Source organism: Lipophrys pholis (assembly GCF_963383615.2).
Source record: "Lipophrys pholis genome assembly, chromosome: 1".
NCBI lineage: Eukaryota > Metazoa > Chordata > Actinopteri > Blenniiformes > Blenniidae > Lipophrys > Lipophrys pholis.
The window spans coordinates 26719006-26863184 of NC_137635.1; the positions used below are offsets into that span (position 1 = coordinate 26719006).

General features: G+C 44.2%; 5 protein-coding genes across 8 annotated transcripts in view; 4 read left to right on the plus strand and 1 right to left on the minus strand.

The window, feature by feature from the left end:
- Positions 1–487: 487 nt before the first annotated feature.
- yes1 (YES proto-oncogene 1, Src family tyrosine kinase) lies at positions 488–52186 on the plus strand. Of its 2 annotated transcripts, XM_080481837.1 has the most exons (12): positions 488–856; positions 22262–22549; positions 25935–26034; positions 32055–32153; positions 32924–33027; positions 33448–33597; positions 35642–35797; positions 37527–37706; positions 39676–39752; positions 39986–40139; positions 42035–42166; positions 49796–52186. In XM_080481837.1, the coding sequence occupies exons 2-12, from the start codon at positions 22270–22272 to the stop codon at positions 50002–50004; spliced, it is 1641 nt and encodes a 546-aa protein (XP_080337963.1). In that variant the 5' UTR covers positions 488–856; positions 22262–22269; the 3' UTR covers positions 50005–52186. The 2 variants fall into 2 exon arrangements, with proteins under 2 accessions (XP_080337963.1, XP_080337964.1); XM_080481838.1 differs by lacking the exon at positions 488–856 and having other exon boundaries at positions 22417–22549; positions 25935–26038.
- clul1 (clusterin-like 1 (retinal)) lies at positions 52067–67048 on the minus strand. The gene is made up of 9 exons (XM_080481859.1): positions 66882–67048; positions 65551–65684; positions 65129–65277; positions 64880–65050; positions 55756–56194; positions 54702–54824; positions 54413–54627; positions 52510–52688; positions 52067–52380 (listed from the first exon to the last, which is right to left on the minus strand). Exons 2-9 carry the CDS (start codon positions 65651–65653, stop codon positions 52365–52367), a joined length of 1395 nt encoding a protein of 464 aa, XP_080337985.1. The 5' UTR covers positions 65654–65684; positions 66882–67048; the 3' UTR covers positions 52067–52364.
- A 4754-nt stretch (positions 67049–71802) lies between these two features.
- On the plus strand, positions 71803–79861 carry LOC308111890 (uncharacterized protein). 3 transcript variants are annotated; one of them, XM_080466996.1, is made up of 3 exons: positions 71803–71937; positions 72463–72581; positions 75863–79861. In XM_080466996.1, exon 3 carries the CDS (start codon positions 75863–75865, stop codon positions 77264–77266), a length of 1404 nt encoding a protein of 467 aa, XP_080323122.1. In that variant the 5' UTR covers positions 71803–71937; positions 72463–72581; the 3' UTR covers positions 77267–79861. The 3 variants fall into 3 exon arrangements, with proteins under 3 accessions (XP_080323122.1, XP_080323121.1, XP_080323123.1); XM_080466995.1 differs by having other exon boundaries at positions 71811–71937; positions 72504–72581; XM_080466997.1 differs by lacking the exon at positions 72463–72581 and having other exon boundaries at positions 71812–71937.
- Positions 79862–85978: 6117 nt separating this feature from the next.
- Positions 85979–130404, plus strand: colec12 (collectin sub-family member 12). The gene is made up of 11 exons (XM_080477570.1): positions 85979–86594; positions 92503–92553; positions 110076–110198; positions 116173–116259; positions 125348–126391; positions 126491–127054; positions 127174–127316; positions 127410–127519; positions 127610–127752; positions 129351–129390; positions 130059–130404. Exons 1-10 carry the CDS (start codon positions 86588–86590, stop codon positions 129368–129370), a joined length of 2292 nt encoding a protein of 763 aa, XP_080333696.1. The 5' UTR covers positions 85979–86587; the 3' UTR covers positions 129371–129390; positions 130059–130404.
- Positions 130405–131192: 788 nt separating this feature from the next.
- stam (signal transducing adaptor molecule (SH3 domain and ITAM motif) 1) overlaps positions 131193–144179 on the plus strand; it is a 23884-nt gene continuing 10897 nt past the window's right edge. The window contains exons 1-3 of the mRNA XM_080459541.1: positions 131193–131410; positions 139820–139904; positions 140016–140091. Coding sequence (XP_080315667.1) covers positions 131371–131410; positions 139820–139904; positions 140016–140091 — 201 coding nt within the window. The 5' untranslated portion in view covers positions 131193–131370. The remainder of the gene's footprint in view (positions 131411–139819; positions 139905–140015; positions 140092–144179) is intronic.

A 144179-nucleotide genomic window follows, 5' to 3' on the forward strand; every position in this document is an offset into this window, starting at 1 on the left:
ACAAATAAATAATTGCACTAATTTTAATCATGAAAATCTTCAGAAACAATCAACAGATTTAGTTGAAGTGTCTTAGATGACAGCGTTTGTATTGTTTTGTTGGAGATGTATTTAAATGGTTTTACATGTGCTTGGCTCTGCAATGGAGCAGGGATGAGAGCATCACAGCTTCTAATGCGCACACAAAATACCACAGTGTTGCTTTTCACTGGACTTGAAGAAAAACTTTACATGTACAGATTAAAAAATATATATTTTAGAGTATTATTCGGCTTGTTCAGCTGTTCTGTTTATTTTAGGGGGTCATTTCCAGGAATTTGGGTTCCTTTCAAGCAGTAGAGTTATTAAGAACATCATTTCATGTGTCCCTCTGGGTGGACGCGTTGTCCTACAGTCATTTTGCAGTGAGAGTTGAAAGCTGGTGAGAATGAGGTGAGAGTGGAATGTCTGATTGTGCTGTGAGCTCCTGAACGCAGCACGACTCCTTGAGTTGGCCTGGGCTCTAACAGTGTGTGTGTGCGTGTGTGTGAGAGTGTGTGTCCCCGGTGTGTATCCCGGGCTTTGTGTGTGCGTGTGTGTGTGCGTGTGTATGTGTGTGTGTGTTTGGAGTAAACCGCTCCAGCGCCGGCCGGACGGTGCTCAACTTCTCCCGGGTCCGAGCGGAGCTCCAGTGGCGGTGCTGGCCGGCGGCGTGGCCTCTCCTCGGGACCAGCGCGGGCGGCAGCGGCCGCTCGGTACGAAGCTGTGATTGACGCTGTTTCACGGCTTTTCTCGGCTCGATCGTCACGGAAATCCACAATAAAGGAATGATCACAGGACACATGCAGCAGGAAACACGGCGAGGCTCCGTTTAAAGGTAAGAAACGAGGAAAAGGCCGATCCCGAAGGAAAGTCCCGGTGAAGTGAAGTGAAGCGGTCCGGGCCTAGCGGGGCGAGACTCCGGCAAAGTTTGTGGGGAAAATAGTTTCTAAAAACTGTGTTGTTGTGACTCTTCACATTGAACTGCGAGGCTGTAATGGAGCTTTTTATAATCCGGTCGTTTTGTGGAGGCAGAAGATCTGCAATGTGAAAGACTGAGAAACAGTGTATATATTTAGTCGGTGTATAAAGAGTTAGTAAGCGTTCAGTCAGTCCTGGTCCTCACTAACTCTTTATACACCGACTAAATATATACACTAACTCTTTATACACCAATTAAATATATACACCAACTCTTTATACACCGACTAAATATATACACTAACTCTTTATACACCGACTAAATATATACACCGACTAAATATATACACCAACTCTTTATACACCGATTAAATATATACACTAACTCTTTATACACCGACTAAATATATACACCAACTCTTTATACACCGACTAAATATATACACTAACTCTTTATACACCAATTAAATATATACACCAACTCTTTATACACCGACTAAATATATACACTAACTCTTTATACACTGACTAAATATATACACCAACTCTTTATACACCGACTAAATATATACACTAACTCTTTATACACCGACTAAATATATACACTAACTCTTTATACGGCAATTAAATATATACACCAACTCTTTATACACCAATTAAATATATACACCAACTCTTTATACACCGACTAAATATATACACTAACTCTTTATACACCAATTAAATATATACACCAACTCTTTATACACCAATTAAATATATACACCAACTCTTTATACACCGACTAAATATATACACTAACTCTTTATACACCGACTAAATATATACACTAACTCTTTATACACCAATTAAATATATACACCAACTCTTTATACACCGACTAAATATATACACCAACTCTTTATACACCGACTAAATATATACACTAACTCTTTATACACCAACTCTTCATACACCAACTAAATATATACACTAACTCTTTATACACCGACTCTTTATACACCGACTAAATATATACACCAACTCTTTATACACTGACTAAATATATACACTAACTCCATATACACCAACTCTTTATACACTGACTAAATATATACACTAACTCTTTATACACCAACTCTTCATACACCGACTAAATATATACACTAACTCTTTATACACCAACTCTTTATACACCGACTAAATATAATACACTAACTCTTTATACACTGACTAAATATATACACTAACTCCATATACACCAACTCTTTATACACTGACTAAATATATACACTAACTCTTTATACACCAACTCTTTATACAACGACTAAATATATACACCAACTAAATTTATACCCCAACTCTTTATACACCGACTAAATATAATACACTAACTCTTTATACACTAACTCTTTATACACCAACTATCTATACACACCAACTTTTTATCTACATGAACACAAACAGAGCAGCTTCAAATGTGCTGAGATTTCTTTTTATATAATGAAAGTTTAACTATCCACCCTCCTGCTTCCTCACCCAATCTCCCAATCTCCCAATCACACGCATGTGCGCACGCACGCAGCTGGAATACTTCTTTAAAAATACTGTCACGTATATATTTTGACATCACAAACATTCATATATACTTTAAATCCAGGTCTGAAACATGTGGCCCCACTGCAGTGGCACCATGCAGCTTCCATTAAACCATATTTTAATACATGTTAATGATGTTGCACAGCAGAGAAAACATTCAAAATGACCTTTAACCAGCAGTTTGAAGTGAAAAGCTTACACAGAATCCAAACTGAATGAAAGCTGCAAGCTGCATTGAACCAGTCCTCACACACCCAGTGGTGCATATAGAGGTTTGGTGCAGGCCTTGTCTGTCCATCAAAACATGCTCTTTCCTGTTGCCAGCAGGTAGCGCTATGTCTGTGTATGGATATTGATTGGTATATGGATTTGATCAAGGGAGGTCTTTGCTCAAACATGTACATTTTTAGGGCCATTGCAGCATGTACACAGCAGCAGAGGTACACCTTACTTCCTGTTTCATGGCGACCGATCAGATTTTTGGCAGGCTGCTATGCCCACGCCCTTTAACATTTGAGCTTTTTGATACCCTTTTTATCGAGAAGGACTGTTGTATATACAGGTAAAATAGGACGTCTCTTGGATTTACCTTATAGGAGGAGTTCAACACAAAATTTTCACTGTTAACGCCAAATGGCGAACTTCCTGTTGGGTTTAGAGGTTGAGTGTCGTTATATTTTTGTGTGTGCTGATGTGCTTCCTATCTACCAATCTCACAGATATCACAAAGTTTGGGGCCACGGTATGTGAAAATAGAATTCCCTAAACTTCCTCTTTCCACTCATTTATTGTTCAGTTAATTGATGTATTGATTGTTGTCCCGGGCCAAGGTACAGAGAAACATTGTGTTCCTAACATGATATTTAGAAGTTATGTTGACCAAGAAGGCAAAACAGTTAAAATGGGTACAATAGTGAAAATCTCTGAAACAGTCAAATATTTTATTGCATATTGTTTTATCCAGTTAAAGCAGGTTTAATGAATGATAAAGCCAAAAGGATAATAAGATCAACTGCTGGGATAGCTATTGCAGCTAAAACATCTGATTTGATGAAAAGTCTTCCAAACAGTTAAATGAAGGGTACTCAAAGTGATGGTCTATCATAGGGCTGCACGATATTGGAAATTACTGCGATATGGGTGTCTAGTATTGCGATAACAATATTATTGCCATTTCTTTTTCTTTCACCTAAAAGTGTAATCTGCATAAACCATATGAAAAAATGATTAACAAAGTAAAGATAGCAATTAAAATCAAAACTCAATTATTACCAAATGTAGTAAGGTACATATATTTACACCTGTTGACCTTTAAATCCTTAAAGCTTGCTTGGAGTTACCTTTGACTTTATTCTACAGACAAAAAAATACTCAGGTATTACGAATATTGCCGACATTTTATTTGCATTAAAACACATTATTATGTGCACATATGTTATTCACGCAAATTAGCAATCATTTCTGTCAAAACTACAACATTCAGTTTTTGTACCTGGAAAAAGATAATCTGTAAACTTAAAGTGCAAATTACAAGCATTTTGAAGCAAGAGCTTTACAACTAATCATTGAAAACTTTCCCTTGCTGTTTTGGAACAAACATTTGAATACCTGTAAACTCAGCGTGACCAGACATTCACTAAATTAAATGAAAAAATATATATAAATAAACAAAGTGTCCAGGAAAACCAACATGTTGACTTTGGCCAGTTTTAATGAAGTGCGTTGGCATGTAACGACATTAGCAGATGTACTGAAAAGTCTCTGATGGTGAGCTACTCGCTGGTATACAGAGGTACTTTCTGGCCAATTTACTTAAGAGTGGGAAATTGACCTGATAAACACGCCACCAAGATAGAGGGTCATCTTCGCTGTCAATGGTGGGAGACACGAGGAAGCTGTTGAGTTCCACCTCCACTGCATGTGATGATGCTGTAGTAGATGTTGGAGCTGGGACACACTTGAAAAAACTGCCCAGGGACTTTCTGGCTTCCTTTAGATGTCTTCTGGTTGATCCATGTGGTCACGTTGAGCATCATGGCTTTGCTCCTTAAGATTTAGAAATTAAAATTAGTAAATTATTAGATTGTTATTAAACAAAGTTTGAACATATCACTGTGTATACACCATTTACCATTGGAAATGTTGCTTCAGATTCTGAAATCACTCTTTGATGTAATGCAAGTTGTCACTGCTGATGTACCCTGCTTTAAACCGAGGATCCATGAGGCAGGCCATATCCAGCAGTTCTTGGGTGGTTGAGTTGTCATATTTTGAGTTCAAGTAGTCCAGGATCTTCTTCTTAATGGATTTCGTCAAATCACTGTCCAGTTCTTTTGCAGCAAGGACTGAGGTGTTGAAAACGTGGAGTACTGGTTTCACATATGAAACACTAACATAGCTTTCACTTGAAAGGCTGCCATGCCTGGTTTATGGATTCCAGAACATCCACATCCTGCAAAGTTGGAACCAAATGTCTCGACTTCCTGTTGCCTGCTAGGACGTCACTCAGGGCTTTCTGCTGCTCAAGAACTCTCTGAATCATCTGTTGTCTGGATCCCCACCTGGTAGGGCATTCTGTCATTAAAGCATGCTCTGGGACGTTGTGGTCTCTTTGTGCGTTTTACACGGCAGTCTTCTCTTTCCAACTATGGGAGACGTGTCCCACCAACTTCTTGCAAAGTCCAACAGCTCTTGTAATGCAATCATCACCTTTGACTGCATTCTGTGAAACAAAATACACAAATACAAGAAAAGCTTAATCTAAATGCATTTTTTACTGAAATAAATACATGAATAAATGCTAAATAATTTTAACTTGCAGTAAAGAAAAATTGTACTGCTAAATGTGGTCACTTAAGTGTTATAACATATTAAGAATGTTGATAAGTCAAATATAAATAGTAATTGCTCATCATAAACACTCACCAATGGCCAGATGTAAGCGATGACCAAAGCACTGCAGTCTGAGCCAGTTGTTGACCTCGGCAGCCGTCACCACATTCGCTCCATTGTCTGTTGTGATGGCCACTTGTTTGTATTCAGGCAAGTTCCAGTCGCTCAGAACATCCGGCAGGGCAGCAGCAATGTCTTCACCGGTGTGTGAGTTGGGGAAGTAGGCGACGTCCAGGCAGCGCGTACGGAGTTCAAATTTTCTTGTCAAAAAGTGAACAGTGAAGCTCATATAGGGCTCAGTAGTTCGACTGGACTACACGTCGGTGGTGCCAGCATAAAAGTCCACTTCAATAAGCTCTACTTTTACAGACTTCACACATGTCGTACATCTCCGGAATGGCAACTTGGGAAAAATAGGTTCGAGAGTGCACGTGATACTTCCTGTGGGCTCACCACCTGCAGGAAGGTTCTTAATTGGTGCAATGTGATCTGGGTGACGATGCTCAGACTGTCACCCCCGCGACCCGGAAACGGATAAGCGGGAGAAAATGGATGGATGGATGCACTTGATATCTCCGGTCGAACTCCTTTATCAGTTCAAAAAAACCCTCTTTACACACAACATTAACGGAGAGTATGTATTTTGCTATATATGACGTAATGGCTGTAGTTAAAGCTTTGTGTCTCTTTGAAGTTTTCTCATAAGGAGCGGCAGAAGCAAAACTTTCATTAATGTTCGTTTGCAAATTTGCCTTTCTTTTGTGGAGTAGGCTGTGGAGTTTTAGATTGTAAATATACAGCATACAATTCCTTGTGGTTGTGTTGAAGGTGGCTGTGGAGATTCGTTGTGTTTCCGCCTGACGTAGCCACTATTTTTCGGCCTGACTTGTAAAGTACTTGCGTCTGTGATATGTCTTGTGTTGTAAAACCGAAGTAGTCCTAAATTCTGGAGGTGCAGTGCCTTTTAGCTACAAGTTCTTCTCTACTTTCCTCTTCATTCTCCTCGTTGTCTCCCACCATGTTTGTTTTGCTACAGTGTCCTCCGCCTCTACTGAGAGCGTGCTCGCGCTGGCCAGTAGCGAAACACCTTGTTTGGGACACATTTAAGCTCACGTCGGATTCGTGAAAGTGTGCTTGTAAAAATACACATACACATTAATACATTTAATACTTAGAAATTACATTTTTGCGATAGGGATATTGCACGTACCAATATTGCACTGACGATATTGTTTTTCCGATATATCGGTCAGTCCAAGTCCATCATTATTAGGGACCGAGCAGAAAGGCTCCTGCAAAGGAGGCCTGGGCCTGGAGGCCAGGACCCTATTGTATTTGTAATGATTCTTCTTCTTCTTATTATTATTACTTTATTGCAGCAAACTCGCAAATAAACTCACCAAATGTGGCACGCTCATAAAGACTGGCGATAGAATTAAGGAACTGCAAAAATGAACCCCCAGAATGCTAAACTTTCTCTCGCACCACCTAGAAAAACCAAAATGGCCACCATGGCTCGTATAAATGTCGTAGAGAGATCAAACCAAAACTCAATTGTTCATCTCACCGAGACCTAAATATCACGCGCTGGTACCCCGGACCTAAATCTGACAGGAAGTCCACAGTTTGCCTTTCAAAGAACGATTTTCTACCAAAAACGGCCCTAAACCTCTGAAGGAGAATACATTTGACCCCCTAAACATGCTCAAAGACTCACCAAATTTGGCACACTCATTAACACTGGATAACATTATAAGAAAATGTATAAAATAACCCAGAGTGCCAAAATGTGCTCTCTAGCGCCACCTACAAACACTATAACAGCCACCAAAAACACTTAAACGGCGACCACGGCCCGTAGGAATGTCGTAGCGAGATCAAACCAAAACTCAATTATTCATCTCATCCAGCCCTACAAATCACATGCTGGGACCCCGACCTAAATTCGACAGGAAGTCCACAATTTGCCTTTCAAAATAAGATTTGCAAACACTAGCTACTCTGAGCATGAATATCTATCAAGTTCAGAAACCTACTAAATGACAGAGGAGACTCTCCTCCTCAATAATCCAGAATATCATTTTCAGTCGTGGAGCGGTTTTGTTTTTATTAACCGTCAAAGTTTTGAACACCGTATCCCGCCTCCTCGCCCCAGTTTAAAGTTCCTCTGAGGGCGAGTATCGTATCGCCTTCAAAAAACTATGAAATGATAGAGGAGACTCTCCTGCTCAATAATTCTGTTCAACTTTTAGACTAATCCAGCGGGTTTTTTTAATTAGCCATCAAAGTTCCGGATGCCGCTTTCTTGCCCACGTGGGTTTAAACACACATTTCACCTACTAAACATGGTTAAAGGTTGATTAAACTACACCAATATGTAGCTACGGGTCTTGTGCTTTGAATTATTGTCTACTTTTGTCTTTATTTGAAACGGTTCTCGATTAACAATGATTTGCTCGAGCAGTGTGCTTCGGCTGGGATCTGTCTCTCTCCGAGTCTCATGCAGCTGCCTGCTGCTACGTGGCAGTGAGAGGACACACACACACACACACACACACACACACACACACACACACACACACACACACACACACACACACACACACACACACACACACACACACACACACACACACAGCCTTGTGTTGCAATACTGCCCTCTTGTGACGAGTTGGAAAACATGCAACTGTGATGTTGGACAGAGGTGTGTTCTGGTAAGAATCTTTTGTGTGTAGCTCTATGAAGTAGCTCTGTGTCTATAGCTCTATGTCTAACGTTCTGTGTATTGTTGTTAGCGACCCGGTGAGAGTTAGCCCTCTTACAGGGATTCGTATCCCGCGATTGTAGGGCAAAAGTGGAAATAAAGCCGAGTTCAGCTGTAGAAGCTCCTGCCTTGTTGTCAAGTCCTTCGCCGTGTTAACCCGGACCACTGGAAGTTACCTGCTACGAGCCAGACGTCATTAGTCGCTCCAGCTACGCTTCGAGGCTGGACAGCTATAAAGGGAACACTTGTCTCGACTCCTTGTTATTTGACTCGGCCATTGGACTCCCAACATATTTTAATCATCTTGACCGAGTGCAACTCTGTTTTTAAACCTGGGTTAAAGCTTGAATCTTTTTTAAATAATTTTTTAATTGACGCAAATCTACCTTTAGACGTCATTTGGACAGCCAATCTTCTAAAAGGACGGTGGAAAAACAGCGTACAACTTTAGCTTGGTGCTTATTTTTTTAGCATTTGAGCATTTCATAGTGAATTTCTGCTCCTTTGACTTTATTTTTGGACGTGTCTGAATCAAAAGCTTCAACATGGAGGAATGGAGGTGTAGAATGATAGAACGCTGCTCTACAGCCGATTATTATGACAATCTACGTAAACACTCTGATTAAAGTTCTCTTTCACATGAAGCCATTAAAAGGATAATTTTATTGCTGACAAATCCAAGCTTTCATTTCCAGTAGTATGTAGTTTAGTAGTTACTGATGAACCAAAAGTCTGGCTTCATGATAAAGAAGTTCTGTGGGTACAAAATATTAATGATGCGTTTAGTAGCCTCATGCAGACCTCAGTCTGTGGTCATAACGCCATACAAGACCTGGAAGTGAAGTTAGTTACAATCATGTTACCGGGTTATACATGATTGCCTCAGTACTACACTCTGGGTTCACTTCCATGCCCGTAACATAACGTAACGATCCCGAAAATCCCCGCAGAGGGTCGGAGCCTAGCGCACAGGGTGGATGACGAGTTTGATGTCATGTGTACTTAAGTTTCACTTTCACATAACAGCAGAGAACATAAGGCCCGTGGGCCAAAACCGACTGGTGGAGCGAGGCCTGTCACGATAACAAATTTTGCTGGACAATAAATTGTCCCAGAAATTATTGAGATAAACGATAATATTGCCATTTTGATACCATTTTTCCACTAGTATAATAATGCAAGTATACCCTTTTAAAGATAAATAAACTTTTATTTCTTAAGAATATTTAAAATCTGAATTGTATTATGAAAAAAACTTTGTAAATATCCAAAATAAAGAATCAAAACAACGTCATGTCTCCCGCTCCTCCTCACGGGGTCTCATGCTGCTCTCAGGTGTGCCAGGTCCCCCCCACCCCTCCCCACACAAGAGTGATTGACAGGCAGCGTTGGGAAAGTTCAGTTTCTACATGAACGAGTTCAAAGTTCAGTTCACAAATTTTAATATGAACTAGTTCCGTTCAGAGTTCTAAATTCATAGTTCCAAAAATGAACTAGTTCATAATTCTTTTTTTTCAATATGTTGCTGCGAGCTTTGGAGTTACGTGATGCACCTGAACGCATCACCCGTATCAGCAGCATGAAGCTTGTTAACCCTTAAAAAGCTGAGTCGTCAAAGTATGTAAAAAAAAAAAAGTAGCAGCTTGTCGTCCAGAAAGTACTGTAACCATACGAAGATGAAGTAATAATGGTGGAGGCAGAGTCTGAGGTAGTGCTGCTGTATTTTACTTGTTTTTGTCGTGATGGTTCACATTTTGATGACGTAGTAGGCGGGGCCACTCAGGTGGCTGCTGTTGCCAGATTGGCTGTTTTCCCCCTACATCATAAGGCCTGTTTACATTGAGCCTTACCGGGTTCTCACTGGAAGGCTCAGAAATCTGGCAACTCTCTAAAACAACATTAAACTGTGAGAGCGCCGTTCACAAACACCAGAATGAGCGCCGCTCACAGTGACGTCTTTGGTAAAGGAAACATTATCCAGCCTGGCAAACTTATCGAGCTTATTTTTAATTAGCGTGCAATTAATTGATTTATTGATTATCGTGACAGGCCGGGCTGTAATTAACTCCTCTCTACAGGCAAGTATGAACTGTAGAAATGTTTGCATGTATTCTCCCAAAATGCAACTTGAGAGTAATATCAGGTCAGAAAAGGAAGCAGTACAAATATTTTTTGTTCAATTTGGACAATGTGGGGGTCTGCATGATGTCGTCATCTCATCGCAGCAACGCAGCACAAACAGCAGTGTTTCCAGCTCTTAACGCAGCACAAACGATTTGGACTATTTTCACAGAGTCTTACGTGGAGTCGGACACAGCTTCACGGAGGTGAATCGCCTGCTGCAGCGTGGAGGAGCTGCTTTTGATTGTTTTAATGCCGCGGTCAGCGAGCTGGTGTTTTAAGATGGTGACATCTGGCGGCAGAGTGGCCGCCTCGCTGTACAACAGTTTTGAAAACATTGTACGTTGTTGTGTTACTTTGCAGTGTTTTGAGTGTAAAATACGTCCTAACATGTTGTCATGAAAAGTTGGTTAGCACAGTGCTACTACATTACCCTGCCAGATGGCTGCAAACTGTATTATTTGTAGTATTTAAAATACGGATTTTCATACATTGAGAATAAAAACAGAGAGAAAACCCCAGTGTGTGGTCTGTAGTGAAGTGCTTGACCATGAAACCATTCAAACTGAGTATGATCTGAGAGTAGCTCTGTTTACTGTCAACCCAGACTTTGAAACCTTCGAGAGTAAATCACGTCTCCAACTGTCTCATTAACATCCACTAATGACCTGGGGCTTCATCTATAAAGGTGCACGCCATTTCCCACACAAACTGTTGTATAAAAAAATACACTTTGAAACTGACTTTCTGAAAAGGTCGCCCTATTGAAAATGACATTTTGATAACCCAGGGACATGTCAAAGGTATATTACAGAAGATTAACGTAAGGAAAGCAGCAGGTCCTGATTCCATCTGTGGACTCACACTGCGTTACTGTGCTGAACAGCTAAATGGAGTCTTTTGTAAATTGTTGCAGATGTGTGTGGATCTATTGAAGCGAATGAGGCTCAAAAATCTGTTTGCAATGTATTAAGAGAAATGCTTTTTCATTTTCAGATTAAACTGCATTTTCTGACTCATATAAAAAAATAATAATCAATCATCCAAACTGCATTTTCATTTTCTTCTTCAAGACTGCTTATTCTGTGACTCAATTAAAATGAAAAAGTAAATGACGTTTAAGTTTTACTTTTCAAAAGATGCCCCAGCAAAAAGTGACCAAAATTAATTTTGAAATATCAAATTTGAAAATTGAAATGCATTAGCAGAAATGCCTTTTCATTTCAAGGTTCTAACTGCATAGTTTGACTCATAAATCAAATTATTAATGCATCATCCAAACTGCATTTTCACAGGGGATTGTTACAGAGGGGATTGCTTTTTCACTTTCATGTCCGCTGTGCAAAAAAAGGCTCAGAATTAAATTTGACTTCACATTTTCAAACGGTGCAGGAGAGTGACGTCAGTCGCCGTCTCCTTCCTCTGACTGCCTCGCATCTGAACGGTGAAACCAGGAAAGTGAGAAAACAGCGTGGCAGAGGCGTATTGTCAGATTCTCTCATAGCGAGGGAACGCTGCTTGTTCAGTGATCTGCTCACGTACTGTGAGGTTTTTCCAGTCACTGAATGTACAGTCGTTAAACGCACCGCGGTCGTTGAAGGTTCGGTGGTCGTTGAAGGTACGGTGGTCGTTGAAGGTTCGGTGGTCGTTGAAGGTACGGTGGTCGTTGAAGGTACGGTGGTCGTTTAACGCACCGCGGCCACTGAACGCACTGCGACGGCTGAACGTACGGTGGTCGTTTAACGCACCGCGGCCACTGAACGCACTGCGGCGGCTGAACGTACGGTGGTCGTTTAACGCACCGCGGCCACTGAACGCACCGCGGCCACTGAATGTACGGAGGTCGTTTAACGCACCGCGGCCACTGAACGCACTGCGGCGGCTGAACGTACGGTGGTACACAGTCGGGGCTCCTCCAGACAAGCATTGAACGATTCAGTTTTTATTAAACTGATTCTAGTTGTTCAGTAACTCTAAAGAGCTGCTTTGCCCCTCATGTCTCGTCTCTTGCACAAGCTCAAACATGCACAGCGCCCCCTGGTGTATTAGATGAGCAGTACAATCAGAATCAGTAGAGCCTCTGACGTCACTCTCCTGCGCTGCTTGGAAATGCTGAGTCGAATTGAATTTTGATCCTTTTTTTGCAGGTCGGACATGAAAACGAAAAAGTAATTCTCTCTTTAGGTTTTCTTTTGAGTTCTGCCATAAAATGTGCAACATGTGCAGTTTGAATAAACTATTATTAATTTAATTTATGAGTCAGATAATGCAGCTATATCCTTGAAATAAAAAGTATTTATGCTAATGCATTTTGATTTTCAAATTTGACAATTTAAAATGAATTTTGGTCACTATTTGCTGGAGCGTCTTTTTAGAATTAAATCTTAATCATCATTTTCTTTTTCTTTTTCTTTTTCATGAAGTCACAGAATAAGCAGCCTTGTCAAAGAAAATGAAAATACAGTTTGGATTATTAATTTTTATTTATGAGTCAAAAAATGCAGTTTAATCTGAAAATAAAAAAGTATTTCTGTTGAAACATTTCAATTCGATTTTTGAGCCATATTCGCTTCCATATGGATCGGGGTCAGACACCCACAGTGTGGAAAACATCCACCATCATACCAATTCCTAAATGCCAAAATGCCAAGGAATTAAATTACTTCAGATCGATTGCACTTACATCTTGGGTCATGAAAATTTTTGAAAGGGTTATAAAAGACATGGTGATTCCTATTATAAGTGGCAAAATAGACCCTTTACAGTTTGCCTATCAAAGTGGCAAGGGTGTTGACGATGCCAAACGTTTTATTCTGGACAAAGTATATAAGAGAAACTAAAGTCCCATAAAAGGATTTTATTCGCCGACGTCTCTTCGGCTTTTAATAAGATGCAACCTCACATTTCAATTGACCACCTTGCATCGTATTTTAATCTATCTGTCCAGTTTTTAGTGTTGCTGTTAGATTTATTAATAAACAGAATCCAGCAAGTGTTGGTGAACGGACATATGTTCAGCAGACAACTTTCAAACACAGGCTCACCTCAGGGTTGTGTCCTGTCTCCCTTGCTTTTTATCACATACACAGGCAGCTGCAGAACATCACAGGAAGGCAGCTGTATTGTGAAATTCTCAGATGACACTGTCTTACTGAGTCTTCTAGCCCAAGACTCCGACCACGGTCAGGCCTTACCAGCTTTTATGTGGAATGGTGCGATAACTTCTTGGATCTAAATATCTTGGCGCTGTGTTTGACTCACAAATCAAATTTGACTTAAACACTGAGCTCATTGCCAAATGGGGTAAACAAAGAGTCCATTAAATGAGCAAGCTAAATTCTTTTAATGTCTGGGACACAATTTTACAAAATTTTTACCAATCTTTTATTGACAGCCTTTTACGCTTTCCCTGTACCTGCTGGTACAATGGGCTGTCTGTGAACGGCTTGAATAATATCGTCAAACTGTGCTCCAAAATTATTGGAACTCCTCAGAGGGACTTGGGCTCAATCTGGGAGGAACAAGTAGCTGAGAAAGCAAAACGGATCACCAGCCAACCAGACCACGTCCTGTTTGAGGAATTTTCCCTCATGCCTTCAGGGAGATGTTATTATGTGCCCCAACGTTTCACAACAAGACGATTGGGCAAGCGAGAGCCCACATGTCCCGATGGGACATTTGCTGCCGGATACATGCTCGACTCCTGGGACAGCTGGAGGATTGTGTGTCTGTCAATTCTTTCCATCGAGGACGTGGAAGACCTCTACATAATTGGGTTCAACAAGTCTGCTGCTGATTGGAGCTGGTGGTTTCCTGATCTATCGCAAAGTGGAGAAGACGCTGGCAGCTGCATTGGGAAGGCTGCCAATCGTCACTGAGGGACTGTGCAGGGCTTTGAATGCTCAGACTCATGTGATAACGAACTCAAAAGTACGCATGACGCAACTCTTGAACGTTTACGCGGAATGGAAACCTACTTGGAGAAATTCAGAGCTCTGCTGGATCGCTAACAATGGCCACTGATTTGGAGCAGCATGTAGACCAGAGACACTCTAGGACGAGAGAAAGCTGAAGTTACAGAAGAAAACAAATCTTCTCTACATTCAGATTCCCCCAGACGTCCAGACGCCGAAGGCTGGATTGTTTTTCTATTTCTCCTGGATGTGGACATTAAAACGGAGGCTCTGTCCTTCCCTGATATCTCCTCACACCCGCCCCACTGGAAACTTGTCTCTGTTCAGGACTATCAAAGGTCATCTCACAACATCAGATAAGCAAACAGTACTGCTTCACCGCCTCCAATGGCCCCATCCCCCCCTCCCACGCAGAGGCTGTTGGGGGTAGGCTAGCTGCGCGCCTTATGAATGTGGCTGTGTGCTTTGACCCCCCTCCCTTCGGCGGCGAGCCGCAACCCCACCCCTCTCCTATGCCCACATGTGCTTGTACATGATATGTTGTAATCTGTGTTGATGCTTTAAATGTACTTGAGGTGGTTTTTTTCCTAATTACAAACTGTACACTCCTAGAGCAGTCTGAAATCTGCCTTTTTTTCTCCTCTCCTCTTGTTGTCTCTCTTTCCCCCAAGCTTTATAAGAAATTTCGTTGTACTTGAACAATGACAATAAATTCGATTCTGATTCTGACTCAAACAAAAACCAACAGGTATACAAAATCCTTAATTCCCTCTGCCATAAAGCTTTTAAACACAGACTACACCCAATAAAATAAGAAATTCAATTGCAATTACCATAAATATCTTGAATGATATTGTTCTTGTCTTATTTATTGGTTTTTATTACTGTTCTTAACACTTTCACTGTCTTGTGCTGTCTTGCTAAATGCTTATCTTCTGGTTTTATTGATTTCTTATGTTCTGACATTTCCCTATGTCACATGCTAATTCCTGACAAATTTAATGAGTGACGACCAGTTGTACATGCATGTAAATGTACAACTGGGAACTACAAATGAATTGCCCCTTGTGGGATAAATATAGGTGTCTGAATCTGAATCTGAACCTAAAGAGGGGTAGGCAGATATTTACATAACAATTCGTGGTGTGGTACTTTTTTCCAGGATTCTGATTGCCCATCATGGCTTCATGCTTCTCGATACACTGCCCCCTACAGGTTTGGCATGCTCATTGCAGCTCCGAACTAGGTGTATATGTGGGTCAGTGGAAATTTTTGTATTTTTTTTTTTTTTAAAGGTCGAGGTGGAAATGTTGGCTTTTGTAAAGGCCCAGGCACGTGTAAACATGGCCTCAAGCCCAGTAAAGTAGTGTCGATCATCGGGTGAGTGAGTTCCACCCGACACCTCAGGTGAGTTGAATCAGATCATTATCCAGCCAGCACTCTGCACCCACAGCCACAGCTTGACACCCCCAATCCAAATCCAAAGCAGTGCACTTGTAAATGAAGTCTTCATGTCCTGGGTCAGAGTACCAGTTTTGCTGATTTTCTCTGATGGCATGCTTGATTTCCCTGACAGTGGTAGTGCCCTCATTATTTTGTTCCATAGATTTCAATATAATGTTTTCCTCAGCGGTAAGCTCATAGGAACTGATGTTGCTGTTTCAGAGCTCAATATTGTGGTGAATGCCTTCAGAGGCTTCATCATCTTCATCATTAAAAACAAACATCTCTTCAAAATATTTCCAAGGGTGACTGCCATAGCATCCTGTGACGCTAAGTCTAAAGTGTGGACAAAGCATGCAGTTTGTGGACTGTGGCTGAAACAATTCCTTGAGTAATTCGATTACTGAAATGCCTTGAGACAAATTTCTCTGCCTCAACGCTTTGTTTAATTCACTATTCCAAGTGAGCGCGCTGCGTACAGTACACAGTCACTCACTTTCATCGTAAAGTGCTGCGTATGCACAGCGTGGAATGCTAAATGGAGACACCGGGCTGTTCACTCTGGCGGACCTGTGTGGCCTTCTTACATTGACTGTCCCTGACTGCATGTCGGTGTGCTTATCCACTTTGGTGCCTCAGTAATCCTCTACCATGGTAATCCCTCTGTTAATACTGCTCCAATTGGCTGTATCTGCTCTGTATTCACACACACACACACACACACACACACACACACACACACACACACACACACACACACACACACACACACACACACACACACACACACACACGCACGCACGCACGCACGCACGCACGCACACACACACACACACACACACACACACACACACACACACACACACACACACAGCTGGAATGGGCTGCGGCCCTCTGACAGGTGGCGCTGGCCTGGGTTCAGGGACTTGGAGGAACTTCACATACTCCTTAAATGTCCTCATGGCTCAACTCAGACTCACACTGTCATTACAGTTTGCTGATTAGAAGCTTCCAGTTCTCAAGTGTTGGAACCCAGCCTTAAGCCCGCTGGTTCCTCCCGGTCCTTTGATCGTATACTTGGTTGTTTAAAACGGGTCTCAAAACAGCAAGATACGTTTTACCATTTATTTAGCAAAGAAAGTAAAAATAGTCATACGCAATGCGCAGTGCTGGAGCTGAATGTGTCTCACATTCAACTCCATTCAGGACGAGCAGAGGGTCCAACTCCCGTGGTTCGACATTTTTCTTCTGGGTGGGGGCCACACCCTGACAATAGGTTGGGCTTCAGGTCATTTCTGTCATGGCATCTGTTGCCAACCGAAATCAGACATCTTTAAAGAACGGGGGATGAGAGAGTGTGTCGTGAAAGCTGTTGTCTAATGTTGTTATCCGGAATAGCTGTGTTCCATCTCTTTTGCTCTGCCATCATACGTCAGGCTGATAGCAGAACAATCTTATCCTGGAATGAACAGTCAGAATGTCCTGGTTAGAATGAACTGTCATATTATCAGTATCTAAGCATACACATAGACCGTGATCTTAGTATTGCTAATATAATGTCCTTGACAAACCTCCACTGGAAAAGACCAAAAGCACATGTCGGCTGTCTGAAGTGAAGTTGAACAAAACCAGAAAATGTTGACATTCCGGATATTCGCTGTGATGAGTAAACAAGCCGTGCTGTCCCTCTGGTTTATACAGCCTGGAGATGGCTCTTTCTCTCTTGACAGCCTCACTCTTTGACAGACACAACAGGTGGCCTCATGGACATGAATGGATTCGGAAGGAAGCCCCCGCCCTCTCTCCCCCCAAAGACATGGCAGGCTGTGCAGGAGATGAGGTCAAGCTGCCCTTAGTGTGCCAGGCTGAAGCAACGGGCTGCAGATTTCTCGTCCACATGTGATTGTATGTTGTGTAACTTGGTGAAGCTCTGCTTTCACCGTCATGGGATTCATGCTTTTATTGGCTGCGGCAGTTTGGTGCTTCTGATTGATCAAACCTGTCAAAAACTTCAGAAGCATTCACATTTGTAGTAGCGATCCAAATGTTTCCCTGTATTGCGCTGCTCTAAACATGATTTACATCATTTTAAGCTTTGATTTTCATTAAAACTGTTGAAGGCAGGTTCACCTGGACAGATGGGCAGTCCATCACAACACAAACACACACACACACGGTCCCAAATATTCTCTGAGGGTCGTCACAATGGACGATGCATCTGCAACGAGTTGGTGCTGTTTATTCCTTTTGGGAGTTTTTAGACAAAGTCCTTCAGCCCTTCAGCATGGCCTTTCACCACTCTGGCTGCACCTTTGAAGGCACTTGAAAGAGCAACTTCTTTTTGGGACAGTTTGTGGGATGAGGCATTCTCCTGTCAACATGTTGGGTATTTAGGGACCGAGCAGGCCAGGATCCTATTGTTTGTGTAATGCTTCTTCTTCTTCTACTTCTTCTCTTTCTCTTTCTCTTTCTCTTCCTCTACTGCTTCTTAATATTATTATTATTCTTTTTTGCAGCAAACTTGCTCAGAAACTCACCAAATGTGGCACACTCATAAAGACTGGCGATAGAATTAAGGAAACTGTAATAACCCCGAGAGTGCTAAAATGTCTCTCTAGCACCACTTAGAAAAACCAAAACGGCCACCACGGCCCGTAGGAATGTCATAGAGAGATCAAACCAAAACTCAATTGTTTGTCTCACCAAGACCTAAATATCACACGTTGCTACCCCTGACATAAATCCAACAGGAAGTCTGGAATTTGCCTTTCAATGTAAGATTTTCACCCACTCATCAAGCCCTACAAACGTACGCGGCAACGTTTAAAAATTTGAATCAAGTCTCTAGCTGAAAATATGGCGACGTAATCTGGCGTGGAAAAAGTTAGGGTCCTGGCCTGCAGGCAAGGCCGCCTTTCGTGCTCGGTCTCTAATATTGGTAACATCAGCTATAACAGTGCAAAAAACCTAGACTCTTCTGGACCTTGGTTTGGCATGCTGCTCATATTTTGGCCCTCGGGGGGGGGAATAATTGAAGACCCCTGCTTTAGATACTAGGAGGCTCTGTTTGACGCAGACGCACGATTTTGCTTTATCTGACTCAATGATAGTGAAGTGTTACTTGAAATTGCGGGATGGGGAATCATCCCCACATGTGTTACATCTTCTTGTTCGGCAGGTTCTTGTCGTACTTCTGATCGGCTCGCTTTGTTGATTTAGTCACGGTTTAGCCACAGTCCCCACTTGTTCGAGGTGTTCTATCAAGAGACTTTGCTTAGACTGTTTTTTTTTCCCCCATGAATGGGAGGAGGCAGGCAGCGGGATTTGGGGTTCAGATCTTTGACACTTAATAAAATCAAAACCGCTCGATTGGTCAAAAAGTTGTACAGAAGTTTTGAGCAGGAGCGTCTTCTCTGTCATATAATTGTGTTTTGAAGCCGATACTATATTCGCCCTCAGAGGAGATAGCGTTTGCGTGATGGCCTTTTTTTGGGTGAAAATCTGATTTTGAAAGGCAAATTGCGGACTTCCTGTTGGATTTAGGTCAGGGGAATCACATGTGATTTTTCGGTCTGAATGAGGCGAACAAAGGACTTTTGGTTTGATCTTTCTACAACATTCCTACGGGCCGTGGTGGACATTTTAGTGTTTCTAGGTGGCACCAGAGAGCACATTTTAGCTATGTTTTACTTTTTCTTAAATTTTTCACCAGTCTTAATGAGTGTGCCAAGTTTGCTGAACTTTTGAGTGTGTTTAGGGGGTCAAATTTGGCTCTAATGACACGGCGGAACAAGAAACCATAAGAAACATTAGAAAGTTTTTTTTGTTCCTGCCCCCGCTGCCAACCCACGTCACGGCACGCGTGAGTCAGCACGTCAGCTCATCAACAAAACACATTTTTCAGCCAGGGTCGGTACCGTAGCCCTAACCCTAGGGCGGGGTCAAGAATAGGCGGGACCCGGCCAATTAGCTAGTGATCTGTAACCCCCCCCCCTTTAGGCCACCTCCCAAATATCAGTTCAATCGAACTGCCGACCGACGTCAGGGCACATTCGCATGGCGTGAGTCACCGCGTCAGCTCGCCAACATAACACATGTTATCATTTTTCAGCCAGGGTCGGTCCGGTAACCCTAGGGCGGGGTCAAAAGTGGGCGGGACCTAGCCAATTAGCTAGAGATCCGTAACCCTAACCCTCCCTTTAGGCCGCCCCCCCAAATATCAGCTCAATTGAACAAACTTTTTTGCATGCTAACTAGAATGCTAGGCTTGTACCTGTTATCTTCCTGAAAATCACTATGTTTGAGAGAGAGATGACCCCCTCCCCCCTCGAACTGCATGAGTTTGCAAGAAGCGAGAGTGGATCCGCACCTCCCGAACAAGTCATTGAGGATCGAGAGCCATTGTACTTATTTGAAAAATTTCTTCACGGTCAGCATCAGAAGAAGTTGATGGACACATAGTCCGTGTCTTAACAGTGCTCCGTCTCCGATCACTGAAAATCTGTTACTTGCTGCACTTGAAGGCTTTTTCAGAGAGAACCGTTCATCGAACAGACATAAGGGACCACTTCTTAGAAGCGCAAGACCTGTAGCTACGTTTTGTTTACATTAAAAGAGGAAATGTGGCCATAAAGATGAGTTAAAGACGTTTTTTTTTTTGTTGTGAAGTCTACAGCCGGTCACACTCTAAATTATTTATGCGTCACTCTGGCTCATCACATACACACCCATGTTAAACTGCAAAAACGGCTGAGAACTTTATCCACCTTAAAGGCTCACAGAATACAATTGGTTTTAGATATGAAAAAGATGTATTCAATCATAATCAAGTCTCTGGCTGTAAGTATGGCGACATGAGCTGCCATTGAAAAGTGAGGATTTTTGTTGGTTTTTCCCTCAGCTCCCATCCGCTTTAAATATAAAATAATTTTGCAGTTTTTGGCCATTTTTTCAGAAATGCTTAGCCGTACCGCTTATAAAAGTCATTCCACACCTGTCCCGAATTTTCCGCACCTTTTGATGTGCTTTGTGTGTACGTGCTCCCAACTGTCCGGGACTAGTTCCTCACCAAAGGGTTCGGCGGAACAAGAAGAATAAGAAGACGAAGAAGAAGACGAAGAAGAAAAATAAACAGGGAACCTCGGATCCTAGGAATAGTAATCTTTGCACCTTCCCAAAGGCAGGCACAATAATTACAAAAACAATAGAGTCCTTGCCTACAGTTGACTTGTTTCAGTAATGTTTGTAAAGTTTGAATTTAATCAGTCCAGTACTACGAACCGTGATAAACATATCCAGGATCTCTCTCTCTGTTTTCTGGGTTGACTTATCCAGACACGCGTGATCCTGATTAGCGGTAATCCGAAGCAGGTTATCACCTCTCTGGTTCAACCCAGACCTACGTGTGCAGTATCCAGTGTTAATGAGTATGTCAAATTTGGGGAGTTTTTGTGTATGTTTAGGGGGGTTTTATACAGGTTTTTTGCAAAAAACTAATAATAAGAAGAAACATTACAAAAACAATAGGGTCCTGGCCTCCAGGCCCAGGCCTCCTTTGGAGGCTTCGGCCTTTGTGCTCGGTCCCTAATAATGGCGGACATCATGAGGTCTGTCTCGCCACTTTTGTTAAATCATGTCTGCATCACGTAAGACGCATCCCGTTGTTAATGAAAGTGTGTTTCTGTGTTGGACTGCTGATGCTGGGTGGAGGTTGAGGTCCTGTGTGGATTAAATGTGTGTAGCATAGCACAAAGGATTACTCAACCATCTGCCTCTTCATCTCTCCTTCCTGCCTTTTTGATATTCCTGCCTTTTGTGACAATTAATCTCCATGCATCTGACTCTGTCTGTGCTGTCTCAGCATTGATTTTTACTCAGCACTGTGTTCAATGTGAGGATGTCAATGCTCCACCCATCTCAACCACAGAGATCCATATATTGATATCTGGTCCTCATCAGGTTAGTGATGGGAATCGAAAACCGGTTCTGACTTGGAACTGGTTCCAACTGATCAATTCCATCGAAATTGTACACCTTGAATGTGTTAGATTCTTCTTAACGATTCATTTCCCAGAACGACTTTAAGTCGCATTGCGGTACGTTGCATTACGTCACACATTCTGCGACGCAGAGCTCCTTCAACCAGGAGAAAAATGGAGAAGAAAAAGTGGTCTAATGTGGGAGACGATAAACGACAAAATAATACGATATGTTCATGGTTTACTCTGTGTGGCAGAGAGGAAGACCGTCTAAAACTACGTTTTTTTCCCCTCAAAAAAACACTCAGGAATCGTTAGGGGAATCGATAAGGAATTGGATAGAAAATCAGAATTGACAATGGCATTGATATTGATAAAATCTTATCAACTCCCACCCCCACATCAGGTAGAGCAACACTGCTCACAATACAGCTCACAACAGTAAGAGGAAATTGGCTCATCACCAACAAGATCTATATGCTTTATCGATAGACAGTGTCTCTATATACAGTGTTTCTATGGACATTATATATAAATGTTTTATGTATAGACAGCATGTAAACAGTAGATCAGCCTTTCCTCTGTAGAAATGCAGCGTGATGTCACATTTGATGTTTGCCTCTTCCTCGCAGGCTTGACGATGGGTTGTGTCAAGAGTAAAGAGGACAAAGGCCCTGCTCTGAAGTACCGGCCAGATAACCCTGACAGCACGCCACTCAACGCCCACTTAGGCCACTACGGGCCCGACCCCACCCTGATGGGTCATTCTCCAGCCATGAAGACACACAACACCTACAACAGCCATGGCGTTTCCCTCACGCCCTTCGGTGGGGCGTCGTTGACCATGACACCCTTCGGTGGAGCATCCACCTCTTTTACCTCAGTGGCTGTGAGCAGTCCCTTCCCCAGTGTCATCACAGGTCAGTGCTGAAGATTCATCTCTTTACTGTGAGGGATTCGTCTGAAGTCTCTGGAAAAAAACTACTGAAAAATATGCAAAGACAATGACAACTTTGGAACAAGAATAAAATGACTGAAATATACAGTGTTGTGCCTGAACGAGTTCAGTGAACGCTCGTTCATGAACCATTTTGGGCGACTGTAAACTGAACGTTCTGTGTTTCTGCCTGATGAACGTCACTGTGAGCGGCGCTCATTCTGGTGTTAGTGAACGGCGCTCTCACAGTTTTAACGTTGTTTTAGAGAGTTGCCAGATTTCTGGGCCTTCCAGTGAAACCCAGGCTAAAGCTCACCTTGAACAAGCCTTAACATGTTGGGGGAAAACAGCCAATCTGGCAACAGCAGCCACCACAGAGTGGCACCACCGCATACCTCATCAAAATGCGAAGCATCGCGTCAAAAACAAATGAAAGACGGCACCACTACCTCAGACTCTGTCTCCACCTTAATACTTCATGTTCGTATGGTTACCGTACTTTCTGGAAGATAAGCCGCTACTTTTTAAAAAAAAAATGTTTTTACATGCTTTGAACGACTCGGTGGACGACTCGGCTTTTTATGTGTTAAACAAGCTTCATGCTGCTGATACGTGGGTGATGCGTTCAGGTGCATCCCGTATGGGAAACAGTTTTTCCATTTCCTTATTTCCTTATTTTTTCATTTTTAAATTTGGTGGGTGCGGCTTACGTTCAATAGTCCGGAAATCACGGTACTTAAAATATAGAGGTGGGAAGCTTCAGCTGGCTACTAGTGTGGACTGACTGGGTGGCAACAATGGGGAAATGCCAGTATTCTGAGGGTAATAACTCACAGCAACATATTGGGAAAAAAAAGGAACTATGAACTAGTTCATTTTTGGAACTGTGAATTTTGTTCCAAATTTTGAACTTTGAACTGAACCAGGTATGAGGAGATTTCCAATTTTCACTAGGTGACGGAATAATAATCCGACGACGGTGCAAGTCAGTAGTGGCGCACCGTGTGGACGCAGTCCAAATCCAATTGCCACGTCGCTCCGGAGCTGGCCGGTGCTCCATTGCGCGGGTTGCCGCGTGTCTGCACACCCTCGCTGGCTCCAGAGCGACGTGATGCAACGCGACGATCGGATTTGTCAGAAACCGCAGGGTTTCCTCCAAATTCATTTAAGAGTGGTGGGCCGCCCAGGGAGGGGGTGCGCTTGGTGGAACAGAGCTTTGAGCAAGCTGTGCGCGCCTCACTGGCCGCCTGCACTTTGCAGTCAAGTGCTGTAAACTGCTTGCTGCCATAAAGTGGTATTGGGTGTCATGGTATCGGTGGCAGTTTTATGAGTATGAGTACTCATGCCTGGTATCGAACCAATACCCGATACTGGTATCAGTATTGGTATCGGTGCATCCCTAATCATGATGAAGATGAAAACAATTTATAGAAACTGGTTTTGTGATTGAAGCTGACATGTCTTCTGAAAGGAACCAAGAAAAACAAGAAAACTGACATTAAAAGCTGTAAACTTTACAAACTCAAACATAAACTAACATAGTACATGACTCTACTGGACTGAATGGCTGTAACTCCGAGGATGCAACGAGCACCAGATGTTCTGCTCGTTTATGTTGAGTCAGCTAAAAGCATCAAGGCTGACCCGACACCCAAAACATGTCTATGATATGGAAGCAGCGTGAGCGGCCAAAGCAAACATCCACTGAATATAGGAGCTGTACTGCTGCATGTCGCTCAGTCAAGGCTTTGCTCTCAAATAATAGTTGGACTTGATAAAAGATGTCTCGCCAATGAACATGACTTGTGATTACAGAAGGATCGTCATTCTGCATTTAACTAGAAAAACACTTTGGGAATAAGCTCAGTAGATCACCTTGTTGAGTCCTTGTAACAAGACTGATCCAAAAGATCAGGAAGGTTCCAGTCCCACATCTGATCAAGCACAGTGAACATAAATGAAGGGAAACAGTAGTAGAAGTGTTCTTCTTGTGACTGTGATTGCACATTAAATACGCCAGGAGGCGCTGTGCATATTTGAGCTGGAGCAAGAAAAGAAACAAGAATGTTAAAAGAATTTTTTATTATGGTCCTACTTTTACATATAAATTCGACTGAAAGTCCAGTTTGACCATAGTTTGATCTTGGCTATATAATCCTCCACTGTGTTAAAAGTGAAAACATGGGGAGCTTCCGAATAGTCCCTCCTTTCTCCTTTCTTATCCACTTTTCCTTAACCCCGTGGATGACGTCACACGGTTAAAAAGAGGTATGAGGAGATTTCCAATTTTCACTAGGCGACTTAATAATAATCAGACGACGGTGCAGGTTAGTAGTGGTGCACCGTGTGTGGACGCAGTCCAAATCTGATCGTCGCGCTGCATCACGTCGCTCCGGAGCGACGTGATACAACGCAACGTTCGACTTGGTAGTGCATCGGTTACGGCCGTAGCGTCTGCTCCCGTGTCCCGGTCTCCGTCCCTGCCTCACGTCTGCTCTTTCGGGACCAACATGAAAGTTGTGCAGCAAAGAAAAACTAAAAAAAAACAAAAAAACCAACCAGTTCAAAGCTTTATATGTTAACCGAGGATTTATACAGCCGACATATTAAAATATTGAGGGTGTGTAGTAAATCTGACCAATCAGCAAACGGCTCCTCAAAATCAGACCCGTTCTGTTGTCCTTAGTACCCCAACAGAAGGGTGACTGAAAAGCTTCAACCTTTGGAGCGGTTATTTCCGTAAAATCCGCAATTCTTGCGGTGGAAACCCGAACCATACCAGACCATACCATTCCATTCCTGCACTTTTTGTGCGGTAGAAATGGGGCTTTAAAGTGGCATCACCAGGTGAAGACAATCACACACTCAGGTGAAAGACATCGGGGCAGGGAGCAGTAATCACACATGAGAAGGGGAAGTTAAGGAGCCTGAAACGAGCGACAGCATGAACTACAAAATAAAACAGGAAACACATACGACAGAAATGTGCACTGTGACATTGAGGCTCTGCCTCGACGGACTGCATGGCGCTGCCTATTACACACGAGTTATACCATCACCGAGCTTTCAAAGTTTAATGAAAAAAGGACCAAAATCTGATTTCAGACGAGTTACCTAAAATGAGCTTCAGAGTTACCTAAAATGAGCTTAAATACTCTAGGTTATTGGATACTAAAGACAACTTGTTATTTATAAAAAAAGAACTTAAACATGACATGTATCCTGTTTGCAGAACTTTCCTGTGCATACTTCATATGTTCAAGCACAGTGTAACTCAATTCTGTTATTTTTGCCATTGATTTGCATCTTGATGAACAAACTTGAATCAGTGTGTAGAATCCAGTGTGACTGTTTGTCTTCTCTTTCAGGTGGAGTGACATTCTTTGTGGCGTTGTACGACTATGAAGCTCGAACGACTGACGATCTGTCGTTTAAAAAAGGGGATCGTTTCCAAATCATCAACAACACGTGAGTGAGTGAGTGAGTGAGTGAGTGAGTGAGTGAGTGAGTGAGTGAGTGAGTGAGTGATAGGACGCTGGTGTTGACTGTTCGCCGCTTCTCCACTTGCGATATTTAAGCTCTAAGTTTTAAGATTTTTAGCTCTAAGTTTTAAGTTTTGACTGCTTCTCCACCCGCGATATTCAAGTTCTGATCGCGATTTTCAAATTTGATCATTTTTACGTTCCTGTGCCACTGTAGCGAGGCACCTACCTGCTACAGTTGACGTTCAGCAACAATTGTCTCACCTGGAAAAGGTTCTCTGGATCCCACCTGGATGGGCAGCTCTCCTCCCCTCCACCACTCTTCCAGTACTCGGGGCTAATGCTGTCTGGTGTGCAGTATCCCACCTTGGTCAGCATGGCTTTCAGCTACTCCAGTTCTCAACTCCGCCGACTCAAGTCCAAGGACTCCGGTGATGGGGATGATGAGTCCATGGACTGCTCCACCGCTACATTCATAGAGGCTCCTGTCGGAATTTCATCCTCAACTATAAGCCAGGCTGCTCTGCTACAAACATCCCATCACTATGGACTCCCGTCACATGTCTGACATGTCATCAGAGCGCCACAGCCCGAGCTACCTTCATTGTGGGAAATTCCACGAGATATCTGCAATGCAACAACACAGGAAATATCGCGAGATCCCCTCACTCCCAGCTGGACATACTTCGCAGACTGGATTCCAGTGTACGTGGAGTGGATTTCAGGGTTTTACGACCGATCCAGAGACTCTCCCCACAGTCATTGGTCAAATTCAAACTGTTCAATACACAATCCATAACTAATAAAGCCTCCCTGATTGAAGAACAGGGAGAACGGACTCGATTTTTTGTGTCTGACCGAAACCTGGCATCAGCTGAAGTCTTCTCCGCCCTGATTGAAGCCTGTCCCCCTAGTTACAGCTACTTGGAGGCAGCTCGCAGAACTGGCCGTGGTGGTGGATTGGCTGTCATCTATTGAAAAGACTGACAGCTGTCTCCCATCGTGCTGCCTACAACACCCTCCTGCGAGTGTCTGGGATTTAGCTGCAAGCCGCCCCTTCCCATGACGGTTCTCCTCATCTCCAGACCTCCAAAACTCAACCCAGCCTTCTTCCCAGAATTATCTGATCTCCTCACTACTCTCTGTGCCACCTCTGCTAATGCCATAATCTTGGGTGCAAACCAAAGGTGCAGGATGAGGACTAGGCAGCTGCAGCACAGATGTCCTGCAGGGGAACGCCCCTCAAGGCGGCCCATGATGCAGCCATGCCTCTAGTAGAATGGCACTTTATGCCCTGAGGCACCGGGATGCTCAGTGCACGATAGGCATGCTGAATGACCTCCACTACCCAGTGAGAGAGTCTCTGTTTAGAAAGCGCGGTCCCCCTTCTACAGCCTCCATGGCAGACGAAAAGGCTGTCTGTTGTTCACAGGCTCGCTGTCGCCTCCATGTATGCCGTAAGCGCAACAGCGTTGATGGCTCGTCCTTCCCCTCTGAGGAGCCCGGAGGATTGAAGGCAGCCAACTCGATAGGCTGGTTTACATGGTGAGGGGGTAACCGCTTGGGCAGAAATGCAGGATTTGGCCTAAGACTCACCCCAGAGTCATCCGCCTTCCAGCGCGGACATGCCTGGCTCACTGACAGCGCATGCAGCTCTCCCACACGTTGCGCTGTGGCCACAGCAAGATGGAAGGCTGTCTTGAGAGACACCCATTTTAAATAAGTGTGTCCAAGCGGCTCGAAGGGCGGCTGGGAAAGCGGCTGAAGGACAGCCTGCAAGTTCCATGATGGCAGCTCCTGGACCCCTTCAGGAACTACTTGACCAGATAATGTGATCCCACTGACTGGCCATCCACCTTGGTATGACTGGCTAAGATAGCAGCCAAATACACTGTGAGGGTGGAAGTAGTTTTGTTTCTGTCAAATATGGACTGCGTGAAACTGAACATGTCTCTGGCACCTCGTTGTGAGAGTTACACCACTCCACAAAAAGCTTCCATCTGTTAGCATAGAGCAACCTGGTAGACGGTGGGCAACTGCCCCATCGCAGGATGCCAAAAGTGGGTCCTCAACTGTAGAGGCCACAAGAACAGCTTCAGGTGATCTGGACTCGGGTGCCATATTGACTTGAGACAGGAGGTCTTTCCTCTCTGGAAGACGCCATGGTGTTTCCTGCAGGAGTTTGATCAACAGCGGAAACTATGGTCTTCCTGGCCAGCATGGGGCAACCAGAAGCAGGCTGTGACCACCCTGCTGGGACCTGTGAAGTGTTGCTGGTATGAGGGGGAGTGGAGGGAAAGCATAAAGTAGGCCGCTCGGCCAGGTATGTGCCCGGGTATCCTGCCCGAGCGGGCTGGTCTCTTCTCTCAGAGAGAACCAGAGAGGGCAGTGGGTCGTTGCCTCTGAGGTGAAAAGAGGTCCACTGCTGGTCGGCCAAACGTGGCCCATATCATGGTCACCACCTCTGGATGAAGTCTCCACTCCCTGGTTGGAGGCTTCTGACGAGAGAGGAGATCCGTGGCAGTGTTCCCGAGACCAGGAACATACATTGACTGGATGCTGAGGAAGTTTGGGTAAGCCATCGTGAGGAGCCGGTGTGCCACCCGCAGACACACCAGAGATCTGGTGGTACACGGCTGGGGTATTATCCGACCGGACGAGAACATGCCGATCTATTAGAACAGGTAGAAAATGCCTGAGCGCCAGGAATACCACCTGAAGTTTGAACACATTTATGTGCTGTTGCATCTGCTGGGCACTCCACAGGCCCCTGATAATCCTGCACTGCCATACTTCCCCCCAACAGGCAAGAGAGGCGTCTGTCTCGACAACCTCCCAGCGGGAGGCTACGCTCCCCAAGGGTACACCTGACATTAAGTAAGCTCTCTCCCTCCAGGATCGGAGGGTAAGGAGGCAGTGGGCAGACACCCTGACCGCCTTGTCCCGGTGAGTGCTGGGGTCCAATTGTAGGCTGTTCACCCATACGCAGGGTAAGAAGACCGAGTGGTACAGCCATGGATGCCGAGGCCAGCATCCCCATGAGCTGCAGGATAAGGCCATACTGCATGAGGCTGCCGCGCTGGAAACGCCGTAGAAGGCCCAAGATGGTGGAGACCCGCTCTGGAGAGAGGGAAGCTCGCGATAATGAGGACTCCAGCACCAGCCCTAAATACCTCGCAACCTGGCCGGGTACGAGGTTGCTCCTGGCATAATTCACCTTGTGGCCGAAATTGCCCACGTGACTAAGGAGAGCCGCAGTGTCCCTCAATGCCTGCTCCCGTGTTGGGGAAATGACTAGACAGTCGTCCAGATAGGGGAGTATCGTTACTCCACTGGCCTGTAACGGTGACAGAGCAGCTGCCACACGTCGGGTAAATATACGTGGGGCCAGGGAGAGCCCAAACGGCAGAACCCTGAACTGATAACCCTTGTCCATGAACATAAAACGATGGAACTGTCTGTGATGAGGGGCAATGGGAAGAGAATGTAGTGTTCTGCGGCATGACTCGGCTAGAGGGGACTTTGCCAGCCAGACCTGGTGACGTGTTAACGTTATCGTTGACATCAGCCTGCCCAACTCCCTGGTCATCAATCCAAATGTCTGCAGACTGGGCCGAAGGCTCCGCCCCGGAGTCCTGCAAAGTATGTGACAGAGCCAGTACCAGGTGTAACAGCGAATTACCCAGACGTCCCATACGGGCAGCAATGTTATAACTTCAGGTCAACAAATCGTCTGTCAATCTGCACTGAGGCCGGGGGCAGCGTGCATCTGGTCTCACGGCCTTATCTGGAAAAACTATCAGTGCTGCAATGGCAGGCTCAACTGGAGCTAGCTGTTCTAACCCATAGCTGCCAGCATCGTGCATGACTGCCAGAGCTCTGCCATCGCTTGTGTGATGGGAGAGAACCCTCAAGTCCGGCCAGCATCTGCGGAGCTCCGCAATGTAGGGGTCAGAGGGAGGGGCCACAAAGGTCGGGGGGGGTCTGCCTGAAGAAAGCATCCGCCGTTTGGTTAGGGACGGGGGCTTCATCCACCCCCAGGCGCTCCCAGCCTGTGCGCTTTGTGTGCGCTTTGTGTGCTTCACAGTGCCATGGCTAGACACTGATCCTACGGAGGAGGTCCTACTAGAACCCTCTGTAAGGGCATGAGAAGCCTGTGAGGCAACCTCATCCTGCCTATCCCCGCCACCATCACCAAACAGGGTACAGGATGCTGCCGTGGACAGCGCATCCTCTTCCTGGAGGTGGGATGGCCCCAAAACGGGGTTAACCACGAAGTCTGGCGCAAACTGAGCAAGTTTGCAAGATGGCCTTAATCTGCGCAAACTCAGTGGTGAGAGAATCCACCTTGTTAGCCAGAGCGTTGACCTTCCTCGCCTTCCGTAGAGGATCACCTGACACCGTGGCAGCTAGCTTTGCACCGGCGGCGCACTTAAGACCGCCAGCAGCTCGACCTGAAGATGGCAGGTCCATCGTGCCCGTTGCCTCAGCCAACCTGGAGAGTCGGAGAGCATAAGGCATAAAACTGCAGTTCATGCATGGATTATCGGAAGCCCCCTCTTTTAGGTGGTCAATGCCAAGACAAGCTGGACACCGATCATGACCATCATCTGCCTGAAGCAGGGCCATGCAGGAGACACACACATGGCAGTCCATCCCAATTATTATTCGTAATCATATTAGCAACTATTAATAAGATTATTAATAGATATATCAGTAATTATTAACGTAATTATATTAATAAGTAGTTGTACTAATAACTATTATTAATTAACCCGCTTTTCTTTTTTTTTTTTTTAACTTTAGTGGCTTCGATGTTGAAGCTTGACTCAGGCCTGTGAGCACACCGGCCAAGAGTAATCACTATATGCCCAGTGAATGTGACTGGAGCAACCCCCGACAGAACCACAGCGCACACACTGCTGTTAGCAAGGGAGAGGGGGGGATAGAGAGAGCCCAGCACTGAGGTGAACGCAGCCGTTCTCTTGCTATTTTTTATGTTTTTTTAAAGCTGCAGCGCACCCGCTCAGCGTACAAGCTGTGCTAACCCATCGGTCCGCTGGTAGCGGCAGCGTGCTGGGAGACCGCTTCGGCCCCACACACCAGCGAATCCAGCGAATCCAGAGTAACCTTAGCTCCGCCGATGATAATACGTGCGCAGTACTTACCACCTCCGGCAGCCCCCTGGTAACTGGTCACAGTCGTCAAGCTGCGCTCTCACCTGCCACGGACTGTGTGCTCCTAGTGCTCCTAGTGGACGAGAATACTCGCGGCGCCAACCTTAAGGTTACGAAGCTACAAGCGATCGTAACCGCAATTGCGAGAAGAGAGAAAGGAACAGATCACCTGATGACACTGGTAGATATAGACTCTCTGGGTCATCCAGGGGTCACGGGTGACTGTTGATATAACTACTCGACCTGCGCGAGATGGAACATCCAGTGTTTAAAGCACCGCCTCTGGCGGTGTGGAAGGATGAAATAGAATGGCCTTTTCTAACCTGCTGCTTACAGGTGGTGGTCAGTAGGTGGCACTACCACAAACAAAGTAAATCTTAAAGATGTTAAATAAGTAAAGTTACCAAGTAAACAGCAATATCTTTTGGGTGAATAGAGTATTACACCTGAATTGCAAATAAATCAACTCAGAAACTTAAACAGTTACATTTATCAAAATATGAGGGACATAATAGAGAGTACTAGCCAATCAGAGAAAGAGTAGTGCGTGTCATGGCTTCATTATCTTTGGGGGAAAAAATAGGCAATCTGGCTCGTAGAGACTGCTTTGTAAGTTATCATATCCACATATTCAACATGGTATTCTTTTAGTATTGTTTTAAAGAACGGTGGTTGTTACAGCAGTTGTATTGTGACCGCTGCAGATTGATGCAGTGACGACGTTTCTGTTTTCTGTCCCTCCAAGGCTTTCAGTCTGGTTTAGTGTTGGTGGACAGTTCATTCCTCCTTTGTCTCTGGAATCTGGTTTATAATTGCCTTCTCTCCTCAGGGAGGGCGACTGGTGGGAGGCGCGCTCGATCAACACCGGGCAGAAAGGTTACATCCCCAGTAACTACGTGGCTCCAGCCGACTCCATCCAGGCTGAAGAGTGAGCAGTCAAACCTTTACCTTTAGTTGTTTTTGCGTTTCTCTTCACTGTCATTCTCTCTCCCTGCTTGTTTCTCATTTCACTGGTGACTGAGACTAACTGATGTTGGTGACTGAGGCCGAACAATGGAGGCCTTTATCTGGCTGCTCACCACAGTGACACAAACATGGAGGGACTCCTGCTTTTATAGCTCTTTGGCCTGGTTTCTCTGTGGCCGAGGCCCATTTTCACTCATTCAAATATATGACAAACAAAACTAACACTGAATAAAATCACCAAATAATATGATCTGCCATGTTAAAAAAAACTTCCAGGACTCCAGTGTCAACCATTAACTGTAATATATTAATAATCATGAATTATGAATGCTGATCAAATAGCTGTGTGAAATAATTGAAATGGCCTTAAAAGGCGACAGGTATTTATGTTTTACCTGTGTATTTACAGGAATAGTGATTATTATTGTGACTTTTCTATAAGCTGTAATATGTCGTCCAAATATATGAAAACATTCAGCAAAAACAAAAGAAGTGACATTTTTTTGGATTCAGTTCAGGCTTGTTTCCTTAAGCATCACCAAAGAAAACGCAAAGAGACGTCTGATCTCAAATCAAACATTTGTGGGATGAGCAACGGAGCTCAGTTTGTGGAAAGCACATTGAAGTACTCTGTAACGTCCTCTTGTTTCTTTATGGAGATCATGTGAAGATGAAGTGAGCAGAAGCAGGTAGCTTGATAGAAAAGAGTGACTGAATCTCGTCTTCACGCAGATGGTACTTTGGTAAAATGGGAAGAAAAGACGCAGAGCGTCTTCTACTGCTCCCAGGGAACCAGCGGGGAACTTTCTTAGCACGAGAGAGTGAAACTACCAAAGGTAATACTTCTGTCTTCTTTCTTATATATTTGAGAGAGCCTCTATTTATGTGTGTGTGTTTATTACATCCGCAAAGGACGTAATAAAATCATCGGCATATATTTGTTTATCTGTATATCTGTTAGCAAGATTACGTCAAAACTACTGCATGGATTTTGTCAAAAGTTTCACCACACATAGATGTTAGGCCATGAAAGAGTCCATTAAATTTTGGAGGTGATTTGGATTCTGGATCAGGAGGTCATTTTATAGGATTATGTCAAAACGACATGACAGATTTTCACCAATTTTCACTACTGATAGATGTGACCTTTGGCGGATATCAGAAACCTCTGATAGCTTGTGTGTGTGTGTGTGTGTGTGTGTGAGAATACGCGATCCATGAGAGAACGCCTTGTGATTGAAGGTTGTGTTTTCCAGGGGCTTACTCTCTGTCCATCCGGGACTGGGATGAAGTGAAAGGAGACAACGTCAAACACTACAAGATCCGCAAGCTGGACAACGGAGGTTATTACATCACCACGCGAGCCCAGTTTGAGGCACTCCAGAAGCTGGTGAAACATTACACGGGTGTGTGGACTGCTCTTCTTTTCCTGTTTTCATTACTTTGTGAACCTGAGGCAGGAAGTGTATTGTGGGTAAATGCGACAGTCAAAGAGCTTTGAAAGACCTTTTCAAAATTGTCTCTGATCTGGACTGTCTATTCCAGCAGGTAGTTTTAGTCCTAACTATTGAAAATTCAATTAAATTCAACTTTATATATATACAGTATATATATATATAGAGCCAAATACAACACAGTCATTTCAAGGCACTTTACCGAGAAAACCCAACATTTCCACATAATTGACTGGATGGAAAAATGTGTTTTTCAGCAATAGTTAAAATCATTATCTCAGAATCCATCTGTGCCATAAAGGTGACAGGCGGGAGACAGGGTTGGCGGACATTAAGGTTTGAGTTTGTTTGGGATTTGATTTAATAAAAGTGGCATGCTCCACTGCTCCACTGGCTCCCCGTCAAGCCCACAGAGCACGGAGGAGGACCCTGGCCCCAGCGGAGACGGCAGCGGGGGCGCGCCGATGAGAACCAGGAGCTGATGGCAGCGCTCCTACAACGGAAAGAGATGCAGGGATGTCTCCCCGACGCGCTGCTGTCCCGGTGGGGGACCGCGCCGGAGGACAGTTCGGGCCCCGGAAGGGGAGGAGGGGCGGGCGCCAAGTGCGGCGCGGCTGATCCCGGCTCCGCGGAGGAGGGAGCATGTCGCCGAAGGCCAGAGAACCGGCGGGAGAACAGCCGGGTAGGTCCAGTCCCGGCTCCGCGGACAAAGGCGGGGCCTCGATTGGACAGCCCGTTCCCCACGGACGGCAACAGCAGCCGCGGCGACGGCCGGGTCCACGGCGCTCCTCCTGCTCTGTGGGCTTGACGGGGAGTCAGTGTAGCAGTGGAGCATGCCACCGCCGGGTTCCCCCACAGAGACACAGAGTCAGATTGTCCAAAAACCAAACTACTTTTATTAAATCAAATCCCAAACAAACTCAAACCTTAATGTCCACCAACCAAGTCTCACACAGGTGTTTCAGCCTGTGTCCCTCCTGTCACCCCGAGTGTCTGGTGGCTCCTCCTTTATGGGCAGAGAGGTGAGGCAGCACACCTGATTCCCATCAGGGGCTGAATCACCTCTCTGCCACACCATCATATTATTGATGTTGCTCTTCAGCATTACACATAACGTTGTTAACTCACTGCTGCTTTGTTTCTCATGTCCTGAAATCAGAAACATGCCGTTGAGAAAGAAGAGTTGTGTGCTATTTTTGAAAGGTTCTTTCAGCCTGTGGGCAGAATCCAGATTCAACACGTCACATGATCACCCCACTTATGAAACGAAAAGGTCCATTGTCGTGGTTCCTAGTAGATATGGTTCTTGTGGGCCAGGTGTGGCACTAGGTGTTCCCACAAGCATGTATCACTAATTCTCCAGCACTACTGGTAACTAACTGGTCCTCAAAGGAAAAAGCAGATGAGAAGCCAGAGTTTTAGTCCCACAGCAGTCATAACTCAGAGTCTCCGACTGGTCCAAGACGGATTTTAAAGTGTTTTAACGTCGTCTTTTATTCATCTTCTTGATCCAAGCCATAGCCATGTACATCCTATACATCATATATTCCCAGCACACTTCTACAGAAACACATCCAGGCTCTCTCTCCCCATCTGCAGGCCGCCGCCTGTTTCTAATGGTCATTGGTTCTCTAAAAATGCCTGTTTTCTTCTTTTCCTTCGACCCCATGCACTGTACAATGATTCACATATAATAAAAGAAAGGAAGGAAGAAAGAAAGAACTACAAAGCGGCTGCACAGCTGCAGACTGCTGGTTAAACATGTGTGTGACAACTTTCTGCAAAAACTGAATGTTTTCATAAAGAACTACACCGTGATAAATATATGTCCTTACATATTGGGAGAATACTTCAGAGCCATGTTTCTGAAACTGAATTCCAGAGAGAGGAAAAGTTCAGATAATGTCTGGATTGCAGTGGTTTGAGAAAACACTTCTTGTGACCGACAATACAGCGCTGATGCGAGTGTGTGTTTCCTTTTGTTTCCGTCTCTCAGAGCATGCTGATGGCCTGTGCTACCGGCTGACCACTGTGTGTCCCACCATGAAACCACAGACTCAGGGACTGGCTAAAGACGCCTGGGAAATCCCTCGAGAGTCCCTGCGACTGGAGGTCAAACTGGGCCAGGGCTGCTTTGGAGAAGTCTGGATGGGTCAGTGTTTTTGACAGAACCGGGGCCACTGCTGCCTTTCCTATTTTCTGAGCCTGCTCACACACAGTCCCCATGGAGCTGGGAGGGTCCTGTGGTTTTGCCCCCTGCCCTCGAACAGCAGTGATACAGTGATACCGCCACTTTTCTTTCTTTTTGCTGACTATGCAGATCACAAAGTCGTGCTGGTACAGTGTGTCGACAGAAAAGTATGATCATCGTCAGTGATTTCAGTTTTATTAATGGTTTTGTTTTAGTGTGCTGTGACTATAAAAGTGTTATTTTCAATTAATTGAAACAAACAGAAAAAATTCTACGTTAAAAAAATATTGATTGACAAGAATTCACTGTCAGTTATTAGATTATTTTGACGTGACAGATTGATTGATTATTTATGTTGTGACTGACCGGATGCATAAATGAACACTGGGAAGCTACAAATTAATGAAGTTGTCTGAACTGAACTGATATGAACTGATGAGGAGATCCAAATGTGTGACAGGAGGGTGATTCTTGTCTGTGACTGGGTGTCTGTGACTGGATGTCTGTGACTGGATGTCTGTGACTGGGTGTCACAGGAGATGAGGTCTTTGGAGTCACTGTAGTGGTTCTGGAAGGGTTAAAGTGTTTCTGCCTGCCATCCTGGAGAGAGAAGCTTCAGTCACTGTCACATTGACCCACATATGGATGTAAACATAGATTAGTCACACACACACACACACACACACACACACACACACACACACACACACACACACACACACACACACACACACACACACACACACACACACACACACACACACACACACACACACACAGTGAAGCAAGTGAACACAACTCTCCTCTTTCATTAAGCTGCAGCAAGTCTGGACCTGAAACCTCCTCTGAGGAATCTCTCTCTCTCTCGCTCTGTCTCTCTCTCTCTGTCTCTCTCTCTCTCTGTCTCTCTCTCTCTCTGTCTCTCTCTCTCTCGCTCTCTCTCTCTCTCTCTCTCTGTCTCTCTCTCTCTGTCTCTCGCTCTCTCTGTCTCTCTCTGTCTCTCTCTCTCTCTCTCTCTCTCTCGCTCTCTCTCTCGCTCTCTCTCTGTCTCTCGCTCTCTCTCGCTCGCTCTCTCTCTCTCTCTCTCTCTCTCCATCTCCATCTATCTATTTCTATCTCTCTCTTCAGTATAGGGAGTTGGTCTCTTGTGGATTGTGATGCACAGCATGTTCATGGAGCTGTTTTGGTTTTTGGTTTTGATGGTGCTGATTTCATGTTCATGAACTTCAAAAATGGTTTGAAAATATAGTTTAACCTGAGAGCGTTTTATATCTCTGAATGAAAGTAAACACTGCATGTGAGTCTGCTCTTTGTGTTGGTGTCATGTTAGCATTAGCATCATGTTTTTATTCACCGTCAGCTCTGAGTTTGAGGCAAATGAGAATTCAAATGACAAAAATTGTTTCTCGGTCTTAGTTTGAGGTTTTCAAGTAACTGGAGTTCAACAAAAACACCAAGAACCAGGAGGAACAACTCCCGTCTTTAGTTAATTAGACTCATTCATTGATTGACTGACAGAAAGTCAGTATTTAAAAAAATAAAGAAATCTCTAAAAAAGTCACAAGTCTACAAGTCTTTGTAGAGGACATGTGTCAACATATATCTGTGTGTGTGTGTGTGTGTGTGTGGTGTGTGCGTGCGTGCGTGCGTGCGTGCATTGCATTTAATTTCCAACTTTGTTTTTATGCAGGGACTTGGAACGGCACCACTAAGGTGGCCATCAAGACCCTGAAGCCAGGCACGATGTCTCCTGAGGCCTTCCTGCAGGAGGCTCAGATCATGAAGAAGCTGCGACATGACAAACTGGTGCCTCTGTACGCCGTGGTGTCCGAGGAGCCCATCTACATAGTGACCGAGTACATGGGCAAAGGTAACCGGCCGTGGTTTGAAACCCTTGTATAGCAGGTCACCTCACAGGTCTGAAACCCATCACTTCACATCTTGGTGAACAAAACAAGTTTCACTTCAGCGCAGGATGCTTTTCTACATTCATCAAAACTGACTTATGTTTAATTGAGGAATTTCCAGAACTGCAAACATTTTATTACTGTTTAGTCAAGAATCACTGCTCATCCTAAAGCCGGCTCACCCACAGGTGTAAAAGTTCTATTACAGACAGACAGACAGACAGACAGATAGATACATAGATAGAGTTTCAAATTGCGGACTTCCTGTTGGATTTAGGCCCGGGGTATGAGCACGTCATTTGTAGGTCTTGATGAGACGAACAATTGAGTTTTCATTTGCTCTCCCCAAAACATTCCTACGGGCCGCGGTGGCCATTTTTATTTTTGTAGGTGGCGTTAAGCTGGGAAGAAGACTCCAGACTCGGGTAGCAGCTGGGAGCGCCGTACTGTGTCTTAACGTTACTCCTTGTCCATCAGTCGCTCGTTGTAAAATACCTGTGGATCCTCCAGAGTCTCAAAAGTGAACAATTCATCCCTGTATGTAACTTTCAGGCGAGCAGGAAACAGCAGCCTGAACTTGACTCCTTTCTGGTGAAGAGCTTGTTTGACTTTGTTGAAAGTGGTTCGCTTCTTCGCGGTGGCGGCACTGAGGTCCGGGTAAACTCGCAGCTTCACTCCATGGTACTGAAGCTCGTTCTGTATGGTCCACTGAAGCACCTTCTCTCGAAAACGATGAAAACACCCAACAAAAGGTCTGGGGTTCCCTCCTGGTCCAGGTTTAGGGTCAAGGGACCGATGTGCTCCCTCTCCAGCTCCGGAGGCTTGAAGAAGACACCAAGGCCCATTTTTTCCATCAGCAGCCTTGATATAAACTCGGTCAGTTCTTTCTCACTGCCCTCAGGGATCTTTGTAATCTGGAGATTTACTCTCCGGGACCTGTTCTCCAGATCATCGAGGCGGTCTTGGAGCACCTTGTTCTGAGTATTCAGTAACTCCACTGTTTTTTCAGTGCTCGTTACACGCTCAAAGTTTTGCCCCGCCAGGGACTCTGCAGCAGTGAGGCGGCCATTAAAGTTATTCACAGTCTCGCGGAGTGCGTCCACCGAGGTCTGTAAAGGTTTTACCGAATCCAGGATTAATGCCGCCATATCTTCCTGGAGCAAGGCCCGCTGCTTCTCCAGTTACGATCCCAGCAGGTTCTTTAATATAGTCTCGGGGGCTTCGTCTGAAGCCGCCCCCGCCATCTTAGCAAGTTTGCTGGTTACAGAAGCAGCAGTCCACCCGTAACTGGACGGCTCATTTTGGCTTTAGAAACACTCATTTCACCGCCAAATCAAAACCGAAGCCGTAATCCATCGTTCAAAACACGACTCCAAATCAGAACGTGATGTTTACAGGGATACATGAACAGTTACACCGGGAGACCTCTTTCACTCAACACCGGAAGTGATAATATTACTTATTTAACTTTACTCAGACTATCTCTTTACTTCTATGTGGATCCTTGCCAAAGAATTTGACCGAGGGATTAATGAAGTGATTCTGAATCTGATTCTGACACATTGCTAACAAACAACTGATTTCTGCATCAAAAATAAATTTGCTATAAATGATCCAGAAATCCAAACTATGTTTCTGGATTTCATCAAACTTCCAGCAGATGTTCACATAAACATGTTCATTTTTCTGGGACTGTTTTTAATGTTAATAGTAATGATAGTACAGCTCCCTGAGGACGGACTGACAGTCTCCTGGTTCTCCTGAGGAAACTCAGGACATGATTCAGCGGGTTCTGGGTGTGTGACTCGTATTGCAACCGGGTCCTTTAGTGGAACACAATCGCAAGTGGTCCGCCCGAAGCGTGATACGAACGAGAGTAAAAGCTCTGCGTGACTGAATCACTCAAAATGTGTGATGTGTCTGAACTCACAGGCAGTCTGCTGGACTTCCTGAAAGAGGGGGACGGGACATACCTGAAGCTGCCTCAGCTGGTGGACATGGCCTCACAGGTGTGTGTGTGTGTGTGTGTGTGCGTGTGTGTGTGTGTGTGTGTGTGTGTGTGCGTGCGTGCGTGCGTGCGTGCGTGCGTGCGTGCGTGCGTGCGTGCGTGTGTGTGTGTGTCCAGTCGGTACATCAATATAGTCCAACAAAAACCTGCTTCAGGTGTGTGTTTTTGAGTATGTGACAGACTTCGCTGTGTCGTAATGTGGAGTAACATGTTTGCTCTCTGCCTCGCCATCAGATCGCCGACGGCATGGCCTTCATTGAGAGGATGAACTACATCCACAGAGATCTGAGAGCAGCCAACATCCTGGTAGCTGACAACCTGGCGTGCAAGATCGCTGACTTTGGCCTGGCCCGGCTCATCGAGGACAACGAGTACACGGCCAGACAAGGTGCAAGGAGAACGCTGTCACCACGGCTTTAACTCACACTCATTAACTCACACTCATTAACTCACACTCTTTAACACACGCTCATTCATTCCTCCTCACGACGACTGCCAGTGACACAAGTGTCTGACCGCTTCTCTTTTCTTGTGATCTCATAATTCATGAAACTGAAATACGGCAGTCAACAAACAACAATCAGTCTCTCCAGCTACCAGGAACCAGTTGTTCAAAACTCTTCTTTTATAACCGCGGGTTAAACCCTAACCGACCGTTAAACATGCCTTGTTCAAAACACGGTTAGTCATGCCGTGAGTTATCATCGCTTTCAAAGTTAACAGTGAGGTTGCACTGTTTTTATCTCGTCTATAAAAGCACCATAAAACATGACAAACAACGCTGCGCCCAGGATATTAAAGTGGAACATGAAGACTGAGCTGGATGATCGGACGGCATCATGTTGCCTCATCCAGGGTTTCCTCTACATTCACTTAGTAGTGGCGGGCCGCCATTCCTAAATCCCCACTGCCACTCCTTCAAATTTATTATAATTTTTTTCTTTAATTGCCACAATCACACCACCGGGTCAAATCTCCACTGTCACAGCAGAGTCCTGCACTGGGTCCTAATTCCGGCTCCACCAAACCAGCAAGCAAGGAGGTTATATAGGATTTATAGAAGTTGTTTTCTTTACGTTTCACTATATTTTGCAGCAGAATGTTTCATCAAAAAACGTACTTTATATTGAGATTGTAATCATTTTCAGTACTAATTGTGTGATTTTGCAAAATTATAGACGGCTTCTTCATTTAATCTGTTTCATCATTTAATCTGTGACCACAACAAAGACAAACTCTCAAGTAGAGCTTTAAAGGTTATTATAGGAATATTTTAGCAGTTCAGCCTCTCAAGATGAAACTGGACTGAATGTGGCTTCTGAAGTTACATTTTATTTAGTATATACATGTGTATATACAGTATGTATATTATATACATCTTTATGTCGGCTCAATTATGTGATTTTAAATACGTATGTTTCTTCCTGATCATATTTAATGTTTGGTTCGTTCAATATCAACTGGTCCCCCAGTTTATCACATCTCACAATGTAGTATTTAGTCGTCCACAATGCATTAGAATGCACCATTTATGCACTATATATTATATGCTGCCCAAAGTACTAAGGTAAACTCCAAAACAATTTATTACAACTATGATCTTACACAGTGAGATGTGAACAACTCGCCACTCACTCTTCTTCTACACAATACACCCTACCCTTCCTTTGTTGAACTGGCCTCGAGAGTTAACCACACGATTGAAATTTGAGCGGCTGTCCGTAGGTTTATTAACTTTAACGTCAAGATAACACCTGGTTAAAGTTAACCGAGTTTTGAACAACAAGATAACAGTACTGTTAAATTTAACGGTCGGGTAAATATATTTAACGGCTGGTTAAAAGATAACTGAGTTTTGAACAACTGGGCCCTGGTGGTTTACTGTGAAGAATCAGCAGGTTAACCAGCAGTTAAAGTAATCATTTGGTAAATTTAACTCTTTTTGGAGTTTGAGGTTCAACAGCACTCGTATTTAATGGTTGTTGGTCAGTGATCACTGATCTCGTGATCCCGTTTTTAAATGTGGCAGCCTATGTACTGACATATTTGCATCTCGTTCACTGATGTTCCTGAAGCAGCTGAGAAGTTCCTACGTTGTTGTGAAATATGTATTATTTACACTCTAAAAGACTGGGTGCATCCACACTGTCTTCTCTCCTTTGTCATAAAAGGTTTCCTGTGGAATGACTCCAATCTCTCCAACCATCACATTCTTTAACCTATGGAGAGCTTGGTCAAGGCCTTATGCTCCTGTTTGATTCTGTTTCTTCTCTTCCTACAAAGGTGCTAAATTTCCCATCAAGTGGACGGCTCCAGAAGCTGCTCTGTACGGCCGCTTCACCATCAAATCAGACGTGTGGTCGTTTGGTATACTACTGACTGAACTGGTGATGAAGGGCCGAGTACCATACCCTGGTAAGAAGCACACAGATTCAGGAATTCATTCTGCACAAAGATTCTGTTGATCTGCATGATGATTCACTGTCGCAGCATGAATGAACTCTGGATTGCAGCGTGTTATTGCCAGAGATTTGAATATCTCAGCATCAGCATCAGCAGGTCTTCATAGAAGTGAGGTTCCTTTAATTTACAACAATCTGAATCATGCATACCTTTGACATGTTTCAAGTGAGCAGCACAAACACTCTGAATTATCCATTGTTAATGTTCATCTACAGTAGAACCTGTGAGGATTGGACCCAGTAAGAGCTCCACCCTGTACTGGGCAGACACGTCACTGTGAATGGACACATATTTAACTGTTAACACACCTTAATGAGCGACAACCTGTCTGACAACGGACATGATTTCCTGGCAAATTTCAACAAGAGCGACACTAAAATGGACAAAATACTTGGGCTGGACCCCATTATTGTAATATTCAGACGAGGTGGTGGTGTCATGAGGTCAGTTTTGAGATGTGAATAATCGCCACTTCCCCGCAGCACGGCGCTGCGCTGCTTACCACATCGCATGTCCGCTGACTGTCCGCGGGTCGCGAGTGATACAGTACATGACTGTATCCATACTACACTCGGGGCTCACTTCCATGTGTGTTCCATAACATAACGTAACGATCCCAAACATATCTCCACTTCTGCTGCCCGGCGTTCTCCACCTTTCGTAGAGTAGTTTATGTTGCACTTCAGGAGTTCTGAGCCGTCTGGCTCTTTATTGGCTTTTAAACTGTGATTGTTCAGACGGGGAGACGGAGGATCTCCTCACACAAACGCCCAGTAGGCTCTGGCGCATGCACACTCGGTGCACACAGGTTGTGCACTTACAAAATCTGGGCTATGTGGTCGACCGCAGAGGGTCAGAGCAGACACTAGTGCACAGGGTGGATGACGATTTTGACATCACGCATCCTCTTCGCACATGAAGCTTTCATTTTCCCTTTACAGCAGAGAAAATAAGGCCCATGGGCCAACACCGACCAAGAGGCTCCAATCTGGTCTGACAAACCCACCAAGCAAGGTGGTTATATAGGATTTATACAGGTTTGGGTTTTTTTACATTTCATTGTATTTTGCTCCAGAATGTTTCATTAAAATTGACTTTATGTTGAGATTGTAATCATTTTCAGTACTAACTGTTTGATCTTGCAAAAATATAAACAATTTCATTACATACACTGTGACCACAAGAAAGAAAAACTTTCAAGTGTAAATTTAAAGGTTATTATAGTAATATTTTACTAGTCTGGTCTACTAAAGATGAAACTGACTGTATGTGGTCCCTGAAGTAAATTGAATCTTATTTAATAATTGTTTTGTATTCATCTTAAATACATATATATATATATATGTATTTATATATATAGATATAGTATACATCTTTGTATTGGTTCAGTTATGTGCTTTTAACAAACCATAACGTGTTTGATGTTTGGTTTGTTCAATATCAACTGCTCCTACAATTTGTCCTTGTGACCCCTCCCTCCGAAGAGAGGACATCTGTCTTCAGGGGACACTTTCCTTTGGATTTTAGGGCGTCCCTACATCAGAGGATTTACTGTACTCAAATGAGCAGAAAGGACATTTTTCTGAAAAGTCTTTCCTGTTCAGACTCAGGTTGCACAAGTTTACAATAAGCTTATTGTTAAAGGCCTAATGAGAGTTCCTGTCTTCCCTGGGAAGGACTTTCTGAGCATTATCTGCTTTGTGCCCCCTGCTGTCGGACAGTGGGATTGCAGCACTGATTTCAGAGTGCCATATGGCAGAGTTATGCACCAGTCATGCAGCGGACCAGCTGGTTCCTACAAATCCTCCAACCTGATCAATTCAGCCCACAGGTGCAGATTGTGGAGACTGACCCTCTTCCATTCTGCACCATCACAAAACTCCAGCATGTCGACATAGTTTGGTATTAAATTTACTGACATACAGTCCAGAAGCAGGAAGTGTCATAGGTACAATTAAGATGTTTTATCACATTTATAGCTGTTGTGGCCATTTGTAAAGACTTTGGCCATTTCATTCATCTGGGCTATTGTAGCCTCTTTAGCTATTTATCTAATTATAGCCACTCTGTGTTTTCTAATGGTTTGAGCAGTTTTAGCTAAACTAGCAATTTCTTTCTTTTTTTTCTTTCTCCCCTTTTCTTAAAAATCAGTGCGGAATGAAAATCAAAATGAAAACAAATGTTCATTTACATTACATATTCTTTAAGCTTTGGGGAGCCGCAAGTTGCAGACCCCTGGGCTAGGAGGAGGAGGGGTTTCTTTTCTGCTGCTGTCGTCCAGGTGGGCGTGGACAAGTGGTGTGTTTGAGGAAGCATTGATTCTGGATGGTTCTAATTAGGGAGATTTGGTGCAGCTGCAGATGCTGGGTGATGATCAGCTGATGAACAGCTCAGCTATTTAACTGGACTCCTGATTTCACTGCTACCTGGGAGAGACTCTCTCTGCTCCGACCGTGTCGTCATCAGCTCAGCCTCAGTCCTCCCAGTCAGCTCCCAGCCTCATCTCCTACCAGCCAGCCGGTAATACGCTCCTCGCTCGCTTCCTGACACCACCTCAGCCATCTGCCCACCGACACCAGCTCTACTCCACGGATCCCTCCTCGACCCGCTCAGCCCTGAGGATCACCCATCTCAGTTTGGATGCATTCTGAGCATCACTCAACTTGGCTCTGCTCCACTCCATTCAAAGACCTAACCCAGCTGGTTAAGTTTAAGAAACACCCTTGAACTTTAATATCTGTTTATTGGTTTGCTTTCCGCACCTGAGCCTCAGAACTCGACCTGTAACAGTACGATCCAGTCAAAATGAACTCAGCGGATTGCAGACCAGGTTTAGAAGCCAGCCCAGCTGTCATGAACACGTTAGCCTCGCAAGAGACCAGACTGGAGCAGCACGACAGGCTACTTCAGAACCTGGTCAAAAATAACAGGGCCGTTTTGGACCAGGTCTCTCGGCTGACATCCCAGACTGCCGGTCTGAGTGCCCAATTGAGCAGTACCAGCCAGACTCCAGATCCTGAGGCACCAGTCCTGGACATCCAATTGGCCCAGTAACTGAATATTCCCTCTGTCCCGCAAGCCGCCCAGTTAGAAGCCCGATCACTCAATGGACTCACCCTAGCTCTTGTCAGTCATAAGGTGGTTCCTGTGACCCTGGTACTTGCAGACAACCACCAGGAGCCCCTTACCTTTCACCTCATCAATCTAGCTCGGCCTCCAGTAGTCTTGGAAATCCCCTGGGTGCAGGATTACAACCCCCGGATCGACTGGGTGAAAGAGGAGGTTAGTTCCTGGAGTTCCTGATTCACTGCCTGCGCTCTGCTCTGACTCCGTCTGTGCCATCAAGGTCCGACCCCCCTGAGACCATCGACCTTTCTGTGGTTCCAGATGTTTATCATGACCTGGCTCCAGTGTTTAGTAAAGATAAAGCCCTCTCATTGCCACCTCATCTGCTCTATGATTGTCCCATTGACCTGCTCCCTGGAGATACGCTTCCTCACAGTCGGTTGTACAACTTACCCCGACCGGAACGGGAGGCCGGAGAACTACATTCGCGAATCCCTGGCTGCAGGAATCATCCATCCCTCCTCATCTCCGGTCGGAACCGACTTTTTCTTCGTGGGTAAGAAAGATGGTTCCTTGCATTGATTACTGGGGTCTTAATGACATCATCATTAAGAACCGGTATCCTCTGCCTCTGATCAGCTCTGCTTTCACTCCTCTCCATGGGGGCACTGTATTCACCAAATTGGTTCTCCGGAACGCATACCATCTGGTGCGGATTCGTGAGGGAGATGAATGGAAGACGGCCTTCAACACTCTGCTGGGCCCTTTTGAGAACTGAGTCATGCCCTTCGGACTCACCGACGCCCCCGCCATCTTCCAGAACCTCATGAATGATGTGCTAAGGGCCATAATAGACCGCTTTGTTTTATTCTACCTGGATGACATTCTCATCTTCTCCCGCACCTCTGAGGAACACAACCAACATGTCCGCCAAGTCATGGAAAGGCTCCAGAACAACCGGCTGTACGTCAAGGCGGAGAAATGTGAATTCCACAAATCAACAGTGTCATTTTTGGGCTACATCATCTCCCAGGGAGAGGTGCAGATGGATCTGGTCAAGCTCACTGCAGTACAGGACTGACCGCAACCTGAGAATCGCAAACCGCTCCAACGGTTCCTTGGGTTTGCAAACTTTTATCGTTGCTTCATCCACAACTACAGTAAGATGGCAGCTCCCCTCACTGCTCTCACCTCTACCGCCCAGCCCTTCGTCTGGACTCCTGAGGCAACCTTGGCCTTTCAGCACCTCAAGGATCGGTTCACCTCGGCTCCCATCCTCGTCCAACCTGATCCCAGTCTGCAGTTTATGGTGGAGGTCGACGCCTCCGACTCCAGGGTTGAAGCTGTTCTCTCCCAGCGCTCATCGGCTGACAACAAGCTCCATTCCTGTGCTTACTTCTCCTGACGCCTCTCTCCAGAGGAACGCAACTATGACATTGGCAACCAGGATATGTTGGCGGTCAAACTCGCCCTAGAGGAGTGGAGGCACTGGTTGGAGGAGGCCGAGAACCCGTTCATTGTTTGGGCCGATCACAAGAGCCTGGATCTCTGAACGTCAAACCTGATGCCCTGCCCTGCCAATTCTCTGTGGAGGAGCCTCCATCTGAACCTTTTGTTCTGCTCTAGGAGCCAAGGTGAGCTTGTCTTCTGGTTGCCACCGACAGTTAGACAGAGCAGCTAAACCCTGGAGATGGAGACCCTTCTCAGATGTGCCACTGCAGAGAACCCTGCTGCTTGGAGCAGCCATCTTCATTGGGTTGAGTATGCAAACAACTCACTCGTTAACTCGTCCTCTGGCTTGTCCCCCTTTCAGTGCTCCTTGTGGTACCAACCCACTCTGTTCCTGTCCCCTGGAGTTTGATGTTAAGACCTTTATAAAAGAATGCTGAGAGGATTTGGAAGCAGGCCTGGTCAGAGCTACTTTGGTCATCACACAGGATGGAAAAACAGGCCAACTGACAATGTTCACCTGCTCCGGATTACACCCCTTGACAGAAGGTGTGGCTGAGGGCCAAGGACCTTCCACTTAGGGTGGAGTCCAGGCAGCTCGCACCCCGTTTCTTGGGACCTTTCGAAGTTGAAAGGATCATCAACCCAAGTGTGGTACAACTCACGCTTCCATCCTCAATGCGCATCCATCTGACCGTCCATGTCTCACAGATAAAACCAGAACTGCCCCCCGTCCATCCCCCTCCACCACCCACAATGTTGAAGGGTGGCTTGGTCTACGAAGTGCGTCGACTGGTGGACGCACGTCGCTGTGGAAGGGGCCTCCAGTGCCGGGTGGACTGGGAGGGTTACGGTCCTGAGGAGCGATCGTGGGTACCCCGTAGTCGCATCATGGACCCTGGTCTCTGCCATGATTTTCATCATCATAATCCAGGCTGGCTCAATTGTACGCCAAGCGGCGTACATAGAGGAGGGGGTACTGTCACGCCCTGCACAGCAGGGTCAACATAGGGCCGCTGTTGCCTTGTTGCTGATTCTTTTCTGCTGCGGTCTTCCATGTGGGCGTGGCCAGGTGGCGTGTTTGAATAAGCGTTGATTCTGGCTGGTTGTAATTAGGGAGATTTGGTGCAGATGCCGGGTGATGATCGTTTGGCTGATGAACAGCTCGGCTATTTATTTGGACTCCTGATTTCACCCGACGCTGGATCGTTTGCACTGCAACCTGGGAGAGACATTCTCTGCTCTGGCCGTGTCGTCATCCTCTCAGCCTCCGCTCTCCCAGTCAGCTCCCAGCCCATCTCCCATCTCCTACCAGCCAGCCGGTAATACGCTCCTCGCTTCCTGACACCACCTCCACCATCCGCCCACCGACACCAGCTCTGCTCCAAGGATCCCTCCTCGACCCGACTCAGCTCAGAGGATCACCCATCTCAGTTGACGGATGCGATCTGAGAATCACTCAACTTGGCTCTGCTCCACTCCATTCAAAGACCTAACCCAGCTGGTTAAGTTTAAGAAACACCCTTGAACTTTTATATCTGTTTATTGGTTTGCTTTCCGCACATGAGCCTCAGAACTCGACCTGTAACACAAGAGGCTAATTAACATACGCTTTCTCATTAGGTTATCTATTTCATTGCATTTGTAATCCTCATAGAAATGGTATGATCCCCAGTGTTAATTATGACAACAAATTCTGATTTAGTCTTAGTCTTTTCAGTAACACGCCATTTAGTTTTAGTCTTATTTTAGTCACCTGAAATCTGTTTAGTCTTAGTCCACTAAATCCACAGTGGACCGTGTTTCTCCAGAATATCCAGTCATTGGAATTATCCATCAGTCTGTTATAGAATGGTATTCAAGTTTCAACATGCAATACAGACACAGATTTAACAGTTGCTTTACAAAACATGTATTTTATTTTAATATTGCATTGGTTTCATATCGCGCTTCTGGACCCTGAGATGCTTTCCATTGCATGATTCATTCACTCCAGGCTGGATGGTGGTAAACTACATATGGATAGACGCGAGGCTGCCAAACTGTCATCGGCCCCTCCAACCACCACCAACCACTCACTCTCACACTGCATTCACCCAGGCAGTTTGGGGGTCAGTCCAAGGACACGTTGGCATGTAGGCAGGCAGAGATGGGAATTGAACCTGCAACCTTGCGATTGGGTGATGACTGGTCTACCAACCAAGCCATGCCGCCCCAAAATGTTCTTAATTCTTAATGTCGACAACTTGAGCATGGCTGTGGCAGAGAGGTGATTCAGCCCCTGATGGGAATCAGGTGTGCTGCCTCACCTCTCTGCCCATAGAGGAGGAGCCGCCAGACACTCGGGGTGACAGGAGGGACACAGGCTGAAACACCTGTGTGTGAGTTTCATTTACTTTAATAAAAGAACGATGGTTTTGGGAAGATCTGACTCTGCGTCTCTGTGGGGGAACCCGGCGGTGGCATGCTCCACTGCTCCACTGGCTCCCCGTCAAGCCCACAGAGCAGGAGGAGCGCCGTGGACCCGGCGGAGACGGCAGCGGAGGAAGTGTTCGCTCGGCTGCTGCTGGATTTCACCCGGCTGCAGCGGGAGCGCGCCGAGGAGAACCAGGAGCTGATGGCTCCTCCTATATTTATTTACAAGAGGTCATGTTTGTGCATAGAGAAACAGGAATATTTCCAGTTTTCATTGTTTTCCACAGGGATTATTCGCCAGGTATTTATTATTGAGCTTGGTGCTTTTCTCAGAACACGACACGTATTTTGTTTCTACTCATACTGGGGACGCAGATGAACGACTTACTAACATTTTGAGACACGTTGAGTCAAATTGCTGCTGTGTCTTCAGGCCAAGCTGAGTTTTTAATGCCATAACCTCTGATGAGCACTGTTGACCTGTTGTGTGTGTGTGTGTGTGTGTGTGTGTGTGTGTGTGTGTGTGTGTGTGTGTGTGTGTGTGTGTGTGTGTGTGTGTGTGTGTGTGTGTGTGTGTGTGTGTGTGCGTGTGCGTGTGCGTGTGCGTGTGCGTGTGCGTGTGTGTGTGCGTGTGCGTGTGCGTGTGTGAAGGGATGGTGAATCGGGAGGTGCTGGAGCAGGTGGAGCGGGGTTACCGGATGCCCTGCCCCCAGGGATGCCCCGAATCACTCCATGACATGATGCAGCATTGCTGGAAGAAGGAGCCGGACGAGCGGCCCACCTTCGAATACATCCAGTCCTTTCTAGAAGACTACTTCACAGCCACAGAGCCGCAGTACCAGCCCGGAGACAACCTCTAGAGTCCGACGGTACCGATCAGAACTGGAGCTCTGAACACATCCAGAGCTTCTCCCTGGGAACAAACCACAGACCTGGTTTGAGGAGAAACTCTGCCTTAAGAATAGTGATGAGCTGGCCACAGCACTGTGATCAAACAGAGGGGAAGTGGGATTAAGAGTTTTTAGCTCCTTGCAGATGCACCAGTTGTTTTTGACGTATTGACTCCCTCCACAGCTTCTCAAATTGTAGTTTTTGTTCCACAGCACCAGTCTTTGGTGTCAGAGTAGATCTTCCCTACGTACCAGAGCGGTTTGGGTATGTCGGTTGATGAGTGTGTTCTGAAGTGACCCAAGAGTTTTGGTTGAATTGGGCATGTGTCCTGTTTATGGAGCCTCCGTGGAGTGAGGACAGTGGAAGGTGACTGGACGGGCGACAGATGGAAACACATGTACAGTTTGTATACAAAAGTATTTTTAGCAGGTGGATGATTGAGAAAGACAAATCTTCTTCTATGGATCTTCTTGACGCTCAATTTGAAAGGTTTTCATGCTTTTACTTTATCTTTTAATCAGAGATTTGAAACCATCCAGAGGTTTTCAGGTTTTATCCCTTTAACATTTTATGAATGTTTGAAAATGAACATTTCAGCTGTGAAGCTTAAAATTAGTTTTGCAGCTCTGATTACTGTGGAGTGATTCTTAATTTCACACACACCTGCACTGGTCAACAGTCAGTGGATGGATCGGTGGAGGACTCTTCTAAGCCACATGAAACTGCCCAGAACTTCCATCTTCACTAAAGTTCTGACGCTCAGAGACAAACATTCACACCTCCAACTAATCTAGAGTCACCAAATGACTTGAAACAGGGACACCATTGGTGTGAAGCAACAATATTAACCACTACACCACTGTGGGGTCCACACTAATGGTCATAAAGTGTGTGTGTGTGAGGGAGAGAGAGAGAGAGAGAGAGAACTGAAATGTTCATTTTAACTGCAGAAACTAAACACTGTTAACACACGACTCAGCAACATTTCACTATAAAGTGTGAAACAGGCCGACTGACTGAATCAATCAGTCGTACTGAAGCAGGAACCGGAGACGTTACTGCCAATCTGGTTGAAGTTGGATTTATCCGACCCGGTTTAGCTCCAGAACTTCAGCTCAGATCTTGTGGATCTTCAGGCTCCCTCTTTGTCTCCATGCAGCTCAGATCAGGACTCCTGGTATTTCCAGGACTCGGGTCCATCTTCAGATCTTCATCCACACTGAACAGGAATAGAAATGCAATTTCTTTGCTTTTGCTTCTATATTTCGTTACCTGAACTAAAGATCTAAGATTTTTCTCTCGGTACACAAAAGGCCCATTTCTCTCAAATACACACATTTGTCTACCCCCGTGTCGGTGAGAATGTCTCCTTTGACAAGATAATCCAACTGACAGGAGGCAGATGAAGATGCTGATTAGGCGACAGGATTATTGCACAGGTGAGTCTGAGGTTGGACAATTCCGCTCTTGAAAGATGGGAGTAAAAACACATGTTGCATTGATGTTTTTGTAGTAATCAATGATTAATTCATGACATTTGGTGGATAACTGGTAGTTCGTGATGAATTGTAGTTTTTCTAAGACTTTTGCACAGTACTGTCAGTTTATATAAATACATATCTCTAACAGGAATAACATCTAGATAAATCTGACATTTATAGACCCACGCTGCTACTTTTTATAGGAAATCACTTTTTCAAATGAAAAGAACCTGACATGAACACTAGTCCGTGTTTCCAAAACGAGTTTTCCATTTTTTTTTTTGTCTATTTTCTTGAACTTTGTTTGTTATTTGGGTGAAACGGTTGCTCTCATGTGTGGTTAGAATGTCTGTTGTGCTGTGAGAATCTGAGGTACGAGCTGGTTGATGTTCCCACTGTGGTCCACATGCTGTTTGATAAGTAAAAGCAGGGACACGTGTCCTTCCAGGTCCCTGTGATTGTACATTTTGATCAATTTGAGATGATTCAGTACAAAATCTACAAAGATGACACTTTTTTCCTTTTTTCAATATTGTTTTTCTTTTTATTTGGGTTCATGGTTTACACGCTGTCATGTGACTATTCCTGACCCGAGGGGCCGAATGATGAAATGAGAATGGAACTGATATGATTTTGTACAGCAATGAAATAAAAATTTAACTTAACAGTTTAACTTTAGTTTCTTTCACCGAGTACTGAAGACTTTCAAAGTTTTTTTATTTTATTTACATCAGCAAGATAAAAGTGCATTTAATAGTTGTTACATTCAGTAATGGTGACCGCTACACAAACAAAACGCTGTTCTGTCCAATAAGAAGGTGCTGAAGATGAAGAAGACGCCAGCAGTTCTACTCGTCCTCGAACCTGAAAACAGACAAAGGCTGGTTTCACAAATCTACACAATGAAGAAGAGAGGGAGAGAGACAGAGAGGGGGAGAGAAAGAGGGGGAGAGAGAGAGAGAGAGAGAGAGGGGGAGAGAGAGAGAAAGAGACCTGGTCATCTCCTTGTACTGGTCCAGAGCCTCCTGGACAACGTGCTGGATGAAAGTGGGGTGGTGCAGCTCCAGCTGGCCGGGCATCGTGAGGACGAGCGGAGGAGAGTTCAGGATGTTCACCTCCACCTTTGTCTCAGGACCAGACTCCTTCTGTTCATCCTGGCGTTCTGGCGCCACCTGCAGGATAAAGGAGTCCCCTTTTACACCGTCACTGTTCTTTACACGTGTCCCCCGGCTAGCTCAGTTGGTAGAACATGAGACTCTCAGTCTCAAGGTAGAGGGTTCATGTCCCATGCCGGGCGCCACCTTCCTGTGGGCTCACCACCTGCAGGAAAGCTCTTAAGGTGCAATGTGATCTGGGTGACGGTGCTCAGACTGTCACCCCTGTGACCCGGAAACAGATAAGCGGAAGCAAATGGATGGATGGATGTTCTTTACACGACTGACTGGGGATTTTTCATCTGTTTGGAACATTTATTTACTCATACAGACTTTTTTATTTTTCACCCAACATCAACAGTCAACAAGCATCAGCTTGATTCTAGACTTTAGTTCTCAGAGAGGAACCAGGATACCGTCAGAACTGACTGGAAACTCCTGACATTGGTTCATTTCAGATGTAAAATTGTGGTCTGGACGAGTCCCCCTGAACAGAGAGACCCCCCCCACAGCCCTCGCTCATTTGCTTTGTATTGCTTTTGTCTTTTCCAGACGACTGGACTCGTCCAGTAAATGCAAAGACAAAAAGCAAGTGGAAAAGACAAAACAGGAGAAGCATTGACAAAATGGAATAATCAAAGACAAGATAGAAAAAGAAAATGACTACCTTTATATATTTTTTGTATTATTGATTCTCTTTATATTTCCACATTTATTTCCTTTTAATTTTGGCACTCCTGTGATTCCATACTCAAATGCATGAAGTGAATCTTGTTTAAAACTAAGAAGACAATTATGAAAATAAGCATTAAATAGATACGTATCGGTAAAATCACCAAGATTTTCTTGTCACACAAGAAACAGCTCCTGATGGGTAAAGCAGGGGGCGCTCTCAAGACAAGATTGCACTAGTTGCAGAAGAATTTCTACACTTCTCAATGCTCCAGTGAGCACTGCTGGGGCTGTGATCCAGGAGAGGAAAGAACATAAGTTCACCATAAACCGGCCATGACCGGGGCTCCGTTGTTGATAGTGTCCGTAGCAACGCCATAGCAACCAGAAAATCCTTGGTTTGTTGAGAAAACTGAATGAATGCATCGTTTTACATAAACCGAATGGAGACAATGAAAATAAAGAGAAAACAAAACATCATCAAAACAAAGCTAACGTGATCTTAAAATAAAGCAATTTCCAGAGAAGTGACGTCCGCATTGTCTTATCTTCTCGTCGGGAGTAACTCTGCAGTCATACGACCTGACGTCTGCCCACAGACAAGACAAGGAAGATGAAACATACTCATGCAGAACCGTTTTGTCCAATTCTGTGAATTGACAAGGTGTTTGAGCTGCGGACGAGCGTTGTTGTCACACAATCCAGAGTAAAACTGGGTTGGTAGAAAAGATGAAAGGAAAAAAACTGCTTGAAGTCTGGAAGGATGGAAATGGAACTAAAATAGATAAAACAGCTTCTGTTTTAGACACTTAAAGAAAATTATAGAAAATGTTGCCATAATAAATTGTAGTTATAAAACTTAATACATGCAATCTAAGATAGTTTCTGTACATCTCTGAAATGAGTGTAAACTTTATGAGCTGTGTTCAACTCCTGTTGAAGGTTCCAGATTAATTTTATGAAGTAGAATGTGGTAAGAACGTCTCCCTGGGTTGTGTAGAGCTCTTCTGCTGCGGCTGTTGGATGTAGTGAGCTGTGTGAGTCTCTGGAGGGAAACTTGTTCTGCTCACCTTGGTGACTCTGAAGATGTTCTGCGGAGCACCACTGTCGCTCACAGCCTGACCCACCCAGCTCAGCTCAGACAACATGTCGCTAAGCCAGCTGACCGTGTCCTCGGTGTGCCGCTCAACGATGGACAGAACGTCCTGGTACTGATCCTTGGAAACCTCCAGCAGCTGTGAAACCTCCTCCAGCTCCACGTGCAGCTCCCGGACGCTGGGGCACTCTGCGAAGGAGAAGCAGAGACCACGTTGGTGGGAGGAGGACCGCGACGTGTCCGTGAGGATGGAGGAGCTTCACCTGTGAGCAGAGCTCCCTGACAGGCCTCGCACTGCGTCTGCAGCCGCCAGCACTCAGACGTCTGTTTACGAAGGCTCCTGCACAGCTTCCTGTTCTGCAGGAACCGAGGAACACTCTCCTGTTCTGCAACAAACACAGGATTGGCTTCCATTGGTTCACATGAATTAGTACAAGGCACAATCATGGCTTACCGTGGAATATGTGTGATCTATCTATCTATCTATCTATCTATCTATCTATCTATCTATCTATCTATCTATCTATCTATCTATCTATCTATCTATCTATCTATCTATCCATCCATCCATCCATCCATCCATCCATCCATCCATCCATCCATCCATCCATCCATCCATCCATCCATCCATCCATCCATCCATCCATCCATCCATCCAGAATTCAAATCCAGTCTCATAAAACACCATCAAACTGCACATGACAGGGGAACATTACAGTCGACAGTGGACGTTAATCTCATACACTGAACATTGCATCAAAAGCTTAGCCCAATAAATTATTTTAATTATTATTTACAAGAAATAAAGACTGAATTTGAGAAGAAAATTACTGAAAACTTATCGGTCCATGCAGTAAGTAAATTTTGCTTGACAAAAAATTTTGAAATAATATTTTTAAAACTAAAGACTAAATTAAGACTGAAAACTTTTTAAACAAGCCAAATTATCTATCATGTCTAAAAATCAGATAATAAATCTAGGCAAGTGCAAAATCATTTGCAGTAAACCTTCACCTCAGAGAAATGTTTCTCTAAGATCAGGTGATTCATCATTCAGGTTGAACTGGACATGAGTAAGAAAAAAATAGAATTAAAAGAAACTAATAAATATTCTCAGACCATGTAGCGAATCGGAAATAGAAGTGGAGTTTTGTTCAATTCAGTGTGAGAAAATGATTAATTCAACATTTACTTCATTCTTCTCTGAGACTGGAGACCCCTTTCATGAAGTACAGGATTCGATATGAACACGAGATACTTGAGGTTTGATTTTTCTTTGTTAATCCTTCATAAGAACAAACCAGCCTCTTTTCTAACCTTTCTTCTTCTGCTGCTCCACCGTCTGCTGCAGGTCATCAAACGCCTGGGTCACCACAGCTCCGAACTCCTCCACCACACTCTTCCCAAAGTCAAAGAAGGACTCCAGCACCTCCTCCAGGCCCACGCCCTGCATAAAGCCTGAGTCCCGGGTGGGGTAGAAGGGTTCTGAGGTGGGCTCTGCTGCCAGGGCTTCTGTCTGGTTCAGGAAGGCTCTCTGCAGGGCCTTGTCCAACCTGCTGCTCATCCTGGACACCAGGCCGGCGCTGCAGTTCACCAGCATGCCCACTTTCCTCACCAGGCGGTTGAAGGAGTCCTTGATGTGGTCCACGTCTACGTCTGTGTTGTCAGGCCCCTGGTTCACCAGGATGTCTCTGGACTCCACACCGAGCTGACGGGGACTGAAACGCTGAGAGATCATCTGGAAGAAAGTGCCGACCTACAAACCCAGAACAGATGTTTACCTGAAGCCTGCTGTCGTCCTGCTCAAATTTCAAAGGAAGAAAATCAATCTGGAGTCAAATAACTGAAGAGTCGTTTCCCCAGGGTGTCAAACATGCAGCCCGCAAGCCACCAGTGGGTCCAACCGCCAGCGGGTTCAACCACCAGCGGGTCCAACCACCACAGGGTCCACTGCAGGATCAGTTTTCAAACAGACTAGAAAAATAAACTTTTTTCTATAAAAGTAGCTGCTGATGAAGGGTCTCGGTCTCTCGGATCTCGGATTGGAGTACATGTGTTTTTGGGAGCTCTGACTCAACTTCATCTGTCCCTCACGCTAAATGATTATTCAAACCCCACTGGATGTATTTTAACTGAACACCAACGCTGCAAGCAAGATGACGAGGCCTAAAGGTAGACAAAAGGAAGGAGGCATGGCCGGAGATGAAGGTCTTAACAACTCTACGAAGCTATAGGAGCTAACGCTAATGCTAGTGCTACACACATGTCGAGATCTGCCACTGCTGAAGATGTCCTGGCAGACATTAACAGGCGAAGCAGCACGGTCGACACGAGGCTTCCAGCTTTAATGTGTCATTACCCGAGGTTAGTGACTGTGTATCTTCAGCTGAATCGCATGAAAAGCTGGATGACCGGGAAGCGCGTTCACGCCGGCAGAATATCCACATTGTTGGGATGCAGGAGAACGCGGAGAACGGCAGGCTGATGAAGTTTGTCACTGAGTTGCTGCCCAAACTGCTGAGAGAAGATAACTTCGACAAGCCAACTGAGGTGGACTGAGCCCACCGGAGCCTCGGCCCGGCTTGAGACAGGCATAACTCCTTAACTACCGACTTTACCTTAACCCCGTGGAGGACGTCACGTCATAATAATAATAATAAGAGTAATACATTATATAGGAAACAGGGTTTGGGGTGCACAGTGTGAATGCGTCTGTGTTTGCTGGCCCGTGTGGCATGAACGAGTATTGTTGCGTGGGAGTAGATGGGGGCGTGTGTGAGCGTGCTTGGGGCGGATACGTGGCTTGAAAGGTGCACTCACCTTGGGGTGTGGAAAGGAGAGAGACGTGCAACAGCCGCATCCAGCAACAGTTCAGGTATCACCTCTCTCAACTGTTCCTGCACAGATATTAGCACCACCTGCTAATCCCGTCACGAGTGCCCAGACCAGAGTCCCTGTCATTGGGGCACCTTTTGCAGCACCAGTCTCTATACCTCCACCTGCACCTATCTCATTTGTAACCGTCCTCCCCACGGGAACTACCCAGGCAGTTGGAGTGCCATCCACAACGAGGTCCGCTGCCACAACCAGTTTCCTGTCTCAGGACCTAGGAGCTCCAGCTACCAGTACGAGCGTCACAATGCCACCACGAGCAATTACAGTGGCTCCGCCACCTCTCACAGGACAGTATGCCCACTCCAGTATACCAGCTGCAACACCAGTTCTGGCAGCACCACCCTGGACCTACTCAGGTATGGAGATCCTGATTGCTACGTCTTACGGCATCCCCAAACCAACACTCAAGAGTGGTAAAGAAAGCTATTTTGCACTTTTGAAGCTCGCGCTCGACGACTTGATGAACAGTCACCTTCATCTCAGCGAGCAATATAAATATCAGGTTCTCCTGAGTCAGCTCAAGCTCCCGAGCACTCTGCAATCGGCCAAATCATACAAGTATGACCCTGCATTGTACACAGCTGCATTGAGAGCCCTGCAAGACAAATATGATGAGCCAAGAAAACTGGTCCAAAGTGAACAAGGGGCAATAGTCAACGCACTAGCCATCAAGTCAGGAGACGCAGAGGCATTCGACTCCTTCGCCCTCTCAGTCCAGTCGCTTGTTGGTATGCTGCGCACTTTTGAGGGACCCGTTGGATACGAGCTCAAGTGTAGTTCCAATGTTGACCGTGTCTTGGGCAAAATGTCTCCTTCCAACAGGGATGCATCCTCTCCTGCAGCCAGGTTCAGAGCTCACCTACTCCCTGCCCGACCTCGCTGCGTGGCTCCAGATGAAGGCTCCAAAGCGTCTCGCTAGTCGAGCTACTCCTCTCTGCAACCCTACAGGGCCTTCCCTGCCAAAGAGAGACCAACGTAGTTCAAAGCCCAAAGATAAGACAGCGTCAGTATTCCTCTGCTCTGGGGAGACAGCTGAAAAGGAGACCAATCAGTCGAAGTACCAAGCTTTCAAACACAGTCTTTATTGCCCTTTCTGCAACAATAAGGAGCACTATCTCAACTCATGCCCCAACTTCAAGAAACTGTTTACTGCTGAGTTTAAGAAGTGGGTCCAGGAAGGTGACAGATGTTGGAAGTGCGGCCGCAGTCACAAAGTTACAGCCTACACGCTTAAACGCCCATGTAAGATTTACAAAGAGAAACACCGTACAGTTCTGCATGATGCCATCCAAGAGTCATCCCAGAAAGTGCTGATGGTCAGTAATCCGAAGTCCACTGTCTACATTGAGCAGCCCAGAAGCCCTCAGAGAGTGTCGCTGAAAGTTGTCAAAGTGCTTATGCATCATGGAGATTGTGTCTTAGAGGCATTTGCAGTGCTCGATGATGGTTCGGAGAGAACGATCATCCTCCCACAAGCTGTAGAGCAACTACAACTCTCTCATCATCCAGACGTGCTTAATCTGAGGACAGTCCAGCAAGAGGTTAAGGAGTTGAAAGGTTTCCCCAGTCAGCCTTCATGTATCCCCCATCTTCAAGCCAAACCAGAAGTACTGGATTCACATGCCTTTACTGCAGACAGTCTGAACTTATCTGAGCACACATATCCAGTAGCAGCCCTCCAGAAGCACTATGAGCATCTCAAAGGACTTCCCTTGACGCCTATTCACAGGGCCCAACCTCTACTCATCGGCTCAGACATGCCTCAGCTCCTTACTCCGACACAGCCAGTCAGAGTGGGCCCATCTGGCGGTCCCAAAGCCATCTGCACCAGGTTAGGCTGGTCCTTGCAAGGTCCTTCTGACATCATTCCACTCTTGTCTCACCAGCCTTCTTGTCTGCACATCACCACTGAGTCTTATACTGAACTCCTCAGGAATGTGGAATGCCTTTGGCACATTGACACAGTCCCCTATGTCAGTGAAACGACAGCAACACGTTCCAAGCAAGACCAGCAGGCACTCGTCCTCCTACAGACAGCCTCTGAACGTGTAACTGTCGACGGTACCCAGCACTACTCTACTCCGCTGTTGCATTGTCAGTCAGCCACCCCACTCTGTGCTCAGCCAGATGCCGTGATGCCCAACCGACACAGCACTGAACGCCGGTTGGTGAAGGACAAAGATCGAGCAGCCTCATACTGCAACGAGATGGATCAACTCGTTCAGTCCGGCTATGTAGCGGAGATCTCTTCAGAAGAGGCAGCCAAGTCCACAGAGTCATGGTATGTACCTCATCATAGGGTGCATGCATATTCCAATGGGAGGTGTTACCATTCGGAGCGACGTGCAGCCCCTATTGCGCAGTCTTCACCCTGCAGGGATAGGGATGGGAATTGATAAGATTTTTCCGATTCCGATTCCATTTTCGATTCTGTTTGATGATTCGATTCTTTGTCAATTCTCTTATCGATTTTTATTATTATTATTAATATTTTTTTTTTAAGATTTTTAAGATTTAATCAATTCTTCTAATGATTCCTGAGTATTTTTTTTGAGAGGAAAAAAAGCAGTTTTACACAATCTTCTGCACCAAAAGGAATAAATGTATTTTTTCCAAACATGAAACTTGAATTATAATTTTTCCCTTAAAAAAGAACAGTCAAATGTGTATTTGCCTTCATTGGATGCCCCCTGGAATTTACACTTTTTCAAATTTTGTGCTGTTGACAAGTTAACCCTCTCTGGGAGGTCGGAGACTGGAGAGGAACGTGGAAGTGACATACGAGAAGGAAGGAGTTCTCTCGGTCTGCAGGGAATGCTGAGTTTTCATATTGTGTTGGTGCTTTTTTTGAGGGGATCTTCAACACAAAATGATCAAATACATAGATATACAGTAGTTATCCTCTACTAGATTGTGTATGTCTACACAGTAGACATACTCTAGTAGATCGTTCACTACTGTATGGTGTGAAAACTAGAGGAAAGATCTACTAGCATATGTCTACACTGTCAGCTCGTTGGAGCAGACGTTCACTGCACGGGACAGATTGATGGCAGAGTTCATTTATTAAAAGTCCCTCATTAGTAGGAGAGAACACGGAGAGAACATGAAAACTCCACACAGAAAGGCTCCTGCTGGGATTTGCACCGAGACTTCTTTTTTTTTTATTTTTTTTTTACTTGGACCTTGTGGTTGTGAGGCAAGAGGTTGTGGACTCTGTGGATTCAGGACGTGGTGAGTGGAACATGTATTACTGTGTCGTATTATTTTGTAGTTAGACCTTCTTCCTCTCCATGTTTTCTCCTGGTTGAAGGAGGTCTGCGTCGCAGTGTGTGACGTAATGCAACGTACCGCAACGCGACTTGACGTCGTGCTGGGAAATGAATCTAACACATATAAGGTGTACGATTCCGATGGAATTGACCAATCGGAACCGGTTCTCAGTCAGAACCGGTTTTCGATTCCCATCTCTTGTCAGGGACCACAAACCACCATACTCTCCACTCATGCATGTGATCGAGCACTCGTTCTATGTTGATAATTGCCTCCACAGTGTGAGCAAACCTGAAGATGCCAAGGCTCTGGTCAATGATCTGCGAGCACTTCTGAGCCAGGGAGGTTTCGAGATCCGGCAATGGGCTAGCAACGTGCTTGAAGTTGTCACACACCTACTTCCTGAAGCACAGTCGGCTAGCAGTGAGCTCTGGCTATCCAAGGCCAGTGACAACCTCCAAGAGCCCACACTTGGACTCTGCTGGGATTGTTTGAATGACACCCTGAGTTACAAGCAACGCCATACGGAGCCGTCAGCCACCACTGTTTGCAGTGTCATTGCCAAGCTTTACGACCCATTGGGCTACATTGTGCCATTCACCACAAGATGTAAAGTGCTCATTCAGGACAGGTGGAATGCTATCCTTGAGACGGGACGACAGGATCCAACCCGCTGATCTTCTGGAGAAATGGTCCAGTTGGGTGCAGGAGATTCCTACTCTGCAACATATCAAGTTGCCTCGTCCCTATGCACCAGCCACCGTCGATACTGCCAACTCAACCCGTTGCATCCACATCTTGGATGACTCGAAGCGCGCCTATGGATCAGTACCCTACATGCAGACGATAGATGGTGGTCAACAAGTCTATGTCTCCTTCGTGTTTCCCAGATCGAGAGTCGCGCCCCGTAAGCAGCTGTCCATCCTGTGTCTCGAGCATAGTGCCACGCTTACAGATGCACAGCTGGCCAGAGTGATCGAGACAGAGCTTACAGTACCACCTGAGCATATCACTCTTTGGTCAGACTCCCCAACCGTGCTGCACTGGATCAAATCGGAATCCTGCCATTACAAAGTGTTCGTGGGAACACGTGTCGCAGAAACCCAGAACCTGACCAACCCTGTCCAATGATGGTATGTACAGGACCATCGCTGGAACAAAGGTCCACATTTCCTACATCTGTCTGAGAGGGAGTGGCCCACCATGCCCTCATCTGAGGCAGAACCAGACACCACAGAGTTAAGGAAGTCTGCCTTCATGGGAACTGTTTCCAGCATCTTGCCCACAGAACTTCCTGACCCCAGTAAGTTCTCTAACTGGAAAGAGCTTCTTCAGGAAACCGCTAGCTATCTTCATGGGACGGCTGATGCCGATACCACAGCACCCTGTTCAGCTGCCGAATTTCTGCAAGCAAAGAAGCTGATGTTACAAAAGGCTCAAGAGGACTGCTTTGCTGAAGAATTGAGAGCTCTCAAAGCTGGACGTATTCTGCCTACAAACAGTCGTCTTGCCTCTCTGTCACCAGAATATGACTGAGCCACAAAACTACTCAAAGTCGTTGGCAGGTTGAGGCATGCTGAAGGACTAGACCTGGATACCATTCACCCAGTGATCCTGAACCCGAGCCACCCTGTGACGAAGTTTATCATCCAGGATGCTGATGAGTCTCTGCTGCACCTTGGCCCAGAATGTGTTCTTGCCGAGCTCAGACGCAGGTTCTGAATAATCCGTGGTAGAGAGGCCATTCAGAAACATCAGCATTCATGTCTGGAGTGCTGACGATGGAGAGCAAAACCTGACGTGCCGAAGATGGCCGATTACCCCCCAGCTCGACTACGACTCCATAAGTCGCCGTTCTATTCAACCAGAGTTGATTGCTTTGGACCTTTCCAAGTGAGGATCGGTCGCCGCACCGAGAAAAGGTGGGGCATCCTTTACAAATGCATGACAACTCGCTCGGTGCATCAGGATTTGTTGGAGAGTCTTGATATGGATTCTTTCCTGCTGTCACTGAGAAGATTCATCTCTCAACGTGGCAAACCGCTTGAACTCCTCATGGACAATGGTACCAATTTCGTCGGTGGAGAGAAAGAGTTGCGTGAAGCCATGGCAATGACAACTGAGTTGAGAGAGCAACTCGCCGAACAGCAGATATCCTTCCGATTCAATCCTCCAAGTGCGCCGCACTTTAGTGGCACCTGAGAGAGGGAAGTGAAATCAATCAAGAATGCACTTTGCGTCGTCCTCAAAGACCAGACTGTTCCCGAACCTGTCCTGATGACAACCCTAGTGGAGGTAGAGGGCATAATGAATGCGAAACCTCAAGGCTACTTGTCTTCAGACCCCTCTGATCCGGACCCGGTGACGCCTAATCTCCTCCTTATGGGCCGTCCTGATTCATCGTTTCCTCAGGCAGTCTATGACCCCAGCGTCCTCGCCAGAAGACGTTGGAGGCACAGCCAAGCCCTCGCTGATCACTTCTGGTCATCCTTCATCACTCACTACCTGCCAGGGCTGCAAGACCGCAGTAAGTGGAGGAAAGACGGTAAGGCGCTCTCCATAGGGGACGTGGCCTTGATCATAGATTCTCAACTCCCCCGAGTATCGTGGACCATGGGACGGATTATCCAGACTCATCCAGGAGCAGATGGACATGTCAGAACTGCCGGTGTCCAAGTGAAGGATCGCATCTATGTTCGTCCAGTCGCCCAGCTCATCCTGCTCCCCGCTCTGGAGGACAAGGATGAAGAAGAAACCACCTAATAGACTTTCTCCTACTCTTTCAACTGCCATGCGGACAGTTGTCTGAAAGCCTATCAGTTAAATGTTGAGTTTTACGACGTACGCTTGAACGCACCATCACATGAACAGTGAATGCAGCTACCGTGCTGCTCAGTTTGTGCTCAGAGATGAGAGCAGACGTAAGGACCTCTTTTCCTGTTGCTTTGTGTGCGTTTATGAACCCCAGATGAGGTTCTGTTGCTGGTGCACATTTGTGGAGCGTGGGGGGAGGATGTTTAGGTTTTACTGCTAGATTGAGGTATTATATCTTGTTTGTCATGCATGACCAATTAGTTACTTTGCACGAGGCAGTGTAATGCCATTTTGCCTTCACGTTTCCTATGTTCAATAAGTAGCCCTTAAATGTGCATTTAAGTACTTAGCTCTGTTTATGCTGTATGCTACTGTGTTTGAGTGCATTGCATTTACTGTCGGTGATCTGCAAAGAGTTTATAGTGCTGCAGTGCCATGTTGTATACCCATTTAAAGGTGCAGCGGTGCAGATATTAAAGGACGCATAGTGAGGATTTTATTGTACTAAATTACTGTAAATTAGCGTTTCTGTACTGGGCTAATTGTAATAAGGACACCAAGCAGAGTTGTTTATTTACTTTATTTCTCTTTGTTTCTTTGTATCCAGACCACACACACACACACACACACACACACACACACCCACAGACCTGTATACTACCTGCTGCTGCAAATAAAGTTGAGGAAAGATTCTCTGACCGGAATCGTCTGGAGTGCTCCAACCCTAACCACTAAATAACCACAATCCGTCCCAAACAACGATAAAGAACGAAAAGTGTGTGTGGTGTGTGTGTGTGTGTGTGTGTGTGCGTGCGTGCGTGCGTGCGCGCGCACTCAGCAGGTAGCACTGTGTCGTACTCTTTCTCTTTGTCCTTAACCTCTTTGTCCTCGGCTTTTTAACTCCACCAAGGAAGGGAAAAGGAAAGGCTGAGGTCAATGACCTAAACTAGGGACTCTGCAATACAAACACAGACATTGACCACCATACACCCAAAACTATGAAACTATGAGTTCTCTGTGTGTGTGGCAGCATGCAAAGGGACAGAGCAATGAGTCAGAGTGTCCACCGGGGGCAGTGGAGTGTAAAGGGACAGTGCAATGCCCTGGGGAAGCCACCAGAGGTGTGGCAGCGCGCTCTTTCAGGATTCGCGTGACGTCATTGGGTTATGTTGTGGCAGCCGAGCTGCAATAAGCACAAAATAACTTTCACGCTATCTTAAGTTTGTGCCCAGACACCACGCCTCTTACATTCATACATCCTGGTGTGAAAAACATCTTGGATGCTCCTGCTGGTGAGGGAGCAGTGGTGCAGCCCATGTGGTCGCTAGGTTTTCCTTGTCTGAGAAAAACATGTTGACAGGCATGACCGTGATCATGAGCACCACGACCACCACGACCACCACCTCCGGCTGAATGAGGATCTCCGGTCGCAGTGAGAAGCTGCTGCAGGTTTTCTTACCTTTGTGTGGAACGCAGCAAAGCCCCTGCGGCAGGTGGAGGTGTAGAAGTTTTTACATGCGTCCTCCAGACAGGGTCTGCACTGCTCCCACTCAGACTGCAGGGAGTGTTTGCAGGCTTCCTCTGCCTCCTCCAGCTTCTCCGTCACATCCTTGGCCAGCTGTGCTGCCCCCTACTGACACACAGGACACTCCTGTCATGACCTACCACTCCATCAAAGCATGTTGGTGTTTCCTTTGTGATGGTGGACCTTCTTCTTGTCACCGCTGTGTCTCAGAGACTTCATGAGGTGTTCATGCTTCTGCTCGTTCCTCCACATCACTTCCTTCATCTGCTTCACCCCGTACAGCGCTCTCTTCACCTCCTCATCCACCAGCTTCTCTCCATCCGCCGACAACTCTGAGAAGAACAACAAATATTTAAAGTTCGTCGTCAAGGTAGATTATATAGTTTTATTGTTCAAAATAAAGACCTAAAGAAATCAATAAAATGTGAGGAACAGTGTCTTAGTTGTTGGCAGAAGATTGTGGGTTTAAATTCTTGCTTGGCCTTTCTCTGTGGAGTTTGTATGTTTTTCCTGTGACGATGTGGAATCTCAGTTTTCCTGGAGGTGTAACTGTCTTCTCTCTCGGTGTTTGTCCTGTGATGGACAGGTGGAAGAACCGGACTCACGTTTTAAAGTGTCCTCTGATATGTTTCCTGGTGGATCTGCAGGAACTGAGTGGAGAACCTCCAGAGTGACCAGCAGAAGAGTGAAACCCAGCAGAAGCTTCATGACGGCTCCCGGTTGATGTGCGACAGACAGACTGAGTGGAAGGAGGACACAGGTTGACTGATATAAAGTAGAACACAAACACTGATCACTGGATCAACAGTGGGTAGTTAATTCAGCTGTCTCTAATACAAACTACAAAAGCACATTTCTGAAACAGTAAAGTTTATTCTGATTACACAACAGAAGAATCAATTTACCAGCTTCAACAATGCAGAGCAGAACAGCATTTAAAGTGTGTAATTATGATTAATCACATGGTTTCCTGAGATTTATTACATTGTTGTTAGAAATTTCAATGTTAAAAAATAAATAAATAAAATGAAACTACTTCCCACAGCCGCTGGGTCTATGTGGTAAAATGTGGGGTTATTTGGGGTCTAATGTCTGGTCTGCTCTGTCAGGTGCTGCTTGAGGTCTTTATGTAACATCTGAGAACTTCAGGACAGTTTCATTAAACACTGTTACCAGTATTTAAAAAAAACATCTGTTCGATTAAACACATTTCAGTTATCTTTATTTTATAAACCAAAAACACAATATTGGATATGAAAAACCTTATTCCACAAATTAGCCTCATAAAGTTGTTTTTCGTCTCATATGGAGATCAGTATGGACCTTCTTAGCAGCGCCACAAATGCTCTGATTGGTTGCGTGTGTGTGTGCGTGTATGTCCGTGTGCATGTGTGTGTGTGTGTGTGTGTGTGTGTGCGTGCGTGTGTGCGTGTGCACGTGCGCGCAAGCGTGTGTGTGTGTGTGTGTGCGCGCGTGTGCGTTTGCGTGTGCGTGTGTCCTGACCTTGCAGCTGACTGCATTCACACACTGCAGATCAAAGTTTCTAAAATGTTGGTGGGCTGATGCTGATGATCTCCGTCAGCGTGTCATGACATCTAAAACCTGAGTTTATGTACAGATCCTCTGCCCAATCCGGAAATCACAGAACCACCATGTTGGCAGTATCTGCAAGTTTTCTTTAGTTTTTTTTCCCATCCATTCATTCAGAGCTGTTCTACTTCTGCTCTGTGGAGTTACACAAATCAGGATTTACTCTAAAGAAGGGTGGGTTCATTGAAACTGTAATATAACAAGTTTAAGCTGCAAACAAAAGCGTCTCCTCCTAGTTTGTTAGATTCCCAACAGTGAACAACATCATGAGATAAACATACATTAAAGAGGCTCACACATACAGTATATATATATATATTTGTATATATAAAGTGCAGAAACTCACCAGCAGACTGAAGCAGCGTCCTCACACAGACTGATCTTTCTGCCTTTCTATTTGCGCTTCTTCCTCATTAGTTTGATCCTATTAGTGACTTTACTTGGTGTTGATGCCATTAATCCAGCACACTAACAGGGAGCGCTGCATCGTCATGAACTGCTCACACTCTTTATAAAAAACAACAACAAAACCTTGATAAAAACCAGGAATTAGTTTAAGAGGTACCTTTAGTTTGACCTTTAGCTTTAGGAGAATTGTATTCTCATGATTATTCTATATTTACAGAAGAGTTGCAGTTGCTAGATTTGTGGAACAGAAAGTTTTTAGTATTGTTTTCTGAGGTACACGTTTTACACCCACGCTTCTTTACAGGTTCATCTCAGTGTTGTTGTTTTTTTAACTTTTGTTTACACTCTTAACATATAAACTCAAAAGTTTGCAACCTTCAAAGAATTTTATTTGTAGTAAAATAAAGTCTTGAAATATTCTTTGTATGTGTCGTATAAGAAATCTGAAATGTTTAAAACTCTGTCGGGGTAAGATAAACCTTCCCATTTTATTCACTTTAAAGCAGTTTTAGAACATACATTACCAACATAACGAGTGCTCATTATTAACAAAAATCTGATTGACATAAAACATTTGCAACCTAAGATGAATAAAATTATTTCTGAATTTGCTGGAATAAACCAATGTCAAAAGTAATTCATCAATTCAGTTCATATTTGAATGTTTTATATTATTACTTGAGTTTTTAAAGAAGTTTATTTTAATAAATTCGGTGCTGAAGGAGACTTCTTTTCAGTTCAACCCTTTAAGTTAATTTCCACAGTTAATCACTACGAGCTTCTTTGGTTCATTACATGTTTTATGTCTGGTTTAGAACTGAAAGGGATTTTCTTTTGTATTTATTTTTGAGGCCTTCAATACATTAGAAATGAATCCAAAAGTCACACTGCTGTTTGTTGGTCTCTTCATACAGGACGTTTGATCATTCAGTGGACTGTTTGACTTGAAGAGAAGAGGCGATCACATTAGTGACATGCTGGTTTTGCTGAACCTGAGCCAGACTGATCTGCTCAGAGTCCTTTAACACGTAAGCTGCTGTAATCGTGCCGGCAACCTGCCTCCACACGGGGTCACTGCGTGTCATCGACATATTTTATTAAATAACTCATCTGCAACACTTTGAAGGAGAACCGCTTCTATAAAGAGCTGATATCATTATAATTGTAATCACAACACTGCAACATAGTCCACTGGAAATTACTATAAACTACTGGAAATTACTGTGAAAATGACTGTTTACAATTTCTGTATTTGTTTTTTTATTGTAAATCCTTATTATTGTATCTTTTCTTCATAATATTTCATAAAACCGTTTTACATATTCATAATGTTAATATTTATTATTGGACTATTGGAACAAAATAATAATGTTTGTTTGTTTCAACATCATTTTGCATTACAGACAAACCTTCAACAAATACCTAAGACAACTTTAAAAGAATAAAACCATCATAAATCATGTCATAGTTTTTTATTTTATATACAATAAACAGGGTACTTTAATAGAGAAAACCCAACTAATCCACATGAGCAAGCGTGAGCGACGGTGGAAAGGAAGAACTCCCTCTAACAGGAAGAGACCTGCAGAAAGCAGACTCAGAGGTGGAGGCTTCCTGCTGGCCGGGTGGGGGGAGAGGACAGAGGACAGAGGAGAGGACAGAGGACAGAGGAGAGGACAGAGGACAGAGGAGAGGACAGACAGATAGATAAGAGAGAGATCCACTCTGTGAAGACTGATCAGGACAGGAGGCTTCAATCCACCTTCAGCTCCACTGTCAGACATCCAGCAGGGAGGTTGAGAGACAGACTACAGGAGAGAAAGGTAAATGCTAGTGACATGTAATAGTGACATGTAATAGTGACATGTAATAAGAGGTGAATAAAACAGGAAAGAAGCTCAGTTTAGGTCCTCCAGCAGTCTGAACCTCTGGCAGCTTCACTAGAAAATGGTCTCACGTGTCCTGAAGCAGCTCTCACTGTAAACTTTAATAGAAAAGTCTTCATCCTAACCTTCAAATGAGAGGCTGTGTCAGACTCTTTAACTGAAACTGGGATCTGGTTCCACATCAGAGGAACCTGAAAACTCCGCCTCCATTCTACTTGTAGAAAAGCTAGGAACCTCCAGTAAGCCAGCACTCTGAGAACCAAGTGTTCTTCTGGGAAGATCTGGGACCAGCAGCTCTTTAAGATCTTTTGAATTAGTTGAAGACTTTTTAAGCAGTGACTTGGACCCCCTGATAATAGGGAGTTACAATAGTTACTCTGGAAGTAACTGCATGGATTAGCTTTTCAGTGTCACTCTATCAATATATTCTTGATTTTAGACACATTATGTAAATGTGAATGTGAAGATTCCAATAGATAAGATGGTGATGAGCGACAGCAGTGCAGCTTCACTCTACTATCAGCTGAACACAGGAAGATATAGGATTACTACTACATCACCGGATGTAGTAGGAAGATATAGGATTACTACTACATCACCGGATGTAGTAGGAAGATATAGGATTACTACTACATCACCGGATGTAGTAGGAAGATATAGGATTACTACTACATCACCGGATGTAGTAGGAAGATATAGGATTACTACTACATCATTGGATGTAGTAGGAAGATATAGGATTACTACAACATTACCGGATGTAGTAGGAAGATATAGGATTACTACTACATCACCGGATGTAGTAGGAAGATATAGGATTACTACTACATCATTGGATGTAGTAGGAAGATATAGGATTACTACAACATCACCGGATGTAGTAGGAAGATATAGGATTACTACTACATCACCGGATGTAGTAGGAAGATATAGGATTACTATTACATCACCGGATGTAGTAGGAAGATATAGGATTACTACTACATCACCGGAGGCCTTCAGACTCTCTTGTTCATCATGTCCGGTTGGTTCCCCTGTGAGAGCATGTTAGAACTTTCTCCTCTGGCTATGATGACCTCTGCCTCAAGCCTTGTAGGACCTTCGGCCATCAGGATGTTGATGATGATCTGAAAAATATTGACAAGGTAGAGAGGTTTACAAAGACTCACAATATTGAGCACTCTACTTCTATGATGTCCTCCATTCCATTGATCATCTTACTTCAGGGAGCAAAACATCAAAAGGTAACGGACGAGTCTCTGGTCCTCCTTCTGGATTCCTGTGACTTCCTCCATCTCCTTCAGCATCTCCAACATCTGCTGCAATACAGAGGAATAAAAGTAAACAAATCCAGCTTATGTTAGGTAAAAACTCTCAAACTTGATAGATGAGATGTTTTCTTACCTGCTGGTCACTGAAAGGAAACATCCTCAGTTTGAGCTGCTGCTTCAGGGAAAGTGATGCTGACGGCATCTTCCAGAGGTTTATTCTGTCTGAACAGACCCTCGACTCCATCATGACATCATCATGTAAGATCTGAAGACAAAGAGCAAAGAGAGAAGATATAGCAGCTCTAGAGAATAGAACCACTAACAGCACAGTTAGTTTCACTCACCTTGATCTGCTCTCTGGAGAATACAGTCAGGATCTCCCCCCTTCTACTCCTCAATCATCCTGCAGATTAAAATCTGTTGTTAAACCAATAAAAGATGCAGCAGCAGCAAAGTTACACTTTGATTAAAGTCAAAACTGTCTGGGAATTATTGTTCCTGTGATTTAACAAGATTAATCAGCCAACTGGAGACAAGATGTAGAATCAGTTGATGTTTTACTTTGACAATGTGATCAAACAACGGTTGATGGTTCAAACCCCTTTGGGAAATGTAGTGATGTCATTTAAAGACACAGAGTCCAACACAAAGAGTCCAGAATAAATATCTCAGCCAAGTGGTTCAGTCCTCCAAACAATCCTCGGCTGCTCAATGCGAATCCGAATTCTGCCACACGGGGTCAGGAGCGCCACACAAAATATTCAGGAGCTTTTACAACTTTAATTACAAAAACAGTAAAAAAACAAACTGAGATGTAGGGACACCCTAAATTCTAAGGGCGGGTGTCCCTGTCTTCAGACAGGTGACCACTCTTCAGATGTCCACCAGTCGATATTGAACAAACCATACACCAAATATGTTATGGAAAAACAAACTTTTATTTAAAAGCACATACCCGAACTATTACAAATAAATGTATACATACAATGTGGAAACCATGAAAGAGGAGACGGACAGATATATGTCTTTATTGCTTCACACAGAATGACAGCAGACCTGTCAAACATTTCACCCCGTTACATCACCGCACTTGCTCCTTTAACAGTAGAAGAAAACAATGGATCCACCTCCGGTGCGACAGGTGGCGCTATAGAACCTGAACACCAGCTATAAAAGCGGAAATGAAAAGAGACGCTCTCCGGTCACCGGCTGCATAGACATATGTAAGTAGACTCAGAAATCGAGATTTAATATGTCACGCATTGTGCCATTGGTTCCCGTTTGAATACCGAGTGAAAGTCGTGTTTTTACTCCCTTTTCCTGACAAATGAGCCGCAGATTTCATGCTTTTAGCAGCACTGAGTGACGCGGTTACACAGCCGCATTTCACAGTAACACGTCAGGCGGAAGAACAAGTAGGTCCCGTTAGACATCGAAGAATTTATCATCTTTAGCGGAACATGATGTCAAGATTACGTGAAATCCAGATTTCCAATAAAGCTATCGGTCTTTAGCCTCCAGACGAGGCTATAAGAACAGATAATGTGTTCTCGGGAAGCGGACTGGTTTCGTATCGATGCGCACATCGCACATCTCGTCCTCCGCCCACATTAGCAACTCCATACTGTCCCATAGCGAGTAGCTTTAGCTTTTTGTCTTCAACAAATGGTTGCAGTGGTTACAAAGGTGAAATGTCTCCTTTGCAGGATTGGAGGGTGTCCCGCTGCGACCAGCTGCTGCTGCAGTAACGTCCTGATGGTAAAAGCAGACCTGCTGTAAAGACCACGTCAGCGCACAAAGCTGCAAAATCAGCTGGAAACCAGGAATAATTCCTCTGGTCAGTAAGTCTCCTCAATGGATTTAAAATACAAAGCGCACACATTATTTAAACCTGGTCCGTAAGTCCCCTCGAGGTGTTTAAATTTCAAACTGCACACACGTTTTAAACCTGGTCAGTCAGTCTCCTCAAGGGGTTTAAACTACAAACTGCACACGTTATTTAAACCTGCTCAAACTCCCGAGGTCTTTAAGACACACTGCACACAAGATGTTTTATTGGAATTACATTTCCTTTTCTTCTGTGATAAGTTGATTCTTTTTCTGTGCTGTTACAACAGCATAGTTTGATTTCATAACGATGATCGGCAAAAAACAAAACAATATTGCAATATGAGCATCAGAAAAGCAACTCAAAATATAACTTTAATTGATCAACATTATTCCAGCTTATGTCTCATGATGACTGAAGCTTTAAGAACGAGCAGGGGTGTCCAGACTTGGTCCTGGAGGGCCGGTGTCCTGCTTGTTTTAGTTCTGTCCCTGCTTCAGCTTACTCGAATCTAATGATGACGTCATCCCCAAGGTTGTGAAAAAGCCCAATAACGAGCCCCTCATTGCAATCAGGTGTGCTGCAACTGGGAGGAGCTAAACCTGCAGGACGCTGGCCCTCCAGGACCGAGCCTGGACACCTCTGAACTAGAGGTAAGATTCCCTATTTATGACTTTGGTTGTTGAGACAAGAAGGTCTCTGTCTTAGTGCCAATATCCAGTTAGCGCAGCACAATAGCTCAGGGCGATGAATGGGCGTCATATTGAAATAGTCACCAGCAGACATATTTGTAACACTTGTTTTTGTTCCCGTTTTTCACCACATGAACTCAAAAGATCCTAAGACTTTTCTTTTGTACACAAAAGACCTATTTCTCTGAAATATTGTCCTCTGTATCGCTGCTTACCTATATAAACTTGGACTTCTCCGCTGAGATCATCCATCCAGCTCACAATGCTGATAATCGTGCCGTCTACACACTTATTGCACAGTTGTGACTTGGGCTGGCCACAGTGTAAAAGCCATTCTAAAATGTGCAGTTTTATCACACAGCACGATGTCGCTAATTTTGAGGAAGTGTGTAACTGGCATGCTGACGGCAGAAATGTTCACCAGAGCTGTTGGCCATGAATTGAATGTTCATTTCTCTCCAATAAGACGTCTCCAAAGGCATTTCAGAGAATTTGGTAGTACATCTAACCAGCCTCCCAGCCACAAACAACTGCGATATGAAGTCTTCAGACCAGATTGGGGATGGGGCCAATCTGAGCAAGGATCGGGATCGGGTTCCGATACCAACGTAATTCACGGATCGGACATTCCCGATACAACCTGCGGAGATTTCCCGTCCGTTAAGCCTCGTCTGCTCTTTACCATCTGCTGAAATGACTCCACAAGTGTTTCCCTGCCGGCTGCAAACTGTGGACTGGATTTCCTGAATGGAGGCGGGTCTCAATGAGACCAGGAGTAACGAGTCTGGAAATCCATTCCACAGTTTGCGGCCAATGAGCAGGTTAATGTGAATGCAGTGTGTGAGTGGTTGGTGGTGGTGGATGCAAAATGGCAGCCTCACTTCCGTCAGTTTGCCCCAGGGTAGCTGTGGCTACCTCCGTAGTTTACCACGAGTATGGAATGAATGAATATTGCAATGTAAAGCGTCTTTGAGTGTCAAGAAAAGCATATTTCATTTATTTACACATTAACACACTCATTTCAATTACCTTAGAATAGTTGAAAACACTGTCTTTATTATATACAAGTACTGCATTAATGATTTAAAGGGAAGAATTAAATTCTTGTGCATACTAGAGGATTAATGAGTAAATAGTTTTAGACAGAAAATAAATTGTAGTATCATACATTAACTGACAGTATTCGGTGACTAGAGTACACCAATAAAAAGACACAAACTGATGCATGACAGAGCAGTACTGTAGAACACAAACTGACAAAATGTGGATCCAGTTTGTCACTAAAGTATTTAGAAAACAAGTATTGAAGCACAATTCATGAACATTGAAAAGTTCTTATTTCAGGATTCTGATGGAGGGACAGCTTCAGGAACTTGCTCATCTATACTGCAGTAGGGAAGCACCGAGCCACGTTGTTTCACTTCTGATCTGATCCTGATCCTTTAATTTGTATATCTGCTGATACTATTCTGATAGCAGAGCTCTGTTTGCTTTAATATTATTATTATTGTTGTTGACTTTATATGAGGCTGTAATAAACTCCTCTCTACAGTAAAGTATGAAATGTACTAATGTATACATGTATTCTCTCTAAACACAACTTGAGGTTAGTATCAGGACAGAAAAGGAAGCAGTACAAAGTATTTTTGTTCCATGTGGACAATGTGGGGGTCTGCGTGACGTCATCATCTCATAATAAACTAGTTCTATCTTTAAAAGCTCAGAATGACTTTATTAATCCCTGGGGAAACTCTTGAGCAAGGCAGCAGCAACACAATGTTTCCAGCTCTAACGCAGCTCCAACCATTGGGACTATTTTCAGGGAGTTTAGTGTGGAGTAGGATGCAGCTTCACGGAGGTGTGAATCGCCTGCTGACAGCCTGGAGGAGCTGCTGGTCATTGTTTTGATGTCAGTGCTGGAGTTTGAAAACGCTGACGTCTGGCTGCAGGGCGCCGCCTCGCTGGACTACGGCTTTGCTAACATCCACCTTTCTGTTGCTTTGTGGTGTTCTGAGAGTAAAATCCGTCCAAACAGCAACATGTTGCCATGAAAAGTTGGATAGCACAGTGCTACTTCCCTAGCCTGCTCGCTGGCTGCAAACTGTGGAATGGATTTCCTGACTCATTCCTCCTGGTCTCATTGAGACCCGCCTCCCTTCAGGAAATCCAGTTTGCAGCCAGCGAGCAGAGCAGCAGCAGGGAAACACTGTGGATCATTTCAGCACCATGAAGCAGACCAGGATCATGGATCAGAAATCTCCGCAGGTTGGAGCGGAAATTTCTGATCCGTGAATTACGTTGATATTGGAACCTGATAGATACAGCATCGGATCGGCTCCAGCCCTAAAAACCACTAGCCGGTTGGGGCAAGGTGGGCAGATGATTCAGTTGCCCGAGCAAAGCTTTTACTAGCCCCGGACATTGGGACAGTCCTTAATGTCCAGCCCTGCCTAGACCAGATGCCAACAAGCGCTTTTCTCGCTACTTCTTCCTCACGACTCCACGTCTGCCTGCGAGACGTTTTAAGTTTCTTTTTGTTTAGTTTTTTGTCTCACCCTGCCTGCTGGGAAGTCGGCTGATATGAGATTAGACCCGGATCAAAGCTGAGGTGAGAGTTCCCAGATGCTCAAATGAAGTGGACTTTCCCAGAAATTCCCTGAAGAGAACTCTGGTCCAGATCCAACAGGGAACTGTGAACGCGCCCTGAGACACACATGCAGTGATCCTGCTGTCTCATCAGCATCTTGATCTGTGTCCTGTGAGGTGGATGAATTATCTCAGCAAAGGAAAAGTTCCCACTAACACAGATTTAGACAAATTTGTGAACAGTATTTGCGAGAAATAAGCCTTTTCTGTACATAGAAGTCTTGCATCTCCGAGATGCGCTCATGAAAAATGGAAGCAAAAACAAAAGTGTTGTTTATATTTTTGCTTGGTGTAAAACCGCCGTCTGTCCCACCGCATCAGTCACGGACTTTCTCCAGTTATCAAGAGTTAATGTGGACTGAATCCATAACTGTTATATTTACAAGTCGTTGGGGGTCAGAGTGAGACCATCGTGTGACGGTACAGATCACTCATCACTCACTGACTAACACAGAGTATTCGTTTTAACTTTAACGACAATATAAGACTTCATGGTAACACACATTTCCACTGCTCGTGCTGCATGAATGCTCAGAGAGAGAAACTTGTGTTGCATATTATGAGAAAACCTTCTTTTTATTTTTCCCCCCCCGTAGATGACGGATAGCAACATGTATGTCTGGAAGAACAGACTCTGTCTGAGCCAGAGGGAACCAGAACTTTTGGAGGTTACAGAAGAACTGGAACAACCCCAGATTCTGCAAATTAAAGAGGAACCGGAGGACCCAGAGTTTCCGCAGGTTATAGAGGTGACTGAAGAACCAGAGCTTTTGCTGGTGAAAGAGGAACCAGAGGACCCAGAGCTTCCCTGGGTCCTCGAGGAAGAAGAGCTTCCACAGGTCGTGGTGGAACAGGAGGAAGTGGAGCTTCCTCAGATAAAAGAGGAACCGGAGGACCCAGAGCTGCTTCAGGTCATAGTGGAACAGGAGGAACTGGAGCTTCCACTGGTTATAGAGGAACAGGAGGAATCGTGTTCCAGTCCAAGAGCAGAGCAGCTTGTAATCAACCCGGATGTTAACATGTTCAGGTGGTCTTATGAGGAAACTTACCGCAATGAGAAGCTTCTCTCTAAAAGCTGTGTACCATCTGAGAGACGAGAGCAGACGGGAATCAACCATGATGATGATGATGATGATGATGATGATGAGGGCTCGAATAGCAACGAGAAGTTTGATCTAAATAACAGCAGTCGCATGACAAACGTAGACGCCGGCACCATCTCAACGACTGTGTTTAGTACTGACAAAACTAAGAAGCCTGTGAAATGTACCATATGTGAAGAAGTTTTCAGGGACAGGTACCACATGAAGAAGCATCGCAGAGTTCACACTAATGAGAATTGTTGTGAAATCTGTGGGAAAAGTTTCAGTCACAGCAGCGCTCTAACCAAACATATGAGGATTCACACGGGTGAGAAGCCGTACTCTTGTGAAATATGTGGCAAAAGTTTCAGTCAGAGTAGTAATTTGACTGGCCACATGAGAATTCACACAGGTGAGAAGCCGTATTCCTGCGAAACTTGTGGGAAAAGTTTCAGTCACAGTTGGAATTTAAACGACCACATGAGAACTCATACGGGTGATAAGCCGTATTCCTGTGATACCTGCGGAAAAAAGTTTAGTCAAAGTTGTAATTTAACGAAGCACATGAGAATTCACACAGATGAGAGGCCGTATTCTTGTGAGACATGTGGTAAGAGTTTCTGTCAGAGTAGTGCCTTGACAAAGCATGTGAGGATTCACACAAACGAGAGGCCGTTTGCGTGTCAGACATGCGGGAAAAGTTTCAGTCACAGTTGGAATCTGACAAACCACATGAGAACTCACACAGGTGAGAAGCCGTATATATGTAGGACCTGCGGGAAAGGTTTCAGTCACAGCGGGGATCTGACCAGGCACGGGAGGGTTCACAATAAAGAGGTGGTGGTTTGGAAGAATCTGTGGAACCAAGCTTGGAGTAACGTGTGCGAGGAAAAATCCGTGGAGCCGTGCCTGGAGTGACCAGAGTGGTTTGATTATGAGTGAAGAGTTTTCATTTATGTGAACAGTAACACAGGAACGCCTTCTTTTGTTTAGCATTACTTTTTGGTCGAATGAGATGCAACTCAAACTTTCTTTTTTTTGTGGATTTTCTGCAAATTGAGCAAATTGAAATTCAGTTAAACGATGTTCCCGACTTTAGTTTTCACAAGTAATATATTTTTTCCTAATTATACAAGTTTTTATATATATATATATATATATATATTAAAACATTCAATTATTGATCTATATTATTTCATACCTTATTTTTGTTTATTACATACATTTCTTTAATATTTCTTTTTTTGATTTTTTTCTCATTTAGATTTAAAGAAAAAAATGATTAAAGAAACTGGTAATTGTTAATTTTGTGATGATTAGTTTGACTGTTAGCAGACTTAGGCATTAGGAGTTGGAGGAATAAATATATTTAGAACATGCACAATTTAAAGATATAAGTTGTAAAAATATATTGAGTCATGTTTCACAATATATGTCTTGGTAAACCTTGAAAGGAATTCAATAATACAAATGGAATATCCAAGTCCAGAGAGGTGAGGATGTTTTAAATTAAGTGTACAGCATGTAGATGTACGAAATACTCTAATGAAAATTAATCTAAAAATATAAGCTCATACGTTCCACTGACATTAGGGAAACAGCTTAAAAATGAGAGAATGGAACTCTAAAAAATACAAATCAAGATGAAGCAAAGAAACAATTCAGGAATATGTGAGGACAGAAACTTGGATAAAATTTTAATCAGATGTTCAGAAGAATGAAGAAGTTTGACCAGACCTCAGTCAGGCCCATTCTGGAGGTCTGCCATCTTCTGACACCAGTGCTTTAATATCCTGGATGCAGGAACCCCTCTATAAACCGTTACCTGTGAATTTAAACCGTGGTCCCACCGCAGTTTGTGGCGGGGCGGGAGGGTATGCTACGGTACAGCAAGGCACATCCAGACCAAACTGTCGGGCCGTCCCACCGCAGAAAGTACGGTTAAGATCCTGCTGCTGAAGCTCCTCCTCTGCTGTTACTGAGAGGAGCGTCTGCACCCCGCTGAGAGACTACATTGTTGTCATGTTTCAATAAGCCCAGTTAACAAAACAAACCCGTGAGCCCAAAGCGGCGTATGTAAACAACGGAGGGTTTCTAGCCGATGAAATATTTTAATATTGCGAGCAAGTTGCGAGTGACGATCGTCACAACCAATCAGCTGACGGCTGCGTGGTCGCTCCTCCTTAGCTAGACCCGTTCCTCAGTACTTGGTACCTCAACAGAGGGGTGGCGAAACATCGTAGGTGTTGGTCGCATTTCTTTCCGTACCATCCACAACTTTTTCAGAGATCAGACAGTAACTCGTCCCGGCACAAAAAGTGCAGTGGGACTGCGGCTTTAGTGCGAGGCCAAGTCTCGGGCCATCTTCATTGAACCGGAGCCCGTTAAAGACTGAGGCAACCTGCAGCTCTACAGCCACATGTGGCTCTGCATCCCCGCTGTAGTGGCTCCCTTAAAGCTTTCACTACAGGAAAATCAGCAGTTTGATTATTTACAAAGCAGACCGTCTCTTAACTTGCACATAGAGACAAATGTGCTATTTAAAGTCAAGAAAGGTTGACAAGTTGATCCAATAGAATCTGTTTCCTCCCAATAGATCTTCTGCATGTCACTACGCTGAGAAATGGAGAGTGTCCAAAGTGTCCTCTTCGTCTCAGAGGAAACTAGTTTCACTCATTGACTTTCCCTGACAAGCTGCTGTTTTACCTGGAGCTTTGAGACAAGCACACAAACTACTGGATTAATCATCAACGAGAGAAAAGTGCTAGAAACAAAGAGAAAACCGCTCGAATTAATTGATATAGCAAATACAACCCTCAAAGCTTGTACAAGCCCCATGTCTTACGTGCAACATGAGGTAACGTTTTTGTCAGTTTCACCAAAGCTAAAGAACTTTATGAGCATAGTTCTGTTCTTTAAGCTTAAACAAGTTTTGCGTCTCCAGATGAATTTTGTTTGGTTGAAAGTGATAAAAGCATCAATCAGGTCAAAGGTCACAGACCTGCTCTCGGTCCAGTCAACAACTGCTCTGTGGACTGATTGAATCACAATGTGTAAAATTTGAACATCTGGAATGGTGTGAGTGCATGTTTAGTCGTAGAAACGAGATGGAGGGAGAGAGCGCATCTAAAGAGACAATGCGTAACATAATTCTGATTTGCAGCGTTGTTGCTTCTGTTCCAGTCTGACGGGTCCAGGGTTCTTCTTCTCGGACCGGACTGGTCTGGTGTCATTGGACTGATGACTCTTGTGATGACTGCAGACCAGGAAGTCTTGTTCTGTCATTTCATCTGTTTCTCTGTCATTGTAAATAAAATCACTCTCAAATCTTCAACTTCTCCATGTATACCAAAGTACACAATTTAGAAAGTCCTCGCAGTACCAGCAGAGGATTCCGTCATGTATGTTCACTTTAGTGAAACCATGTACAAAGTAGGGCTGTAAGATATCAGTTAAACATGTGATTATGCTGTCAGTATTGGATTCACATTATGAATTGTGATAAATAAACATATGCTTAAGAAATACCAGTGCTCTTTCTCTTCTTGGATCCAATTTTAGCAGTTTGATTTTTCTTTTTGATAACCAGCTGTTTGTTGATTGTGTTGTTTCTGTGTTTTTCTTTGGTTTTCATGCTCCTGATTTCTGTCGTCACCAATGAACTGAAAGATAGGCGCCCACCTAACGCCCAAACTGCATCTTTATAACGAGCTTAACATAGTTTGAAAAACCAATTAGCTGGGAATGGGACCTGGTCCCTCATGTGGAGGAAGAACGAATCACCATACATGTCACATGGATTCTTACAAGGCTTCTGTGACTGCGCCGCTCAGTTTAATCTTGTAAGGAAAAGTTTTGGTCCAACAGCAGAGGCGACTGGTCATTAGAGGCGGGGGGGGGGGGGCTGAGCCCCACCTGGTGTCATCAGAAAGGGCTGCATGCAAAATATGCTATTAATCCTTTAAAATGATCTACTATATTTTCTTGTCTGTGAATAAAACGTCCTCCTGAATTGCAGATGATTAGTGTGTGAGGATTATAATTCTCCTCATGCTGCTTCAGCTCCTCAATCACGGAACTGGTCGCTGCAGTGCATCATGGGAGTTCCTGTTCGTCATGCCTCAGATGTTGTTGGGGGTTATATTAGGTTTGTAATGTTGGTATTGAATGTGTTGTGTTTTTGTTCCTTTGTTCATGTAGTTAGTAAGTTCATCTAGTTTAGTTTAGTTAATTAGTTGTGGGTGGAACAACCAGGAGTGCAGAGGGTTTTGTGTGGGGGTCTTCTCCTGCCAGGTCATTGATATCAATGTGATTGTGTCAAATTAAGAGCCCCTGCTCCCCAAGTATGGCAGACCCATGAGGTCTCACAATTTCTGATTAATATCGTAATTAGCGCTTTTACTCATGGCATCATCCGGATCATGATGCATTACAGTGGGACTGAGAATCCTCAGCAGAGCAGGTCACCGACCCTCATCAAGATATTCTGAGATTCTCAACTGCTTCTTCTCTTAAGATATGTGAGAAGAATTGGTAAGGAAAACCATGTTCAGAAGAGCAGTTCATGATGTTTGAGGATTTTTTGTACAACTTTTTGTGGAATCCCTGATGCGACCCAGACTCAGCCCCCAGCGACCCCCTGGTGAATTGAGTTTGAGACCCCTGACCTATGGTGCATTAGTGCATCTCGCCCCCTCTCACCATGCAGTGTGTATTGTGTGCTGTAAAGTATAAGTGTTCATGCACAAGCTGTGACTCTGTTCATTCAGATCACATGACTTTGATGCCTCGCGGGGCTTGAAGCCCCGCCCACTAACAACGTCATTAGGAGCTCAGAGCTGATTGGCTGGTGCTGATTGAGGCGGAGCTTCACAGAACTGGAGTGAGTCGAACAAATACCAGCTTGTTAGCAGCTAAAGCTAACAAACAGTTAAGAATCTAAATTAATTTGGTCCATTATATACGAGTACGAGTTTGGAACTCTGACTTTAGCAGAGAAACTGAAGGTAACTCGTGGCAGGGGAGACCGGGGATGGGGGACGGGGGACGGGGGGACGGGGACCCACATCTTATAATAAGTGTTACAACCATCCTCTTACATAGAATTAATACTACTTTCTTGATTTTAATACTTTTACAGAATGCCTCAGCAGTGTGCCTGCAAATGTTTTTAAAAGAGCATCTGATGAGGTTACAGAGAAGAGCAGGTCAGGCAGATCAGTGGCGAAGGCACATGGGATCTGCCATGGAACACTGAGCAGGTACTGCAGAACACTGCAGAAGCTGGGAGACCAGGGCTCCGGTGGTCTTCCAGTGTAGGTTACTGGAGAAGCAACAATGTTTTCTGAGGAGCAGGAGGAAATGTTGGCCGACTATTAGACTCAGGCCCGTTTACACCACAACGAATTCGAGTGTATCTGCAAAACTTTCTTCATTTCTGGGGGGTCCGTTTACACGGTACCAGTGTTCTGATGCACTGTATCTGCAAAGTTTTTAATCCGGCTCCCAAAGTGGAAAGATTCTTTCACGGTCGCTGTTCCCTCCTGCAGAGACTGATGGAGGCTACAGAGCCTGTTACTGCACATCTCTCCCCCTCCCTCCTGCTCATCCAGTTGTAAACAAACATGGTGGCCACGTAGTGGCACGACCCGTAGGGGTACGACCCGTAGGGGTACGACCCATAGTGGTACGACCCGTAGTGGTACGACCCGTAGTGGTACGACCCGTAGTGGTACGACCCGCGGTCCATATTCTAGTTTTATCCTCCATATCAGTAGTTTAATAGTTGAGATTCTCCCTGATAGCATCCGATGTGTCATCAGTCCATACGGATGTCAGGTTCTCTCCATTTTCTTCACCTTTATAGTGTTTTGTTCTCTGCACACACATCTGTGTAGTTTCATTACAAAATCAAGCAACAGCGCCCTCCAGTGGCCCGGCATACTAACTACATCATTGTCTCTGTCCGCTGCTGCAGTGTAAACACACTACTTTGTTTTTAGCGGATTAGGTGTTGTCACATGAAACGTTGTCGTTTAAACGGCCTCAGGCAGCAGACCTTTGTTATGGACTAAGCATATGCCAGGCTAGTCAGTAATATGAAAGATTAGACCAGAGAAGAATTGAATACTAGCGTAGAAGCAAGATAAATAGAAAAACTGTTTGTGTTTTTGTACTCAGGTTTTCTATTCCACTTTTTTTTTATTTTTTTTTTATTTCGAGCTACACAACACACAACACAGGCAAAAAAGCCAGAAAAAAATACAATAAAAGAAAAAATAATAATCAACACTCTAGCTCGAAAGGGAGTGGGAAGAAGACAAGCTTATTAACTCCCACCCCTGTTCATAAACTTAAATAATAATGATAATGTGGCTGCTACAATAACACTGTTTTAGTTCTTATCTTACAAAACGATTAACAATTAAGATGGTTACATATTAACAGATGCAACAATGCATTACATTAAGTCAACATTCATAGTATGTTACACCTTATAACAATTGAATAATTTTGTTTCCTATACCTATTTTTATTGCCATGTTGGTATTACTGTTATTCACCATCACACCATTACAGCCCATATAACATTTCTCTGTATCAAAGTGTTTGAATAATACCTGACATACTCCACATTTATTCATGAAGGGACAATAATGGCAGACTGATTGATGCTCATGATAACCAGATTAGTCTTGATGATGTGCGTTAAGAAGGAGTCGGGGCCCTTCTTTTTTCTTTCCTGTGTCTGGACCTGCTGCCAGAGGGGTGCAGCCCCCGAGCAACCGGATCCTCATTTGTTAGGTGTCCTATAGTATGCATTAAAAGAGACAAGATTTAGGAGTCTGCTGCCAGAAGAGGCTTTCCTCGAGCTGCCGGCCCCCACATGTCTGCCCTGTACTATGGGTTATGTTGAATGCGGAGTGCATGGATATGTGCATGTTTTACTTCTAAGAATTTAATTCCTTTGTATTACCGTCAGCATTGATAACAATACCGCTGTCTGGATCTATTAATTTTGATTCTAAGAATAATATATAGATTGTCAGGCATTAATCCTGGGCTGTTAAAATAATGATGATAATAGCACAACAGCAATCGCAATAACAATGGCAATAACAATTACGCCACCTAATCAATTCTTATACTAATATGACACAGTACCTTGTTAATAGCTATCATTAATAAAAAAGGTCAGAAAGTTTGCATTTTGATATATAACATGAAAGACCCACAAACATGAGATGAGAAGCAGATGGCAGGGCCTGACTGGTTCAGTACGGTTCTAGATTGTTCTTGTAGTTTAAAAAAACTTTTTTTGAAGCATATTACCTGGCCTGCCTTCTGTTTTCGCTTCTTTTGTCTAATTGTTACAACTTACCCCAGCATGTGTTACAACTTACCCCAGCATGTGTCACAACCTACCCCAGCATGTGTCACAACCTATCCCAGTAGTGGGGTAAGTTGTAACAAAGGAACACCAGGTATTTGACATCAACTCTTTTACTGTCTGTGATATTCTTGCAGAGGTTTGAATTGATGCCATTTGTAGTAAACAGATGTGAGTATTTTGGATGAAAGTTTGAGAACTTGAGCTCAATAATTCAGCAAAAAGTGTTACAACCATCCCCGGTCTCCCCTCAACTGAGTGACGCAGTGTTAAAGACGTTCTAAGAATCTCTTTAGTTGAAGCTTTACTGATGGTTGAACACTCGAGCTTCCATCTCTGAAACAGTATGACCTGGTTCAATTCCCATCATTGACTATTTTTTTTAATTTATTTAATTCTTATGTGATCAACAGTTGTTATAATGATGTGACTAAAAGGTTGTCCACCCACATTTACTTTGGAATTCAGTGGAGTCACTGGACCTGAAATAAAATATTGCCTCATCATCACATCTAGAAACGCCACTGTAAAACAGTTATTGATTTTTATATAATGTACGCTGGTCATATTAATCTGGCAAAAATAACAATTGGTGCCTATGAAATTAAATAGATCGGACTCCAAATATCACCCAAACGGGTTGAAAACAAAGGAGACATTATCACAAGTCAATTTATTGGTTGACCTTTTCAGTTGTTCATTAAAACCACACTGCTGAGATTAAACACAGAGTCAGTAGATGTTAGAGGTTTGCTGTTTGACCTGCTGCAGTCACCCTCAGCTGATTTGGCAGAGGCAGGAAATGTGGTGGAGGTCCTACAAGACTGTCACAACTCCTAAAGTTGGTTTCAGTCATGAAGGTCTGACACTGTGGAAAGGAAGGCTGACTTTGGACAATGCTGTGTGACAGTAGACTGGACGAGAAGCAGAACTTCAGTCTGATGAGCTGTTCATCCTGTACAACATATTGTGCTGTAGTACTACACGGTGAATGAAACAGTCTGTCAGAAATGTCTTTGTGATGTGTGTTCATGGTTATGCTCTCTGGTTGGTACCTAATACTGTGATCGTGTCATTTTTTATTTTTAAAATGTCCAAATCTTTGTATTAGTTTAGTATTTAGGCTGCTGTTTGGGGCTCAATAAAGCCTCTGTCCCACTGCGCAGTACCTTCTGGAGCGGGGCGGAGAGGGAGGGTACTGTACACAAAGCGCACCCAGGCCCAACTCTGTCGCGCCGTCCCACCACAGAAACCGGCCTGCCACAAAAAGTAAAGTGAGACTGCAGCTTACATCAACTGACGAAGCCCTTTTGAATGTGTAATGGGCTCTAATGTTATAACAGGCAGCTATAATCTTTTACAGAACATTTTCCCTGTGATGAAGATTTAGTAGTACTCTCAGAAACTACTCACAAAAAGTTTGGGATATTTGACTTTTGTGTCAAATTTATGGAAATCTTAAAAATAAAAATCCCAGTGATATTATATTATGAAAGAAGGCCATTTAGGTAGAAGCATACAGTGGGGATTTCTTCATCTCAAGCAATTTATTGAAAAAGTCTTTAGGGTAAACCACAATAAAACATGTCCATAAACATCACTTCCAGCTTGACAATGATGTCTCATGATGTTCACAAGTGGACTCATTGTCTGGTGAGGCATGAGGAGCAGCCCTCAGCTCATTGAGGTTCGGGGTACAGAGTTACCAGCCTCTACATGGCCACTCGGATCATCCCAGAAGATTTCTATGGGTTCAGGTCTGGAGAAAGTGCAGGTCACTCAGTGACCTCAGTACCTCTGTCCTCAGCAGCCGATCACCAACGATGATGCCACCTCCAGCTGGAGCTTTGTCCTCCATGGAGATGAAATGAGGCCTGTGTTGTTCATGCAGGGGCGCAATGACTGGATTCATGATGCCATCCAGGTATGTACCAGTGCCAAAGTGTAGAGCAGTTCTGGATTGAATAGACCAGGGGCTCCGTAGCCGTATGCAGCTCCTTCGTCCCTCTGTGGTCCGGAGTGGGGCGGGCCAGTGTGTGTGTGTGTGTGTGTATGTGTGTGTGTGTGTGTATACTGTAGATAGATAGATAGATAGATAGATAGATAGATAGATAGATATTCAGACTGTGGGAGGGGAAATGGAGATGGAGAATTGTTGTTAGTCACTAAAATGTGTGCTTTGGGAGGGATAGGGCACGTGACTCTGTGGATAAATAGAAGTGAACAGAAATAAATCAGCCAAAGAGAAACAGTTTTGTGCGCCTTTACGCACATGGCACCCTGGTGGTAACTTATGATAGCTTGTGCCTCGTGCGCGCTCTTGCCGCCTGGACTGTGATTTGCGCAGCACAATGGGCAGGGGCGTCGCAGACGGTGCGCACAGATGTGAGGTGCACGTGGTTTCTCCGAGCTCCCCCTGGGGCGCGCCACTTCCTCTCACGGTGGGATTCCTTAACTCCTGCACTGTTACTGCAGAGCTCCATGCAGTCAGGATGCAGAGCTGGAGCAGGACCTCAAACCCAGCATCTCTCTAACCTGCTGAACGTCTCAGGAGTTCCAGCTCCTCCTCGTGCTCTTGGTGCTCCTGTGTGGGCGCCTCACTTTCTTCTTCTTCTTCTTCTTTTTTCTAACCTGCACTGGAGGAGGTGGGCTTTAGCTCAAGGACGCAGCTTCTGGATGCTGCTCTGAGTTTGAATTGAGTTGAGTAACCACTAAGAAGGGACCGGAGGATCCTGAGACACCCGCGGGTTGGAGGTGCCAGAGCGCACATCTGGAGCTTTCGGACAGATGCCATAGCGATGTTGTGACCTTACCGACAGCCTCTCGACGGTCCAGACCACTAAACCAAAATGAAAGGTACGGTCAATCACGTGTGATCGTTTGTCTTGCAGCCGGCAGCGGTCCTCCGGCTTTGTCTTTGTCACTGCTCAGTGGCCGGTCAGGAACCTGAGGAATGTGCTTGAGTCTCACATCTGGTTCCAGTTAAGACAAACTGTTTGGGATTGTTTTGCATCTGTTCTCAGCTGCACATCAAACAATCTCTACTATGGAGGTTTAACCCGTTCCACTGCTGCAACTTACTACTTATCTGCTGTTGGATAGATCATTGATCATTATTATTAAATACCTTTTTTTCTTTATTTTTTCCGGGGGGGGGGGGGTATCATATATATTTTAGTTTTTTGTAAACAAAGCTGACTTAACAACATGACCTAACTTGGATATATTTATCATCTTGTCATTAATCCAGTAACTGTCACTTTGATTTGAAACGTGTTTCCTCTGCTGTCCGACAGGGGGTGCTGCAGCACTCTCAGCACTTCTCTTCTCATAGTGAGTGTGAGAGTTTAGTCACTTTGGACTACGTTTGTGGTTTCAATAAACTCATTTGCTATTTTTAAACTTCCCGAATGTGATTAAAGCCCTCTTTATTGGAGGATCCTGATCAGTCCAGCTTTGAGAAGTCCAGCAGAGGAACCTCTGAGTCACACTCAGCCACAGTCAATGAAACGCTTTGTTGTGGTAGAGCTCCACCCACATGATGCCCACACCATAAATCCTGCCACTTCGCGCCTTTAGCTCACCAGCACATTGAGTAGAAAGTAGTAGAAACTGTATGAATCACATCAGCAAGCAGCTTAAAACTCACAACTTGAGAAGGAATGTTTGCACAGATTTTTCTGTCTAACTGTGGTGACCCTCTAAGCATTTGTATTGTGTATAGTTAAAATCTAACAGGAGCTACTGTAGTAATACACTTAGCGTTGGCAAGTGGCTACATGTTTAGCATTGAGCTGATACAAAATTCTCTGTTTGTATTTTGCACAAAGACATGTTCTGATCCTAGAGGTTTTAAACTGAAGCGTTGCATCCACCAGGTCAAACAACAAGCCCTCATCTGTTTCATCATCACATCCTTTAAGCTGCTGCTGTTTCTAGCTTTGTTTCCAAACTGATGCTCTGCTGCCTCGGTGTTGTGGCTGGGAGGAACAGGAATTGTTTCAAACTGCAAACACGTCAATAAAGGAAACAAAAGGTTCCTGTGAGCCGTAAAAACAAAACAACAAGGTTTAGCCGATAACTCCCAGCATGTTCTCCAGCTCTGCTTTCTCACTCCACTCAGCTCCTTCAACACCGGAGCTCCCTCAAACACTCCTCCTCTTGACCCTCTAATCTACACTTGATGATGACATCACCATTAGATTGAATTGTGTTGCAAGCTGGGAGACATCTAAAATGTGCAGGACACCTGAGGACCCCTGCTCTAGACCCTCTACACCCATCAATTGTCAAAAAAGAAAATTGTGCACAACCTGCTCAAAGCTGTCTAAAATATGTGTACGGACCTGTACAGGGGACCCGGTAAGAGCAGACAAACAGTCGTGCATGGAGAGGTTTTAGCTGCCAACACACCTTAATGAGCAGACAGCCTCTCTGGCTGCACAGTGCTGCGCTGTGAACTTTCACTTTTGTCAAACATAAGGCACATCGCCCAAAACCAGCCTGCACAAGGCTGCAACCCGGCCCCACAAACCCCCCCAGTAAGGTGCTCATAAAGGATTTAGAGGAGCTTTTTCTTTTTTACATTTCACTCTATTTGGCACCAGAATGTTTCAATGAAATTGACGTTATGCTGAGACTGCAGTCATTGTTCAACACTAACTGTTTGATCTTGCGACACAATTTCATACGAAGTTTACCACCATCCAGTATGGAGTGAATGAATATTGCAATGTAAAGCATCCTGAAAAGCGCTATATAAAAGACTTTAGACTTTGATGATCATTATTATTATTATTACTAGTAGTAGTAGTAGTAGTAGTAGTATTTGTATTAGTATTATTTTAGCATGTACACTGTGTGCCACAACAAAGCAAAACTTTCAAGTGTAAATTTAAAGACGATTACAGCAGTATTCTACTAGTCCAGCCCACTCAAGATGAGACTGGACTGTTTGTGGCTCCTAAAGTAACATTTGATTTATTTTTTATTTTTTATACAGCTTTATATATATATACATGTCCATATGACGAGGCCACAACTGAAAACAAGCTTTTGCGCAAAGATGTCGAGTTATATTTGGACATTAATTGAAATGGGATAATGCAAAAGAAGAGTCTTCAAATAATCAAACATGGTGTCTGTATTAATAGTTTATTATACAGATTTAGATTTGACATGCCTATTGGGGAATGTTGTCAGTTTATTTTTTCTAGAAAAAAATGATAAGAAAAAAAAGTAAATTTCTTCCAATAACATATTTGTTGTTTGGTTAGTTCAATATCAACTGGTCCTACAATTTATCATGTCACAATGTCGCATTAAGTTGTCCAGAATGCATTAGAATGCACAATTCAAGGTCTATTTTTTATTTTTTATTTTTTTCAAAATCAACCTGCCAACACCCCCGCAACCTATTTTTTCGCTCCATTTATTTTTAATTTGAGATATTTACTTGATTTTGTTTTATGATTGTATAGTAATATCAAAAAAATATATACTGGGGTGCTGCAAGGCCTGTACTACGAACCCTGATCAACATATCCAGGATCTCTCTGTTTCCTGGGTTGACTGATCCTGATCACCGTTCCTACCAAGCAGGTTATCAACTCTCTGGTTCAACCCAGACCTACGTGTGCACGTTCACATGAAAGGGGCGGAGTTTGCAGCGTCTGACCAATCACACACACGGAGAAACTCTGCAGCGCAGTTTACAGATTACTGAAGGAGCAGTTAATCTCTGAGATTATAAAGAATTTTAACACACCACACCCAAGCAACCCTGCTGCTGCAGCCGAAGCCAGAACATTCCTGACTTGTTACTGCATGACTTCGTGAAATTATACAATCTTAATTGATCGGACAATATAAATGGACGGCACTCTGATCACTCAATTTCACTTTATTCCAGCAGAAACTTGTCAGGCTGAACTTCCTCTCTGATCTTCTTTTAGTTTAGATTTTCCATCCAGTTGTTTAGAGGCTGAGTTTCCTCCGTGTGTGTGTGTGTGTTTTGTGTTAGAATATGAATTTATTAACGGCATGAGAAGATGTGCGTTCCATTCATTCATGTTTCTGCAGTTCTGCCAGTTGTGATCAATAACTTCATTGTTACAGATCAAACCTTGTGGAGATAAACAGACGTAGATCAACCGTGATAAACACGGAGAAACATCCTTCAAAGCCTCAGTGACAAAGATTGATTTTATTATATCAAAAAGATTGCTCTAGATTACTTTATAATCTGCTCTCTGCTGAAGCTCAGCGCTGAACCAATCACGGTCATTTAAGAATGGGCAGGTCATTTTCTAAGAGATCTTATTGGTCAGGAGGCGGAGCTTTTACACCCACTGTGAGCTTATCCAGAACATAACCTGCTCCGGAGCAGGTCAGACATTCAGCATAAGTTACCAGAGGATTTATCCTGGTGAGAAGTGAGCGAGCGTCGTAGTACGGAAACCCAGGGTTAATCCTTGAAGTTATCTCCATAAGAGAAAATCCAGTGTGGTAGTACCTGATCAAACCAGGCAATATACTGTAGAGCTCACCTTGAGTAAGTGGCCTGGCTGTTGGTGTAAAAAGTTTGGACACCCCTTCTCTACTCCCAGTGGTCCCCAATCGACTTTGGACCACGGAGCAGCTTTAGGCAACATCATTTTATGTATGAAGGAAGATCAGACACATAACAAAACATGGGGCTGTTTCTAGCTTTGTAGGCCCGAGGCAAGATGCTGTTTGGGGACTTTAGCTTGTCAAACTTCAAAGTATATCTAGTCACATTATTAAAACATTTTGTTTACTGTCACAGTAAATTGCCTTCAAAATGTCTGCTCTCTGGCTTTTCTCCTTGCAAAGTCATCAGTGATGTCTGGGGATGCACTAATATATGACAGCTGCTTGCCGTCTCATGGTTGCTGCTGATTATTACAAGAGCAGCGAGGTCATCCTGTCCCATGAGTGAACCCAGGTCAGATCTGGGGAACTTCAGCTTTGAGAAGCTCTTCTCTGCTGAGGCCACAGTCACAGGCAGAGTGCAGGCCATTCTCAGGGCAAACCACAGATTGGGTTACAGTTCCTCCCAATGTTTACTGGGATTGGAAGTGGGAAACTCTAGAGCAGAAGGCAAGGTTGGAAAGTTTTCTTTACCTCCTTGTGCTTCACCAAAAACAGGCAACTTGACCATGTAACTCTGCAGATGAAGAAGGAGATCCTGAGGAATGGGATGGTCCGGGAGCTTCCTGGTTTGGAACTTGTAAAGATCCCTCTGGCTCAATGCCAGGGGCTTCAAAACCGTTTAGAATTGCTCCTGTAAAGACGAAGCTCCTTGTGTTTTCAAGCAAAAATGGTCATAAGTGCATCCTCAGATTTTTCACTGCAGTGATGTTGCAGGAAAACAGAAAATTCAAATGAATCTGTATTTATTGTAGAATGTACAATGTTATGTTAAACATTGTACATCAAAGCATGTACCCATTTACAATATGGTCGCTTTTAAGGTGTTTCTGTATTAGTTTACACATTATTCATGTAATAATACTAAGATAAATGATCCACTGCCACAGTAACATAAAATAATCATCAATCGGCCAAATATTTAAAAATCACTTGAAAATAAACTTTTAAAATATGTTTTACTGATAAACATTTTCACGCTTCTAATCACAGGCCTATACAATGCACACTAAAAATGTTATACTGCTGCTAAGTAATGCTAAAGTAATGTTCCGGAAGTGTCAAATCAGAGAAACAATTTCCACAGAAGGATGGTTTGCTCTCCGGCGTACGTCTGTGGAAGAGCAGATTACAAAACCGGGTGAGAAACACTATGATTGTTGCAAACAAAAGTAGAAGACGTTTTTCGTTGCTCAAATTAAGTTTTTGTTTGCTCAAGGTTTTTTCTGTACTCAAAATTTCACACTGCGCTCTCCGGATTGTGGCACAAATATAATTGCAGAGTGTTCACGTTTTCTTTCTTTGAAAAACACCAAAGGCTTGTTGTTTTTAAGCAGGTGCCTGGTCTCAATGTGGCGAGGCAGCTTTGAGCTTCGTTAGGTCGCTGGTCAATCACCTGGTAAAGAGATCATTTAAGTAAGATTCTTGGTTTTTTTGTTTAAATGTTGTTTTCTTTGTAGTTGGCTTAAGTTGTTTCATCCTTCAGCCTTTCCTCCTGTTCATAGGAGCCTATAGAAGTTAGTTTGAGGGTGTGAAAAAAATTATGATGGCGTCAAGTGAACCACGGACAGAACTGAACTGTTTTTCAAAATAAATTTAAATGCACATTTTCAAAATTACATTTTTTATTGTTCCTAGCCGGCCCGGTACCAAATGACCCATGGACCCCCAATGGTTGGGACCCTCCAATAAATCAATGGAAACGACATTAAACATGAACCATTCATTTGATTAACAGGATAGAAGAGTGAAAACATCAGAGTCCAGGGCTCAACACATACTTTTCTTTTCGACAGCCTCTGTGTGTGTTGTGCATTTCTCCACTAATAGGAAATTGGTCATGTCATTTTCATGCACTTTATTTACTAATTAAAGAGTTTAAAGCAGTTCTCATCAGCAGATAGAATTTGCTGAGTTTACAGAAATGGGAACAGAAACAGACCGTGACATGTACGTTTTTGTGGGAAAGCTTTTTAAAGATTATTTTTAGATGTTTGCATAATCTTCAGGTAATGTGTCCTTGTTCCTCAGGCGCAGTTTCACACATTAGTTTGTGGACTAAGTTCTTTATGTTTGTGTGTTCTTTCTCCAGACGACTTTGCAGATGAAGAGGAGGTGCAGTCCTTTGGTTATAAGAGATTTGGTGAGTATCGACTTCCTGCTGTGCCCACATACTATCTTCTTATTCTATATACTGTTTTGTTTGGCTGAAGCCAATTGACAGTAATTCTGGAGCCAGCTGGAGGCCACACCTCACTTCCCAGAACCAAGCTTGATTTTGGCTGCTGCATTAGTTTTTCAGTCTGGGTTAGACCAGCAGTGAGGTGCTTTAAGAAAAGAAACCACAGTATCCTGACTGTTCTTGACCAGCTCATGACTTTGCAGCACTGTCGGCGTCAGTCTGCTATTGTTTAACCCCGAACAAAACTGCATAATAAAGGTTGGTCGTTATTCTCCCAGTGAGGCTTCTCCTTTTATTGTTCCTTTTCCTTGATTTCATTGGCAGGATGCTGATAATTAGCCAGCATGTGTGAAAATCTGCTTCTGAAACTCACTATATATTACATTTGCATTGATAAAAACTGTGTATACCATGTATTTTGAAGAAAAACGGTCAGTTGGGTTTTACCTCTGTTGCCCAGATGGTTTTTATGACCTAATCAGCACCGCTGGTTGTAAGTTAGTGTTGCTGCCCTGAGGTACATAAAAGTAATGCTGATTGTTTAAAGATGTGGTTGCTAATCAGCCAAATTACTTTTTTTTCGGGTCTGCGCATGTTACTGTACTGTGTAATTGATTCTACACTTTACAGAGTCCTCGGGACTTCCTACCTGATTCTGTTATGCATCCAATAATATTTCACGTAATCCATCCAGGGCTGAGTCGGACTTTCTTGTCTCCTCCTTTTGAAAGCACGTGAAAGAAAAAATCTGTGTTTCTAGTTTTGTTCTCAAATCTGTATTTTACATTTATCTCCTCTTAATCCTTATTTTATTATTAATCATTTAGGACACGTGACGTCAAACATGTGTGCAATCACATATGTACACCGACGTGCCTCTATCCATATATTCCGTACACACACACATATATATTCATATTCATATATAAACCCCTTGATGATAATATAAATAATTATAACATAAAATGTTAAAATTCATTGACCTATCTACATACTTCTTGTGATTGTATGCTTTTATTTCTGTGATATCTTAGCTGATGATGGAAAACATGATTTATTTGTAAAGAAAAACAAATTTAATTCAGGCCACAGCAGTGATTCTTATACCAACACCACATTGTTGAGCTTTTATTGGATTTGTGGTTCTCTGGTGTTTCGCCTCACTCGTCAGTGGACGACCAGTAGAGTGGAGAACTGGACTCACATTGAACATTAACATTATCAAACAACTTTAACACTCAGGTATTTATAGAAGTCCACTGTCTCAATGTCCAAATCCTGGATGTCCGTCCATGTGAAGGAGTATGGTTTCTAGTGCTTGTCCTAGAGCATTTTCTGTGCTCCGGATAATCAGGTAATCATTGATGAGGAATATTTGCCTCGTGCTGCGCTGTCAGCGGGGGGGGCACTTAGGCTGCGCTCGGTGGAAGTGGTAGTTTTGGCTGCGACTGCCAGTTTAGTGTAGCGGCAGGTTATATTTCAAGTAAAGTGTAGAAGGAGTACGGGGAGGGAGAGAGTACTGCGCCCTGAAGAACTCCTGTACTGCAGACCACCTCATCCGTGATCCAGCACTAGACACCCGCTGATCCTCTCCATCGTCTTCATCAGATGAGCCATTAAGGCTTCTGGTCTGAAGTGGTTTGGCTCATTGGGGTGCATATGGACAGGAATCAGACAGACTTCCCACAGAGACAGCCGTCTCTCCAGGCTGAAGATGTCCAGAAGCAGCTGACAGAACTTATCTGCTCATTCCCTCAGCAGTCTGGAGCAGATGACGCCTGTAACTGCCGCTATTTTCTGTTTTTGTTATAACCTCAGAGCAAGGATGCGCTCCCACTCGGTAAGGTTTTGGATAACTTTTAGTAACACTCATATTCAATACAACACATTCCACCGCAGCCCACCGGTACCTGGTCCCCGCACGACAGTTCCGGGGTGAAACGATACACAACAGCATAAAGGTTCCGGGGACTCGCTCCAACAGCAACTACAGTGACACAATCAGTCATTAGAACAGTTTTAAGCGAGTGACTCGAATCAACAAGTGAGAAGGGATTCAATCAAACAACAATAAAACATTCTCATGGAAGTTGGATCACAGTTAAAATTCCTCAGTTTAAAAAGAACATGTGCTGGATGTTTATAAAGTGCATCGACATGGTGCTCAAAGGACAGTTTGTTGTTTGTGGTGATGCCAAGGTATTTATGACTTTGTACCGTCTCTCAGCCTGGTTATATAAGATTACATGAGAGGGAGCAAAAGGCTTTTTCCTAAAATGTTTTCACATTTCTTTTGGTTTTGGCACATTTATTGGACTGAATAGATTGGTTATCAATACCTTCATTTTAAAGTAACACCATAAAACACAATAATATGACAATTTCTAAAATGTGTTTATTTTCATTCTGAATTCTCCTCAAATCCTCCTCGTGTAGAGACAGAAACACATTTTCTCTCCTTCGTCTTCGGCCAGGACATAAAAAAGACCCTCGACTCATTTTTTACATGTGCTTTTCACAAGAGCGCCATTATTCTAAGAGTGTACATAAACCTAAAAAATTGCTGATGTGGTTCCTGCGTGCACACTGGAAGTTTATTCAGTGCAAACCGATTCATTGAGAAAGGGAGTGCGAGTGTGCGGTGGGTCTGCAGGGTCCAGGTCTGGGCTGTGCTGTGTCAGCAATGTGCCAAAGTACAAAGAGGCACATGGAGGGAAAAAAGGAAAATATTGGACATTGTTTTTCACAGTTTTACTGCTACTTCATTTTTCTAGTGTCTTTTGTGTGTGTGTGTGTGTGTGTGTGTGTGTGTGTGTGTGTGTGTGTGTGTGTGTGTGTGTGTGTGTGTGTGTGTGTGTGTGTGTGTGTGTGTTGGGGGGGGGGGTCTGAATCAAGTTATATTTTGAGCTGAGGAGTCACATTCCTGGCCTGACTTATTTTTGGGAGTAAAGCAGCAAGTGGTTTTAATTTAAGGGGACTTTATTACCAGAGAAGAATGTTTTCAGCACGCTGCCTGTTGCTTACAGCCCCCTCCGGGGCACGATCACATGCAGACCTTGTTCAGTTGTACTAATGAAAGATTATTTACTCATGTTTCCAGTAATAGGAAGGCAGTCCTTGGAGAAGCCCGGGAGAAGACAGGCATGCAAACCTAGGTAGAGACAATGGCAAATAAAACATTCTGTTTGCGTCTGGCCTCTGGATGGTGGGTCAAACCTGGACTGACAGATGAGATGGTCCGTCCAGGACTCTTGGTTTTAAGGTTTGATTTAACACAGCTGGAAATAACTGATGCCTTGTTTACAACACAATGTCTCCAAGAGAAAACCGTGACCTAAAACTGCCTCAAGATTGCAAGGTTTCCCAAACACCCCCTTCTCACACTGACCAGAGAAAGCACAACTTCTAAACATGTAGTCCTGCACATAAGCACTGTGGTGAGTCACTACCTTCTCTGCTCGTGTGAGTGGATGATCACTAACAGTGGAGGCTTCGGAGAGTCTGTGCTTCTGAAGGCCCCTTCATGCTCTCCGCAAGGCTCGTCTGCAGACCGTGTGCAGGTTGCGGGTGCCCACATGCTTGTATCCATACTCCACTCTGGGCTCACCTCCGTGCGGGCTCCATAACGTAACGTAACGATCCCACGGAACAGAGATCTCCACTTCTGCTGAGCGGCGTTCTCGAACTTCCCTAAAGTACTTTATGTTTCACTTCAGGAGTTCTGAGAGGTCTGGCTCTCTATTTGCTTTTAATTTGTGATTGTTCAGACGGGGAGACGGAGGATCTCCTCACACAAGCGCCCGGGAGGCTCTGACGCATGCGCAGGTGGCACGGGCACAAACTTTGGGCTGCGCGCGCTTGACCGCAGCGGGGCCGCAGCGGGGCCGCAGCGGGGCCGCAGCGGGGCCGCAGCGGGGCCGCAGCGGGGCCGCAGCGGACCCTGCGCAAAGCGACAGATGACAATTTTTACGTCGCAAAGTGCACGAAGGTGCCATTACTCTTCAGAATTTAGCAGCTCTTCTCCACTGAACATTCACCCTTACACGTCCTTTGACGGAAATGTCAGCAAATATATCTGGAGAAAAACCCCCTCGTACAAAGAGTCGGCAACTTTCAACACTCAAAGAGCCATTTGGACCCGTTTCCCACTGAACAGAACTCCCTGGGAGCTGTGGGCTGCTACCCTTTGCTGGAATTCATAGCTACAGGAGTTGAGATGTTTTGATTTATTTGACTTTATTCGCTGCACTGGCAGCATGATTTGGTTTATTTGCTCAAAAAGTTCAGTCATGTACTAATATACGTGTGGATATTTTCTGCTTTGGTTTGATTCAAAGTATGGGAATGAAGGGATTTATAAATATACATACATAATGTGTCGCAATGTCGTAATGAGCCCATGGTACTTGAAACATGTGCATTTATTAATATTTACGAATCCTATAAATGAATGAATGAATGAATTTGGAGATTGTCGATCAGTGTATAGATGCTAAAATCTGCCAATTCCATCAGGACATCCAGTCTCAAACACAATTAACGTTCAGTGTTTTTATGTAAAAATATTTCATAAATAGACTTACATAATAAATTCTTCTTTATCACAACACTCACTAAACTCTCTGCACACACTTTGTGACCTCACACCCTCACGTCTACCGAGTTATCACACTTCAGTCTTTCATGGGACGTTTATCGCACATATAATGATGATGATGATGATTTATTGTGAAGATATGATAATCTGTGTACCTCAAACAGCTGCTGAAAGACATAACACGGATCAATTTTCTTGTTATATTAATGTAAACTTCCCATCGTAGTTTCAGAAAACATTTAATTTGAATTTGGATCAAATCACTGCTGCGATCATTTGATGTCACTAAGGTTTGAAACAGCCAACAGCTTTATACAAACACTGTACATCTCATTCTATTAATAGATTGCTGTGGATAAGCATCGTGTTCAATAGAAAATATAGGATACAGCAATACATAAAGATGCGATCATGAAATGTCCTTCATGCTTGTATGAAGGATTCAAAGGAACACTGAAAAAAAGAATTCTCAGTCATTTCCACAATCACAAAAGAAATTTGTGGAGTGAATGTGATTTAATCATGTCACACATTTCCATCTATTCATATTAAGTAGATTGAGTCCAATTTATTCATATTATCTAAACGACATGTATCAGAATGAATGAGTGTTATAAACATGGAGCTGCCTTGATGTCCATAAAGATTAGACACACCAGTACGGTACAGTACAGTACCGTACTGTACAGCACTGTACGGTACCGTACGGTACGGTACTGTATTGTACAGACTGTCAATGAAAAAGCTTCTCAAATTCAGGACCAGGACATTTCTGGAGCTGCTGTCAGTGACTGACTTCTTGTTTCAACCTCATCAAACTTCTGCAGGGATACTCTTGAGATCAAATTAATGCCGCCTGCCGCAGACTGTGTTCTTTCTTAAGTTATAGATGTTTGTGCAGCTCTGCACTCACTTCAGATGTTTTGGCTAAATCACTTGAAAAGCACAATGTTGGAGGTGTCTGTTTCGATGTTCAGTCAGCAGCCTCAACCTCCCCGTTTACTCTTTTTGGAAAAACAGTTGAAAGCTGGAATGAAAAATATGTATTTTTCTTTGTTTGGCTGTGAGTCGATGCAATCTGACTTTCAGAGGTCGTGTCAGGGGGAGGTGAATACTCGTCGGTCCATTGGGCCGTCTGCTGAAATACAGTGGGGGTGGGAGTCTTATGTAGTGAGCTGTTGTGTCTTTGTTGCTCCAACTGTGCTTACATTGGCCTAAAACTAGAATGTCTCAGGTTTTTTTTCTTGTTTATGCTCTCGTACTATTTTTTTGGGAGATACAGAAAGTTGTGTGCATGTTTCACCAGGAAGCCTGCCACACTGGGTTTTTCCAGTTATTCAGCTCTCGAGTGATTTAAATGAGCATTTCAAGTCAGGCATGTGTTTGTGTGTTTCCATGTAGCGTTAGTTACAGAGGAAACCATCAGAATCTTTTGGTCTGACTTATTATTTATGTACTCTGCTCTGTACAATAGGTCAACGTTAGTTTACCCATAGGCTGTAATTCAAGAACTGTTTGTTTCCCCTCACATCCTGTAATGTCGAGCCATAAGCAGGAGGCCATTATTGGTTTGCACTTGCAATGTATTTAAAGTTGAAACTGCACTACTCAGTGTCACCAGTATATGGCACTGTGTCTTTTGTTATATGGCTGCGTTGTGTAGTCAGGAGACCGAAGAAGATAATAAATGTTTGTTGTTCATGATACGTGGTCCGTGGTCCATCCGAGTCCTATTACATAGTGTCAGAAGTGAAAACGAGATTTTGACAGAAAACCAAGAAGGAGATGGAGCCATGGAAGTCTAGAATGGAATCTAGCAGAAAACAGGAGAGTCTGGATCCAACGATTTGAATTGTTCCTCGTCGCCAGCGGAGTTGGGGAAAAGTCTGACAGAGTGAAAAGGGCTACGTTCCTGCATGTTGCCGGAGCCGATGCAATCAAGGTATATAACACCTTTGAATTTGATGAAGTCAAGGCTGACTATGATGCACTGAAGGAACTTTTTCGCCGACATTGTGAACCACGGAGAAACGCCACGTATCTAAAGTCATCTCTTCTTCACTTGAGCGCAAGGGAAAGCAGAACCTGCAGATGCGTATGTCACTGATTTAAAGAATAAAGTGAAAGACTGCGAATTTGAACACCATGCCGACTCACTGATCAGAGACAGAGTTGTGTGTGGAATCAGGTGAGAGGACGACTGCTGAGAGAACCGGACCTCAGGTTAAATAAAGCAAGAGACATTTGTAGAGCCAGGGAGTTGAGTCAGAGGCAGCTGAAATGTTTACAGGAGGAGGTTGAAATACCTGTGAATAAGGTCACCAAGAAAAAGCAACATGGCACAAAGAAAGACAGTTATGCTCCAACACAGTTTGCAAAGATGAGAATTCAAGGAAACTGCACAAGGTGTGGCTACAAACACCAACCAAGGAAGTGTCCTGCATATGGACAAGAGTGCAAAGCCTGCCATGGGAGAAACCACTATGCAAAGATGTGTAACTCAAGATGTGTAACAAGTATAATGTGCAACATTTAAATAAGGCAGAGACAGATGACCAAGAATCCTTTATTGGCACAATTCAAAAGAGAAATGCAAGACGACTCAGCACAACACATCGATCCTGTGAATACAAAGACCGGAAAGTGGCATGAAGATTTAGTCGTCAACAAGAAAGTTTTGAAAGTCAGACTGGACACAGGAGCTGATTGCAATGTAGTGTCCATGACGGACCTCCGGAAGCTGAGGTTGGAGAAAAAGATGGACAAATCTCACTCCAAGCTTGTTGCCTATGCAGGCCACCACATTCCAGGAAAAGGAAATATCATGTTGAAGTGTCACTACAAACATCAGAACTATGATCTGGAGTTTGAGGTCATAGAGAAAGATGCACCCGCAATTCTAGGAGGAGAATCGTGTGAAAAACTGGGACTTGTCAAAAGACTGCATGCACTGGGTCAATAGTATGGTAACTGTAACAAAACCTAACAAAGTGAGGATCTGACCCTTTGCTGCGGTTATTTCAGTACCATTCACAACTTTTGCAGTAGGAACGCACAAAAACCTGAACTGTACCGTACTGTCCCGAACCGTACCGTATCGGCACAATTTGCGCAGTGGAAATTGGGCTCTCGTGAGAACATGCATCAAGCATATCAGCAGGTCTCAGGTCAAAGCCCAGGGGATGGAAACTCATGTGGGAAGAGAGGTGGGGTCAAAGGATGAAGGACCAACCTCTTCCTCTCAGTCAATCTGTCTCTGTCGGTCTCTCTGCGCGCCCCCCCCCCCTCTGTGGTTGACCAAATTCCTTCATGCCAGAGCTGGAATGTGAGTCGGGGGACTCAGGGGTCTCTTGTTCTCCACTCAGGCCAATAAAACAATTGTAATGCCTTCCATGCTTTTCTAAATTCATACATATTAAAAGGGCACTAGTGTTGTCACGATACCAACAGTTTGGTATCGATACCGATACCACCATGTATTTCGATACTTTTCCAAATAATGAAAGAACACAGTTGCGGCAGCCATTGTTTCCCTTGTGTCTGTCTGTCTCTCTTTCTCTCTTTTATTCCTCTCTTTCACCAGACTCTTGTTTTTTGCTGCTCCGTTAGTGATGCACTCGATTTCTTTTACAGAGTTTCCTCGGGTCGTTTGAGTCAGTTTCGCATGCTCACTCTCACATGGACCCAAACGCCATGTCAGTTACGAATGCGCATCCGGTATTCTTTTCAAAGTACAAGCTCGGTTGGGAGAAGATTGTTATGAAAATATGTTGCTTTGACTTTTATTTTGAAGTTGTGTCCAGGAATGTTGTCGGTAAATAAGGTTGCGTATGAAGCGCTATTCAGTTGTGGATCTCGGGTCGGCGTGCGCACCCTGTCTCGGCCGTTTCTTTTTCACACCTCTCGGAAACCGGAGTGCAAAAAAATAAAGAAAGAAATAAAGAAAGAACCCGAAACGCTGTTTTCCGCACTTTCGATTGTCCAAAACATCCCGTACATCCCCAACGATCGCGTAAATTGCTGTATATATGGAATATCTTGCGCGCACCCTCCATCAACGACGGCTCTCCTAGAGGGATCCCTGGTCATTCGCCACGCTCCCACGTCTACAAAATCCTAAGTGAATGAGAGTCAGAAAGAAGAGCAGACCAGCCGGCCAATGCTTCCCCCACAGAGAGACTGACTACCCTCCTCAGTGCAAACTACAACACAGTACGCAGCCATATAAAAAAAAGAAAAAGAAAATAGAAACCGGTACCGGCCGGGCCCAGTGTAGTATCGTTTTAAAGGTGTCAGTACCGCGATACCAATACAGTACTGGTATACCGAACAACCCTAAAAGGCACTGACTATATTTTTCCTATTTGAATTGTATGGACCTTCAAACTGGAAATATGTACTTTGATAGATGGTTGTTTGAAAGGATTGCTGTAAAATGTCTTCTAGAGGTCAGTGATGAACCTTTAGTTCATTGGTCACATACAGTCCGGGTGGATCTTCAGTATGATAACCTTCAAATATTCAACTTTGTTGAAAGTTTACACAGAAGGTAATAGGTTGAAATACTGTCCGGTCCTTTCTGTGTGAAGTTTGCGTGTTCTCACCATGTGTGTGCAGATTTCCTCAGAGTACTCTGCTTTCCTCCCACAGCCCCAAAACAGGCACGTGAAGTTCATTAGTGACCCTGAGCTGCCCCGAGTCGTGAATGTGAGTGTGTGTGGTTGTTTGTGTTTTATGAATCCTGGGAGCCTCGACCAATCGGTGACTGGCTGAGTGCATGGGGGGCCGTCAGTCTCCTTTGAGCGTGGGGGGGGGGGGGGGGTATGCATGGGGCTGCAGTGGCAACAGGACCCCCCTGCGGTGAGATGAGATGCTCAGGGACAAATGAAGATTGTTTTTCATTAGAAATGAACTAAACTTTCTGTGGTCTTGTCAGATCCCAACAACTGTTTGCTAGCTTTAGCTGCTAACAAGCTGGTATTTGTTCGACTCGCTCCGGTTCTGTGAAGCTCCGCCTCAATCAGCACCAGCCAATCAGCTCTGAGCTTCTAAATGATGTTGTTAGTGGAGCTTCAGGCTTCAAGCCCCACGAGGCGTCAAAATCACGTGAACTGAATGAACAGAGTGACAGCCTGAGCATGAACTTACAGTTAACTGCATGCAATACACACTGCATGGGGAGAGAGGGGCGAGCTACACTAATGCAATACACACTGCATGGTGAGAGAGGGGTGAGCTACACTAATGCAATACACACTGCATGGTGAGAGAGGGGCGAGCTACACTAATGCAATACACACTGCATGGTGAGAGAGGGGCGAGCTACACTAATGTAATACACACTGCATGGTGAGAGAGGGGCGAGCTACACTAATGTAATACACACTGCATGGTGAGAGAGGGGCGAGCTACACTAATGTAATACACACTGCATGGTGAGAGAGGGGCGAGCTACACTAATGCAATACACACTGCATGGTGAGAGAGGGGCGAGCTACAATAATGTAATACACACTGCATGGTGAGAGAGGGGCGAGCTACACTAATGTAATACACACTGCATGGTGAGAGAGGGGCGAGCTACACTAATGTAATACACACTGCATGGTGAGAGAGGGGCGAGCTACACTAATGTAATACACACTGCATGGTGAGAGAGGGGCGAGCTACACTAATGCACCATCTGTGTGGATCAGCAGAAAACACAACCTGAAACAGCAAGGAGGAGACCAAGAACCAGGGAGTTCAGTCCTCACACACTATTTATGTGCTCTTTAAGAAGTTTTATTCACAGACAAGAGAATATTGTAGATAATCTTAAAGAATTAATAGCATACTTTGCATGCAGTCCTTTCTGATGACACCAGGTGGGGCTCAGCGCCCCCTGCCCCTAATGACCAGTCGCCCCCGAGTCTGAGGGAAGAAGCTTCTTCTTAGCGTCTCTGTGTTTGCCTTCAGGCAGTGGTAACGCTGCTCTGACAGCAACAGAGAGAAACGTTAGAGAGATGGTACTTTATCTCAGCAGTTTTGTTTCTGCTTCTTTTCATTGTCATTAGTTCATAAACGTCTTTCTGTTTCTTTTGAGGATCCGTCCTCCAATGAACTGATGAAGCTTCAGCTGAACTTAATGAGAGAATCAGTCAGACATACACCCGCATATAGAGCTGACAGCTCAGCCGTTTGATGTGTCTCTTTAACACTGCAGTATTACTGCTCTTTGTCTGCGCTGAAAAGATCCCATTCAGAGAGACAATCAGAATTATGGAGCTTTTATGGAGCTACATTTTCAGCTTGGAAGAGATTAGTATAAAATTCAGCAAATGTTGTTTAAATTGAACTATTTCAGTTTCATATGACAGTATTTTCCTAGAAAGTATCTTTCCAAATATTTCAAAAATTGCTTCTCTTGATGACCTCTTCCAGCTCGCTGGTGATGGACCGTGAAATGTTGATGGTCTAACAAATCATCAGATTCTGAGGAGCTGAGCTTCTGTTTTCTTGCTAACAAGAACTTAAAGACCTACAGTATTTGAAATCCAATCCTGCTTCACAGAGTATTCCCAAGGCAGACCCCCATTCTTGTTTATGAGGTGCACCTATATTATTTGGATGTATTTCTGCCTGGATGTAGAACCCATTTGTCATCATCTGTCTTTTTTTAACCAAGCACAGATGGGAGGACAAACCAGGGGCCTGGACTACAAACCCTGATCAACAGATCCAGGATCTCTGTTTTCTTGGTCAACTGAAGTAGCAGTTATTCTCAGAGATTATGAAGAATTAAAACACATCCAGCAGGATAAAAGCAACACTGCTGCTAAAGACAGAACATTCCTGACTTGTTAAAGCGTGACTTCATGAGATTATAGGATATTAATTGACGGCACTGTGATCACTCAGTTTTCACTTTATTATAGCAGAAACCTTTCATGCAGAGCTTCCTCACTGCTCTTCTTTGAGTTTATATTTTCCATGCAGTTGTTTTGAGGCTGAATTTCTCATGTGTGTGTGGATTTTGTGTTGGAATATTAATTCATTACCGTGAGAAGTTCATGTTTGTGCAGTTCTGTCAGGTGTGACCATTATTATTAACCTCATTATTACAGATCAACCCTCACTGAGCCAAACACACTTGGAGTCAGTCGAGAGCAAGAACAAAAACCTCCTTCAAAGCCTAAGTGAGCAGGATTTATCTTATAATGTCAGAAAGATCCCTCTAAATACTCTTTCTCATCTCCTCTCTGCTGCCCTCAGCGCTGAAGCTGTTTTGTATTTGGTGCTTTATAAATAAAGTTGGAATGAATTGAGACGACTTATTCCAAGTGTGTTTGTCCCCCGAACACGAGACTCACAATCTCAGGGTAGTGGGTTCGTGTCCCACGCCGGGCGCCACCTTCCTGTGGGCTCACCACCTGCAGGAAGGTTCTTAAATGGTGCGATGCGATCTGGGTGACGGTGCTCAGACTGTCACCCCCATGACCCGGAAACGGATAAGCGGAAGAAAATGAATGAATGAATGAATGAATTGAAACAGCCCACCAGTCAAGATAATTTGACATGGGCAGGCCATTTTCCAAGAGATCTGATTGGTCAGGAGGCGGAGCTGTTACACTCATTGACTGTGATCTTATCGAGAACATAACCTGCTCCGGAGCAGGTTAGACATTCAGCGTAAGTTGTCCACGTGAGTTATCCTGGTGTGAAGTGAGCGCGTGTCATAGTACGGAAAACCCAGGGTTAATCCTCGAAGTTCTCTCAATAAGAGAACATCCAGTGTCGTAGTACAGACCGCATATCGGATCCCTCCTGCGCTCACTGCCTTAATGAATACAAAGCCCTGTGTTAATATGCCACTATGCCAATGCTGCATTGTCCAACTAGACTCAGTGTCTGTTGGAACTGTGGAACAAACACACGACAGACTTCATTGTCCCAGAATGTTTCTAATCTGCAGAATTACTTTAATGCTGCCTGTTCTCTTTGGGTATTTCTTTGTTTCTTTGTTTTCTTTGACAAAAATGTCTCCACAGATACTTTTTCAGAGTTCTTCGGATCTTTGACTTTCCTGAAAGTTACCAAACTTTTTGCTCTCTTCATAAACAAGACTGAAGTGCTGCAGGAATTAACCCTGAAACCCGGAAGTGCATTAGCATTTTAGCCTTAAAATGAAAAGTTTTTCTTTTCTAAAAAGTTATACATTTACTGTTTTAAATGCTGTACACATGGAAGGTAGGAAACATTGAAATGTAGCAGTAGGGATGTAAACCTGCCAGCTCCTTTTCTCAGTCCTTCGTCAAAGGTCCACTCAGTTTCCACATGTGCAGATAACAGTTTAGAAAATAGTAGGAAATGTTCACTTTGTTGGAGAAGAACTGTTAAACTCAAAAGAGTGAGCAGCACAAACATTCAATTGTCCGCCATTGTTACTCTTTTTAAAGTTACAAACTCTAACTGGAGAGCCCATGTGTGAAACTACATGTTTCAGAAGTGCAGTTTCTTTCTGTTTCGATGAAGCCATTTGGAAAACGTTGCACTCAGGATGCTATTTTGAGAAACTGAAATCCTGATGTCGTTATAATGAATGGCCACAACACAACAAAGGTTTTACTAATTTCACCTGAAAATATGTTAAAATTGCCTAAGATGTTGTCAGGAAGCTAAATCATCACTGCACACCATTACAAGTCTTGTTCATGAAATTTTGTTTGATATTTGGAGCCAATTTTGTGTGTGTGTGTGTGTGTGTGTGTGTGTGTGTGTGTGTGTGTGTGTGTGTGTGTGTGTGTGTGTGTGTGTGTGTGTGTGTGTGTAAAGTGGGCACGCCATCCTGCTATTTTTCTTAAAAAACAAAAAGACCCGTGACTGTAAAATTCTTATCGCCTCACTCATCAAACTCCCTCATAAGGTCACTGTAAAAACGACCACAATAACCTGCTGAAGGCAGTCTCCTGTTATTCTTCTGCTGCCTGGTATGAAGAGACGCCGTATCAGATGTTTGCCCCCGTCCTTTGATTTTTGGCTCAGTAATGAGCTCCAGATGTGCAGGGGGATTGAGGCCCATTTTAAAGTGTCATAAACATGTTAATGGCCACTGAAAAACACACAACTTAAACATGCGAGCCGAGCTCAGCAAAACAAGCTGTCTGTCTGGATAATTTGTCTCAGTGGTAACTTCCGTGTTGGATAATGCTCACTTGTTAGCATTCCAGTTGGCGGCTGTTTGCTGGAGGAGCCAGAGGGGAAACACCGCGGCCCACGACTGACTTGCTTGGACGTGCTCCCATGATGGGACTCAGACACACTGCATCTGCAGCGAAATAACTCACACATCATGTTGCTTCAATAACTACAGGCACCTTCGTCTCTTCAAACTCAACTTGTTTTGTCCACTACTGATTGTGACAAAACTGTCACTGTTTACTGTGGTCAGTAAGAGGCTGAAGACTTTCATGGTGCTTCCATTGGTGGTTTTTGGTGCAGTCTGGCCTTCATTTGACATATTTTCATCGTTCATTACAGTGTGAACAATATCTTCTCTTGAATAAACAAACACGGCCACCCAGTGGAGGCCAAGATAAACTCCAAGATCCCCAGCTCAGAGCTGTCCTTTATTGTATAACAGTGTAAAACCTTTTCAATGTATTCAATAGCTGTTATTACTCATGTTTTGAGCTGATGGAAACCTGATTGTGAGCAGCTGAGATTCTGGGCTTTGCTGCTTTAGGACAGTCTGTGTCTCTCAGAGTCAGTTTGCCATGATTGATTGATCTGGATAGGACCAGTGCAGCAACCGAACGGTCCCAAAAACTTCAAGACAGTTTTCTGGCGCACGACTGGAAACTGGGGGGACGAGGAGGGAATAAATCATGAAGCAAGCACTGGAGAAAAAAACAAGACAGAAAACATGGCAGGACCATGCTGCTCCTCCTCCAGGTGGAGCTGATGAGCTCCATGGTGCTTCTGGTTTGGGACCATTTTTTTACTTTCTTATAACAACAAATGAAAGGTGGGATAATGCAGAGAGTCCTGTGGTGGCTGCCCACTCACTGTATATAAGATGGTGCACACTGAGCACAAAGCTTCCAAACATACATGGGGAGTCTGTGGAGCCGTGGAAATTTCCACTGACAAGACTGAGATTGAAAAAAAGTCTAATGGCAGGTACATGGAATAATAAATGTAGTGTTGATTTCTTTTCACCTTTTGACTGAGTCAGAATCCAAATGAAATACAGCGGTTTTACAGCTCCCTCCACAACGCTCCACATTCCCCAGTCTTTCTCCACTTGTGATTCACAGTCTTATAAAAGTGACTTTTAACCTTTCAGTATCATTGCCAATACAGAGGAACATTCACGGTGATACAAATGAAGATAAATGTTAGTCATGGCAGTTGTTGAGGGGGTTTGAGGCCTCCTGCTGTGGAGTTCAGTGATGCTGCAGTCAAAGCCAGCAACCTAAAGTTGCATTAGTCTCTCTTCTCCCTGAGAGGCCAAAGCTTTGTACCAGCATCAGCCTGAAGATAAACTCATAAGATATCAGATTTATTCACACATTGGGAGAGAAAAGTAAAGCGCAAAATTATTTATTTTCCAGATTCCAACAGTTTTTTCCACAGGAGACAGAATAGAAAATGGCTCAAGGTGAGAATTCCACTTATTTTGTCTTTGAAATTTTCCCAGTAATCTTGTCGGTAATATTCAGAAACAAGGAGAATCTTTTGGAACTGATTTGCTCGGTGCCAGTTAGACAGCAGCTCATTCAGTCGGGCTCTTAATTAATCCCAGAGGTGAATCTGGAAATTGAACAAATAACAATTTGCTCTCATATATCAGAGCCACATAAGCTTCTCAGTTAAAGCTTGATTGAGGAGAAAGTTATCTGCATAAAAGACATAAAGTTCACTGAATGTGAAAAGATGAGGAACACACAACATGTGAAGGTTCTCTGACCTCTTCGTCGTGACGACAAGAGTTTGGACCACGGGTCGGCGGCTTGTTCGTGCAGTGATTTTTCTCCTTTAAGTAGTTTGTGCTGTGCAGCAGTGGGGGATTGTAAGTACATGTTGGAACAACAGTGGCCATCATCTCTGTGTCCAGGCCTCTTTGAGGTGGTCAGACATCATGTTTGCACAGATGTGCGTCTCCAAAGTGGACACAACCCCACGCCAGCAGTCCCCTTCCTGTAGCCGCAGCCCCCCCTTGTTCCGGGTAACAGAGCCGAGCCTCGTGACCTGTTTGTTGGGAGGAATCAGGTGGAGATGCCGCTCCAGCTGTGTGACATTTCCCCACGGTGGAAAATGTTGACCTACACATGATGTCCAGTGGCCGAGGACGGCCTGATAAAGACTCTTCTCCTCCAAGTCTTCACGTCTTAGGATTTTAAGAAGGATTCTGTGTGTGAGGAGGTGAGAATGTGTGATGTGACTTATTCATCGGACCGACTGTTACAGTTTTAAAGAGGGGTGGAGCCGATCCGATCCAGTATCGGGATCGGGTTCTGATAATCAATATAATTCACGGATCTGAAATTTCCGATCCAACCTGTGGAGATTTCTGATTCATGAAGCCTCCTGGCCTGCTCTGGCACATACTGCAGTGAGACCAAGGCTAAACTGTGTGATTCACAAGGAATCAGGAACAGAAGTTACTTTTATTGCGACATGGCAGTAATTGTCTTCATTGATAACTTTAAGTTTTGAGATGCCGTCCATCGTTTTGGCCCACAGGCTCAAAGTTTGCCACCCCTGGTAGTTTATAAATATTATCACGAGACACATTCTCCAGTCTGTGTTGTCCCGTCCCAACTCTTTGAAACCATGTTGCAGGAATAATTACCTGCCAACTAAGTATGTTTTTGTCCACGTGTATGTATTTATTGGTTTGTATGTATGTATGCATCGTTTCGCAAAAACTACTGACCCGAATTGCATGAAATCTTCAGGGATAATTTATCATCACCTAAGGACCAAACGATTCGATTTTGAGACTGACCAGCTCCAGGAGAGCTAAGGTATTTCCTCGGTTGTGGACACACTGAGCTCCGCGGTGAGCCGTCATTCAAGGGTTGCAGCACAGAAGCTCCGCAACTTGCGGCTAATATCTCTTGTTCGGCAAGTATCTACAAACACTCGAGTGAGCACATTGACTTGGGTAGTGGCTTATCTGTGTGCCCCCGCTCAGTGTTTCGCAAATTGATGTTGCTATCTGAGAGGCTAGTCATCATCGATATGAGCTAATGGCTAACATGGTAGCGATGCTAACTTGGTTCAACAAACACATGTGGCGTTGGCGAAGGTATGCTCTCTACCGAGTGCCCGTTCCAGTTTAGAATGTGCAGATGTTCTTTAGTAGTTGACTTGTCAGTGTATTCTCTTTCAGCGCCATAGGTCCCAAATTCTCTGGACTTGGTTTTAAAAACCCAGGCGCATTTATCTTTAGTGCTTTGTAGGAAATTCTGATGAACATGTTGAAATACAACATTCACTGCTTTGCTGTTTCAGATAGGACGGGCTGAGTCATGACAGAGAGGGGCTGATGGCTGAGTTGTGTTTTGGTTCCTCTGTCGTCTGGAGAACACATGTGAGCTGTTTTCACCGTTTCGTAGCAGGTCGTCTCTCCACTTCATGAGGCCAAATGTTTTCTCTTCATACTTGGCAGAAGAAAAGCACAGTATGTCCCAGTGCAGGTCTAGTTATGGAAAGAAAAAACATCCAGCATGAGTCGACTTTTAGTCGGAAAAGCTTTGAGTCATTTTTATGAACTCTCTTCTTCAGTTGCACAATACGAGAACAAGAGCTCTTTTCCCAAAATGTGACAATTTCCCAGAAATCAGGGAGGCTTTGTGCTGTGCACTATCGTGATACAGACCTTGTTTCATTTTTACAGGAATTCAGGAGGGAACCGAGTGTACCAAGTGTAAAAATGACTGGGCTTTAAGAGCAGCCATTGGACTCCTCTATGTGCTCTGTGCAGTGCTCACGATCGCAGTGGCTGTGCTCGGATACAAAGGTGAGTCAACACTTCACTTACTGATTTGAAAAGGGCCATGATTAAGTTTTCTGAATTCAGTGGCTGTGACGTGAAGAACAGGACTCCCCCAGAATAAAAGACTCTGCAACTCTGGAATGATAACAAAATCATATTTTATTAAGTTATCATCATCTCAGTTCTCTCAGCGTGTGGCCAATGAAATGTTTACTTGATTTCTTGATGGCTTCATATAATAAAGTCGCAATGAGTAAGAACCTTTTCATTGATGTGATGAAGAAATACAATGAGGTTGTAAAAGTGTAAAAGTCCTTCACTGTCAGTTGTTCGGATACAGAAAAGCTTTAAAATAAATGCTATTTTTAAATTTAAGATGTAAGATTCTTTGATAATATATTTGGAAAAAAACTCTTAAACTTTTCAGATTCGTCTGTTTGTTGTTGTTTTTTTACATATTTTTTCATGAAACAGTCTTTGGACTTGCGACCTCGTCTTGCTGCTCGGGAAGTCAGTGGGTCACACTCTAATAACAGGATTCCTCTGGGCAGAGTTTGGGGCAGCAGCACGAGAAATGGGACATTTTCCTGAAATCACTTTATATTGTTGGGAAAAATCTTGATAAAGTGGAAGTTAAAACTGAATTATTATGTTAAAACACACACTTTTCATTATGTTTATTGACCTTTTAGTGTAAAACAATTAGTGCAATAACAGTTCCAGAATATATGTGATGGCCTAAAGGCTTCTTCAAAGTTTGACAAATCAGAAAGTCTCAATTAAAACGATAACAAAGGACCCGGCGACTTTTCATGGTCATCTGTATGTGTAAGGCCCCGTTTACACGACAACGAATTAGAGTGTATCCGCAAAACTTTCTTCACTTTTGGGGGGGTCCGTTTACATGGCTCCAGTGTTCTGATGCACTGTATCCACAAAGTTTTTAATCCGGCTCTCAAGGTGGAAAGATTCTTTCACGGCACAAATTCCTCCTGCAGAGACTGATGGAGGCTACAGAGCCTGTTACTGCACATCTCTCCCCCTCCCTCCTGCTCATCCAGTTGTAAACAAACATGTACGACCCGTAGTGGTACGACCCGTAGTGGTACGACCCGTAGTGGTACGACCCGTAGTGGTACGACCCGTAGTGGTACGACCCGTAGTGGTACGACCCGTAGTGGTACGACTCGCGGTCCATATTCTAGTTTTATGGTCCAGATCACTAGTTTAATAGTTGAGACTCTCCCTGATATCATCCGATGTGTCATCAGTCCATACGGATGTCAGGTTCTCTCCATTTTCTTCACGTTTATAGTGTTTTGTTCTCTGCACACGTCTCTGTAGTTTCATTACAAAATCAAGCAACAGCTCCCCCCACTGGCCCGGAATACTAACTACATTGTTGTCTCTGTCCGCTGCTGCAGTGGAAACACACTACTTTGTTTTAGCGGATTAGGTGTTGTCACATGAAACGTCATTTAAACAGAGCCTTAGTTTGTTCAGAGTTTTGTGTCTAAATCAGGCAGCAGAAAAGAAGGTAATTCTAATTAGCAGGTTTTCAGACTTTAAGGATCAGAACATTGTTGATGATTCAGTCTTAACAGTCACAGATTATTTGTATTTTGTCTGAATATTAAAAATAATAATTTTGTCTAAATGACTAAAGAGAGTTTTCCTGGTGAAATGAGGAAGTGTCTGTATAAACTTTCAATATAAAGAGAAATGTAAGCATTTGTCACTAACCAAAAATTAAAAAAACAAACCTTTAGCTGATCGCTTTGTCACTTTGTCTTCACCTCTAAATATTTGGTAACATTCACACCATGTTGATGTGGAATTGATGCAACATGAAGTGACCAACATTCACATAAACATCACAGATTTTATATTCACTCTCTTGAAATGACATTTTGCAACCTTTTTTTTTTTCTATTTGAATCTGAAATTAATTTAAATAGAAACAAGGGCTAGAGTGAACCGGTTTCAACAGAGACATGGAACGAAGGATGGATCTTTAAGGATGCTGGCAACTTTAGCTTCACCACAGCCGGGTTGATGATTTCCTCGATCTCGAAAGGACCGATGAATCGAGGCGCCAGCTTGCGAGACTCCACCTGGAGTGGGAGGTCACGGGAGAAGAGCCATACCTTCTGTCCGGAGTGATATGAGGGGTCGGGAGACCTCCGACGGTCAGCCAGTCTCTTGTTGCGAGCCGACGATCGAACCAAGGCGGCCCTAGCCTCCCTCCAAACCCAGACGGCAGCGTCTAAGATGGCCTTGCACTGAGGGCACGGCAACGTCCTCCTCCTGGGTGGGGAACAGGGGGGGTTGGTAACCCAGGGCCACCATAAACGGGGACATACCCGTGGCAGAGCAGGTGAGGGAATTGTGGGCGTACTCCACCCAAGGCAACTGTGAGCTCCAGGAAGATGCCGTCATGCACCGCAGTGCAGTCTCCAGGTCCTGGTTGGTCCTCTCCGTCTGACCATTGGTTTGAGGGTGGTACCCTGAGGAGAGGCTGGGAGATGTTCCAAGAGCTTTACAGAAAGCCTTCCATACCTGGGACGTGAACTGCGGGCCACGGTCAGACACCACATCCAGGGGGATCCCGTGCAGCCGGTAAACATCCTTGACCATCCGATCCGCTGTCTCCATAGCTGAGGGCAATTTTGGGAGAGGGACAAAATGCACAGACTTGGAGAAGCGGTCCACAATAGTCATTATTACCGTGTTCCCTTCGGACGGGGGGAGACCAGTCACAAAGTCAACGGCAATATGGGACCAGGGTCGGCTAGGGATGGGTAATGGATGGAGCAGCCCCGCAGGAGGTTGGTGGGATGCCTTGCTTCGGGCACAGATGGCGCAGGCAGCCACAAAGGTTCGGGTGTCCTGAGACATGGAGGGCCACCAGAACAGTTGTCTCAGGAAGGAAAGGGTTCGTTGAAAACCAGGATGGCAGGTTAATCTGAAAGAGTGCCCCCACTGAAGAACCTTGGACCTCATAGGCTCAGGAACAAAGAGACAGTTAGTCGGACCATTACCCGGATCGTGATGAGTGAGTAGCGCACGTCTGACCTGACTCTCGATGTCCCAGGAAGAGGACGCGACCATGCAGGTGGAGGGGAGGATGTTCTCTGGCTCCGCCTCAGTCTTCTCGACGGTGGTCTGCCCGGACAAGGCGTCAGGCTTTGTGTTTCGGGATCCTGGCCTGTAAGTGAGAGTAAAGTTAAACCGTCCCAGAAACAACGCCCAGCGCGCCTGCCGAGAGTTTAGCCTTTTCGCGGTCTGAAGATAGGAGAGGTTCTTATGGTCCGTCCAGACCACGAACGGTTGGGAAGCACCCTCCAACCAGTGCCTCCACTCCTCCAATGCCAGCACCACCGCCAGCAACTCCCGGTTACCAACATCATAGTTCTGTTCAGCCGTAGTGAGGCGTCTTGAAAAAAAGCCACAGGGGTGCACTATAGAATCCTCGGCACGCTGGGATAATATCGCACCCACGCCAGAGTCCGAGGCATCGACCTCCACAATGAACTGTCTGAGGGGGTCAGGATGGCACAGCACCGGAGCCTGAGTAAACAGTTGTTTCAGTCTACAAAATGCCTGTTCGGCCGCCGGTGTCCACAGAAAAGAGGTTGAGGTGGATGTGAGTTGAGTGAGGGGGGTTGCGACCTTGCTGTAGTTTCTGATGAACCTCCGGTAAAAGTTGGCGAACTGTTTACGGGTCATTGGTCTGGGCCAGACCACCACCGCTTGAACCTTGTCCGGATCCGCCTTCACCTGCCCCCGTTCAATGATGTACCCCAGAAAACTCACGGAGGTCGCATGGAAGACACACTTCTCTGCTTTAACAAACAACCGGTTCTGCAGAAGACGCTGTAGAACTGCTCGAACGTGTAGAACATGCTCCTCCTGGTTGCGAGAGAAGATCAAAATGTCATCCAAGTACACGAAGATGAATCTGTTCACCATGTCCCGCAACACGTCGTTGACCAAGTGCTGGAACACCGCGGGTGCATTTGTGAATCCAAACGGCATCACTAAATACTCGAAGTGCCCGAGGGGAGTCTTAAATGCTGTCTTCCACTCATCACCTTCATGGACCCGAATGAGGTGATAAGCGTTCCGGAGATCCAGCTTGGAAAACACTGTAGCGCCATGGAGCGGCTGAAAGGTGGAGTCCATCAGAGGCAGGGGGTACTTATTCTTCACCGTGATATTGTTGAGACCTCGGAAGTCAATGCATGGCCGTAAGGTATCGTCCTTTTTAGCCACAAAAAAGAACCCGGCGCCCAAGGATGAAGATGAGGGACAGATCAGGCCCGCGGCGAGAGACTCGTGAAAGAAACTTCTACATGGCCTCCCTCTCTGGACGGGACACATTATACAAACGGCTCGAGGGAAGAGGCGCCCCTGGAAGAAGCTCAATGGCACAGTCATATGGTGCTGAGGGGGAAGGGAGGTAGCCCGCTGCTTACTGAACACCTCTCTCAGATGGTGATATTCAGGAGGGACGGTCCCCAGGTCGATCTCCTCCTGGTCTGTGGAGGGGGGATCTCCCGAGCAGGACAGAGCGGGGCACACAGGGACTGCACAGGAGAGTAGAAAACAGATAACTCCCAGTCTCTTAGAATACGAAAAACAAACTGTCATACAAAAAGCTCAAGGGGCCGAGTCAAAGTACCGCGGGGGTAAACGTGACGATCTGGCGATGAGAGCCTGGAAACTCGGTTCCTAAATACTGGCCTCAATCATCTGTTTCAGGTGAGCATCCTCCTCCGTCCGCTCCACCTACGCCCACGCACACAAACAAAAACAAACCCAGCAGTATACACCTGCGAAACGTGACAACAAATGTATTTCAGCATAGTAAGGATGTGCTCTGTACATTCATGACATCAAACATTTATAATCAATCATAGGAAACCTGTTATAATAGACCAAAAAAACCTTTAGTTGTCGTGCGTCCTCCACAGACATCTAAAAGCACATTCATCCAATCGTAGAAGACTTTATTCACACGTCTCTGGGTTCAGCTCTAAGTCAGGACATGGCTTTGCTTTGTAAGTGCTGTCAGGAGTGTTTTCAGGTTTCAAGGTCGGGGTCTGTGGTGGGGTCGAGTCCATGTGATGTGGATGGTTAGGCTCTAATGTCTACCAGATGAGCCCTGGCTTAACAACGTAGAGGAGATTTTATGGCTCGGTAGCAATTTGTTGTTTCGTGAACCACCATTGACTGACAAACTGCTGTGAGAGTCCAGAAGACTTTAAAAAGGAACCACCGTAGGTGTAGTTCTGCTCTGCTTTTCTGTCTCTTACGTTGTTTATGGTCACATAAGCCCCGTGTTAAGTGTTGCTCACAGCATGCCGACAACCAGGAGGTTCAGCCTCATTCAAATGACTGAACAGCTGTAACTGAGGATGCTTTTCCATTATAATGTCGGGAGACTGGAAGTAACAAGTGGTATGTTTATGTTCAAGAGGGAAGGCTAATAGTGCATATATTTTTATTTTATATATGACCTCAACATGCATGCTCCAACTGACTCTTTAAATCATGTTTCTGTGATTCAGCATGTTATTCCTCTGTGTTTTTTTCCAGTTTAGTCACACTGACAGAAAAACAAACATTTGGAAGAGTCATTTCAGAGTAAAGCAGAGGAAAAAGGGGAACCATGGTGCCGTGTGTGGTATTAATTATATGTTTCATGTTGTTTGGTGTCAAAAGTGGAATTTATGAATGAAACTGAGCTCTGTGTGGATCAGCAAATGTATTCTGAAAGGTTTTCAGTTTGTTGAGCTTTAGTAGCTGAGAAATGTTGCTTTACTTGCTTTTCTATGCAGAGGTACGAATGCAACAGCTCCCCCTGCTGATAGGAGGTGGTTTTCAGCACCGTTTCAGTGATGGTCTTATTATCTCTGCAATAATGTTTTCCATGAAACCACAAGATTAATATGTACAGTTGATATTTCCTGACGTTTTCTCTGTCTTTTTCCAGTGGTCCAGAAAATGGACAATGTCACAGCGGGCATGCAGAACTATGGAGGCAAGATTGATGCTGTGGAAAAGGATTTGAGGAAACTAGGTTTGTATTTTCCAGATTAAGTCACAAAACAATGACCTGAAACACTGTTTAACCACAATGACTGTGTCTGAGGATATAGATAGCAAATTCTATCATATAACAAGAACGACTGATGAAGGCAGAACCAGAAGCTTGACTCAGTTCTGCTGACTAAATGAAAAGGCAGCTTGTCTTGTCTCGAATCTTTGAAAACACAATGAAGACGGGTAAAGTCAACAAATATGAAACACAGGCATCATAGAAATTACCATACAATATTTGCATATGCAATCTTTACATATAATATATAATGTGTATACTCATTTTCATTTTCTTTCATTATTAGGGTCAGACCACTGAAAATGCAAGGACCCTATTGGATTTCTTCTGATAATTAGGATCAGAGCCCGAGCAGAGCTTGGAATTGAAGCAATTATGATTATTATTATTTTACTTTCTGGTACTGTGCAAACTGCTGCAACTGATGGCCTAATGTTCTTAAACCTGGTGAAACTTTGCACAGAAGTCAGAAGTGGCAAAGAAATGTTAGATTTTATGGTCATTGCACACATGTCTGGTAAAATGACTCCATAACGCCCCTGACATTGTTTTATACATTTGTGACAACTAAACACATTTAACAGGTTTCACCTATGTCCAAGAAACTGTGTAGACTTACAGCTTCCACAAACAGCGCGATTTTCGGCCATCTGAAACCAAAGATCAGATCGTGGGAGAATCGTTCATGAAATCCGTGGTCGCGGCTCAAATTGGTCGGGCTTTGTGGACAGTTCTAGTATGGCCGAGGTATCAGTCGTAAGCCCACAACCACTATCGGACTGTGTCCTATAGTTCGGGGGGTGACAGCGGCAGCTGCGATCATGTCAGCTTTAGCAAACCAATAGAAATGTAGCGGGACATGACGTACATGTTCACAAGTACTTACTTCGAGCTTTCTTTGCAAAGTTGACATCAGCAGTTTGCCCCTCTTTCCGTGCCACAACCGCGCCCAACATGATTGCATAATGACGACAAGTTGGCAGAGATTCAGCTTGTACAGTCTGCGAAAATTATCATTTAAATTCATCTTGTACGGTCATGAAGAGTGTGAAGGCTTTGACGACACCGATGGCCGAAAATCGGTTTGTGGGAGCCTTTATGCCGCACGTTCACCTGCACAAAAATATGACTCTAAATGCAACAGGAAGTCCGCCATTTTGCATTATGCTTCAAACGCGTGAAACACAATCCTCCCGGGGCAGGGGTGGACATTCCTGGTCCTCGAGCTCCGCAGTCCTACATGGTTTCTATGTGTCCTCACATCAAGACAGCTGACAGCAATTATTGACTCGTTATCAAGCTTTCTGCAGAGCCTCATCATGATAACTCAGGAGTGTTTGAGCAGGGAGACATGGAACACATGCAGGACTGCGGCCCTCCAGGACCAGGAATGCCCACCCCTGCCCTAGGGGTAAGTTCTAGAGATCTAAAATCTGGTCAGTATATACAACAGGCCTTCCTGATGAAAACGTATCAGAATGTTACTCGAACCTCAATAAATATCTGATGGTTCGCCATGAAACAGGAAGTGATGTGTAACTCTGCTCCACATGCTGCAATGTCCCTCAAACTTCCCATGTGATGGCACACATTCCTATGCTAATGTCCATTCACCGTCATAACGCCACCTATTGGTAAGAGGAAGTTTAAGGAATTACATTTTTAAATACCATGGCCTCAAACTAGGGCTGTAGTCAAGCCCACCTTTATCGAGTCCAAGACAAGTCCAAGTCGGGGCTTGTCAAGTCCAAGTTCACAAGGTCCAAGTCTCAAATCCAAGTCCGGATGAGATCAAGAGTAAAAAAATATTTTTTCATGACCACAAAATTAGAGAAATTTTATTATTCTCAACTCTTCTTATAGGGCTTTTCCACCCACAATAACCAGGTTCAAGTTCAGGGCCGGTGCCAGGGCCGGTTTTTAAATGAGCACCGCCAAAGAACCGGTTCTTTTTCCACCGTTAATGGAGACAAGTGAGAGCCACGTCATTGCGTCACTCCAAAAAACGTGATACGTCGCTGACAGCGCTCGTAGAAGAACGAGGAGACGGACTGTAACAGTGGTTCGGTCCGGGTCGCTCCATCTAGTCTGACCTGAACCTCGGATGCAGACCAAAGAGCCAGAAAACATTGAGTCTCCTCGTCGCTCTATTGATGTTTTTTCACAACCGTCTTGATTTAGTCCGGAGCCCCGGAGTGGCCATAGAGGGAAATAATAATAATAATAATAATAATAATAATAATAATAATAATAATAATAATACGTGAATGAGCTTGGGTCTTATTTTTCAACATCTCAGCATTACATAGTGAATTTCTGCTCCTTTCACTTAGTGTAGAATGATAGAACGCTGCTCTACTGCCGTTTTCAATGGCAACTTACATAAACACACTGATTAAAGTTTTCTTTCACATGAAGCCATTAAAAGTAGTATGTAGTTTGTTTTTTAGTTGCTGATGAACCAAAAGTACGGCTTCATTACGAAGAAGTTCTGTGGGTAGAAAATAGTGGGGCGTCTCATAGCAGAGCGCCCCCTGCAGCCTCATGCAGACCTCAACCTCATAACGCCATACAAGACATGAAAGTGAAGTTAGTTACAATGATGTCACCATGAAAAGCCTGAAAAAAAACAACAATGGAAAACCTCTTCCAAATGATATATCGACGCAGCTGACTGAGAGCGGAGGAGCTCTGCAGGTCGAGACCCACGGCACCATGATCGCAGATGAAATGATCCCATTCCCTCGTATTATTAACTTCAGGGAGCGACTTATTATATCGTTCCCATGCGTTATTATTTTTTTCTCTATAACCACTCCGGGGCTCCGTGGTAGTTGTAGATTTCAGAAAGCCAGTTCAGCCTCTCTTCCACCTTGTAGGGAGCGATACCTCCAGCGATAACTCCGCCCCCACCTGATGACGTGTCAAGTCCCGCTCTGGCTCCTCTCTGGCTCCTCTCTGGCTCCTCTCTGGCCCAGCAACGATGTGGGGCCGGCTTAGCACCCGTTTAACCCCTGGTAGGCCGGGGCTTTGGCAGTGGAAAGACAAAGGTTTGGTGCTAAATCTGGCCCTGGACCAGAACTAGAACCTGGTTCTTTCCTCACTGTGAATAAAGTGTTGAAAATGTGACAACCTTGCGAGTGCAAATAAACAACAAAAACTTTTTCATTGCTTTATTAAACTATTCACCTCGACATATTTTTTTTTAAAGAAAAGGCATATCTGTTATGTACAGACTTTCTTTTTTTTTCAAGATCCAAGCAGTGTTTACTGATGAAACATTCAACACAAAATACAGTGAAATGTAAAAATATATGTATATATAAATCCTGTATAACCACCTTACTTGGTGGTTTCCTGGGTTCTGGATTGGAGCTTTTTGCGGCCGGTTTTGGTCCACAGGCCTCATGTTTGACTGAAGTAAACTTCACAACAGCTCCGTGCTGCAGGAGGCCGTCCCTCATTAAGGTACGTTAACAGTTAAAACCTCTCTGTGCTTGACTATTTATCTGTTCTCACAGGGTTCCTAGTAAGAGGTTCTACTGTACATATAAGTTAGAAGACTTTCAGCAAGCTGTGAGCTTTCTATTTTTCATAGATTGAGTGTCCAAATGACGTCTGACTGCCATACACTGTCCAGTGAAACGGAGCTGCTGTTACTTAAACTGGGTTTTGCAGCAAAAAAAAAAACTGCCTTTCAGTCTGTTCCACCGAGCCCCCCACCAATCGGAGGACGAGCTGGCGAGTACCAGACCCAGTCTGGGACTTTTGTGAAGGTGGAGACTTGCGGTGGTGGTGGATTTGCGTCAATTCCCAGGTTTAAAAACAGAGTTGGACTCAGTCAAGATGATTAAAATATCCAATGACCGAGTCCGAGTCAATTACTAAGGAGTCAGAGACAAGTCCAAGACGACAAAAACAGCGTCTCACGTCTCTCAACAGCGGCTTTAGTCTGAACTCGAGACCGGACTACAGCCCTGCCTCAAACTTTATGATGTCATCCTTGAAATTGGTGGGGATATGAAGCACATCAGGACACACAAAAATGTCATGACACCCAAAAGCTAAACCCAACAGGAAGTTCGCCCTTTGGCATCAACTGTGAAATTCTTGTGTTGAACTCCTCCTACAGGGTAAATCCAAGAGACCTAGAATTTGGCCTGTATATACAACAGTCTTTCCCGATGTAAAGGGTATCAAAATTCTTCCACAAAAGCCAAAGAGCGTGGCCATAGCAGCACCACCACAATCTCATGGTTCACCATGAAACAGAAAGGGACTCTGCTTCACATGCTGCAATGGGCCTCAACATTTACCTGTTTGACAAATGACCTTCCCTGACCAAACCCCTGTGCCAATATCTATTCACAGAGATTGCGCCACCTGCTGTCAACAGGAAAGAACATGTTTTGACAGACAGATGTTGGTCCTGTAGTGTTCTGTATGCAGCAGACAGACCCCGCATCACGTTTAACCTAGAACTATGGAATTCAGCACACATATGTAGTACCGCATGATGCACAAAAAAGTCTCTTACACATGTTGGAGAAATCCCAGTTTTTTAATCCTTTACATGGTTATAGAATGAAAAATGCCAAAGACTAACTTGAGATTCTTTACTATTTATTAAAATAGCCACATGGTCCACTATAGCCACGTTTCCACAGCACAAAAAGTGTAGCGATGGAACTGTAGAAAGTACGATTAAAATGTAGGTGGGGTTGTGAGCTCTGCAGATATGTGATGTTACAACCATAGTCTCAGCCGGGGTGGCAGATCTGGACCTTATGATCCTCTGTTGTTGTTGTTTACATACTCCACTTTGCACTAGTTGTTTTCTAAACGTAATTTTTTTTTTGCAGCCACAGAGCTGCAGCTGCAACTTCCGTGTTGGTTCTGAGAGAGCGAATGCCGGCCATCCCCGGTGACGTCACCCCAAGGAAGTGCACCAGAGTGCTCCGGCGGCACAAAGCCAATCGGCTCCGGTGCCGTCGCCCACACCGTGGCTCCGTGTCCGCAAACACCGGCAGGTTCCGGAACTCCGGTGTCGGGGAACCAGAGCTCCGGAGCTGGTCAGTGTGTGCGGACACGCGGTGGCCCGTGCAATGGAGCACTGGCTAGCGACGCGACGTGAAGTGACGAGCGGACTCGGTAGTGCACTGGAGCTGCTCCGAGCTGGCCGACGGACGCCCGCGGCTGCCTCCGAGCTCTGATCCCAGTTTGGTTAAGGCTGTAGCGCCTGCTCCCGAGTCCTGGTCTTGGTCCTTGCCTTGCGTCTGCTCTTTCGGGACCAACGTGAAATTTGCGCCGCAAAAAACCCCCAAAAAACAACAACCAGTGCAAAGTTCAAGATGGTGCCCACCGTGGTTGACGTGTTGGCTCGCTCCGCTCTCAAATGCCGGCTTTTTCTTCTTTATTGTGTGTTTTTTGTTTTCACCACAGTGCACAACTCTCGTGAGCCGCTAGCATACAGCCAGACTCTACTGGACAGTGCAAACTCAAAAATGTTTGAGTTTAGTGGATTTTTACCCCCTGAGCCAAAACCCATTGTGCACTCCGAGGGACACCACCAGCAGGTTAAGCTCTGGACCCCAGAGACTGAGGGCACACTCCAGGACTGTTTTGCTAGGACAGACGGATGTATCTAGAGCTGCAGCCACACTGAATGACTCTTCTGTCAGCATACAGGACTATGCTGAGTATGTGACTGGATACATCTGCACCTGTGTTAACAACATTGCACCCACCGTACAAGTCAAGACGTTTTCCAACCCAACCTGGATAAACAGTCAGGTACGACACATACTGCATGCTCGCTCTACTGCATTTACATCTGGCAATGAGAGCGAGTACAAAGCTGCAAAGTAGGAACTGAGGAAGGCCATCACAGCTGCTGCCCTTCACTTTTCCCTCTCCCATCTGGAAAATAAAGACTCCTACATCAGGATGCTCTTTAGTGACTACAGCTCTGCTTTCAACACGGTCATCCCCCACAAGCTCACCCACAAACTGCTTTCCCTTGGACTTCACCCCACCCTTTGTGACTGGCTCTTGGACTTCTTGACTGGCAGACCCCAGACTGTCAGGATTGGGCTCAGGACTTCAGCCAGCATCATCACGAACATTGGCACTCCTAAGGGATGTGTCCTCAGCCCCATCCTCTACACCCTGTTCACCCACGACAGTGTTGCCTCCCATAAGGACAACACCATCCTGAAGTTTGCGGATGACACTGCAGTGATTGGACGTATCACTAGCGGAGATGAAGCAGCCTACAAGAGGGAGGTGTCCAGTCTGGTGACATGGCGTGATGACAACAACCTCACCCTCAACATGGACAAGATGACGGATCTGATAGTGGACATGAGGAAGCAGAGTAGTTCTCATCAGCCACTGTCTATCTGGGAGCTGGAAGTGGAAAGGGTGAGCAGCTTCAAATATCTTGGGGTCCACATCAGTGAGGACCTCACCTGCACCCTCAACACCACACAGCTGGTAAAGAAAGCTCAACAGCGGCTATTCTTCCTGAGGAGGCTGAGGACATTTGGCATGTCCCCAAAGATCCTCAACAACTTCTACAACTGCATTGTTGAGCCCATCCTGACCAGCTGTATCATCGTGTTGCACGGCATTACCACTGTCATGGACCGCAAACGCCTGCAGAGAGTGGTGGAGACCACTGCAGAGATCACCAGGACTCCACTGCCCTCTCTGCAGAGTATCTACAAGCGCAGAGGCCGCAGGACAGCTGCTGCCATCATCAAGGACCCCACTCACCCCCAACACTGACTGTTCACACTTCTACCCCCAGCCCGGAGGTACAGAAGTGTGAAATGCCTCTGTTATCAGACTCCTAAACAGCTGGCAGGAGTCCAATGGACTATTCATGCCCCCCCATAACTCTCATTTACACTGAATTTGCACTTTAGATGCACACATGTACAGTTCACATCTGTCTCATCTACTGCTGACTACCTCGCACGTTTATGTACAGACTGGAGCTTTTTTTATTTCCACCCCTAAATTGTATATTGCATATTTACTTGTATATATCACTTGTATTTTGCACAGTTTTGATGTATAGGTTTATAATTCTACTACTTAAGTTTATTATAGTTTTTTTTTTTATAGTTTTTTAATTATGTGGCGTTCAGTGTGGGTAGCAAAGTAAGAATTTCATTGTACAGGGAAACACGTTTCTTTAATGTACACATGACAATAAACACTTTGAATCTTGAATCTTCAAAGCTGATTATGTTAACAACAGAGGATTCATACAGCTGACATATTAAAACATTGAGGGCATGTAGTAAATCACTGACCAATCAGAAGACGGCTCCTCAAAATCAGACCCTTTCAGTTGTCCTGAGTACCCCAACATAAGGGCGACAGTAAAGCGGCAACCTTTGGAGCGGTTATTTCAGTACCATCCACAATTTTTGCGGTGGAAACCCAAACCGTACCCGATCATCCTGTTCCATCCCTGCACTTTTTGTGGGGTGGAAACGTGACTTATGAACGCAATGAACTCTGCCTGAAACAGAGTCCAATCTACATAACCTGTTCATGCTCCAACGGACCCCAAATATGACATGTTTATTTAGTTGTGGTCCAACGACAGTTTTTGTGCCCAGCCGGGGTGAGGCGGGACAGGTTTTTGCATGGTTCCACCGAAAAAATTGTGGATGGTAAAAAAAAAACAACCTGCGACCACCGGCTCCGATGTTTCCATCACCCCTCCGTTGAGGTACCTAGCACTGAGGAACGGGTCTGTGAGGAGGAGTGACAACGTAGCCGTCTGCTGATTGGTAGTGACGGTTGCCACTCTCGACTCGCCCACAGTATTGCCCGCAATATTTAAATATTTCATCAGCCGTAAACCGTCCCATTGTTGTTGACATACTCCGCTTTGCGGTCACTGGTTGTCTTGTTAATTTGGTATATTGAAATGTTGGCGCGCGACACAACATCCCGGTCTTGCAACAAAGTGCAGACACTCCTCTCAGTAACAGAAGAGGAGTAGATTCAGCGGGAGCTGGACAGCCGCTTCCGTGTTCTTCGCTCGATGCGTTCCCACGTCATTCACAACTCCGCCTACGCCTACATTTTAACCGTACTTTCTGTGGTGGGACCACACGACAGAGTTGGGTCTGGGTGCGCCTTGCTGTACTCTACCCTCCCGCTCCGCCTCACTCCGGCACGTAGATGGAAGATAACATACATCAGGAGTTTTCATTTCCGGGCCTCAAGGGCCAGGTGTCCTGCACATTTTGACCCATTCAACGCTGCTTCCAGTTTTTTGCATCACTGATCCTCACGGACGGTTCCGACCTGCACAAATCCCAGGCATGATTTAATGACTCAATGGTCAAATTTGCATTTTTTATATTGTATCTTGATACAAATACCACAATTACAAATTTTACATCAAATATCTGTTTAAGTCAATCCACCCAAAATTCTATGTGAGCATTCATCCATCCTCTAGTCCCCATGTGTCAAACTCCGGTCCTGAAGGGCTGCAGCCCTGCATGCTTTCCATGTCTCCTTGTTTCAAAACGGCTGATTGCAATCAGTGGCTCATAATCAGGCATCGTGTTGAACTAAGTGATGGCACCATTATGAGAATCAGGTGTGTTAAAGAAGGGACATGTGGACAACATGCTGGGCTGTGGCCCTCCAGGACCTGAGTTTGACAGCCCTGCTAGTCTCTACCCTTTTATCCAACGCTGCACGAATACAGAGACTGCACTCGCTCAAATTCACACCAACTAACCTCAGACACATGTCTGTTTATATGTGGTTGGAAACCAAATAGTGCTCACTAGACCCCTGTGTGGCCCTCTAAATGATCATATTACTAAGAAAATGTTATTGACTTATGATTGAGCAGCATTTCCATGTTGAGGCCACAAGAAATCTTTCCCAGGCTCTTGGCTTCAAACTCAATGCTGCAGTGACTCACATTGTCACTGCACCCGTACGTAACTCTGTTTAAATCACATTTCTTTACTTTGAGTAACAGTTTGTTTTGGTTTGATCTTTCCAGATAACCAGACAGGAGAGAAATCAGGTAACTCCACCAGTGAAATCAAGACCTTCAAGACAGACCTGGAGGCATTGCAGAACCAGCTGAACGACATTGCTGTTAGAACAACCAGTAACCGTGACATACTTGAAGAACTTCGGGTCACAGGAGATGACATGCAGAATGGCCATGTCTCCTTGCAGAGTTTTCTGGAGAGCAACACTGCCTGTCTACGAGGGGTCAATCAGACCCTGGCCTCTTACAGTGGGATGATTGATCACCTCCAAACTGACACCGCACAACTTCAGTCGGAGATCCAGGGACAGGTCAAAAAGCAGAGCCAGAACCAGATTAGCATAAGTGCCCTAAACATTACGCAGACCCAGCAGCGGAGTCTGCTCACCACGCTGCAGAAGACTGTTGAAGATGCAAGTCAGGCGGTTCAGAAGCTGAAAAACGACTATCAGGTTCTGCAGCAAACTGCCCAACAGATGCGAGTTGACACTGAGTGGCTAAAAGAAAAGGTCCAGAACCTTCAAGTGCTGGCAGCTAACAACTCAGCCCTGGCGAGGTCCAACGGAGAAGCTCTCGATGACCTGGGACTTCAGCTCAGTACTCTTGCCAGCCAAATCCAAAACACCTCAGCCGTCAGTGAGGGTCACGACCAAAGATTACGTGAGCTTATGGACCAGCAGAGAGATTATGATAACACCACCTCTTCCAGGTTTGATGAGATGGAAGCACGCTTAGACAGCCAAGAGAATGACATGGACCGCGTGACTGGAAATGTGAGCTTTGCCGCTCAGATTCTTGGTGTCATCAGCTCGGACCTGAACAGCTTGAGGTCCTGTGCTGAGACGGTGATGCGCCACACAGACCTGCTTGTGGGACTGAATATGACTGTGACGGAGGCCCAGGAAGACGGCAGAGAGCTGCGCACCCAGCAGGACGAGTTGGCAGCCAGACTGGATGAGGAGGTCAGCAACCTGTCAATGGTGATGGAGGAGATGAAGCTTATAGACAGCAAGCACTCACAACTCATTACCAACCTCACCATCCTAAGAGGTAAGAAAAAGCTGCACATTTCTCCATGAGCCTCTTTTTTTTTTATTTGGCCTGCACATTCACTCACAGGCAGTCTCATGTGCTTTCATTCTGACTCAGGTCCACCAGGTCCAAAGGGCCCCAAAGGGGACAAAGGTCCGCAGGGACCAGTAGGCCAGTCTGGACCTAAAGGAGATAAAGGAGACAAAGGGTTACAGGGAATGGTGGGACCCAAAGGAGAGAAAGGTTTGGCTGGTCCTCCAGGTATCGCCGGTCCAAAAGGCACAGCTGGAACTCGAGGCCTTCCAGGATTTAAAGGATCGAGAGGACCTGGAGGTCGATCTGGGAACCCTGGAGAGAAAGGAGACCCTGGGTTACCGGGGCTTCCGGGTAGGGATGGACAGCCAGGGATGGCAGGATCACAAGGGTCACAGGGTCCCAGGGGTGCAGCAGGACCCGCAGGTTTAGAGGGGCCTCGTGGGCCTGTTGGACCGATTGGGCCCCCTGGTCCACCAGGTCTACAAGGACTGCCAGCTCAAGTACCTCCAGTAATTATAAAACCAAGTCAGCCCACCCAGCCCACTGTGGTCTCCGAGAAGCCTAAACAATCTGAAACCACAGAGGAAGCACAGGGCTCGGTGTCCCGGCAGGTCAAGATCCCTGCAGCTCCCACCCCATCACTCGGTGAGTCAGTCACTTCTTTATGCAGGTCTTTCTACAAACACTACCTTATGCCATCCAACAAACACCTGCAGTGGTTTTACTTGTGTAATGAGTCACATTGTTTGTATTAACTTTTCCAGGTTGTATGAGTGAGTTCAGGAGGTATGGAAACAGCTGCTATTACTTCTCCTTTGGTGCTCAGACACTCAACTTTGATGAGGCCAACCAGTTTTGTACAAACAAGTCAGCTCATATGCTCATTATTAATGACAATGAGGAACAGGTACATAACAGTCAACACATTTGTACAATTTGTATTGTTTCAAAAAATTTGACAAAGTGAATTCAAATGGTTTTGATGCTCTTTCATCATTAGCAATTCATTAGAAATGCGATCACAGAAAAAGGTTTTTTCTGGCTGGGACTGACTGACAGGGAAGAAGAAAACGTCTGGAAGTGGGTGGATGGGAGTTTACCCATTTATAAGTGAGTGACAAATTTGTGAACGTATCTGTTGATGTCTGACATGATCCCAGCCTCTCGAAATTTAAGTAATTTCCCTTGTGATTGTTCCAGGAAATGGAAGCCAGGTCAGCCTGATAATTGGACCCATGGTCATGAAGACGGCGAGGACTGCGCAGGCCTCGTCCACGGCGCCAACTGGAATGATTTCTACTGCACTGATCGCATCGGTTTCATCTGTGAACGTTCATCTGACTGTCAGTATTTTTACAAGAATAAGTATTGAATATAGGAAATAATACAATCAAACACCAAAAGCAGCACCGCGTTGGACCAGTCCTGTCCCTAACATTACCTTTACAATGTGTGACAGGTAATCGTTTCACAGTATAAGCAAGGCATTTTACTCTATCGGTATATTGCAAATATTCATCATTGGGACAGCAACATTTACAAATACTTTCTGCAAAGGGCAAAGTGACAAATTGCAATGGTGTTTACATGAACTTTGCATTCAAACATCCACTTCATTATTTCAACATTACTGTACATTAAAACCTGGTGACAACAGGACAGAAGTCAGAAGCATAAAAATCAAGAAAAATGACTAAAAACCACAAAATCAATAAGCTGAAACACTGCTGGATTAAACTATGGAAACACGTGTAATTCTTAACACCTGAGAGCAGCATGAGACCCCGTGAGGAGGAGAGGGAGAGATGAGGGGACAATTTATCGTCCAGCAAAATTTATTATCGTGACAGGCCTAACTGAGAGTCATCATATGGTTGTGATAAGGACTGACCTCTAATGCAATGTGTTGGATCTGAGGTCGATCTGACCTCAGATCTGACCTTCAGCCGATTTACACTGCACTTCCTGTTTCATGGCGAAACAAACTTTGTGGCGTGGTCACGGCCACACCCGAAAACTTTTGCGAGAGATTTTGATAACTTTTGCTATTCAACCCCTTTTCTCTCCAAAGAGCCCAAGTTGAAGTAGGTTGGAGTTTCCTCCTGGGATGAGTTCGCTCTAGAAAATTTGTGAAAAAAATTCACCAAAATCCGCCATTTTCCTCCAAATACCCAACTTCCTGCTGAGTTTTCGGTATTGCTGTAAGATAATTTTTTTGTTTGTCTTGGCCTGTTACCTATGTGTGACGATTTTCATAGCTCTCGGTGAAACAGGATTCTGGGGCGACATTTCTCCAATTTTGCAGGTGGCGCCATTGAACCATTTCACAATGTGTAACTCCCTCAAATCATCGAAATTTTCATCGGAGCTGACAAGTATGTAAAGTTTCACAAAAAGTTATGTACGCTAAGGCCCTCAAAAACGCGTCAGTTCGGGTTGACAAATGATAATAATAATAATAATAATAATACTAATAATAATACTAATCCATACGGTTTTAATAGGGTCGGACCCTAATTCCCTCAGATACAATGGGGTCCTTGCACCTTCAGTGCTCAGGCCCTAGTTATCAGCATGTCCAGAGTGAAGGTTGAAACATATCCCGCCAGCCTGATCTCTCCAGACAGGTTGTTCCAAAATAAAAGAGACCGTGAAGAGGAGTCCTGCACTTTGATCATAGGGGATCAGCTCCTTTAATAGTAATTACAACATTTTGATTTCACTTCAAATGTAGAAGGAAAGAAGTTCAGAATGAGGTGATGACATCTGTTAAAACCTGTGAGAAAGGTTTCAATCAGCGTGTCGCCCTCTGTCTGTGTCTCTCTCTCTCTCTCTCTCTCTCTCTCTCTCTCTCTCAGAATTTGTCAGTTTGCTGTAACTGTACATATCAGCTTGTGAGTGTGTCTGCAGTGTAAAACAATGCTGTTCATGTCTGTTCCAGTGGACGTCCCAGTGTATTGACATCTGAGACGATGAGCGAGGTGAGGAGGAGCTGCAGGATCAAACCAACTGAGCCCACCGTTTGTGTTTGTCACATGACGACTGATTTGTCTCTAGTTTAGAGGCAATTTACAACAGAGCCGTCCCATTACTGCAGCATCACTGCATCGCCACCACATCACCGCATCATCACTGCATCATCACTGCATCGTCACCACATCACTGCATCGTCACCACATCACTGCATCATCACTGCATCGTCACCACATCACTGCATCATCACTGCAGCATCACTGCATCATCACCACATAACTGCATCATCACTGCATCATCACTGCATCGTCACCACATCACTGCATCGTCACCACATAACTCAATCATCACTGCATCGTCACTGCATCGTCACCACATCACTGCATCATCACTGCATCATCACTGCATCGTCACCACATCACTGCACCATCACTGCATCATCACTGCATCATCACCACATCACTGCATCGTCACTGCATCGTCACTGCATCGTCACCACATCACTGCATCATCACCACATAACTGCATCATCACTGCATCATCGCTGCATCATCACCACATAACTGCAGCATCACTGCATCGTCACTGCATCATCACTGCATCATCACCGCATCATCAATGTGAAATAAAAGAGATCTCAGCATTATAATGAAGTATTTTGTAAATTGTTTCACAGGCACATAACTGAAGAGAAGGAAGCTCCAACACAAAAGATGAAGAAAACGAGGAGGAGCTCAGAACAGAGGAGACATTTCTGAGCCGCTGTGTTTCATATGAGATATACCTTAACAATATGTCAATGTTTTAGTTAATATAGTCATTGTAAGATCGTTGTCTCATTATGCCAAAACAATGAACTTAAACATGCTTATGATTGCATAATCAGTTGTCGTCATATTATTGACTTTTTATTGACTTTTGTAAAGTAATGTGATTCTTGAGGACTGAGAAGTCGTTTGTAATCTGACTTAAATGACCAAGCTCTGATGGTTTTGACCACAATAAAATGCAAAAGGAACTGTGTGTATTCAATGATTTTATATTCTCTCATGCTGTCGTCAGCTTTTAAACTCTAGATCATATTTTATTTTGCTTTCCTCCATTACCACAACTGTTCAAAAATATTTTTTAGACGTACTTTATAAGTAGTCATGGTTACATCGTAAATCTTATGACATTTAAAAAAAAAAGTAAATTAGTGTAAAAGGCTTTAATGAATATCTGAATTGTTTAGATATTTTATAAATATTCTTGAAAATGATTAGAAAGGACAAATTGGTACATGACGTTATAATCTGACCCAGCATGGATTCATTCAGGTATTATTATTATTATTATTATTATTATTATTATTATTATTATTATTATCATTATTATTATAATATAAAATGTATGTACCAAAAATAGAACAGTACATGACATTATAATGTTGCTTTTGTTGTTTTAATTTATGTAAATACACTGGTGTGATTCCTTAACACATGTTTGCTTGCTTTTGTGTAAATGTCTATTTTGGAGTTATTCCCCCTCTGGAGAAAACTCCACCAGCCGCCACTGGATTGAGGAGAGAAGGAATGGAAGGAGGAGGAGTGAAGGAGATACTGGTGTGGGGGGGAAGTGGAAGGGGCAGGAAATATCTAAGCAGGTTCCTATAGGCAGCGGGGTTATTGGGGAAAATATAGAGCGGTGGGAATGACATAGAGAGGTAGAACCAGCAGATGGCGGTAATGCAACAAACATGGATGCAAACTGCCGTAAAACCAAGAAGAAGAAGAAGAAGCAGAAGAACGACAACAACATTACCCACAATGCATTGCTTGTTACCGTCTGCTGCAAGGTAGGAGTGACTGGGTTGAACACAAACCAGCTAGCTTCGCTGACATCCACTAACATTCGTCGTTACTATGCGTTTGAACTGCGCGAAATAAGGACGACGAGGACAGAAAACAGCGGGGAAGGCGAAACTAGTCGTTGTCAGCGCCGTCGCGATGCCTCTCTTTACGACCAACCCTTTCGACCAGGATGTTGGTGAGTAATCAGGCTTGGGTAGCATGCTAGCTGAGGTAGCTTTGTTTGTGTCTCCAGCTGTGGAGGCTTTGTGACTTGGCAGACTGGGGAGACAATGGCAGTGAGGAGCATCTCCATCACTCCACCTCAGAGGAAGCAGCTGCTGTTTTGCTGCTTCGCTCTCTCGTGTCCTGCTTCTATTGTCATCGGCTCATTGAGCTTGGGAGCACAGCAGGCTGCACACTGAGCTCGCGAGCAGCTACACACCGTTTGTCCACATCTCCCAGACATCAGCTTGAAAAGACGTATTTTACTGGTGACAACATGTGCATAGAAACACTTGTGGGTGGAACACAGAGGCTGTCAGCAGGTCGGTGAATCAGCATCATGACGTCTCTGACAGATGCGACCGGATGAGACCACAGAGTGCTGCTGTTTCATCTCCCCCTGTTGTTCACCTTTTGGTGAGCAGTTTTCAGGAGCTTTAGTGCAATAACTTTTTTCACCATCACATCATGAAGTCGTCATCTAAATACAGTTACTGTGAGATTCAGTGGATTCTGGCATATGATGATCTATGAATTTAAATATATATATATATATAATTAAGAGAAACAACATGAAGTATATTTCATTCTTTTTTAGTCTTCCTTCTCTGAACAAAAGTGTAAGTTTAGTTTAGGTACTGTATTTCCTGAAGCTTCGGTAACATGTCAGAAATATTTCAGCTACCAAACAAGAGGAGCTAGATTCAGGTCTCCACATTTTCCACTACATCTATTTAAAATAAATTTCACAACTGTTGTGTTAAAGGTTTGGACATAAAGAATCATTTATCAGATTTTGCATCAGATTTTTTTTAAAAGCCAGATTCTGTGTCCGGGGATCAGGTCGTCGCGGCCCCTGCCGTCGACTGCCACCCAATCCACATTGCACCCGACCCCTACGGTTTCCTCTGTGGGTGGTGGGCTCACAGGAGGAAGAGAAAGAGTGGCCTGAGTCGTCCCTTCGGGCTGGGCCTGGCCGGGCCCCGTGGGCAAAGGCCGTCCACCAGGCGCTGGCATACGAGCCCCAGCCCCAGGCCTGGCTCCAGGGTGAGGCCCCGGCTGCGCCTTACTGGGCATTGTCACTTTGCCTTGGGAGACCCTACTGGGGGGCAAGCCCCCCAACAATATAGCTCCTAGGATCATTCGGGTACTCAAACTCCCCCACCACGATAAGGTAGCAGTTCAGAGCTCAGTCACCAGGGAGGAGCTCGGACTAGAGCCGCTGCTCCTCCACATCGAGAGGAGCCAGCTGAGGCTCGGGCATCTGCTTCGGATGCCCCCCGGACTCCTCCCTAGGGAGGTGTTCCGGGCATGTCCCTCCGGTAGGAGGCCTCGGGTCAGACCTAGGACACGCTGGAGAGACTATGTTTCTCGGCTGGCCTGGGAACGCCTTGGGGTCCCACCGGAAGAGCTGGAGGACGTGTCTGGGGTGAGGGAAGTCTGGGCTTCCCTGCTTAGACTGCTGCCTCCGTGACCCGGCCCCAGATAAGAGGTGGACAATGGATGGATGGACTTTTAAAAAAATTATCTTTATTCAGAAATGTCTTCCAGCTGTATTCAGTGAAGTTTAATAAAATGAAAACAAAGTGAAGAATTTTTTTTTTTTCAAAATCCTTCATTAATTTTATATAATTAGGATACCTGTAGTATTTGTAGTTTCAGGTAAGACCTGAATAACACTCTTTAAGGAGATTCTCTGCCTGAATAAATGCAGTCCATGGACTTTTAACAAAAAACAAAACACTGAAAAGATTCTTCTTAAATCCTATGAAAATACAGTGAGAACTGTCTTGTTGCTCAGTGTTCACAGGGCCTGGTGGGGTAATTCTTCTGTATAGAGGAAAATAAACTTGTTGAACATTAGTGCTCGCTGACCTCTGTTTTTGTAGTTTTGACTCAATTTTAGCTGATAAACACCAGTGACCATTCACAAGCTAATGAACTGCCACATGGTGGCGCAGTGGTTCATGCTAAGAAGGTCCTGGTGGCAGTGAGTCCTGCTCTGGTTTATTTCTGAAGCCTCTGAGTTCTGATCTGAAACACTGCAAACAGTCCTTGGGTAGACATATTGGGATTTACCATCTATTTTCATCTATGAATAAGAAAGTACACTATATTTAATCCTTTTTTTGTTTAATTGTGAGAAAATGTAGAGAGACTGGACTACATTGCAATTCTTAAATATGGGGAAATAATGTGGTTAAGTAGAGGAAATGTTCTTAATAATACAGGAGGAGTATTTAAAAGATGCTAAGAGTTTAGTGGAATTGAGGAACTTTTTTCTTATACAAAAGGTCCAACAGTCTTCAGGTATTATTTAATTACCTTTTGATGTAGGAGAGACAAAATTTGGCAAGGCCAAGAAGTCTCTCTCCTGGAGACATTGTCCTTGTGGCAGATGCTACAGCCCCAAAAGGATTATGGACGATGGGGAAGATTTGGACGTGAAATCGGATGCTACGGGTTGGTCCACTTTGCATCTTGCCAATTGCTAGTTTTACTTCTTCTATAGAAATCTATTCTTCCAGTTGGTCTTTCATTGTTGGTTTCAGAGTGGGGACAGACAAATTCTCAAAGCACTCCCCAAGTAGCTCAGATGAATGCGAAGACTCAGATACAAAGAGGTCAGCATAGAATGATGTGGGAGGGATCTGTGGAAACCTCTCCGCTATGGGTTCTAATTTCTGAGATAAACTGAGCAGATTCTGATTTATGCAGCTGATGCGCCAACATTTTAGATGCCTTTTCCCATGTTCATACCACAGCCTTCTTGATTTATGCATCATTTGCTCAGCCTACCGAGTTAAAATCAAATTAAATTCAGTGTGATCGACCATTCTCTGTTTATACAGCTCTGGAGATGTGTTGGTGGAATGCTGACTGTCCAATTGTGCTATAAGATGTGTTAATTCAGTAGTGTGTTTTTCTTTCTTTTTATTATTATGTGAGGAATATGAAATCATATGACCTCGCAAGAAAGCTTTCAAACTTTCCCAAATTGTACTATAGGTCTCATCGGGGGTAGTATTTATTTCTAGGAAAAATTTAAAAAAAGTTTAGCAATATGTTGCACAAATGCTTTGTCAGCTAGTTTTAAAGGGTTATGTCTCCATGAGTATATAGAAGGTTCATTCGGAAAACTTGGTTCTAAGATCAAAGGACTATGATCCGAAATCACTATGCTTTCATATTTGCAAGTTATAACACTAGAAATGATCTTCTTGTCCATACAAAAGTCGTCTATACGTGAATATGTTTGGTGCACCGGCGAGAAAAAGGAATAATGTTTAGTAGCAGGGTTAAAATGTCACCAAACATCCACTAATCCATATATATGTTAATAAGATTGCAGTATTTGCGTTGACTTAGAAACTGAAAAAGGTTTAGTTGAGGACCGATCTAGAGCTGGGTCCATTACTGTATTTATATCACCTCCAAGTAACAAATGCTGGGTGTTAATTTGAGGCAGTAAGTGAAGGAGCTTTTTAAAAAATGTATGATCATCCCAGTTAGGGGCATATACATTGGCCATAATAAGTGGCATATTGAATAGTGAGCCGGTAACAATTATGTAACGACCATTGGGGTCAGCTATTGTCTTAGAAACGATAAACGGTGTATTTTTATTAATAAGAATAGCTGTGCCTCTTGCTTTTGCATTAAAGTTTGAATGGAAGACTTGTCCCACCCAGCCTCTCTTCAGTTTTCGCTGTGATAAGTTTTTGAGGTGAGTTTCTTGTAAAAATGCTATATTAACTTTAAGATGTAGGAGGTGAGAAAGTACCTTATCGCATTTAATCGGATGATTCAACCCTCTCACATTCCAACTAGTGAAATTAACAGGCCAGCCATTACTTACATGCGATGCTTTATCAGAAGGAATTGCCATTGTGTTCTCCTTTGCAATGAAAATGTCTGATCCGTGTCATCATACGTTCAAAACGACAAACAGCTGCTGTCTGTAACAAAAAACAAAAACATAATAAAAACATTTAAACACATACCCCACACCCCCCTCCCCAATTTCCCTTGTGCTGCCCCCAGGCATGGAACACCCGACGCTTCCCTGCTTCCACTGAGAGTCCTATCTTATCAAAACACAGGTCCCTTAATGAAAAAGAAGAAAAGAACCCGCACAACTATAACAGGATGTAGAGAACTGAAAAATGAGTAGCTCTTGAATTACAATTTACCCTTGAACATATCTACAGTATATAAATATATGAACATAATATATGTAAAATATGCACACAAAAAGAAGAAAAAGAGTCACATGGTGATTTAACATTAACGGCCCATTTTCTAAACATATATATATATATATATATACGGGCCACATGTGAACAAAGTGTCTGTCGCAGCATCAGCGTCCATTATTCATTCTGCTCCACTGAGGGTTTTATTCGTCTCTCCCAAATCTAGAGACAATGAAGCCTTTCACACCACCGGGAGTGTCAAACCCCTTCGTCTCACCGTTCTAGGTAACATGCAGTCGGGCTGGGTAGAGGAGCCTGTAGCGAACCCCCTCCCGCTGCCTAAGTGAAGCTTTTACCTCGTTGAAGGCGGCACGGCGTCTGGTCAGGTCGGCACTATAGTCTGGGAATATAAGAATTTGCTTTCCGCAGAACTCAAGCCGACCCTTCTCTCTTGCGATGCGCTGAATCCGCTCCTTCTCCTGATGATAGTGGGCGCAGACGAAGAATGGCCGCGGCCGTTCGTTGAGCCCTGTCCAGGGCTGGGGGCTTCTCCAAGCCATTGGGGCTGCCGAGAATCTCGTGCAGCAGCTCAGCATTCAATCTGGTCGGATTGCCCTGCTCCAGTCCCTCAGGTACCCCCAAAATGCGGCGGTTATTTCGCCTTCCTCTGTTCTCCAGGTCGTCTCTTTTAAGCTGGAGTTTCTCAAACTTGCTGCTCAACACCTTATAGTGAGCCTCCATAGCGAGTACACGTGTGTCCAGCCCAGTCAATCCGTGGTCGTGGCTGCGCAGCTTGTCATTGCATTCTTCCAGTAGCTTCTTGATTGGCGCCACAACTCGATTGATTTCTTCTCGGAGCTGGTTATTTTCCTCTTTGACCATGCCCTGGGAGGCTTGCAGTGTGTTTCCATAGCTACCTTGCTGGCAGCGGTAGCCTCTGAGCCAGGAGAGTTAGCCTGAGTTCTTTTAGCTTGCTTCGGAGGCATTTTCATGCGAAAAATATTTAAAAGCACTCGGAAGAGTGATGAGGATCCGACTCTCACTTATAAGATTGTACCGCACGGGAAAATTGTGCAAATTAAAAAGTATTCTTGGATGCCGGGACCTCGTGTTTAGCACCTCTACTCCATAACGCGCCCCTAGTGGTCTCTTGACAGCAACATTTGATTTAGCTTTCGTCATAGTCTTTTGACTAAAATGTAATTTAGTTTGTCATAATTTAGTCATCTAAATTGTTTTAGTTTTAGCTGATGAAATATCACAAGATTATAGTCGACAAAAACTACAGTAGATTTAGTCGACTAAAAAGTGAGTAAAGGGTAAAATGTAAACTTTCCCTTCAGTTTCTGAAAGTCATGTTCACCGAGATGAAATGAAACCTCTATGATTGTGTTAAGAAATGTTAAGGTATGACTGCAATTCACACACAGACAGATTAACTTATTTGCAACAAACGTTTATTAACTGTAATACTGTAAAATCAGCAGTGCCATTAGTGCAAAAATAAAAACACGTGAAAGAAGAAGTGCACAGGCTATAATACCATCAGGCCTGCTCTCTCTGAATCAGTGTAACTCAAGTATTAAAAAAAAAAACCAATTGCTTCAGTTCACTGTTAGTCAGCTGAAATTCTCAAAGATTTCACTTAAAATGAAATCAGGATTTGAACTTAACAAGAAAAAAATGTTCAAAACATTCAAAAAGGCCTTCAGTGGCAGGAATTGCAACCATTCTGTTGTAACATTTTCAAAACTTCAAAATAAAAACGATTAAGTCATAGTCTCTTGAATATATGGAGCTATAGCATTGATAAGAGAAATAAATCTGAACCATAAAATGTGCACAAGTGTTGTCAGTGTAGACAACAGATTTATTTGGCTCCATTCAATTTTAGGAAAGCACTTGGTGCCAACATGGTACTTTACAGGTTAGCTTATTACACGGTTCTATTAAATTCTGTATTCTGATTGATATCAGAGCCCACGACCCGCATTGTAACGTGTATATGATAATCCACCGATCCACAGATTTATTGAATTATTAAAGCCTTCGTTGAAAACAAATGCATACAGCGGGGGGGGGGGGGGGGGGGGGGTAGCAAAACAGCGGAAAAATCACAATCATATTCCAACGACTCCACAAAGCCAAACAGACTATGCAAACCAAGATTATCTCCAGTGACCTGAATTAGGGTACCACGAATCTTCTGTTCAGACATGGGAATTTTAACTCCCTCCTTCTCAAGGATTTTTAGATAATTGACAAGTGACTCCAGTTTTGAATTAAAACCATATCGTTTGATGTTCTGTGCGTGGAAAAGAGCACACACATGAATATTAATCAAAAGAGGAATTCAAAATTGGGGAGAATTTTCTTAATGTAAAATATATAGCACCTAATTTATGTACACCCTTTTTAGAGCCCACAGGATTTGCAGTTTCAAAGTTGTCATAAAGCAGCTGAATCTGCAAGGCATCCTTTTCAACAGACAACAGGAGACTTTCTTTTTTTTAACTTCATTTTTTTATTGAAGTTTTTCAGTTTTCACAGTTACAGTTTCAGGGCAAACAGAAATAAAAATATCCATCTTTCATCAACCAATGTCTCTATTGTCCAGTGGTGGTGGCTTCTTCGTCTGTCCTCCTGAAATCAGTACATTTTCCCACTTTTCATCGAATTGGGACTCCAGTATCTCAGTTTGTGCGTGAGTCTCTCCAATACAAATAATTCCTCAACAACATGTAGCCGCCGCTCCCGGGTCGGCGGCTCCATTTTGCACCACGATCTAGTCATCACTTTCTTGCTTGCTGCTCTTTTAGTTGTGTCACATCATGGCTTACGTTTCCCAAATACAACATCTTACACGTTTTGGGGAACTGATATCCTAATACTTTTTGCAAACTCTGCCATATTTGTTCCCAATACACTTGTAATTTGTGACAGGACCAAAATATATGTGTGTTCTGTCCATAATATATGTGCTGTATATATCTTGACAGGCAGCTAAACTCTTTTCTAACTCTAAGACTCTGAAGACGTTGTCCGCTTGTCCACAGGTTTATTGAAGTTGCAGAAAAGTGTGAAACTAAAACACACAAAAACATAATCAGCCTTCTGCTGTATTTACATGTCCATATACACAATGTAAATATACACATTCACATGAAATAAATCCGTTTTTATCCTTACTGTATTTATTGTATTTTAACCTCTAATTAACAGTTTTTTTAACCTTATCAATGAGCTAAAGTATATATTTGTATTTAAGCCTGTGCACTTCTGAAAGATTGCTACATTACTAGGCTGAACACATCTCCATCAATCACACAAAGCTCACAAAATGAAACATTCGTTCTAAAAGAGAATCATCCAAGAATAAACATACGAACTACACAATCAATACATACCCACGATGCTATCAAAGGCTTGAGAGGTATTGCAGATGCCACTGATTTGAACCACGTTACACTACAACACCATGCTGCCCTTTTCTCCGAATACAAGTCACGTGACACCACTAGGGGACACTCCCTTCCTGTTCTTTCTTAAAGGGACCACAGCACAATAAGAGAAACACTTCCTAATAGACTTATTAACAGAAATACACTTTAAACAGATGAACTGTGTAACAGCACAATGTGTGTGGTCTGCATCAACATGTCCACACAACCTCCAACATGGCTGTTGTGCTGCCACCACTTTTGTCCTGTTTTTTGGAGTTATGAAAAATCTAACAATATATTTCCAGCTAAACTGGGGCCAAACCCTGGAGCTCGTGGCCGTGCACTGCGATTTACACATGACAAACCATTCCTCTTCCGTTATTTGTTCATTTAGCTCTCTTTCCCATTTTTCTTTAACATATAGAGAGGAGTCGTCCCTATTCGACATCAGACTTTTGTATAAAGCTGAGAACACTCTACACTTTTTCCCTTCATAAGCTTTCTGGAATATCACTACTATTCCATTATCTAAGTCACTCCTTTGTCAGCATCACAGTTCAGCTTTGTTCAGCTTCAGCAATCACATTTGCATTTTCTTCTGGAAATGCAAACCACTAGTTTGATTTATTTCTGTTGTATTGATATTTTAACTTCCATGCAATTTGTTCTGTGTTCTTTTCCATGTGGAGCGAGACTCCAAGTGTTTCCTTCTGGGATTAATAAAGTCATTCTATTCTATTTCAGAGAAAGCCACCAGTGAGATGAACACAGCTGAGGACTGGGGTCTTATTCTGGACATTTGCGATAAGATAGGACAGTCACGCACTGGGTGAGTTCACTCTCAGTCTTGCATGGAGACAAAAGGCAGCTGTTTTAAAGAGTTTTCAAGTTTTGTACTGTACTATATTTCTCCACAAATCTGACTGTCCTCCTGTTCCAGGCCCAAAGAATGTCTCCGTTCCATCATGAGAAGAGTGAACCACAAAGATCCTCATGTAGCCATGCAGGCACTGACTGTAAGCACATTCGTACAAACATGTGTACATGCATGCACGCACACTGGAGAGCAGAAAGATGCTTCTGTCTGAAGCAGTTTCAAAAAAACACCCATAATTCACGATATTGACTTTGAACTTGATGACACTTTTTCATCTCAGTGTCTGAGTTGAATTTGCTTTCCTAATAACAACTTTTGGGTTGCTTTTCCAACAATGTTTTTATATATTTTTGTACATTTTTAACCAAATATGAACACTGGAACAATCTAAACACTACATACACCCTCTCAGACAGAAAAAGAAAATCAGAAACATCACCCCCTCTTCATCTCCAGGTAATGTACATCCCTCCACAGAGTTCACAAATGGTCTCCAGACCTTCTCAGAAATGTCCTCTTTCCCTTTCAGTGTATATATACTATATGTCGTTAAAAAAGAGTCTATACATATATATGTAATTCGCTCCTATGGTAAAGCCGCCATCAGTTCCAATGTCTGATACTTGGTTCCCTTGTGTCTTTCCATTTTAATGCAATTAATTTCTTTGCTTGCAACAAACCCATGTCAAAAAACAATTGTTCACATTTTGTATATCTTATATTTTCAGGGTATAATCCCAAAATGAGGAAACCAGGATCCAGTGCAACCACTTTGGATATGATTTATTTTATCATTTGTGTTACTGCAACCTAAAAGGTTCCAATCTTCCTGCATCCCCAAATACAATACCAGAGCGTACCTCTGTCTTCATTACATTTGGTACATGTGTCTGGGATATTTGTGTTATATTTGTTCAATTTTACAGGTGTAATATATATTCGCATTAATCACTTGTATTGCAGCAACCTAATGGTTTGTGAGCTTTTGGACAAACCAATTCCCATTTTTCCATGGACACATCCTTTCTTAAATCATTTTTCCAAGCAACCTTCCAGGCGAATTTTCTGAAGATTTTGATATAATTAATTTGTATATTTCTGATATTGCCCCTTTTTTTGAACCGCTTTAACAAATAATTTCTTCCAATTTAGACTTCAGTGGTTTGGTCCAAAATATTATTTTGTTTTGCTCTAATGTAACTTCTAATTTGAAGATATTTGAAAAATTGCTTCCTTGTATTTATGCTTAAGTATATCAAAGAACATCATATAATGTGATCCTGCTGAATACAAATCTTGAATTCTTTTGAAGTCCTTTAGTTGACCATTGTTTAAATAGTCATCCTTTCGTCCTGGTTTGAAATCCTGGTTTCCCCATTTTGGTGTGAACTTTGATAATATAACAGGTTCCTTCATATACCTTTTTACATCATACAACACTTTGACTATGTTCTTCACTATTGGATTATTTGTGTTTTTTAATCAAGTTAACTTCTGTGTCTGAAAAAAATGCAAAGTGGATGCAAGGTAATACTTTCAATTTCTGTCCACTGGGCGGCATTGTTTGAATTAAAATAATATCTCATGGACCTTAGTTGACATGCCCAGTAATACCACTCTATATTTGGACACATTATGCCCCACCTCATTATAGGGTGGATGATGGTCTAATCCTGGATTGTTTATTTTTCCATATAAATCTGAGAATAAACTTGCTAAACCAGTCACCAGGAGGCAGCAGGGGGATGTTCTTATAGAAATATAGCACTTTTGGCCATGTGGACATCCCCGTTTCACCATTACTGGCTTACAGACATTTTTGTTGGTAAGATTTCAGCAGTTGGATTTAAATGTAGTAGTGGTATCCATCTTTGGAACACTTCTCCATAGCCAAATCGGGTCAAAACATCAAAAAGATAGGCCCACTCAACCCTATCGTATGCCTTCTCAGCGTCGAGCAAGAGTAAGGCCTTATCTGAAGTGTTGTTTAGCCCATGTATAATATTAAGTACCCTCTTTACATTGTGTAGACCAGGCATCACCCGCGGTCCGTGTCCAGACCCAGACGCTGTCCCGTCTGGACCCGAACCTACCTCTTGCCCAAACAGAAAGTTACTGACGGAGCGCTTCATTTTTAACTGGCACAGCTCTTATAGTCTTTACGGTAATAGTAAACTGGACAGGGAGCTTCGATTTGACATGGTGCAGCTTTTATGGTCTTTATGGAAATGGTTAAGTGAATGAGGAAACGCACTAACCAATTGCATGTGAGTTAAGCTGTCACATGTGATACCACACAGCCAATCAAATCTGTGTATTTTAGGGGCAAAACTTTGACAAAGACAGTTTACAATGAACAAAGTGGAGAGGAAAAGACAGAATAAAGGAGAGACAAAAATGGATGAGAAAGAGGAAGTTGAGGAAAAACCTGGACCAGATGACGCTTTCCAAAAAACAAGTGTTGACAGTGAAAATCGAGCATTTAATCCAGAATGGAGTCATTTCTGTTCATTCTTCCCTCTGGCAGCACTGAACCTGTGAGTCTCATTTGCTCTTATCAAAAATGTCAATGTAAAATAACATGAGACAAAACATAAAGCTTTTGAACAGACTAACCCACTCAAATCAGAAGTGAAATCACAGAGAATCAGTAGTCTGAGAGTTAGAGATGCACCGATCCACATTTTTTCACTTCCAATCCCGATACCCGAATTCGGATATCTGCCGAGACCGATACTATTCCGATACCAGAGCTCTGTTTGCTTTAACATTATTATTATCATTATTGTTGCTTTTATATGAGGCTGTAATAAACTCCTCTCTACAGGCAAGTATGAAATGTATGAATGTATGCATGTATTCTCTCTAAAGACAACTTGAGGTTAGTATCAGGACAGAAAAGGAAGCAGTACAAAGTATTTTTGTTCCATGTGGACAATGTGGGGGTCTGCGTGACGTCATCCTCTCATGATAAACTAGTTCTATCTTTAAAGACTCAGAATCACTTTATTAATCCCTTAAGAAATTCTTTAGCAAGGCAGCACAAACAGAATTTTCTTCAGCTCTAACGCAGCACAAATGATTGGGACTATTTTCAGAGTTTTGCGTGGGGTAGGGCTCAGCTTCATGGAGGTGTGAATCGCCTGCTGACAGCCTGGAGGAGCTGCAGTTCAGTGATTTGATGCCGCGGTCAGTGCCGTTCTCCTGTCAATTTAGAATTACCCCTACACTATTAACAGTTAATTTTTACCCTGGTGATGTTTAATAAAATGCTTTCTTAGCACTCCTCCAGTTCGTGTGTCCTTACCAAACCGTCCTCGTATCTTGCTCTGCTGGATCTTCTATATGAAGCATTGGACTTTTGCTGGCGTGTTGAACCTGTGGACTTGCTCCTTGGATGTCAGTATCAGTTTAGCTGGAGGTATGATGCCGTTTGTCAATCCCAGCTTCCAGAGTTGTTGCCATACCGCTTCAAACTTCTTCTGTTGTTTGTGCACCTCTGTGGCGATGCCCTACAATCGTACCCTTTTGCTCTTGTACAAAATATTCTTTTTGGATCTGGCAGCCCTGAGCGCCATGTCCTTCTGCTTAGAGTTGAGAAAACACATAATTAGAGTTCTTAGAGGTTCCTCTGGCTTTTTCTTTGGTCCAATGGGCGCTCTCTCAGTAATCAAGGGGCTCTATGATGTGTTCAGGTCAAGTACATCTTTTATCCAGCTTTCCAGAAATCCACAGGTTTCCACACCCTCCTCACCCTCTGGAACACCGGCCAGTCTGAGGTTATTACGACGGGATCTTGTTTCCAAATCTATCAGTTTATCCTCTAAGCTTTTACTCCTCTTCTCCAAGCTTGTTATGGCGACCCCCATGACAGCAGGCTCATGCTTTATATCTGAAATGTGTTTCTCCACTTGATCCACTCTTCCAACACAGTCAGATAGTTGTTTTTCTGCATTTCGTTCATGGCTGCTACAACCTTGTCTGCTTTGTTTGTTTGGCCACAGTGCCTTCCAGCTTGTCACAGTGTTCAGTTTGCATGTTTCCAGGTTTGATATGAATACTTGCAAACTGCTCTCGTATGGCATGCTGTAGTCTCTCCTCCGTGTTTTCGCCGCTCTCGAGGCTGCTTGCACCGCCTACGCTAGCCCGCTTGCTAGCTGCACTAGCCTCGGGAGCATTAGCATCTTTGTTTTATCCTTATTCGCTTTTCCAGGTCCAGGCATCGTG

Coding starts and splice junctions, on each gene's coding strand:
- yes1 (XM_080481837.1), top strand. CDS start 22,270: ATGGGTTGTGTCAAGAGTAAAGAGGACAAAGGCCCTGCTCTGAAGTAC. Junction 33,028..33,447: donor AGAGAGTGAAACTACCAAAG/GTAATACTTCTG, acceptor TGTGTTTTCCAG/GGGCTTACTCTCTGTCCATC. Junction 40,140..42,034: donor CGAGTACACGGCCAGACAAG/GTGCAAGGAGAA, acceptor CTTCCTACAAAG/GTGCTAAATTTCCCATCAAG.
- clul1 (XM_080481859.1), bottom strand. CDS start 65,653: ATGAAGCTTCTGCTGGGTTTCACTCTTCTGCTGGTCACTCTGGAGGTT. Junction 56,195..64,879: donor TTGCTGCGTTCCACACAAAG/GTAAGAAAACCT, acceptor CTGGGTTTGTAG/GTCGGCACTTTCTTCCAGAT. Junction 54,628..54,701: donor TCAGGGAGCTCTGCTCACAG/GTGAAGCTCCTC, acceptor TCTCCTTCGCAG/AGTGCCCCAGCGTCCGGGAG.
- LOC308111890 (XM_080466996.1), top strand. CDS start 75,863: ATGACGGATAGCAACATGTATGTCTGGAAGAACAGACTCTGTCTGAGC.
- colec12 (XM_080477570.1), top strand. Junction 110,199..116,172: donor GGCTGTGCTCGGATACAAAG/GTGAGTCAACAC, acceptor GTCTTTTTCCAG/TGGTCCAGAAAATGGACAAT. Junction 127,055..127,173: donor AGCTCCCACCCCATCACTCG/GTGAGTCAGTCA, acceptor TAACTTTTCCAG/GTTGTATGAGTGAGTTCAGG.